This window comes from Neoarius graeffei, chromosome 9, assembly GCF_027579695.1.
Source record: "Neoarius graeffei isolate fNeoGra1 chromosome 9, fNeoGra1.pri, whole genome shotgun sequence".
Lineage (NCBI taxonomy): Eukaryota > Metazoa > Chordata > Actinopteri > Siluriformes > Ariidae > Neoarius > Neoarius graeffei.
Window position 1 is genome coordinate 66,251,955 of NC_083577.1, and position 144,179 is coordinate 66,396,133.

At 45.3% G+C, this 144,179-nt stretch overlaps 1 protein-coding gene across 4 annotated transcripts; it reads right to left on the bottom strand.

Moving 5' to 3' along the window:
- Nucleotides 1-545: 545 nt before the first annotated feature.
- fign (fidgetin) lies at nt 546-69,513 on the bottom strand. Of its 4 annotated transcripts, XM_060930122.1 has the most exons (3): nt 68,684-69,329; nt 68,353-68,554; nt 546-3,591 (listed from the first exon to the last, which is right to left on the bottom strand). In XM_060930122.1, exons 2-3 carry the CDS (start codon nt 68,375-68,377, stop codon nt 1,364-1,366), a joined length of 2,253 nt encoding a protein of 750 aa, XP_060786105.1. In that variant the 5' UTR covers nt 68,378-68,554; nt 68,684-69,329; the 3' UTR covers nt 546-1,363. The 4 variants fall into 4 exon arrangements, with proteins under 4 accessions (XP_060786105.1, XP_060786107.1, XP_060786106.1 ...); XM_060930124.1 differs by lacking the exons at nt 68,353-68,554; nt 68,684-69,329 and adding an exon at nt 69,340-69,513; XM_060930123.1 differs by lacking the exon at nt 68,353-68,554.
- Nucleotides 69,514-144,179: the final 74,666 nt, after the last annotated feature.

A 144,179-nucleotide genomic window follows, 5' to 3' on the forward strand; every position in this document is an offset into this window, starting at 1 on the left:
AAGAAGAAACAGACAGTGTCAGTCGTAGTTGTTGATTCTTTTGAGCAGCTAGTTCTATCAAGCTGGCTTTCTTCTCGTTGAGTGAGCCTAGAGAGTTTAGGACGTCAAGCTAGCCTCTTTAATTTTTGCTTTAAAAGAAAACAGTGATGAACTGAGGTAGAAAAGAACACAGGTTACACATGATGCTTCAGGATTGTTACAGGAATTACACACAGCAGCAGAACAGGGTTAAAAACGATACTTACAAATAACCAAAGTGTTTCATCCCCTAAATATAATATGTGGTGATTTTTGTAAAAGTTTTGGTTCACCTGCAACGAGTCTGTCTTTGCTCTTCATTGATCAGATACATGAACATCTAATTTCACAAAACACAAACAGTGTGGTCCCCTGCAACTTCTCTTTTGTAGCTAAGGCTTTGAATTCACCTTTGATTACATAAGCACTACAGAGTCAGTACTGTGCTATGCATGAGGACGGGGTGCTGTATTCAACACTGCCACAATTCAGAATTCTTCATTGTTCATTCCTCTGGTTCAAGCTACTCACAATGGAATTAATATTTTTAATTTCAGCTTCAATATTTGACAAAAGAAAGGGGAAAAAAAGATAAACAGATTTTTTTTCCCCCAAACAGTCCAGAAATGATCTGGTTACATTCATAGTCATATCCTTGTCATGTTTTAATCAGTTGAGGTGAGACTTTTAGCTCGATGCAAATCAAAATCCAAACCCAATATGTAGTGCTTTGACACAATCTTTTGAGGTACTGTACAAATCACAATCACTTTCCTGAGTTTTTGAAGAAAATTAAAAGCAAAGTCCATAAATTAGGGTCCAGATTATAAATGCCACAAGAGCTTCTTATGCCCACAAATGGCCTACAGATCAGACTCAGTTGAGGAATACTGTTGTTTTGTTGTTTTTAGTCTCAGGTTAAAGCTTTTTATATTAGCACATGCCACCAATGTAGATTGTGAGGCAAATCAATCAAAATACAAAATAATAAAGCACCACTTTAGGCACTTAATAGCAACAGAATCTCAAAAACAGCAGAATGATATTTACACACAACGGAGTTTGTCTTTGTGGTAATTTCAGTGACAGTGCACTTCAGCAAGTGACGCTCAGCTTCAGCAGTGTTGAGCCAAATTGTGGACTTTCTGTTAGACTATGTGCAAAGGGCCTTATATGGACTTAAGCATAGCTATGCATCATTCAGGTCTTTCATTGTGTCATTCCAGATGTTATTTAAGGGTCATCCGTAATACCCACCCTTCAATATTGTATGTTTCACCCAAAGAATTCTGAATTGTATCCTCTCCTTACAGGATTACTCTATATGGCCCCCTTTAGCCCCATTTCATTGACTACAACCAAACATTTTGTTCCACTCAGTGTATGTGTCTAGTTCTTTCTGTGATATGCTGGGTTGGATTTTGCAAAAGACATTTTCAAAGTCTTGGTAAGATAGCGGCCTCATCTGCCCTGGTATGATTCCGGACAGTTCTGTGCCAGGCATGTTGTGCAAGGGTCCGACAATGGCTTCCTGGCAAAGACGAACCAGGTCCAACCCCGAGAATCCCTCTGTCCGCTGGACAAGCAGTGCCACCTCTTTGTCACTGAGGCAGTAGTTGTGCTGGGAGAGCACCTGACTGATGAGCTGGTGTCGTGCCGAGGTGTCTGGGAGGGGGATGAGCAACCTCTTAACAAAGTACCTACGCAGAGCTTCGTCTATATCCTCAGGCTTGCTTGTGGAGCAGATGACCAAGACATGGTCCTCAGTCGAGCTGAGCACTCCATCGAGTTGTAGGAGAAGTTCACTCTTGATACGATTTACCGGGCTTTCCTCACTTCGCTGTGGTGACAGTAAAAGGTCTACATCACTAATAAACATGACTGAAGGTTGCCGGCAGCGAGCTACAAGAAATGAGGCCTGCACCACCTTCTCGCCCTCCCCCAGCCACTTACTGACTAGCGCTGATCCACTGAGCTGGAGGAACGCAGCACCAAGCTGGCTGGCTACACAGCGTGCCAGCAATGTCCGCCCAGTGCCCTGAGGTCCAAAGAAAAGGATGCTGCGTGGTAATGGTGCCAAGCCACTGAACATATCTGGCCTCAGGATGGGCCACAAAACCTCCTCTTTAATGGTGGCCTTGACCAACTCAAGCCCTACAATGTCACTCCAGTCCACAGGGGGCATCTGCTGCAGGACCTCAGTGGTGACCATCTCCACCAGGCTGGAGTCACTATTTTTCAGCTGCTCCTCGGCTGGGTGGCCACTTGAGGGAACTGTGCCAATGGAATGTGGCAAGTGCTGCCTGTGCTCCTCATTGTGCTCATTCATAACAGGTGAACTGAACTTCCCGAAAGACTCGCCTGATCGCACTGACCCCATGGAACCTTTGGATGCGCCGTAGGATGGGGGGGTGATGGCTCTGCCAGACTGACTGCTGAATTTACGCTGTTGATCCGAGGACATTGGCTGCTTTGTAGGCTTAAATGGCAAAGATGTGGTGTCAGCACTTCTGTCAAATCCATTCCCTCTGCTTGAGTCAGCAAGGTTGCTATCTGTCATTCTGTACATAGGACTTTGAGTTGAGCGCTGTTGGTTGTAAGTGAAATTTCCATAACTGGAGTCCATGTCTCCTTGTCCTGTCATGTAGAAAGCTTTTCTTTTCAATGAGTTGGCTGAGCTGCCATTCAAAGGTGTTGGTGCAATAGGTGCATGGTTGTGGGACTGGTAGGAATAAGTGGGAATGGTAGAGGGGGGTAGTGGAGTGGGAGCTGCAATGCCTGAAGGCAAGTAGGCTGAAGGAGGAGGGGCTCCTCCAGGGCTGTAGCCTGGAGCAACAGAAGCCTGGGGGGGATACCCTGTAGGAGGGTAGTTGTAACTAGAGAGGTTAGGTGAACCTGCATTATAGCTAGGCACCAGTGTTGGAGGAGGAGGAGGGGGTGGAGGAGGCTGAAGGAGTCCACTGCTGTGCAAAGGTGAGGGATGTGGGGATGGCAGGGCTGGGGTGCTTTGTCCGCCACTATAGGTAGAATGCAGATAAGTGCCATTGTAGCCACTTGCAAACTCCTGAGAAGGGATCCCCGAGTGCAGGGCAGCAGGCGTGTGGCTCCCACAACTGCTACTGGAGTAGCTGGGTTCACTCAAGCTGCTTGCCACCCCAGATGAGCTCCCAATGTTGGCTGCACTGTCCGCTGGTGGCAAAGCGGCTGGCACTACGGCCTTGCTTGCAGATATCACATCTGCTGTGCAGTTCATGGGGTAGATGCCCTCTTGCCATACTTCACTTTCGGACTTGCGTCCGTTCAGTAGTCCTGGGGTACTCTCTGAATATGAGCACAGCAGTGCCCTCTCACTGGGACCCTCCAGAATCCCAGAGTACTTTTCAGCGTATTTCTTCAGGAGGTTGGAGGCTGTGAGGGCAGAGATGTCATCGTTGGCCCAGGCATACTGGTAGGTTCTCTGCAGGTGCCCGCGATATGCCTCAGCTTTGTGGGCTGGGGAGCGGGTTGTGGAGGAGATGTCGAAGTGCTGCTCTGCCCACTGTGCATGCTCTGGGGTCCACTGCATCTTTAAGCCTAAATACCCCCAAAAAACACAAACAAAACAAACACAAATGTCAGAAACTTGATAAATAAGGCACAGAGAAAACAGGATCAGCAAAGGCCTCAGTTTTGTGAAACTCTGCAAAATCAATGATCCAATACACGATTGCTTTTAAACGAAAAGAAGAAAAAAAACCAGCAAGAGCAACACAAAATATTACTTTCCATTTCTTACTCTGCAGCTCACCTGGAGTGCAGGCTACATATCACAGGCCCTGCTGACAGTTAGTATCGTAGGAGCAGTGCGGATTTGGGCACCAGCACCTGGTTAGCACAGTATAATGCACCTTGCACAGACCGGGGTGACACAGACATCACAGGTCACTCTATAATCCAACTCTCATCTAACGCAGTCCCAGACAGTTTCAAATCTGCTTGGAGGAGTGCAGCAAAGCAATCTCCCAGGCAGCGCTCTGCTGCTTTCATCACACAAACCCCACAGCATGGCATGAATTACAACAGCTCTCTGTCTGCCTGCTCCCTCCTAGAACACTGCTGGCTGGAAAAGGGGAAAAAACATGCCTCTCTTGTCTTTTCTTTCTCTCTGTCTCTAGCTTGCTTGTTTTCTCTCTCTCTCTGTCTCTCTTTCTCCATTTCTCACTGCCTCTCTCTCTTCTCTTTCCAGCTTCTCTCTTTTATTGCCTTCAGGGCTCAAAAGTCACCATCAAGTTTAATCCCAAACTCCATCTGCAAACACAAGTAGTTACATATGCTGTCATTTTAGACTCAGCATGGGATTATCAAAGAGGCATTTACTCAAAAACCAATGGGATGTTACTGGTGGTTCACATACAATCACACTGACACACACACACACACACACACACACACACACACACACACACCACAACAACAACAATACAGACTATTGATGATAGTGGAAATCTGTGCCGTTATCCCACAGGTGTATTGTTATAGGTCGACAGACTGAGCTCACTGAGCCATAGCATTTCACAATGGCACCACACACACACAAACACACACACACACACAACTATAAAAGACACAGAAAGCACATTTTTATTTTTTTAAACTTCTCTTCTTGATTCCCCAACCCTACATATAAATCTTAAATACTGTATTACATACGTGACTCAATCTTACAAATTTAGATGATGTTGTACTCCCGATATTACACACAACAGTGCCTTCTGTAAGTATAGCCATAATGGACAGATGCAGAATCACCCAGTAATGTCCCTGGATATCTTCGATAAATTACACAGAAACTGTCCTGCTGCTAAATTACAGTGCTGAATCCAGAAGTGGTGTGTCAGTGCCAGGACATGGCAGAGCTTTTTCTACATCAGCATTGAGATAAGTCGTGTCCCCAACCACCGCCTTATCAGCAACCTGCCCAAACAGCACACGCACACACCGGTATGCACCTCTAATTAACAGGTTGATACTGAAATAATGGTGTTAATTTACAAGGATTTAGTCAAAAGGATGTATTCTATGGCTGCCTGTCAGCCCTGTGAGCAAATGGCTAAGAGAAGCTTAAGAGGACGAACTGGCATCAACATGACAGTCATGCCAGGAAGCCTATTATTAACATCAGCAGTTAAAATCTCCACTCCAAAACAATCACAGGATTCAATACTATTGCTCCAATTAATCGCCCCCTATCAGATTATGAGAAAAATACAGCAACACGTAACACAGATTGCTGATGACTGCTTTTGATTTGTGATTATGTTGTAGTTGTATTATTTTAATGTCTGTTCCTAAACCACTGCATTAGCCATTAAGCTATGCTTAATGCCTGCTTACTGCTATGGGACATGTGGTATTCCCACAGCAATTCATCTGAGATGGATGTAAAGATTTGTCTTGAATATAATATGCACTGAGTGGAGAACGTATATTTTCCTCGATCTGAGGATAGGCATTCATTTCTTTGTGTAGACAATAAACTGCGTACCGTGTCCTCCTGCGCTCTTAAAGATTACCTTGGGAATTAACTGGCTTGGTTATCTCAGAGTGTCTCTATGTCCTTTTATTACTCATCATTCATGTTCAACTCTCATTTAAAAAAATAATAATATAAAACACACACACACACACACACACACACACACACACACACACACACCTGTACAGTTTCAATTACCCAATCAGCCAATCATATTGCAGCAAGGCTGTGCATAAAATCATTCAAATAGAGGCCAAGACCTTCTGTTTATGTCTTCTGCTTTTGCAGCCCATCTGCATCAAGGTTCAATGTGCTGAGCGTTCTGAGGTGTTTTTCTGCTCCCATTGACAGTAAAGAGTTCCTGGCAATACGAACCAATCTAGCCATTCAATGCAATTCAACTCAATTCAGGTTTATTTGTATAGCACTTTTAACAACAGACATTGTCACAAAGCAGCTTTACAGAAATATATAAATTCTGGATATAAATTTAAACATAAGAATTTATAAGTTTAATGAGCAAGCCTGAGGTGAAGGTGGCAATGAAAAACCCCCTGAGCAACATGAGGAACAAACCTTGAAAGGAACAAGACCATTAGACATTTGACAAGAAGTCTATTTTGTTGAAATTATCAAGTGTTCATTGATGGAGACTTGAGTGCAAAACTGTTCTTGGCAACTGCAGTCTTAGGCTACATCCACACGACAACGGCAACGAGATTTTATTTAAAAAAATATCGCGTCCACATGGGCAACGGATCAGTAAAATATCAGGTACATATGGCAACGCAACGCTTGCTGAAAACGATGCAATACACATGCCACACCTCTAGGGGCGCTGTAAGACGGTCCCATCGGAGACACCAGAACAATAGAAGTAGACGCATGTGCATAAACCCCTTCTTCTACCCAGTGTGAAGCACTGTCAGGAACAAACACACAACAAGAAGAAGATGGCTGTGAGTACGCGAGAAAATCGTGCCGTGTGTGTGTACAAATTAGTTTTATTAGTGTGCATAGTTTTATATAACTTAATTTTATTATTGTGTGTGAACATTTTGAAAAGCATTTTTATATAATTTATATAACTTTTTATATTGTGTGTGAACATTTTGAAAAGCAGTCTTATCCAATAAAAAAAAGAAATTCAAGAAATGGTTCAGTTATTTGTTTATTTAAAAGAAAAGCTGTATACAAAAGTGAATGCAATGCAGTGGTTCATACAAAACAGCGAGAGTGCTGCTTGTTCTAGTCATGTGGTTGTGACGTCATCGTAAACAAATCCGTTCTACTCATCCAGACGACTTTGCAACGGCGCTGTTGCCAGATTTTTCCACTCTGGAACCCGTTCTCAAAAAATATCGTTGTGGGGCACCCAAAACACCGGTGCCGTGTGGACGCCAGGCCGAAACGATAAACAATTTTATCAGATTCACCTGAATCCGTTGCTGTGTGGACAGGGCCTTAGTTATCATGGCAAGTGGAGTCCTAAGCCATCATAGTAAAACAGTTTGTCTTAATTGTCCAAAGCCATCTTCTAATTGTATCTTTAGACTGTCCATATGGGGCTGTTCTGAACAGAAGCAGAGTGATGAGAACTCCAGCTAGAAGTAGGGCAACAGGATGGATCAGGGAGGTCCAGAGAGAAGGTTCTGACTATTCTCCTGTGACCTCTCCTCAGCACATGCACAATTACCACTCAGTGGATGTTTTTGTCTTGTTTTTAGTATATTCCCTGTAAACTCTAGCGATGGTTGGGCATGAAAATCCCAGATCATCATCAGATTCTGGAATACTCAAACCAGTCATCTGGCACCAACAACTATGTCACTAAGATCCCTGACATTTTCCCCCATTCTGATGTTTACTGTGAACATTAACTGAAATTGTGCTTTACAGTTATTCCACGAAATTGAGTCGTACATGAGCTGATAGCCGATGAGGCACGTAGCACCAAGTTGGCTAGAAGCCACGTACAACAAGACTGAGTGGAATAATTGTTTTATTCTATCCACATTCACTGGATTTTGAGAAACAGGAGCATTTTTATTTTAATTTTTTTGCAAATTTGATAAATAAAAACTTTATACAAAACATCTGACAATCATTTCTGCTTCGAATGTAAACAAAACGGCAAAATGACAGTAGCAAGTTGTGAAAAATGCAAAAATAATAATTCTTGAAAAATAAAAATGATGCATTTTTACCATCAAATACTTTTATTCCATATTTTGTTGCCTTTTTTATTTTGGGGGGATTTTGTTTTCAAGTAAAGTTTTTATTTCATCCTCGGTTGGTTTATTAAGATGGTCTGCCATTTTTTTCTTCTTCTTTAGGGTTTTTCTGGCGGTTGGCAAACCAACTTAAAGGTGCATTACTGCCACCGACTGGGCTGGAGTGTGGAACAGGAGACAGTGTGGAGGGGCGGGGGGCTATGTTCTTTTAGCTATTTTTGATTATTTTCAATACTTGATAAAGTGATTATATCTGACTTGATGTGCTCTGCCATTTTATTTTTCTCTACTCACGGTATATGAGCTGATATCCTAGTAGTAGAGCAGCCAACCAGAGTGCGCAATTATTCATATCCCATGAATGTACACAGAATAAATATATATACTTTAAAATATGCCAAATATACTTTAAAATATGTGGAAGTACAACACTTGTATTTTTCATACAAACTACATCCGGGACATTGAGTAACATATTTTCCAATATCCTCACTTTTGAGGATATGGATGAATTGTTTTGATTAACTTGTGTAGTTTTTGTTTGTGAATGTGTCTGTATAATAAAAAGAAAATCACATTTTGGCTTGAAGATATGAAGCTTATCTTCTTGTGTCGAAAAACTTGTATTTTTCATATGAAATACACCCCAGACCTGAGTAACATAGTTTCCAGTATCTTCACTCATGAGGATATCGATGACATCATTTCTAGTTTTTTTCTTGCGGACTTGATGCGTGTTGCCAAAATGGCGAACCGGTTCAAAATTAAAATTCTTTTGATTAACTTGCATTTTGCTTTTTTGTGGATGTGGCTATATAGTAAAAAGAACACTGCACGTTGGATTGAAGATATGAAGTTTATCTTCTTGTGTTGAAAAATAGGTCACTCACTCGCGCACTCGTGAAATATACATTCACTACTCGAAGATAAACTTCATATTTTGGCACCACCATGTGATATCCTCTCTCTCTCTCTCTCTCTCTCTCTCTCTTATACACACACACACACACACACACACACATATATATATATATATATATATATATATATATATATATATATTACTATGCAAAAGTCTTAGTCACATGTAAAGAAATGCTGTCGACCAAAAATGGCTTAAAAAATAATGAAATTAAATGTTTCAACATTAAAAAAAATACTATAAACAACAGTAAGCCATAATAAATGAAACAAAGTCAATAAATGGTGTGAGACGACCCTTTGCTTTAAAAAAATAGTAGTCTCAGGTACAATGAGTGCAGTTTTATAAGGAAATGAACTGTAGGTTTTACTGAGCATCTTACAGAAACAGACACAGTTCTTCTGAACACTTTGACTGTCACACTCACTTCTTCATTTTGCCACAAAACCCAGCAGCCTTCATTATGTTTTCTTTTTAATCTCAAAAGTGGTCTCTTATGTAATACGCTGCTCAGATACAAACAGTTCTTTCTGTAACATTTAATTTTATGTTGGAAAACAAACGTTTGGAACTCTAACATGTTTTTGGACTGACTCGATAATGCAGAAGTCATAAAATAGAAATCTATAAAAGTTTGTATGAAAAAAGGGTACCTAAGACTTTTGCACAGTACTGTATATATAAACTAACAATAGGAAGAAAAAACAAAACAGAAATCATGAAAGGCTCAAATCCCCTGCAGTATGCACACAGGGCCTGCGAACAATACTCTAGCTTCCCGTTCTAATGACTTTTTATGAAGTGCGCTACACACGAACAAAAAAGCGAATTCAGCTGTTGCTATTTAACAAGTCTAACAAATTACAATATTCTTACTATCATGAGGCAGGGATGTGTTCCTGAAGAAATTTAAAGCATTTAATTCTCTAAAACGAGACATCAAAGATTTATTTGCATGGCTAACAGGGTTTGAAAAAAAAAAGTACTAAATGTCCTGTAGGTGACAATATTTATTCACACATTCCTGTCATTCTAATACACAAGATGAGAGCGTTGTAAAAGTAATGTGGTGCTTGGAATGATCATAAAAAAAAATTGCACAGTACATAATGATTAGGTGATTTGTGGAAAGAAATGAGATGATAATAAAGGAGAAAATGTCAAAAGGAATTTAAGTCCAGTAAAAATGACAGAAATATGGAGAGAGGTAGAGTCAGGAAAGAAAGAAAAAAAAACATGGACAGAAGGGGAGAGAGAGAGAGAGAGAGAAAGAGCATGAGAGAGGGGACTGCAGAAGATGAATCATCTCCAGTTTAGTTTTCGACTGCAGCTCCTCCGTGCTCTTCATGCTTCTCCAGCCTGCCTGTGAGCACGGTGACACAACAATAAATAACACAAGCGCACAGACAAACCTATCTCTGTGGGAAATACAAAAATGCCATTCGTACTACTTCTATTTGTCATACCCTTCCACTGTTTTGGGGTAGAACATGGAGACAGATCATGTAGACAAATTTACAGCTAATTAAAGTGCCCTGTCTAAAGGAGTCTCTACACTGTCCGTGTAATATTTTTTATTTGAACATCCTGTCAGCCATATGCAATATGCAAGAAATATAAGAAATACACAAATTTATATAATTTGGGCGAACGACTTCGATACAAAGCCTTCTTGGTGTTTCAACGTGTTTGCATCACACACTAGCTGATCACTGCAGCAGTTCATTAGGACTCCATCTCAAGACGCTGACAAAAAAATCTTTAAATTACATGCAACAAGCAACGACTTGCTCACTCGCCTGCTCTCGAAGATGCAACTGGCATAATTAGTGCTTGTTTCATTAGAGGATGTCTGAGGACCTCTGCTCGAATTCCACTTGCTGGCTCTCGACAAAAGCCCTTTGTTTAATTCACCAGTGTCTGTGAGGCTACCTTTACAGTACGCCTGGCAAATCTTAGATTACACACGCCGTCAGAAGTCACTCGGCTAAAACGCAAGAGCCAAAGCTGCAGGAATTGTGTGGTCAATGGACATGGCCTTATTAAAGCAGCTTTGACACTAAAGCTGTGTCCTTGCTCATTATGGCTAATAACAGGTGAGCAATATACAGGAAACAGACTAAAATATGCTAATTACATAATAGGAAAGAAATCATCTTGTGTGTAAATTATTACAAGCTAAAACCAACATTAATGCAGAGAGCAAAAAAAAAAACATATGAGGTTTACACATTAATTGTATATCTACATGATTAAAGATTCTCATCTTGCATCAGCCTTTTATGAGCTGCGCTGTCTTCTTCAAGCCTGATGATAATTATGTGCGGTCTGTGCAGGCGTCTAATAGGTGTGTTATTAGCAAGAGTGATCAACAGTAAACCCCCGGAGAGGAAGCTCTGTTACAGCGCACTGTTTAATTTCAGACACTGTGATCATGGCCAATGGAACAGAGAAGCTGACCTTTTTGGGAGCTATTAATCTGGCTAGCCTTGGCCGATTTTAAGCAAACAGCGGTGCGCCCGCACTCTGTCCGTCCAATTTCCCAGTGCGTAAATTGGACTGCCGCTTGCACAATTCTCTATTCATTACTGCGCAGCTGAAAGGAAGCACAGAGGTGGTGGAGTGGTTTTCTTTTCCCATTTTTTTTTTTTGTGTGTGTGTGTGTGTGTGTGTGAGGGTGTATGAACATGCAATGGATTTGAGCAGAGTTCCCAAGCGCTCTCTCTCTCTCTCACTTCTTCTTGCTTTTAGGGTGCTGCTGTGCTTGGGGGATGGGACCTCTTCTTTTGGAGCAAGCTGTCGTAATTGAAGCGTGGCCTAATCAGACTCATTACCATTTTGGCCAATTTACACCACCAAAGATGCTTATTAGGTAACTGTGTTTGATAAAATGCTCTTTAGAAAGCTAACTGTAATGAGCTCTTTAGAGTCAGATCCGAGCAGGATTATGCCAGTGGAAGTGTTTGGCTGGGCTCACGCGTACGCTTACATTTAGTCATGTACAATGTCATAATTAAGCTACACAACCTGCCTTTCGTAGCACACAATGAACATGGCTGCAACCGGAGAAACTCTGAAAAATATTTATAATTACTGATCATTACGGCCCAGGGATTTTTATCTGTGCGTGTAAACATAATTACGAGAGCCTCTTCCTTTCATAACGTGCACACAGCACACAGCATGACAAGCGTGCAAATACTGTGGACAGACATTAATTACGTTCATAAATAAAAACAGCCTCATATTCTTCTAATGTACTGTCGAGATGCATCTCTCTCTCTCTCTCTCTCTCTCTCTCTCTCTCTCAAATCTCTCTCTCTGTTCCCTTGTGCTTTTTTTTTTTTAGGTAGAGCGGGTGAGATACATTCGTAATTCAATCTGTCCTGGTATTCGTTATGGCAACAGAAGTCCATTCATCTTACCTATCAGTGTAAAACCATTTAAAGTCAATTTAGAAATCCATGTCCCGCTCATTCAGATAGGTGAAGGAGACCAGAGGTCACTATTACACTCCTAACATGGCCAAGAATTTCAGTCAACATCCTTTTTCCTGTTTCGCAGCACACCATAGAGATGATACAGTGATACGGTTTAAACCATAACCATGCAACAAGCAGTGGGGGGGGGGAGGCAACATACCTGCATCATCTTACCTCCAGGGTACTTGAGAGTGGAGTAATTCAATTAAGCTTTCTAAACACAATTAATCAACTAATTAGCCTTAAGTGTGTGTCACAGGATGAAGTCCACATCATTTAGTGACTTAGCTAATTGTGATCTTGAGCTACCCTATGAGAGGGAAATTATGATAATTGAAAGATCCATAAACACTCTCGATGGGGGTGTTTTAGACGGCTTTGACATCTGAAGGCTGACACGGAGGGACGTAATTTATTAATAAGAAGAAATCCATGCATCAAAAGTTCTCAATGTTAGTTTCTTTTCAATGTTACTTTTACACCTGTGTGCTGAGACTTGTTTACACTTTTCATCCTAAAGTCTCTTTGGTATCTGGCTCGGTTTAGTTTCACACCACACATAAAATAAATTAATTAACAGAAAGAAAGAAAGAAAGAAAGAAAGAAAGAAAGAAAGAAAGAAAGAAAGAAAGAAAGAAAGAAAGAAAGAAAGAAAGAAAGAAAGAAAGAAAGAAAGAAAGAAAGAAAGAAAGAAAGAAAGAAAGAAAGAAAGAAAGAAAGAAAGAAAGAAAGAAAGAAAGAAAGAAAGAAAGAAAACCAAATCATCATCTGAGGGATGTGTTGGCTGAAAACGTATTCATAAAATTGTTTCTTTCACTGGCCAGAAATGTGGCACTGGAAAAAGAGAAACAAACCTTTGCCAAACTTTGAACATAGAAATCACTCCAGCAATACAGAACACCGGGTCAGCGCGAAAGAAACAAGAATCATCAGGAGATGACATATTCCCCCCAGGCCCCCACATGAAACCCTACTCCAAATTTTCCTAAGTTTAAATGGTTGCCATAGAAATACGGAAAAAATAAAAATCACAGAAATCCCAAAATGTCAAAAGGAAGGCACAACTCCTCTAGTCACTTAACATAACTGTCAGGTTTCATGAAAAAATTCCTAATAGTTTTTAATCCCCCGCTGGCCGAAAGGCCCGAATGGGGATTATGTCATGGCGATGTCCGTCCGTCTGTCCTGAGAAGGGTACTCACCTTCTCGACTCCTCACAATTTTTGGAGGAATTTCACGAAACTTGACAGGATTCTTTGTTGTAAGTCAATAATACGCATATTGCAATTTCGTTCAATTCAGTCGCATTTTACCAGAATTATGGCACAGTTGCCAGCGGGGGATATTGTGCTCTCAGAGCACTCTTGTTGAGTTATGCTCCGGAAACTAAAATGTTTACAGACGGACGGACAGACAGAACGATAGCTATATCTCTCCGAATTATATGCCAGAGGGATAATTATTAGATACTTATATAAATAACTCATTCAAAATGTTTTCTGTATTGCATACAAGTGTTTATTTTCTCTTTTTTTGTTTCCTGGTCCACATTTTTAGAACACTTAGCATTTGTGCAGTACCATGGCTCTGTCCGGTGGCTCAGTTTTCTGTCTGGCGACTTAATTTAGCAGCTCGCATCTCGAGAAGAATGCTGCCTGCAACCCAAAACACACTGCATGTTAAGTTTGCTTCCTGCAGTTGAATCAATTCAGGATTGAATCTCTTTCTCACTGTGCGAGAGTTCGATCGGAACTGAACTGACCGTCCTGATCAGATGATCCCAGGCTGGTTATTTTGGTCTCGACCTGAATGCAATTGCCAAAGTGAACTGCAGCAAAGAGGAAAACGCACCAGAAATATGCTCACTTGATTCAAAGCCTAAGCAGATCATCCCTAGGAAATTTTAAATACCTATCAACATGTGTTCAACTAGAAATGAACTTGCTTTTTAACAACCGTGTTATTATATACAATTATACAATCATTCATTCATTCATCTTCAGCAAACGTTTCATCTCAGTCAGGGTCACTGTGGATCTGGAGCTTTTCCCAGAAACATTGGGCACGAGGTAAGAATTCATCCTTGATGTTACTGCCAGACCATTACAGACCACGCACACACATACAGGGTTCTAACTAGGCCTTTTCAGTGTACTGGGCCGATACATAATGTTTCCTTTCGGCTACGCCCACAATATTGCCCACACACCTGTAAAAGTTGCCGCTACACTAATAAAATAAAAAGACTGGTCAATCTTGAAAATGTGGTCTTTGGTTTAATTTTCTCTTGTTATCCCTGGGGTGGCACGGTGGTGTAGTGGTTAGCACTGTCGCCTCACAGCAAGAAGGTTCTGGGTTCGAGCCCAGTGACTGACGAGGGCCTTTGTGTGTGGAGTTTGCATGTTCTCCCTGTGTCTGTGTGGGTTTCCTCCGGGTGCTCCGGTTTCACCCACAATCCAAAGACATGCAGGTTAGGTTAACTGGTGGCTCTAAATTGACCGTAGGTGTGAATGTGAGTGTGAATAGTTGTTTGTCTCTATGTGTCAGCCCTGTGATGATCTGGCGACTTGTCCAGGGTGTACCCCGCCTCTCAGCTGGGATAGGCTCCAGCTTGCCCGCGACCCTGCACAGGATAAACGGTTATGGATAATGGATGGATTGTTATCCCCACAGGGTGGTGATAGCGTGCCACCATGCGAATGTTCTACATTCGGACATACTCCACTCTCTGTCCATGTAAGCGCCCAGTGCACAGCTGCCCGAGTAGTTCCATGTGGAGATTGTCACTGATCATGCTACTCAGGTTTACCTCCTTCCTTATGCTGTGTTCACGGTAAAGTGCCATCCATGTTAAGAGGCGCTTATGCGCCATGCACGTAATATGTGATGGCGTTTTTTTTTTTTTTTATGATGCAACATGATTCACTGAAAGTGTTGGAGTAACGGTCAGATATGAGTCAGATCTGGATTGTCCTGTATTGTAATTGAACGGCTGAAGCCGAAAATAAAGCTGACACTTGGTGAACATCAACTGGTTGTTTTATTCTTATTCCATAAATATGTCACCAATATAGGTGAATATTAATTATAACAAGTCTTCGATCAAAAACAGTCACAGCAACTTTTGGGGAAACAAAAAAATCTCATTAATATTACCAAAACAGAGTGACTTTCAGGGAGGCCTGCAAGTGCCAGGAAACGTATTAGAACAGTGTTTCCCAACCACTGGGCCTCGAAGCGCCATCCAGTGGGCCGCAATTTTTTTTTCCAAGTTGAAGCTAATTTTTGATTTGCAGTAGGGTACAATTGCTGGGTTGCATCTGACATCACATCCGCCTCATTAAGCTATGGTCACACTACAGCTCGCGATGCTTTGCTATGGGTTATTGATGAAAATGAGGCATTTTGGCAGCGATGCATGGTGATATACATGTGAGCTAAAAGTTGTGGTCACACAGCAGGTGAAGACTTGACTGTCACACCTTCGCGCGCTTGAATATGGCACAGCTCGAGCACCACACACTCTTGGGACCCAGTTGTTATGGGAAACACCTGATACTGATTTGAGCGCAATCAGCGCACACAGATACGGACGCTGTTTTCACAGAAGTGCTGCGAAGTATCATCATTATCACGGTCACATTTGTTTCCAGCCATGTTTATAACACTGTTTAAATACTCTGCTTTATGATTCTCCTTTGCTTTTGTTTTTGTAAATATCACGCCTGCTAATAAACACTCTTCCTGCACTTCCATCCATCTACCGCCATCTATCTTGTAGTGTCCTGATCCCCAGATCTTTAACCCAGCCACATATAAAAAGTTGCACTCCTCCATGCTCTTCCAGGTTTTCATCTGTGCGTCCGTGTAGAACGATGTCTGCAGCACCAGGTAGTTTGAGATGTCAGGGAACTCAACGGATGGATAATTTTCCAACTCATAGGAAAAATCCTTCTTTCTTAGCGTGTAAGGATCTAATCCCATTGCGTGGTTTCTATATCCACTTCTTTTGAGTATACTTCTTGGTTTTATTAACTTGCTTGTTTGCACACACAAACATGGCAATAAGTTATTGTGTTAATGGACCAGACTCCACTTTTAGATCATTAATCCCTTTTGACTGAGAACACCCTGCATGAATGGTTTGGCTTCTGGCACATCCATACAGTTTTAAATACAATACCTACGATTAAAAACAGTTTGTTTTTATTTATTGCATTTATTTAATTCCTGGGCTCCCATCTGTAACAGGGAGTGATGCTGCATCCCATTAATACACTTTACAGTAGATTATTAGATTCTAATAGAACAGATGAGCCAAAATAATTGGGGATTTTTTTTAATAGGCCCCAACTCGTTGCAAATATGAATAGATAGGCCTCAAAGTAGAAAAGATTGAGAAACCCTGCACTAGAATGCACCTCCAAACATGTAGAACCCGTAAGCTTTCGGAGGCCTAAGGCGGCTCCCGAATCACTGGCCATTATGACTGGTTTCATTACGCTGATATTTTGGACATAGTTGTACACTCATTCACAACTGGGGACAAAGGGAGAACATGCACAACTCCACACTGACCGTAACCCGAGATCAGAGGTGTAAGTTATGAGATAGGAACGCGACCCACTGTCCCTTCATGCTGCCTCATATACCATACAGATGCATGTAACTGCAAGTGCTGGTGTGGTTCCTGCAGCATGTTTCCACAAACTGTGTACATTCCCTGTCAAGTGGAACAAACTTTGTTCCACTCCAAAATTCGCACCAGTTTGCTTTGTGCAGAGACCTCGCCTACTTCAACACATCTGATCGCAACGATTACACAGTAAATTGGTCAATGTCAGTAATTTGTAGTTTGACAGCTTCAGCTTTACTCTCGTCATTCTGTACAGCGGTTAAGTGGCGTCATCCAGCTGTCTGCACTCCAGTACTCTAATTAGCATCGAACACACACCGCCAGCTACATTAACATCAAGCAATACTAATGGTTCTAGCTTTTTAAACAGGTTGTACATAGACCCTTTAAGTTCTATGTTATGATTTTTTTTCTCTCAAAGTTATTTATTTACTGGCTTTTAAAATGTTTTGATATTTGCCTCGACTTGGTTTAAAGCGATTAACCAGGAAATTTTGAAATTATTGGGTTATGAAATGTCATCATTATACATTAATACAAGATGTTCAGGATGAAAAAAATTAAGCCAACTTTAGCTTAAAAAACATGTTAAAGTTGTAACATCAGTCCGTTGGGCCATTTCCCCAGGTGTGGCCATACTGGATTAGCCAGATACATGGATGTATTAGGATACGAAAACGAGGGGGGCGCTGAGTGACGTAGGATTCCGCGAGAAAACTTTATTCCTGGAAAAAGCAGCAAATTGTGCATTGAGCATTTTACAGAAGATTGTTTTGTGGAGGACTTGCATGAAAAAAATCACTGAGAAGAAGCGAGACACGGGACAGAAACAACAACTGAAGCCAGACACGATCTTGACTTTGTTTCACCACAAAACACCGACAGCATGACAGTATACCATGTCACGCTTCAAACTGATGAAAGATAAGCAGGTAAATACATAATTTTTAAATAAACAGGCAATAACCTAGTCACTACTTTATTTTTGATTCTTTTTCCATTACTGCATTGCCATAATTTTTGTGGAGAAATGCAAACAAATTGACCGAGAAGTTACGCTAGACCATAATATTATACTATTGAGGTATTTCACCTGACGTCACAGGGTCACGTGACGCCCCGGTGTCCACCATTTTGGACGGCAAGCTAGCTAATGTCAACAACATAGTAGCTGGTATGTTACTGTAGCAATATTTACGTTCAGTCATTTGGATGACTGTTAAAACCTTTCAGTCTCAAGTTTTTCCTTTACTGGATTTACTAGTTTACTGAGCTAGCGCGCGATGGCTCCCGGCTCGGCCGGCGAGCGCGCGATGGCTCCCGGCTCGGCCGGCGAGCGCGCGATGGCTCCCGGCTCGGCCGGCGAGCGCGCGATGGCTCCCGGCTCGGCCGGCGAGCGCGCGATGGCTCCCGGCTCGGCCGGCGAGCGCGCGATGGCTCCCGGCTCGGCCGGAGAGCGCGCGATGGCTCCCGGCTCGGCCGGAGAGCGCGCGATGGCTCCCGGCTCGGCCGGAGAGCGCGCGATGGCTCCCGGCTCGGCCGGAGAGCGCGCGATGGCTCCCGGCTCGGCCGGAGAGCGCGCGATGGCTCAGTAAACTAGTAAATCCAGTAAAGGAAAAACTTGAGACTGAAAGGTTTTAACAGTCATCCAAATGACTGAACGTAAATATTGCTACAGTAACATACCAGCTACTATGTTGTTGACATTAGCTAGTGCTAACAGCTAGTTGCTAATACACTGCTACAACTACACAGACCCTAATAATACAGTTCTTGGTCATTGCCTGGTAACAGCAAATTTATAACGGGCCATGTCTCAACAGACTAAGAAGTTATTTCAATGACATTTAATAACATTTTGTTTATCCTGAGGACCGAAAGTAAATGAAAATGTGAACAAACCTTAGCTGTAATAAGATGGCGACCACCGGCTCCAGGGACGACCCGCTGATGTAGGCATGTTACCCAGCCTGACACAAAATATTTGTAGGCATCCAAACTCGTATACGCTTTCAGATCAATACCTGTGTATGGCGATGGGTTTTTAACGACATAGGTATACAGATCATGTGGGCCGAAGTCAGGTAAAGACGAGGGCTTCGTGTACTTCCGTACGTCAGTGAACAATCCTGGTGGAAGCAGGTAAATGTCGTTCTCTAAGCCTGCTAACCTCAATTTTTGCAAATACCTCTCCCTCTGCTCGCCCTGTAAATGCCCTACGTCGCTGGATAGTGAAGGTGTTTTCTGCATCTCGCTCCTTTTTCATTTATGTTTTTCGTTTGTCGCCTTCCTCGCATTCAAACTGATTCGAGCCGTGCCGTCCAAAATGGCAGCGTCACATGACTTGGTCACGTGAGTGAAATACCTCAATAGTCTAGTATAGCATGCACTTGTACACCTCTGCTGTGCTCGTGGAAAATGACATCACGCACGATGGAGTTATAGCAGCCTCCCTGACAAAAAACAGTCCCGTCTATTTTCATCACTTTTGTGATTATATCGTTAAGAAACAAGAGTGCTCGGAGAGTACAATATCCCCCGCTGGCAACTATGCCGTAACTCTGGTAAAAATGTAAACAAATTTAACAAAATTATAATCTGTATATTACTAACAGATAACAAAGAATCCTGTCAAGTTTCATGAAATTCCTCCAAAAATTGTGAGAGGAGTTGATTTCAGAAGGCGAGTACCCTTCCCAGGACGGACAGACGGACGGACATCGCCACGACATAATCCCCCTTCGGGCCTTTCAGCCAGCGGGGGATAAAAATTGTGAGGGAAACTGATTTCAGAAAGCAAGCACACCTTAATGAAATTGCCAAAGTACAAGTTTGATAATAATCAAGGACATAATTCTGGTCAAATTTGCCCAAATTAAATGAAATTTCAATATGTGTATAACTGTCATATAACAAAGCCTTTTGCCAAGTTGAAATTCCTCCACAAATTGTGAGAGGAGTTGATTTCAGAAGAATGTTCACCCTCATGAAATTGTCAAAGTACAAGTTATTTAATCAAGGGTCAAAACTCTGGTAAAATTCTCACAAAGGAAATTAAATTGCAATATGCGTATTACCGTCATATAACAAGGCCTTTTGCCAAGCTTCGAGAAATTCGCCCAAAAATTGTGAGAGGAGTTGCTTTCAGAAGGCAAGCACACCTTCATGAAATTGTGAAAGTACAAGGTTGTTAATCAAGGGCTGTAAACTCTGGTAAAATGCAACTGAATTGAACAAAATAACAATATGCGTACTACCGACATATAACAATGCCTCTTGTCAAGTTTCATGAAATTCCTCCAAAAACTGTGAGAGGAGTTGATTTCAGAAGGAAAACACACTCATGAAATTGTGAAAGTATAATTTTGTTAATCAAGGGCTGTAACTCTGGTAAAATGTGACTGAATTTAAAGGAGAACTGAAGTCATTTTTAAACTTGCTTTATTTCTTAATTATCATGTTATTCAATTACGTTTTTGGTTTGAGTAACCTTATATCGTGACTCGTATTGGCAACTAATTGCAATTAAATATTATACTTATCGGCCTATTCGGTTTTTAGCCGTGTTGAATTTAGTTCGTTTGGTCCACGGCAGGCGTCACTTATCGGCGTGATCTTCACGAGACTTGTGCGAGACTTCGAAATGTAAAGTGTCAGCCAGGTGTCAGTGCCGCCATTTTGAAAACTGTTTTCCAAACGAAATGTTGCACAAAAATGAGTTTAAATGACAATTACTGCCTACTTTTTTCAAATTTTCCTGATTGCTATCAAAACAAACAAAACTTCCGGCTTGATCACATCAGCGTTCGAAAGAGGGCGTGCATGTCTTTTGACAACGTTGGCAGATGTTGGTCACTTTGATTTCTGCTGTACGTTTTACTTCTGGAGGCACGGTGGTGTAGTGGTTAGCGCTGTCGCCTCATAGCAAGAAGGTCCGGGTTCGAGCCCCGTGGCCGGCAAGGGCCTTTCTGTGCGGAGTTTGCATGTTCTCCCCGTGTCCGCATGGGTTTCCTCCGGGTGCTCCGGTTTCCCCCACAGTCCAAAGACATGCAGGTTAGGTTAACTGGTGACTCTAAATTGAGCGTAGGTGTGAATGTGAGTGTGAATGGTTGTCTGTGTCTATGTGTCAGCCCTGTGATGACCTGGCGACTTGTCCAGGGTGTACCCCGCCTTTCGCCCGTAGTCAGCTGAGATAGGCTCCAGCTTGCCTGCGACCCTGTAGAACAGGATAAAGCGGCTACAGATAATGAGATGAGATGAGACGTTTTACTTCCATCCTACGATGTCTCGCACAGGTCTCAACGAATCTCGTTTACGGCCGTTGCTTTGACAAATGGACTGATATATTACATAGCATATTTCAAACACTCATAACTTCCTACAGCAGTGACAAAATAGCTATCAAAATGCATCCCTATATTTAATAAAATGAGATAAATAGAATTTTGATAATAAAAAAATTTGACTTCAGTTCCCCTTTAACGAAATTGCAATATGCGTATTACTGACATATAACAAAGAATCCTGCTGAGTTTTGTGAAATCCCTCCAAAAATTGTGAGAGGAGTTGATTTCAGAAGGTGAGTACCCTTCCCTGGACGGACGGACGGACAGAAACCGCCACGACATAACCTTTGGGCCTTTCAGCCAGCGGGGAATAAAAATTCAACATGCAGCTTTTTTATAAAGGACAGATATAAAGATTTACTTTTAGCTTTATTTGTTTATTTGCTGGATTTTTTTTCTTTAAAAGGTTTCCTTGAAAAGGGACAAACCGAAGAACCCTTTAAGAGGAAATGTAATGCCCTGGTTTGTACATGTTGTGGTTTGTAATAGTGAAGCCCATGAGCAAAGTGATGCATCAGATTGTTCAGTCTCCTCTAGACATATACTCTTGATAATCGTATAGTCAGACACAAGGCTCAGCACTGACCTTCGATTCCCCCAGATAATCAGAGATTGAGGGTATTTTACTGTCTGCATGAATCGATGCAACATTACAACCATCCCTAAGCCTAAAACTCGCTCGTACTGATATCATTCAAGGCCCCATCACACTTATTCAGAATTAGCAGGAATCAAGCAGAACCAGCCAGAATGAAAAATTTTTCTAAATTCGTGCCACATTCGGGCGGGAATTTCAAACTGACCAACATTCTTAAGCCTAGGTCACAACCGGACGTACGATTTTTTTGGCTGTGCGATTTTTGGCGTTTCCCAAATCGCTGCGTTTTTTTTGTTCGTGGAGAAAGACGCACGTTGGCCGTAAGTTTGTCTTGCAACCTGAAAAAAACGTAAGCGCCCGTAGAGTTTGTTTGACATGACAAAGAACCTCTGCGGCTGGTCTGCGGCCAGTCTACGGCTTGAAAATCAGCACGTCACACGCGCGCCCTCCATGCGTTTCACGTGCGCCCCTTGCGTTTTTTGCACGTAGACCGGCCGTAGGAGCACGTACGGCCGGTTGTGACCTAGGCTTTACAGCTTTGTAAGAATGCCGTTCGAATACTTAGAATATGCTTCAAACCCACCTCGAATGATTCTTGCACATTCCGGGTGTATTAGCTTTCGAATGCAGTTCAAATGTAGTTGGAAAACAGTAGGAATACCTAGAATGCTGTTAGAATGCAGTAAGAATATTAAGAATGCACTTCGAATACCGTACGAGTGCGGTTCGATTGCTGCCCGAATACCACCCGAAGTCTGGTCTGAAGGTGCCTCGAATGCTGTACGAATTCACCTCAAATGCAGTCAGAATGCTCCTGGAATAGCCGCCGAATATGTTTTGAACGTCTAAGAATTCAAAGAGAATGCAGCTCGAATACTTAGAACGTACTTTCGAATATCCCGGAATAAGAATTTTCATTCTGACGTCATTCCGGCTCATTCAAGGCACATTCGGGACATTCTGTCAGGATTTGAAGTGGCTTGCCATTTCGATTTTTCCCTCGAACGCGATTAGAATGTTTCGAATGCTGTTGGAATGCCATAAGAATATTTAGAATGCAGTCAGTATGCAGTTAGAATACAATTCAAATACCGTTCGATATTTCTCCTCTTCGAATGCACCTTGACTGTTTTGAGCATGAGCAAATGTTTGGAATGCACTCAGAATGAAGTCAGAATTTTTAGAATGCACTTAGAATATCCCGGAATATACGAAGAATTTTCATTCCGACGGCATTCCGGCTCATTCCGCCTCTAATGTGACTACCGTATTAGTACAATACAAACAAGTTAAGAGTGTCAGATCATGTTTTCTCATTTTCAGTACTCTGAATGTAATTAGTCTTGCACTGATTAAATGAAACACAAAAAGGGGTATATCAGTGAACTCAGCATAGTGAAAGGTTTATTTTTTTCCTTTAAATGAGATATTTCAGCTGTACAGTAAATGCCTCTCCTTTCACACAGAGTACGCTGTGCTCAGATGAGATCTACTCTATTATTCATGTTCAGCAGGACCATAGAGGACAGTCATCTCCATGGTGCTGTTGCATTTATCTGAAGCTTGTTTCTGCTGACCGTTTTCCAAGTAAAGCCCCTGCTTTTGTTCTACAAATCAAAACTGAGATCATACACAGGAGCATTGAAAGAAAAGCTCAAGCTCTTCTTATGTAAGTTATGATGTAGGGGTATGGATTGCCTTTAAAAGAAAAATGGGTAGCCAACATTGCTTTTCTGACATTCTCCAGCATGAATGTGTAGACTTTAACAAGCTGAACAACATGTTGCAGGCTCAATTTTAAACACCGACTTGCACACACACCAAATAGCTCAGTCAGTTCAAGCTGTCAGTTAGACACGTCCATGCACTGGTGTACGCGAAGAGAGAAAATGGAGGAGGTTAATAAGGTGATTTACTTCTAATGTGCCATCTGCTTTTGTCTCAGCAGCATCGTCAGCATGCTACAACTTAACTCCCCATATGCAAACTTCCGTCTTGCAGTGGCGGCGGTTGTGACAGCGCATCACTTTCATAGCTAACAGCTATCACCAGTGTGGGAAAGAAGGAATTTTAAGCAGATTTTCACAAGGCAGACGAGTCTGAAATGTTGTCTGTCCGTCCAAATCTCAGCCTGTTCAAATGACAGGTCAAAGGCCCAGAACAATGTGGCTGGGGTCTGGGGCCCACCTTAGGGTCCCAGAAGCTGAAGGGCTTTAGATGCCTGGAGATGGCGTTTCAGCTATTTCCAGGCACATTTTTGTGATCTTCAAAGGCCAAATTACACTAGACATTAGTTGCTAATTACATGACAAATTGAATCTAATTTACAAGAAAATGTCAGAAGATTCAAGAAAAACATGCTTAAAGTTCTACCCAAGAAAACAGTAGCACGCACAGGTCAGTTCCATGTCTAGAAAAAAGTATGGGCGGCCAAGGATATTCCAGTTGGTTACAACTTACTGGCCCTCATATATAGACTATAATAACACTCATGAAACATTATGCTAACAATGACTATTTTTATACTATGTTTATAATAAGTCTATAAGAAATTTAGTAATTAACAATACAGCTATTCTTACATAATCGAGTTAAAATTTTGAGCCCGAGAGTCCAAGTAACTTTGTAACAAAATAACTTTTAAAATGACTCAAAACTCAACATGGTCGTATCATTTGGCATTTAAGCTAAAATCTGCTGGACTAGAACTTAGAAAATAGAAGAAAACAGCGAAAGAGAAACCAATCGAAAACGAAAGAGTGAAAGTGATTATCATACCGTTACCATGTGAATAGTCTTTTATGAATGTGTATGTGGGCGCTCAGTGCTCTGACTCCGGTGTGACTGAGTAAGGTGACAAGTTTTATGTTTCATCTAATTTAGCTAATTTAAACAATATAGTCGAGCGGTGGCTACAATTATCGACACCTTAACGATCTTTTGGCCATTACAAAAGTAGAAAAGACTTTCAATATGTAAATTGTGCATGAATCATTACTCAAACTTCCACTGGAAAAAAAAATGAGTTGATTCCCGATTACTTAGCATATCAGATCACATGACACCGTTCCACAATTATTGACACCTTTGTCCACAGTTATCGACACTGTTCCACAATTATCGACATCCAGGTGATTATTTATAAAAAAAAATCATTATGTGGTATTAAGTTTAACAAAACATAGTTTTTATTTAAAATTTGTTTTACATAGACTTGTATTTAGTACAAAATATAATTTATATAAATATATTGATGTCGGATGGGCAGCACGGTGGTGTAGTGGTTAGTGCTGTCGCCTCACAGCAAGAAGGTCCGGGTTCGAGCCCTGGGGCCGGCGAGGGCCTTTCTGTGTGGAGTTTGCATGTTCTCCCCGTGTCCGCGTGGGTTTCCTCCGGGTGCTCCGGTTTCCCCCACAGTCCAAAGACATGCAGGTTAGGTTAACTGGTGACTCTAAATTGACCGTAGGTGTGAATGTGAGTGTGAATGGTTGTCTGTGTCTATGTGTCAGCCCTGTGATGACCTGGCGACTTGTCCAGGGTGTACCCCGCCTTTCGCCCGTAGTCAGCTGGGATAGGCTCCAGCTTGCCTGCGACCCTGTAGAACAGGATAAAGCGGCTAGAGATAATGAGATGAGATATTGATGTCGGCGCTTACGTAAATGGGGAAGTAATTCTAATGTTTGTAAATAAATGAACTGATAATGTTTAACCTGTCAGAAAATCTTTTTGTTCCACCTTCTAAGTGTTTTCGTAGATCACGTTCTGTTAATCATTTGTTGTTGTTTGCATTAATTTCTAGTTTTGTAGTTTACCAATAAATGTCAGCAGGCAATCGACACTGTAACCACATGAAAATCCAGGCCAAAGGTCGCATGTCATTCCTCAAAGCAAAATATAAAATGTCTGCTGATATTGTAATACGTGGTAGATATTTACAACAAACTGCAAAAAAATATATTTTCTGAATGGAATAAAAAAAATCTGAATCTTTCAAGCATGTAGTTTTTATATGCGAGGAATTTAATTCTGCTCCAATTCTATTTATTGCAACTGGATTCCAAATACTCTATAATCATTCCATTCTGTTATGAATCAGGAAAAAAAAATCATAAATCACAGCTCTTTTATTTTTTTAAAGTACTTCATCTACTTCAACAATGTTACACAAAGATCGATCCATAAGAGTTGTAAATGTCCCTTAATTCCACAGGGTGTCGATAATGGTGGACACTGGTGAGAGTGATCACTATTATCGACACCTCACGTGACTTCTCAAACACGTGTTTAGATACAAAATCTGTCAAACGAGAGTAAGAAACAAAGTAGGTTTCGACAAGGAGATCATGAAATATCGGTGAATTTGATCAGTAAAAACACATCCATGATCTTTCCACCATGCTTACCTGCGATGATAACGTCTGGATTTTCTTCAAATTGCTGATCGTGCTAAAAAAATTCCATCTCAGGTAACGAGCTGTGTCATCAGACGACAAGATCAAATGGCGAGGGGGGGCTTACGGTTGATTAATTAACCAATAATAACTGTTGTAACTGAAACTCACTTTTGTAAAACATTTTTTATTGGTAAATCTGAAAAGGTGTTGATAATTATGGACTGTCAAGAATTGCCCTATTATTTGGCAGTGGGCACATAGGAAAGTGTAAAGTATAACATTTCTGTCAATACGTTTATCATGCTTGTAGGATTAAAACTCGCGAAGATGTTTGTCTAAATACATAACCTACTCAATCTGAACCTGTCGAGCTTTGCCAGTGAAGCCCTCGACCCCAGAGGGTTAAAATACGATGGAAAAAATGCTTTGTCAGGGTACAAAACCCGTAATAGTCTATTTTCTTTGAATGTTAGTACCCAGCTGATAACAGCATCATGTGGTGTCAGGCCAGAATTCACTCCTACTCGCTGATGAGAGGTGACTTGTCATTCATCTCAAGTGTCCGTGATGGGCCAATCGCAGGCCGTGTTACGACATAATGTATTCGCCCAGTGTAACATTTGGAAGAAAATTAGAAGTAGATTAGACCCATATCCTTACAATTTTTCATGGGCCATCTGGTTTGATGCTTTTGAAATACAGACAGACAAATGTGAAAATTACCGGTTAACGTCTGCCGGTCTGGCTTGATTTCCCACACTGTATCACTATCTAAAGACGTGTACACACTGGGCTTGGAGACGTTTGGTGAAGAGAGAAAAAGCGGGAAGCCAAAAGCCAGCAGTGATGGGAGGTGAATTTATACAGGGCACTTATCTTTAATACAGCTGGCATGTCAGTCAAGCAGCCAGTTTCCGAAAGACGAGGCCATGCTTTCTAACTCAGCGTAATATTCATGACTGCGCTGGGAGGGAAGGCCAGCTGTGACAGAGCTGTAATCAGTTCAATCTGCTAAACACTGATTATGCCTCTCAAAGCTGCACTGATACGATGCTCTCCTCTTCTCTCCCCATGTTCTCCTGGCATGCCCCTCCTCGTCTCCTTCCCCTCCTCTTCCCATCTCCTCCACATCTGCTTTTTCAGCAGTATAACCTAAAACAAATCGAGCTGTCCTTTTAACAACTAAAAGGCTCTTGCGTTCATCTCATCTCATTATCTGTAGCCGCTTTATCCTGTTCTACAGGGTCGCAGGCAAGCTGGAGCCTATCCCAGCTAACTACGGGCGAAAGGTGGGGTACACCCTGGACAAGTCGCCAGGTCATCACAGGGCTGACACATAGGTGGGGTTTACATTAGACCGTATCAGCGGATCATCAGATTAACGTTTTAAAAATGATTAGCGTGCACACAGCAACACCAATACACGATTCGCGCGCACACAGCAACGCCAATACACAGATACGCTCGGCTCCGCAGGCATCCTGTGCTCCAAATCACTCCGCCCTGAACAGCGAGTGCCCTCTGGAGGGTGCGCACTCCGGCCCTGCGCAGCTCACAGAGCACGCGAGTGAAGTGAACAAGCTGTGATTCGGGACTGAGCCGCTGTGTGTGTGATCTCAGTGCATATCACTTACCACTTGCAAGTGGAAGGATGGCAAGCCTAAAGACAATCATAACTACACAATGGGCAGTATTTGCATCAGTATTTGCAGTATTTTCATACTTTTATACTCTTTAATGAAAGGTGATACAAGGCGGAAGTCCGCGCCGTTTTTCAGCAGTCGCGTCACATGACCAACGCCAGCGAATCAGGAAGGTGGATGTCACAGTGACGTTGTCCAATGACGACGCCAGCTAGAGCTCAGCACAGCGTATCCGCGTATCCTCAATGTTTACACAGCACCGGACCAGACACGATCTGGATTGAATACGTGGACGCTGGCGGATTCCCGTTTCCCGGCGTTTCCAGGCGGTTTAATGTAAACGGACAGTGCATCCGCGAAGAAAACGAGACAGATACGGTCTAATGTAAACTTGGCCATAGACACAGACAACCATTCACACTCACATTCACACCTACGGTCAATTTAGAGTCACCAGTTAACCTAACCTGCATGTCTTTGGACTGTGGGGGAAACCGGAGCACCCGGAGGAAACCCACGCGGACACGGGGAGAACATGCAAAACTCCGCACAGAAAGGCCCTCGCCGGCCACGGAGCTCGAACTCAGACCTTCTTGCTGTGAGGCGACAGCACTAACCACTACACCACCGTGCCGCCCTCTTGCGTTCATATATAACTAAATATTTTACTGGTTTAAAAACTCAAAAATGTTATGTGAACTGTTTGCTATTATTCTGTTAATGAGGAAAAAAATCCAAGATGTTGCATTTCTGTTCCCGGATCAGACTGTGAAAAATTTCATCAATCTACTGGATCAAACCTAAGTCTGATTTCTCATGTTGTACATATACTGTACACTGTAATGCACTCTACCTCCTTCTCCATCAGTCCAAAGCCAATGAGCTAATTATTAACCAATAACCGCACCATGACGCACATTACGCCAACGTTTTTATAAACCATTGCACATGATTCGCTTTCTGATAGGAAGTAGCTGGTAAGTACAGTGGATACATCATATTTCAAGAGTGGACAATATACGTGAACATGACAGCAGGGAGAATAATGGCCATCCATTATCTTATATTGCTTGCAATAATAATTTTCAAGGCCCTCGTTTTGTGAAGGGTCCATCACATGCTTAGCACAACGGCTTTCCTACGTAATCCAAAATGGATCTTTAAAGGTCATTAGTAGAAGTGAGGTAACACAGAGACGTTTCCCTCCCCCTTCCTATCCTTCTCTCCCTTGTTTATCTCTTGTGTCTCTTCACATTCAAATATATAGGACACACACTTGGTGTACTCGGCACGTTTCGTTCATGAACGATTTGAGAATCAAAGAGTATTTTATATCATACATTTTGCTCTCTGTCAGAGGGTTTTAAGCATGCCTGAATTGTCTAAGTCATACTTGCAATTGCATGTGAGCCAAGCCTGATCCTCACCCCTTGAGTCCATGAATCCTTTCAATCAAGGCCGAGATTTACTGCTCTCTTCTTCAGCAGATCAGTGTTTGGATCTGCAAATTTTTCACGTCACAACCAAGATTTGCTCCCCTCACATTTCATTTCACATTTTGCTTTTATTATTGTTATTTATTTATTTTTTTACATTATATGTTTTATCTATTTGTATGTCATATTAGCCTTTGCATATACGTTGAACATAATCCACACGCCTTGAGTCACTGAATCATTTCGGTCTTGACTGACAGTATATTCTCTTTCATTCAGCATGTTTAAACGAGAACTGAAGTCATTTTTAAACTTGCTTTATTTCTTAATGAATGCGTTATTCAATTACGTTTTCGGTTTGAGTAACCTTATATCGGGACTCGTATTGGCAACTAATTACAATTAAATATTATACTTATCGGCCTATTCGGTTTGTAGCCATGTTGAACTTAGTTCGTTTGGTCCACGGCAGGCGTCGCTTATCCGCGCGATCTTCACGAGACTTGTGCGAGACTTCGAAACGTGACATGTCAGCCAGGTGTCAGTGCTGCCATTTTGAAAACTGTGTTCCAAACGAAATATTGCACAAAAACAAGTTTTAATGACGATTACTGCCTACTTTTTTCAGGCTTTCCTGATTGCTATCAAAACAAACAAAACTTCCGGCTTGATTACATCAGCATTCGAAGGAGAGCGCGCGCGTCTTTTGACAACGTTGGCAGATGTTGGCCACTTTGATTTCCGCTGTACGTTTTACTTCCACCCTACGATGTTTCGCACAGGTCTCAATGAATCTCGTTTACGGCCATTGCTTTGACATATGGACTTAAATATTACGTAGCATATTTTAAACACTCATAACTTGCTATAGCAGTGACAGAATAGCTATCAAACATGCATTCCTATATTTAATAAAATGAGATAAATAGAATTTTGATAATAAAAAAAAATTTGCCTTCAGTTCTCCTTTAATTGTCATATCAGCGGTAAAGACATTGGCCTTCTGATTGGAAGGTCATGAGTTCAAACCCCAGCCCTACCAAGCTACCACTGTTGGGCCCTTGAGCAAGGGTCTTAACTGCTCAGATGTATAAATGTAAGTTGCTCTGGATAAGGGTGTTTGCCCAATGCTGTAAATATAATTGTTTAACTTAGGAACGCTTCGTTATGATGAGGATTTGCTCGTCTCTCTGCAGACCTCAATGATTTTCATTCAGGCTTTCGAACCTTTCAGTGCACACATTATTATATCATTTCTGGGTGAGAAAATTAATTCTTCTAAACATGGATATGTTATAAAATAGCACAAAATGTCAAAGATGATTATTTCACACAGTTCGAGCTATTGTTGTATGATCAAGCTGCACCTTTTGGCAAACTGTGCACATGAACAACCTGGTGAATGAAACCGAATGATTCAAGCCAGTGAATATACTCAAAAAAAAAAATTATTAATCAGCAAGTTGTACATACTGTATACTGTACATACAGACAACATATCTGCTGGGAGTAAAAGCTAATTACAGCCCGTCAGTGTATAATTTAAAATTATATCGAAATGCTGTTAAAATGAAGTGTGCGGCGGCTTCCTTTCCTCTTCGTCCAGATCCACATCCAGATTTCTATAAATCACCTTTGCAACCATGTCTATTTTAAAGGTGCTATACAAATAAATTGAAATGTACTCTGACACATGAATAAAACACGGGGTCAATACGGAGTGATGAGTTTCTAACAATACCTTTACAAACAATCTGTGAAAATTCTGGATTAAAAAAAAAAAAAACAAGGAATTACCACCACTGTAGCATTATTCAAAAGCATCATCTTCTGACTTTTGATCGTTTCCTTTTTTTTTTGCAGATATGTGCTTAATGTTTAAATTAATTCATGATCTTGCTCCACCACTGCTTAAAAACCATGTGTCATTCTGCAGAGACAATGCCAGGGTCTCCGGGGCCTGTCAGTGCGTTTACATGCACATAGAGAAAATCGAATTTCTGCCGTTGCTCGACTGAAATCGAAGTTCTAAATGCCATGGAAACACCTTAACTAGGCTGAAATTGAACCGAACTTGATTTCTCGTAATCGAGCTACACGACCTAGATTATGCGATTTTTGCCGAGCTACTTAGTGCATGTAAACCCTATCGAGCTACGTAGTCGAGCTACTTACTTCAGCACTGCCCCTTCCGGAAGTGACGAGTGACGAGACCACAAGCGGGAAACACGACAGCCTCGGTCGGCATGACAACAGTAGTAGCGAGCAGCAGAAGAGGTCAGGAGGAACAAACGAAGAAGAGAAAATGGCGAGCAGAAACGTGCACTTCTGGAGCAATGAGGAGACAGAGTTCATGCTCATTCAGCTTACGGAGTTGAATATATTAAAATTCATGGACGGGAGAAAAACGCACAATGGAGAACACGGAACTGATAACTTTGTTCACACTCTTGAATAGCTCTTCTTCATGACGACAACCGGAAGTGTACCAACACGATGGGGCATGTAGCGCCACCTGTGGCTCGGGTGCACAATGTACCTCACACAATAGCTCGATTTCCTTGTGTGCATGTAGGATTGGATTTCTCTGGCACCCCTGCTGGGACCCTTTGCTCGATTACCGACAGCAGCTCGATTTGGATGTGCATGTAAACATACTGAGTGAGAGGTGCCTGTTCAGCCAAATTCCGGAAAACCGCCTTTGGTCAATTAGCATTTTCAGTCCAAGCAACAGAAAAATGGAACTCTATTCCCACCCATATCAGAAATTGCACAAGTTTGAGTATTTTTAAAACAACACTTAAAACATGGCTCAAGACAAATCAGTCATGTGATCATTGATCTTTGTATGGAACAGATCACTGTGACCATGTAGTGTATGTTTTATATGATGTTTATAGGTGATACTGTATTGTTGTAAATATTGCTAGTTGTGGTTAATTGTTGTTTTGGATTGTCGGTATTGTATTGTTTTGTACGTGCTTTTACATTGCCTGCCCAGGGACCACAGATGAAAATGAGCTCATCGCTAACTCTGGCGCAACATCTGGGTTGTGCACAGTCCCTGTTAACAAGGACCAATAAACTAAACTAAACCTAAGGCTACTATCAGGTTTGTAGTACTTGAGTCCAGGATTCGGAATCGATTCCGACTCGTGCCCTAATTTTAAAGGAACAGTCCACCGTACTTCCATAATGAAATATGCTCTTATCTGAATTGAGACGAGCTGCTCCGTACCTCTCCGAGCTTTGCGCGACCTCCCAGTCAGTCAGACGCAGTCAGACGCGCTGTCACTCCTGTTAGCAATGTAGCTAGGCTCAGTATGGCCAACGGTATTTTTTGGGGCTGTAGTTAGATGCGACCAAACTCTTCCGCGTTTTTCCTGTTTACATAGGTTTATATGACCAGTGATATGAAACAAGTTCAGTTACACAAATTGAAACGTAGCGATTTTCTATGCTATGGAAAGTTCGCACTATAATGACAGGCGTACTAACACCTTCTGCGCGCTTCGGCAGCGCATTGATACGGAGCTCAGATATCAATGCGCTGCCGAAGCGCGCAGAAGGTGTTAGTACGCCTGTCATTATAGTGCGGACTTTCCATAGCATAGAAAATCGCTACGTTTCAATTTGTGTAACTGAACTTGTTTCATATCACTGGTCATATAAACCTATGTAAACAGGAAAAACGCGGAAGAGTTTGGTCGCATCTAACTACAGCCCCAAAAAATACCGTTGGCCATGCTGAGCCTAGCTACATTGCTAACAGGAGTGACAGCGCGTCTGACTGCGTCTGACTGGGAGGTCGCGCAAGGCTCGGAGAGGTACGGAGCAGCTCGTCTCAATTCAGATAAGAGCATATTTCATTATGGAAGTACGGTGGACTGTTCCTTTAAGGACTCATGATTTGACTTGGACTTGAGCACTGATAACTCGGACTTGGATTCAGACTCGTAAATTGGAGATGAGGACTCTGATTTTTTTCTTTATTTTTTGTAACATGCCATAATAATTTAGCATAATATATTTAGATCTACATTAATTTTTATACTAATTTCATGCAAGAGCGTCACACCCATGCACCTTGGGGCATGCATCAGATAGACTCTCGGGCGCGCTCCGGACAGCGCACGTGCCAAGTGGACTATGCGCGCGCCAAGTGGACTATGCGCACACGCCGTAAATGGCTCGCACCTGCACAGGATGAAAGCGCCATCAGCACGCCGATATAAAAACTGTGAAAATGTACTTACTTTGCGAAGTATTGAGTTGTGTTTCTGACACATTACCGTGCCTTATTTCCTTGTTTGGTTTCCTGATCCCCGAGTTCCTGTTTCTTGTTTTTGATTCTGCCGAGTCTACGATAGCCTGTTTGTGCCTCACTCAACCTATCGCCTCTTTTACCATTTTATGATTTTGCCTGCCGTTCTGGATTGTTTACCTGTCTTCATTTGTATTAATAAACACACCTTCTGCACTTACATCCATCTCCCAACCATCTCTGACAGAATACTTCACACTCCCTGACAAAGAGAATGCACATTCACCTGTTCATACGTCATGTTCAGGAACAAACTAATGTTAATGGCACTAAAACAACCACCGTCAAATGGTGCAGTTGGAGTGTTGGACTCGACTCGAAATTTTCTTGAATGACTTGAACACTGGGGACTCGAGACTGGACTCGGGGTTTAGCGACTTGACTACAACTTCTACTAATTAGATTGATAGAAAAATACAGAACTACATCTCGGTTAAACAGCCGCTAACACAGCTGTCTAAATATGAGCCTCAGCTTAGATAAATTGCAGATGGTCAAGTGGTCTATCAAATACAGCATGTGTTCAATTTCTCAGTAAGCCCAAGCCTTCTAAAGTGAAAGAGTACATGCCTGTATGCATTTAGTGGTCAGCAAGAGAGAGAGAGAGAGAGAGAGAGAGGCTCTCAAACTCATTCCTTATTATAGAAAATCAGGTGACTGAATAAATGAGTAAAGTAATAATGCATGAGGCTCCTTCGTGGCAAATATAGCAGAATAGGAATAGATCTTGGATCAGTGAGTCAGAACATTAACACTACAAACACACACATGAAAAATGTTTCTTTTGTACATAACCAAGGTACTGTGGGAGGAACTGTGTTGTAAGGAGCACTTGACCTTGTTCATAACAAAGTATTCTGAAACTACATAAAAATTACCTATTTAATATGGACGCAAAGTTCCTTTCAATCGTTTGTCAATGCTTTGAATTTAGCGAACAAATCCGACGTTTTAAAACTAAATTTCTAAGCCTTGGTAATTTAATTTCAATAGAGGAATCAGATATGCTGAAGTGAAGAGTCTTTTCCAAGGACAGAGAATGGTCAGAGGCACTGTGAATGAAAAATATCTTTATTTGGCCTTCTGTAAAGGGAACGAAGCAAAGGCAGCAGACAAAGGCAAATCTGCACCCCTTTCCATGTTGATTGGCTGCTGCTAAACATTTAAATAGCAAAGAATTAGGAAGAAAGGTCTTCCTGATAATGACTGATAACAACAAATTAAAATGCTTAACAAGATGTTCTTTGTGCACAAATTCCCGAGCAGTAATAGTAAAAAAAAAAAGTTATTCAATTCATCCATCTCTTCAGCTAAAATGACTCACTTTAAGCCATTACTGGGATAAAGAACTAGACGCGGCACAATACTGCTTTCTTTTCCAATACTGATACTAAAACCTTGAGGATCAACAGTATTTTTTGAACCACCAAGTTGTGCTTAAGATGGCCATCTAAAATGATCAAACTGTCCAAACACTGCAACCCAGCAGGAAGAAATACGCAGCCATCAGCGTGACACAAACCCAGAGATTTTTAAAAACAAAAGAATATAAAACAGTGCAAATGTGTGCAATATTACACAGTTTAAATAATTCAATAAAGATTTTCACCTTTAATTTCTGCGTCAGAGCTGTGTAATTATTTCTTAAACGTCCTCCAATTAACAACAACAAAAAAAAAATTTAAAAAAAACAAATAAACTATTGCTATTTTGCTGAGAGTTTCGCTAATTCTGGTGACTGTTGAATTCTCAGCTTAGCCATGTTAACCTTCAACTAATGTGAAATAATATGAACTACTGACGGCTATACACAGCTATAAGCTGACACAAAATCATCCAACAAAGCTGCCGAGCAACTCAAAGTTTCAGAAAACCAAAGTCTGAACATTTTAATTTAGGTACAAATCTAGTATATAGATAAACAGGATCATCTCCATACAGAGAAAATCTTTACTGATGTAGAGATGTAAATTAATAACATGACTATCACTAATACTCCATGCTTTACAACATCATTAACAAATTCCATAACACTGACAACAATTCTGCAAGGTCTCATCTCACAAAACAACATTTAATATTGTTTTTGAAAAGCAACAGTGCTCTAACACTCAATTAAATCTCCAAGATCCCATGCTAAGGCCTTGCTGCTGGCAAACGCACGCTTGTGAGCTTTCCTGTCCGTGAGTGGCGAGAGAGTGTGAAAGTGATCTATTGGTAAGACTTGCATGAAGCTGAACTCGTTTTGGCTAGCGAGCGTCCAGCGCTGGCTCGGGTTTTCCGGCAGATCAGAGCAGGCAGCTTGTGTTCCGCTGGTGCATATGAAAGTGAGCTGGCCAGGACTCAAACTCTCCCTGCAGTCAATGTGTTGAATAATGTATCTCGAGGTGTCACGAGGGCCTCTGCAGCCTTTTCTGAGCCAGATTTAAATGTTTACACTCAATTGAATCCAGCTATGATACATCCCCTCGACTACGCACGCACACAAAAATAAACATGTATATTATACAAATATATAATAGGCACCTGTTTTTTTTTTTTTTTATGGAACACATGCTCCGGAGCAAGCTCGATGTAAATCAACCTCTCGTAAATGCAAAGTTTATTGTCGTTGTACTGAGTAATTTATTGTGGATTTGTGTTCGCATTAGCGCTGTGCATTGAAATCAAATCATGTTTCTACTGATATGTTTTGCAGGTCAATAAAAACATTTGTCAAACTGATGAGAAACATCTATACACATCATTCAGTAAGCTCCACTGGCATGGCTACATGCAGTTACAGTATTACCAAAACATCATAAGAAGGAACTGCTATAACTACATGGGGGAAGCCATGGCCTAGGGGTTAGAGAAGTAGCTTCGGGACCAAAAGGTCGCCTAACAGGAATGGACGAAGTGCCCTTGAACACAGCACCTAACTCCCAACTACTCCCTGGCTGGGTTGTATCAGGGTCCTGTTGTACATCGCTCTGGATAAGAGCGTCTGCTAAATGCCTGGAATGTAATGTATATTTAAAATACGCTCATACGATAACAGTGCATCGGAATACTCTTGCCAGATTGACACGGTAAATATGCAAATTGTCTAGTCTAAACTCAGAAATCTAAAATTTTGAACTTTGATGCCTGTCCTCAAAATATTTCAAAACACCTCCTAAGTGTAATTTAAAAAATAATTGTGAAAAAAGCTTTAAATATCCCAAATCACAACTTTTCAGGAGATATGATCATAGTGGTTCACACATTTCTTACAAATTCAGCAACCCTGTGATGTGCATCGGATGGTGCCAAGCCTGGCACACTGCACATTAGCTGTAAATAAAAATAAAATAGGAGTATTTTTCTGTCCACCAGAACAGGGATTTTCAAACTTTTTAACTGTAAAATTAATTCACGGACCCCTCGGTACAGATTTATTTTATGAACATAATCCAACCATTCAAATATCAGGCTCATTATTTAAATGTGTGCAATTAATTTCTTCTTTTTTTTTTGGCTATTAACTGGAGACATTTTAAATGGAGTGCATTTTAGTGGAAAGTTTAGTTTCGTAACTGTCCACTAATAAAACACATTAGATTCAAGTTGATATTATTTATAGGCCTACTTGTTTTTGAGTTATTGAGGTGTAGCTTAAAACCATTATTTTCAGTCAAATAGGCTAATAAGTATAAAAACTCAATGAGAAGTTAAAGGAACAGTCCACCGTACTTCCATAATGAAATATGCTCTTATCTGAATTGAGACGAGCTGCTCCGTACCTCTCCGAGCTTTGCGCGACCTCCCAGTCAGTCAGACGCAGTCAGACACGCTGTCACTCCTGTTAGCAATGTAGCTAGGCTCAGTATGGCCAATGGTATTTTTTGGGGCTGTAGTTAGATGCGACCAAACTCTTCCGCGTTTTTCCTGTTTACATAGGTTTATATGACCAGTGATATGAAACAAGTTCAGTTACACAAATTGAAACGTAGCGATTTTCTATGCTATGGAAAGTCTGCACTATAATGACAGGCGTACTAACACCTTCTGCGCGCTTCGGCAGCGCATTGATATCTGAGCTCCGTATCAATGCGCTGTCGAAACGCACAGAAGGTGTTAGTATGCCTGTCATTATAGTGCGGACTTTCCATAGCATAGAAAATCGCTACGTTTCAATTTGTGTAACTGAACTTGTTTCATATCACTGGTCATATAAACCTATGTAAACAGGAAAAACGCGGAAGAGTTTGGTCGCATCTAACTACAGCCCCAAAAAATACCATTGGCCATGCTGAGCCTAGCTACATTGCTAACAGGAGTGACAGCGCGTCTGACTGTGTCTGACTGACTGGGAGGTCGCGCAAAGCTCGGACAGGTACGGAGCAGCTCGTCTCAATTCAGATAAGAGCATATTTCATTATGGAAGTATGGTGGACTGTTCCTTTAAAGCTATGATGATGCTGGGTTGTCATTTTGATCATTGATAATATTAAAAAAAAAAATTACAGACTCTCTGTCTATGCTTCACAGAGCTTTGGGGGTACCCAGACCCCTTTTTGAGAACCACTGCTGTAAAATGCACTGGATGTGGTCCAGTCATGGCTGAAGCGTAAACATAAAGACAAACCAGAACGCTCTCCATCCTCCCATACAGCACAACAATATTTCTGAACAAAAATCCACAGCCTGGTTTTTAGCAAACAGATATAATAAAACATCACACTAAATTCATCATAGCATTGTTAATGTACTTGCATGTCATCATTCAAATGCAAATTTAAACGTTTCAACCTTTCCACATAATCATAGATGATTTCAGAGCGGATGAGGCGCTGGTGTTGACAGTGCTGCCTGCACTGCCTAATAGCCCATGATGGCGTTCTGTCTGCCTAACACTCGACAGGCGAAAGAGACAAGTGTTTCACATTTGGCATTTTCTTATGCAAAGCAATAATTCATGGGGTCTCGGGCATATGCGCAGCGCCATTGTTCTGTCCAAATGATGCTCATTAAGGCATGACACCAGAGGCCAAAAGACTGACGAGCCAGTGGAGAGCTCTAAAGCACACTAAGCACATCCACAGTCACTGGAAAGGCTTGCTTCAGTACAGAGAGATTCAACTTAAAACAGTATTTGTCTCTCTCACTCACAAACAAACATAAAGCAACATGATGAGGCTTTTTTTAAATCAATAAAATAGAAGAATGAACCAGTGTGGACAAATACAAGTCTGCATGAGTATGTGTGAAGGATTTCAACTTTAGCTTGGAAATATCTTAAAATCTAATGACACACGAGACAGGGCGTATGTGTCACAGGGAGTCCAGATGATTCTGGATTAAATCCTCTCAGTGTAAGACTGATGGTTGAACTGGATCAGACTGGCAGTGTGAGTATCAGGACATATTTACATTTCTTCGTTTTGTAGATGCTTTTATCCAAGGCGACTTACAAAGGAGTTACAGCCCACACATACAGACGATCAGCTGGAAGGGTCTTGCTCAAGAGCCTGGCATTTGCTTGCTGAAAATCCTGAGACGTGATCTCACAATCTTCAGACCTAAGGTGAGGGTAGCACTGGGGTTATGGTTGGGCTAGAGTTAGGGCTTACCTAAGGTTTAGGTCTAAGGGTTTGGGAACCTTAACTGCTCAGCTACCACTGTCCTGGTGTAAGGGTGTTACATTTGGTCTGTGGATTCCCCCTCTCTATTTTTCTCTGCCCCTTACACAGTCCCCGTCTCTCTCGTGCACACACAATCTCTCTAGAGATCACTTACACACTTCAAAAGAGAGGAGCCCAAGACTGTGCTCTTTCTGCTTAAAGCACCATTGACCAAACCCTATTTTGTCCCCAGAAGGCTTGGTCCCAGAGATGGAGCTAAAGAATCAAGCCAACCTGCTAGCTCAAAGGGGGTACCAAGATTCTCTGGCTCCACAAAACCACCCTCATTAGTAAGCTTCAGAAAACCACCCAAGCCTGTTGGCTATGGACAACCACCCAAGCTGATCGCCCAACCCTCTGGCTCCTCAGAAATAAAGGGACTTTCTGGAACCACCCTGAAAAGTAAGTTCTGGAGAACCAGCCAAACCTGTTGGCTCCGGAAAATTACCCAAATCTGGCAACGACTCCAATGACTCAACTGGCTATCACTAGAAAACCAGCCTGACTCATGAGCTCAAGAAAGCAGACTGAGCAGTACACACCCTTAACTGCTGGCTCTAGGCAACTATCTTGAGCTTCTGTTAGAGGTGTGCATGGGTCTGTTTTTTTTTAAGTCCCTTTCCCATTCACTCCTAAAGGAATTGTGAGCAATTCCTCCTGCTCCAACAGACACCCTGACCAATCTCACCCATTTCCAAAGAAGGTTTGAGCAATCCAGCCTGCTTCTGCAGTTATTATTTTTGTCAAACCTGCCTGTGATATTTTCTAACAGATTTATCTGGTTATATTTCCCAAATTAAAAACAAATTAGTGATTTAAAAGTACTGTGGCCCTGGCTAAGCAAACTAGTTACTGAAGTTACTTGAATAACCCCAGTGAACATCTCACAGTGCCAAGTGAGCAGTGTGACAAATCCAATATGCTAACTTGTGAATGGACTTGGCCTTTGTCTTACAAATTTCATATCTGTCCACCTACTCTTGCCTGCATGGGAAAAAAAAAAAACCACTTTCTACAACTTTTTTGCTGGTTCCCATAGGATCCCAGGCCCAATGCATACCAACCAACCTGCTGGCTCGAGAGAACTAAACTATTCCTCCACATCCACAGAATGACGACAGCCAATTATCTTCAAATAATGGTATGGAAAATGCAAAATAAAAAAAGCAGTGATTTCTAAATTTACTTTGAATTGTATTTCACTGCAGATGGTATGATCCCAAGATATTTCATGCTTTGTCTGATCAACTTCGTTTCATTTGTTCATATACAGTGCCTTGCAGAAGTATTCATCCCCCTTGGTGTTTGTCCTGTTTTGTTGCATTACAAGCTGGAATTAAAATGGATTTGGGGGGGGGTTAGCACATTTGATTTGCACAACATGCCTACCTCTTTAAAGGTGCAATTTTTTTTTTTTTATTGTGACACAAACAATAATTAAGATGAAAAAACAGAAATCTGGAGTGTGTATAAGTATCCCCCCCAAAAAAAAAGTCAATATTTTATAGAGCCATCTTTTGCTACAATTACAGCTGCAAGTCTCTTGGGGTATGTCTCTATTAGCTTAGCACATCTAGCCACTGGGATTTTTGCCCAGTCCTCAAGGCAAAACTGCTCTAACTCCTTCAAGTTAGATGGGTTGCGTTGGTGGACAGCAATCTTCAAGTTATGCCACAGATTCTCAATTGGATTGAGGTCTGGGCTTTGACTAGGCCATTCCAAGACATTTAAATGTTTACCTTTAAACCACTCCAATGTAGTTTTAGCAGTATGTTTAGGGTCATTGTCCTGCTAGACCATGAACCTTCATCCCAGTCTCAAACCTCTGGCTGACTCAAACAGGCTTTCCTCCAGAATTGCCCTGTATTTAGTGACATCCATCTTTCCTTCACTCCTGACCAGTTTTCCTGTCCCTGCAGATGAAAAACATCCCCACAGCATGATGCTGCCATCACCATGCTTCATTGTAGGGATGGTGTTCTCAGGGTGTTGGGTTTGCACCACACATGGCATTTCCCATGATGGCCAAAAAGCTCAATTTTTGTCTCATTTGACCAGAGAATCTTCTTCCATATGTTTGGGGAGTCTGCCACATGCTGTTGGGCAAACTCTAAACGTGATTTTTTAAGCAATGACTTTTTTTTCTGGCCACTCTTCCATAAAGCCCCACTCTGTGGAGTGTACAGCTTAAAGTGGTCCTATGGACAGATACTCCCATCTCCACTGTGGATCTCTGCAGCTCCCTCAGCGTTATCTTTGGGGTCTTTGCTGCATCTCTGATCAATGCCCTCTTTACCCGGTCTATGAGTTTTGGTGGGCAGCCTTCTCTTGTCAGGTTTGTAGTGGTGCCATATTCTTTCCATTTTGCTATAATGGATTTAATGGCACTCCCTGGGATATTAAAAGTTTGGGATTTTTTTTATAACCCAACCCTGATCTATACTTCTCCACAACTTTGTCTCTGACCTGTTTGGAGTGCTCTTTGGTTTTCATGTTGCTTGCTTAGTAGTGTAGCAGAGTCAGGGTCCTTCCAGAACAGGTTGATTTATACAGACATCATGTGACCGATCATGTGACACTTTGATTGCACACAGGTGGATCTTAATCAACTAATTATGTGACTTATGAAGTGAATTGGTAGGACCAGCTCTTATTTAGGGGTTTCATACGAAAGGGGGTGAATACTTATGCACACTCCAGACTTCTGTTTTTTCATCTTAATTATTGTTTGTGTCACAATAAAAAAAAACCAACGTGCACCTTTAAAGTGGTAGGTATGTTGTGCAAATCAAATGGTGCTAACCCTCCAAAAAAGCCATTTTAATTCCAGCTTGTAATACAACAAAACAGGACAAACACCAAGGGAGATGAATACTTCTGCAAGGCACTGTACATCCATTCCTGCACTTCAGGCCTGCAACACATTCCAAAAAAAAAAAAAAGGTTGGGACGGAGGCAATTTAGGGCTCATGGTGAGGAAAAACAATTAAATAATGATGTGATTTGAAACAGGTGATGTCAACAGGTGACTGTAATGATGATTTGGTACAAAATCAGCATCCAAGAAAGGCCTAGTCTTTGAGCAGCAAAGCTGGGCCGAGGATCTCCAGTTTGTCAACAAATGTGTGAGAAAATTATTGAAAGATTTAAAAACAATGTTGTTCAAAGAAGGATACAAAGGAGTTTGGATATTTCACCCTCTGTGCTGCATAACGTCAGGGTTTTTTCTAGAAAAATTTAGTATGAGGGCGCTCACCATGGCGAGGGAGCGAAGCGGGGGGGGGTGGTGCCGGTTGTCCCCCCCCGCCGTGCAAAGCCTTTGAAAAATGCTCCAATGGGACATTCTGAGGCTATCTGAGAGGGAAATTGTAACAAATTGTCTGTCAACATTGAAAAAGAAAGTAGTAATCTTCTTCTGCCCTGGACAGTCTTTGGCTTTCTTCCATTTCGTGCCGCGGGATGACATCTTTAAATGCCCAAATGTCAACAAAAACAACTCGCGAACTACTTCTGTCAAAAGCTCCCGCGCCGGTGGGTGAAAGGTCATTCAGTCTCGAGAAATCTCGCTCTACAAGTCAGCTGACCTTGTATGTAACCCATGTCAAATCTCGCGAGAGCAGCCGCGACAAGTAAACAACTAAACAACATGGCGCCTCAGTCTGGAAAACGCCAATTCGGATTGTTTTTGCACCGTCTGGCGGTGTATCTACTATGATTGGAATATTTTTGGAGCAATTATAACGTATTTGATGATCAGACACATTGTCACAGTGTTGCTGGGATGTTTTCACGGAGTCGGTAAGGGGGCGCACGCCGAGAGTAAGAGGGTGCAGCGCCCCTGTTCCCCCGTTTAGACGAAAGCCTGAACATCATTAAGCATTTCAAGGAATCTGGAGGAATTTCAGTCTGTAAAGGGCAAGTGTGCAAGCCTAAGCTGAACACCCGTGAGCTCCGATCCCTCAGACGGCGCTGCATCAAGAACCGTCATTCATCTACAGCTGATATAACCACATGGGCTCAGGATTACTTTGGCAAACCTTTATCAAGCTCTACAATACTGAGTTACATCCACAACTGCCAGATAAACTTTACTAGGCAAAAAGGAAGCCTTATATTCACTGTGTCCTGAACTACCATTTACTTCTCTGGGCTCTGAGGCATCTGGGATGGACCGTCACACAACGGAACCGTGTATTGTGGTCAGACGAATCAATATTTCATGTCTTTTTGAAAGAAATGGACACTGTGTGCTCAAAGACAAAAAGGACCATCCAGACTGCTACCAGCAACAAGTCCAAAAGCCAGGGTCTGTCATGGTATGGGGTTGTGTCAGTACCCTTGGCAAAGGTAACTTGCACTTCTGTGATAGCAACATTAATGCAGAAAAGTACATTCTGATTTTGGAGCAACATATGCTGCCTTCAAGACGACATCTTTTCCAGGGAGAATTCAACAAGTCAATGCAAAACCACATTCTGCACACATTACAAAGGCGTGGCTGTGGAAGAAGAGGGTGCCTGTCCCCTCTGTCCCAATACAGAATGTGTGGCGAATTTTGAAATGAAAAATATGACAATGATGGCCCCATACTGCTGCACACCTTAAGGCTTGTTTGCAGAAAGAATGGGAAAAAATAACACCTGATACACTTCATCACTTGGTGTCTTCATTCCCTAAACGTCTTTTAAGTGTTGTGAGAAAGAATGACAACATTACAAAGTAGTAACTGCTTTACAGTCCCAACTTTTTTTGAAATATGTTGAAATAATCAAAACATTGAGATGTGTTTATATGAAAAAAAAATTATGAGATAAAACAGCAAATAACATACTGTTGTATTGTTTTGCGTGAAATGCAGGTCAAATATTATGAAGAAATCATTTTCAATTTTAATTTCAACTTCAACATACTGTCCCAACTTTTTTCTGATTTCGGTTTGTAGTTTGCACTGGAGAATCAATATTGTCTGTTGGCTCAAGAGAAAATCACACGGACCCACCAAAAGAAAATAAACAAAACGTGGCATGACCCAGGGGATCATGAAAGCTGTGAAACAGGGAAGAATTTACATTGAGCAGATTTATCTGATGATCTTATCCACCCCAAAACAGACAAGGAAACATGTGATACAAGCACAGGTATAAACATGGATGTGTGGTTGTGGCCGCACTTCTCTGAAAATAAAGACAGTAGGCAGTCATTTAAATTACAAACCAATAGACCTGGTCAATTGCAAATGAGCACATTACCTCGTTCAGTGGTCCGATTCAGGTCTGTGATTACTTCACACTCACCCTCCATTACACACACCACAACAAAAGTGATTGTGAAGTGGAAAAATAAACTCTGCATGGGATAATCCGATTCCTGTTAACATGTTGTTGATGTAATTAATAAAACCATTCAAGCACTGCTGTGCTGTTTGTGCAAATTTCTGTTTACAGAAGAATAAAAAGCAAAGCCTCCACTCTACACGGGTGGTTTCAGCTGAACTACTTCTGATTAGATAAAAGGTGCACTTGAACACAAGTCAAACATTTAGCTCTGACCAACTGTGAGAAAAGGCACCTCTTGAAAAATTAGATACATCACAGAGATTTTATATACATGCCCTGCGATAACCTGGCGACTTGTCCAGGGTGTACCCCGCCTCTCGCCCATAGTCAGCTGGGATAGGCTCCAGCTTTGCCTGCGACCCAGTAGAACAGGATAAGCGGCTACAGATAATGGATGGATGTAAAGAAATGATGTAGACCAAAAAAAAATAATAATAATGAAGTGAAATGTTTCAATATTAAAGAAATACAATAAACAGCAGTAAGCCATAATAAATTAAACAAAGTCAGTATTTTGTGTGAGACGACCCTTTGCTTTACAAAATTAATAGTCTCAGGTACAGTTAATGCAGTTTTATAAGGAAATGAGCTGTAGGTTTTACTGAGCATCTTACAGAACCAGCCACAGTTCTTCTGGACACTTTGACTGTCACACTCGCTTCTTCATTTTGCACCAAAACCCAGCAGCCTTCATTATGTTTTCATTTTTAATCTGAAAAGTCCTCTCTTATGTAATATGCTGCTGAGATACAAACATTTTTTATTCTGTAACATTTAATTTTGTGCTGGAAAACGAACGTTTGGACTAAAATGTTTTTGTACTGACTCGATCATGCAGAAGTCATAAAATAGAAATCTATAGCAAAGTTCGTATGAAAAAAATAGGGCGCCTAAGAACTTTGCACAGTACTGTGTGTATATATATATATATATATATATATATATATATATATATATATATATATATATTTATTGATATTGTGTATACTGCGAGTTGGCCTAATGGTTAGCCTCTCAATTGGGAGATCGTGAGTTCTATTCATGGTCGGGTCATACCAAAGACCATCATAAAAACGGTACCTGCTGCTGTCTGGCAAGGCATGCTGCAATACAGATTAGGGATGTTAACCGATGACTGGTTGACCGAATCAACGTCAACCGGTTAATTTTTTTTTTGGTTGTCGGTTAAAAAAAAATATCAATCGTTTTGAAGCTGCTGATTTTGGAGCGGAGAACCTGGAATTCTGTGTTGTAAACGCTTGGGGCATGCCATGCGGTGTAAGGACGGCAGCTGACAAATCAGAAACACCCATTCAGTCATGTCCCGCCCTCCCGCCCCAGTTGAAAACAGCTGCCACTCGGCGAAAGAAAAGTGTAGACACAGGCTTTTTAGCTTACAAATTACTCATAGGTTAACCGACTTTAACCGGCTAATGAGGCTCGGTGGTCGGTCAAGATTTTTTTTAGTTTTCGCCATCCCTAATACAGATGCAAGTGGGGAGTCAAACTCTTGTGGTTACCAGAGGACTAGCCCCCCACTGTAACCCTAGCTATGTGAGAGGCTGAGGGAAACGGAGATTGGTGCCGCCCTATGCGCCACATGGTGTGGGAAGGGACTTTAATATATCATCTCATTATCTCTAGCTGCTTTATCCTTCTACAGGGTCGCAGGCAAGCTGGAGCCTATCCCAGCTGACTACGGGCGAAAGGCGGGGTACACCCTGGACAAGTCGCCAGGTCATCACAGGGCTGACACATAGACACAGACAACCATTCACATTCACACCTACGGTCAATTTAGAGTCACCAGTTAACCTAACCTGCATGTCTTTGGACTGTGGGGGAAACCGGAGCACCCGGAGGAAACCCACGCGGACACGGGGAGAACATGCAAACTCCACACAGAAAGGCCCTCGCCGGCCCCGGGACTCGAACCCAGGACCTTCTTACTGTGAGGCGACAGCGCTAACCACTACACCACCGTGCCACCCTATATACAGTGGTGCTTGAAAGTTTGTGAACCCTTTAGAATTTTCTATATTTCTGCATAAATATGACCTAAAACATCATCAGATTTTCACACAAGTCCTAAAAGTAGATAAAGAGAACCCAGTTAAACAAATGAGACAAAAATATTATACTTGGTCATTTATTTACTGAGGAAAATGATCCAATATTACATATCTGTGAGTGGCAAAAGTATGTGAACCTTTGCTTTCAGTATCTGGCTCGACCCCCTTGTGCAGCAATAACTGCAACTAAACGTTTCCGGTAACTGTTGATCAGTCCTGCACACCAGCTTGGAGGAATTTCAGCCCGTTCCTCCGTACAGAACAGCTTCAACTCTGGGATGTTGGTGGGTTTCCTCACATGAACTGCTCGCTTCAGGTCCTTCCACAACATTTCAATTGGATTAAGGTCAGGACTTTGACTTGGCCATTCCAAAACATTAACTTTATTCTTCTTTAACCATTCTTTGGTAGAACGACTTGTGTGCTTAGGGTCGTTGTCTTGCTGCATGACCCACCTTCTCTTGAGATTCAGTTCATGGACAGATGTCCTGACATTTTCCTTTAGAATTCGCTGGTATAATTCAGAATTCATTGTTCCATCAATGATGGCAAGCCGTCCTGGCTCAGATGCAGCAAAACAGGCCCAAACCATGATACGACCACCACCATGGTTCACAGATGGGATAGGGTTCTTATGCTGGAATGCAGTGGTTTCCTTTCTCCAAGCATAACGCTTCTCATTTGAACCAAAAAGTTTTATTTTGGTCTCATCCGTCCACAAAACATTTTTCCCAATAGCCTTCTGGCTTGCCCATGTGATCTTTAACAAACTGCAGATGAGCAGCAATGTTCTTTTTGGAGAGCAGTGGCTTTCTTCTTGCAACCCTGCCATGCACACTATTGTTGTTCAGTGTTCTCCTGATGGTGGACTCATGAACATTAACAGTAGCCAATGTGAGAGAGGCCTTCAGTTGCTTAGAAGTTATCCTGGGGTCCTTTGTGGCCTCGCCGACTATCACACACCTTGCTCTTGGAGTGATCTTTGTTGGTTGACCACTCCTGGGGAGGGTAACAATGGTCTTGAATTTCCTCAATTTGTAAACAATCTGTCTGACTGTGGATTGGTGGAGTCCAAACTCTTTAGAGATGGCTTTGTAAGCTTTTCCAGCCTGATGAGCATCAAAAACGCTTTTTCTGAGGTCCTCAGAAACCTCCTTTGTTCATGCCATGATACACTTCCACAAACATGTGTTGTGAAGATCAGACTTTGATAGATCCCTGTTCTTTAAATAAAACAGGGTGCCCACTCACACCTGATTGTCATCCCGTTGATTGAAAACACCTGACTCGAATTTCACCTTCAAATTAACTGCTAATCCTAGAGGTTCACATACTTTTGCCACTCACAGATATGTGATATTGGATCATTTTCCTCAATAAATCAATGACCAAGTATAATATTTTTGTCTCATTTGTTTAACTGGGTTCTCTTTATCTACTTTTAGGACTTGTGTGAAAATCTGATGATGTTTTAGGTCATATTTATGCAGAAATATAGAAAATTCTAAAGGGTTCACAAACTTTCAAGCAGCACTATATATATATATATATATATATATATATATATATATATATGGCAGCACGGTGGTGTAGTGGTTAGCGCTGTCGCCTCACAGCAAGAAGGTCCTGGGTTCGAGCCCCGGGGCCGGCGAGGGCCTTTCTGTGTGGAGTTTGCATGTTCTCCCCGTGTCCGCGTGGGTTTCCTCCGGGTGCTCCGGTTTCCCCCACAGTCCAAAGACATGCAGGTTAGGTTAACTGGTGACTCTAAATTGACCGTAGGTGTGAATGGTTGTCTGTGTCTATGTGTCAGCCCTGTGATGACCTGGCGACTTGTCCAGGGTGTACCCCGCCTCTCGCCCGTAGTCAGCTGGGATAGGCTCCAGCTTGCCTGCGACCCTGTAGAAGGATAAAGCGGCTAGAGATAATGAGATGAGATGAGATATATATATATATATATATATATATGAGAGAGAGAGAGAGTACTGTGCAAAAATCTTAGGCACCCTCTTATATAAAGTTATTCCACAAAATCGAGTTGTACATGAACTTGTGGCTGGCAAGGCACGTAGCACCAAGTCAGCTATAAGCCATGCACGAGGAGATTGAGTGGAATAACTGCTTTACTATGTCCATATTCACTGGATTTTAAGAAACGGAGCATTTTTTAATTTTTTTTTTGCAAATTCGATAAATAAAAACTTTATACAAAACATCCGACAAAATCATTTCCACTTTGAATGGAAACAAACCAGTGAAATGACAGGAGTAATTTGTGACAAATGCTATAATAATAATAATTCTTGAAAAATAAAAAAGATACAGTCTTGCCATCAGAAACTTTCATTTAATGTTTTGTTGCTTTTTTTGTGTTTTGGGGAGTTTTGTTTTCGAGTCGAGTTTTTATTTCATCCTCAGTTGTTTCAGCAGTATGCTCCACCATTTTGTTTTTCTCTGCTCACGGTATATGAGCTGATAGCCTAGTAGTAGAGTAGCCGATCAGAGCGTGCGATTGCTCATATCCAGTGAATGTGGATAGAAATATATATATATATATATATATATATATATATATATATATATATATATATATATATGCATATATATACATACACACACACACACACACACATCACTATGTCACTACTTATACTTAGCAGCCCGTGCATTTTGCAGTCAGTCATTGGAGTGCTTGATTAGATTGTGCTCTCCGATTCTTACTGTTCATCAAGCACAAAAAAAAACCTCTACTCAGCAAGTAAAAAGCCCTGTCACCTTCATCCTTCTTATACTCCCAAACAGTCATTTACATTTTCACTTCTTCTCCTAGTCTTCTCTTTGACACTAAACGAGAATTAAAATGTGAGTCTATGTTTAGCTCAGAGAAACCCTTAGTTCAGAGTTAATCTGCAGGTGCAGGGGATGATGGGGAGGGTGTAGTCCAGGTAAAGTAGGAGCACAGCTGCACTGAGCCCTGCAATGCTTGCTACTCAAATAAAACATTACAAAAGCTCCACTTAAAGGTTTTACCTAAAATAGATTATGCAGCTATAATGCACCATAGCAGATGCTACAAGCATGTGACTCACTGCAGTCTCATATCTCGTGATATGATCACGAGAACGTTCAGCTGATGATGGGGAAACACATATAGCTCAAAAACATATCGACCGTTCAGTTTAATTTTGTGCGTATAATGCTTTTAACTATATCAATATCAGAAATCCGGGTGCACGACAGAAATCCGGGTGCAGTTGCAAATAACCCGAGGAACACTTGAGAGAAACAGACTCAGTAGACTATATATACTGTATATACATTATTATAAGCTGGAAATGGAGACCGAATTGCAATAATTAGACCTAAAGAGAGGCTGAAATAAAAATAACTCGTCATGAAGGTTAAGGCTACGTTTACATTAGACCGTATCTGTCTCGTTTTCTTCGCGGATGCACTGTCCGTTTACATTAAACCGCCTGGAAACGCCGGGAAACGGGAATCCGCCAGCGTCCACGTATTCAATCCAGATCGTGTCAGCTCTGGTGCTGTGTAAACATTCAGAATACGCGGATACGCTGTGCTGAGCTCTAGCTGGCGTCTCATTGGACAACGTCACTGTGACACCCACCTTCCTGATTCGCTGGCGTTGGTCATGTGACGCGACTGCTGAAAAACGGCGCGGACTTCCGCCTTGTATCACCTTTCATTAAAGAGTATAAAAGTATGAAAATACTGCAAATACTGATGCAAATACTGCCCATTGTGTAGTTATGATTGTCTTTAGGCTTGCCATCCTTCCACTTGCAAGTGTTAAGTGATATGCGCTGGGATCACACACACAGTAGCTCAGTCCCGAAAACACTGCTAGTGTGCTTCACTCGCGCGCTCTGTGAGCTGCGCAGGGCCGGAGTGCGCACCCTCCAGAGGGCACTCGCTGTTCAGGGCGGAGTGATTTGGAGCGCAGGATGCCTGCGGAGCCGAGCGTATCCGTGTATTGGTATTGTTGTGTGCACGCAAATCGTGTATTGGTGTTGCTGTGTGCACACTAATCGTTTTAAAAACGTTAATCTGATGATCCGCTGATACGGTCTAATGTAAACATGGGCTAATATTTGGCTACACCGATTATCATTTAAAAAAAAAAATCCTGATCACATGCAATATTTTTCTATACACATTTCGATATGGTTCATTAATACGGATGCTGCTACACTGAAATTATCGTTGCATTCTGCAGCATAGCCTCACTCACTGTCCTTTCAAATCCCTGTGCAAAAAAAACCCCACACAAAACAAAATAAAACAAAAAAACTACACAGTTGATGAACAATGTTCAGAGTGGTGTGTTGTCATTGCCTTTTTTTTCAGTATAAGTGATGACTATATTATTATTGCAGTTTGTATAGACTAATAAAAAATGAAAGATGTGGTAACTGACCAGCCCTGTGGCTTATGAAAAATGTAGAGCTCTGTGGGTACTGGATATCTGAGCGAAATTTAAACAGCCTCATTGGTCCAGCCAAGCTCTAAACCACCACTTACCTGCTCATCTACTGATCACTGATCGAGAGAGAGAGAAAGTCTGACCAGCAGATCAGTTTGTAAATTCAGGTTTTGAAGGGAAAAAAAAAAACTTAAGAGGCCATCATTTTAATGGTGGTTGCATAGCTGTGTATTGGGAAAAAAAAAAAAAGAATGGACCCACGTATAAAACCTGTAGAAAACAATACACACAGAATACAAATAAAACTTTGCTCAGTGACTAGATTTTGTGCTACATTTGTGCCTTTTTTAAGCAGATTTTATTAACCTTCGTCACCTCAGGCACACATTTTCCTTAAGGGAGGCCCTTAGCCCCATGGTACTCTGTATTGATTTTTACGTCTCTCCTGATTGAAAATCCTTTGTAGTGCAGAGCGAGGCTCAATCTGCCTCTGGGAACCAAATTCGTCCATCTACTTCACAACTTAAAGACATGTCTATTTATGAGTTAGCCAACTTCTAGTCGAATAAGTTTCACTTCACTAAAGCTGTGGGAGAAATGACACTACAGGGAGATCAATATATGCAAATAAAATGGGTCATTTACATATTTTACATTATAAAAGTAGGCTTATATCTAAGAGGATGTTCAGTGTAGCACACATCGAGATTCTACTCAAGCTCTTCACTCTATACTGGTAGGCGTTGATAGTAGAAAATTGGCACATATATGAACAAAGCTCTTGAAACTCTCTGCCTGGGAAAGCTTTCTTTTTTTTTTTCCCCAGGAAAAGGTACATAACTGCAGAATGTAATTACTGCCACTGATCGTATATCAAAATGACACCCTGTTTCCTTACCATTAACATGCAGGTCTACATACAGAGGATTAACAAACAGAACATGTGACCGGTGTGTCTGCTGCTTTTGTGTTAATGTGATCAAGCCTAGAGATAAAGCCTGGCTGAATGTAAGAAAAAATAAAGAATTCAATCTGCATTTTGTTCTTCTCGTAGTGTACAAATTAACTGCAATTAAGAATCCTGAGAATGCTTTCATTGCACAATTAAGCATTAAGAAGAGGAGACAAAAGAGAAAGACAACATGGTGGTGGTCAGCTGTAAATAGCATTGCTCCGTCTGGAGCCCATGGTGCTTGGCGGTCACTATTGACTGCGGTGGCAGGAGAAGGTCAGGCGCAGAACACGGGCTGCTCAAAAGGTGGAATGAGGAAACTGAAGCAATCTCTGGTCAATATGAAATAGAAATCTCTGGACTGTACTGCGCCAAAGTTACTGGAGTGAGGTGGCCCTACTGCATGGGGAACTTTCCTGAGCGGAGGGGGGTGTTACGGGAAATTGGCTCGCCCACTGGCACAGTCTAGCATGGCTCAAATAGAGGATCACGCCACACACATCACGGAATACAGATCTGAGCTTTATACAGCACACAGGAGGCAGTGGAGTGTGTTTCAGCACCCTGTAAAACCAACTGAGTGCTTTATCATCACCAGGATCATCCAGCAGGCCGACAGCTACTCTGCTTAATCAATACACACTTTTATCAACAAACAAATAAACAAACAGTGTGGACTGCTGCACTGTAGTACAGATCATTTTAAAAGCAGATAAACATATTATTGATAATGTCTCCTGTTTTATTTTTTTTTCTTTCCAACTCTATGATTTTATCTGTTTTTATTTGTTTTCTTTTGTCTTTTGCAAATTTCCATTAACCCATTATTGTTATTTGCTTTAAATGAAAACTATATTTCATATCATTTCTATTTTTACTTCAGATTCTGTTTTTACAGCTTCCTCTGTGTTATTTATTCTTATTCTTGTTTTCCTTTAACAAACACTTTTTATATTTTCTTCTATTTCACTCTTACTCGTTTCACTTTAAAATGTATTTTTTTTTTATTTTGTACTATTTTAGTGTTTTTTTTCATAAAATACATTTTATCTTTTTGTATTTTTTTGCTTTCATTCCCATTTACTCTTATTCTTGTTTTTCTCATGTTTATTAAAATGTTTCATTTTAGTATTTTTGCTGCTCATATTATATCCCTCATTGATTCTTATTATTATCTTTTTTATTGTTTATTTATTTATTACAAAGTCCAGGATCACAATGATGATTAACAAACAATATATTGTGCCCAAGCACAAGGGCTAATCAATATAATGATATTATCAATATAGCGATAAATTATTGCACAATACACTTTCATAATTATTACTCACATCATAAGTACTTTTATATCATTTACAAACTCTAACTGGAAGTGGATGATTAAATTATAATGAAATTGTTTGTACTGAATTTTTTACATTAAAAAAAACCCCACCGCTGTACGTTTCCCTCATAATTTTGTAAACATTTCAGAAAAGTGCCATTTTCCGTTTTTCATACTTACTACTGCTGTTCATATTGAATAAAATGTGTATTCTCATACTGCAGTATAGACATTTATACAATTTTTGGCTTTATTTACCTCCCTAATCTCAACTGTCATGTGAGCTCAGTCCTGCCATCTAAGCTTGGGTCTAATCTGGTCTGATTTTATATCTTATGCAAAACCTAAAACCTTCTCCAGTCTCTGTCTCGCTTCGAGTTTCCTCCGGATCAGTGTGTCTTGGAGATGTAGAGCCACAGGTCTCTGGGCACAAGTACTCATCTGTCTGTCTGTCTGCTTGTCTCTCTCTCTCTCTCATTCTCCCCCTGTGAAAAGACAGGTCTCTGGCACATGCTGATCCCTCTCTCTCACTCCCTCGTTTTCTCTCTCTCAAAGAGTGATACCTCACAGCCAGTGTTCGTCTGTCGTCGCCGTATCGATTTGAAGAGAGGGAAAAGGTATAATTCTGAGCTAATGCAGGTGTGATGCTCAGCTGAGCAAAAGCGCCAACAACCACACACACACACAAGGATAATGCACATGCACTCACATCTATTCCTTCTTTTTATATGAAGAGTGTAAGAATATATCATAGCATTTACAGCATATATACATATACTATGTGTCAATAATATGGACACAAACTAATGTGTAAATAACGTGAAATTTCCCAGGCGAAATGACTGAGATGTTTCCATAAGGTCATGGACGTATGAATCTCTGTGATGGGTACAGCAGTGAGTCTAACCTTCAACATCACAGCTGTGTAGTCCATCAACAGCACAATAAATCATACAGCCAAACAAAACTGCTGCTTTTAACCTCCTGGTCCAGAGTGTTAATAAATATTAATAGCGTTCATTGCACACCACTTTCAGCCCTATTTAAGAGCCATAAAGGCAGCGTTAGTGCCCATTCACGGCTACGCTAATACTGGCAGGGGGGGAAAAAATGTTTGCTGACAGCACCACTGTATTTCTAAGTGGATGAATATTGAATTGACATTTTGCACACTACTCTGATCCTGCAACAGAATGCAAATGAATTCACTCGGCTTCATGTCCGGACGGGTCTTTCCTGGGACGGAGCCTGTGATGAAAGCAAAGCGGGTTGACAGAGAACTAAGGCGGCTCACTGGCTTTCTTAATGGCAGTAAATTGAAAGCGTTAGCTGGAGTGAGGCCTGAAGGACAGCTAGAGGCAGTTGTGGGGGGTGGGGGTGGGGGAATGGGTTGTAGAAACAAGAAAGGACAGGAGAAAGTGTGATGCAGAAATGTGTGAAAGAGCAAAAAGGAGGATGTCAATTTGTCATGATTAGGCAAAGAAAAAGGAAAACTAAACTAAACGAGTGAACACAACAGGTCCTTCACCTTCACCTCCTCTCAGTATGCAAACAGCAGTCGACATGCAATTTAATGCCTTTCCCATAAAGACCACACGTTACAATAACCTTCATCCGCCTTCTTAGCATTCTGGTGATCGGTCATTTATTTATACTAAGATCGTCATAGTTTTGTCATTAAACAATATAATGAAATGTAAAAAATAAATAAATAAATAAAATTATTGAACAGGTTTTAACTTCATGTTCGCTGCCATTCTGCTGGTCCACTGACCATAATGAGTTTGTGTAGAACAGTCTCTCTCTCTCTCTCTCTCTCTCTCTCTCTCTCTCATACACACACACACACAGCTCAAATAAACCTGAAAAGGCCTTAATGAACGGCCACCTTCCATTAAGAGAAAATGAATGTACAATTATTTATGGAGTTAAGTAACAAGTGAATGCGAGTGTGTGTATTTGCATGTTCTGTATTCTTCCCAATTAAAAGCTAATTAATTAGATACAATTCTATTAAGGAACAAATCCCACTCATCAATATACAGAGCCTGGGGTCACTGGCTGCTCAAATGAGAATCGGGTTTCTTGCACTGCGAGCCACTAAAAATAACCCACAAGAGCATGGATTTAAAAAATAAATAAATAAGGCCACTGACTCCTGCAGATGACTCATGGATTTACTTAAACACAAGTACACATTAATGATTTGGAAAATGGAAAAGTAGATAGATACAAATATAGCCATTTTTAATGGACGTGTTCACCTTATAGAAATACGATTTATTTTTCATTGCAGAAATCGAATAGAAAGGTGAAGATGGCTTAAGGCCACCAAAGACGCATGAGCTCATTTCACACAAGCTTAGGAGTCGACCTGAAAAATACAGTAAACTTCATTACCTCCATGCAGGAGTGCAATCTGAAATAGCAATATTAAACAATTTGTCAAGAACATGAAGCAAAATACATTACTGACACCAAGAACTACTCAACAACTAAAGATGACGACACCGGGAGAAAAAGCGATTCGTGGATTTGAGAATGTCTGTGTTAATGGAGGTCTCTGTTGTCCTTGAACAGTGTTCATAATGTTACCTTTCTTTCCTCCAGACAATGAGCAGTTCTGTTCTCGAACTGTTTTTGTCCAGCCTCAGACAGCAACGTTTCATGTTAAAGAGCCAATATGTTGTAGAACCAACATGCAAAACTGCAGACTGTTGATCTCCGTACTGTACCGGTGTGGATTTTAAACATGCACTTTCTTTGAAAAATAACAAAAACTGAAGGTCAGTAGTAGTATTGCAGTATCTCATTAAAGTTCAAAGATCATCTGCGTTTAAGCGTCTAATCTAAGCATTAGATTCAAACTGAAGTTGCATTATTGGATTCTTACACTGGCCCCACACACACACACCCATGTAAACACACAGCCTGGGGGCGATGGGAAGGTTGTATTCCATGGTGCTGGCGGCGGTATGACGTAGCAGCTTCTATTTCCAGAGAAAGAGGGTTGAAGTGAGGCTGCCATGAGTGTAACACTGACACCCCCCCGACCTTTGACCCGGAACACTGCCCGAGGCTCCAACTCGGCAAATCCTCATTCGTTTGCAATTACCACCCGGGCCCTTTTCTCATGAGAGAGCTCAGGCTAAACCTGCACGCCGGTGAGCAAGAATTTAGTCAAAACTGGCTTTTAATCGGGGCCACGCTGCAAGCTACTGGTTGTGTGTTATGCTATGTGTGTGTGTGTCTTGCTATGTTTGAGGAATGCATGAAGCTTTACTGCTTTGAATTCCTCCATCAGTGCTTGTCAGTAATGGAAGGAGGGCTTCCATTGCAAGAAATGGGTCTTAAATGTATTTTAACCAGAGCCATTCTATAAGCTTTGGACCGTGTGTGTGTGTGTGTGTGTGTGTGTGTGTGTGTGTGTGTGAGAGAGAGAATCCCAGGCCTTCACTGTTTTGTCTCACTCTGTCAGTGCTCCGGTTGTAAGTGAAGGCAGATGAGAAGCAGAGTTTCCCTCAGCAGTGTGTGTTTTCTGCACTCATCTGTCACTGGTTTACATACATGCACTGACACATCTAGTCTCAACGGGAAGCCAATGTCAGCGTCGTGCCCTGCTAAAGGCAGTCTGCTTGGGTACGCTGCTTCTCCAGGTAGCCCTCTGGAGAGGCATTAGGACTTAGTGACAGTATGACAGCACACACACACACACACACACAGGCTTAGCATACAGATATACAAGCGTGCTCCTACACAAAGCGCTGACTTAGCTCCACATAAATTTCATTGGACACAAAATTATTTTCCAGCCCCTCAGCCTCAGGGCAACAGAACTTTTGGGATGAATAATGGAAACAAAAAGGTAAAAGGCTTTTGGGAACATTAAAAATATGCCGGGGATGAAATACTGGAAAAAAGAGTGGAGTAAAGGGGAAATATTTCTGAGGGCTAAAAGGATAAAGAAAAGGGATAAAAAGCATAGACAGAGCGATTCAGTGCTAATCGCCCAAACAAGTGCTCAGTCTCTGGCTCATCCATTTCTGAAGGAAAAATTTCAACCATGAGCCACAATCCAGACTGCAGCTCGCACCTGCAGCCTTTTCTCTGATTCTCAAGGGCTGAGGTGTGCAGGTGAACACAAAGCCAAGAAGTGTCACTCTCTCCTGGAGCTGCTATTTTGGACAGTGTAAAGTCAACATTACTCCCCAAGGTTTTGTGCTGATAATGAGCACAAAGGAGGCGTCAGCCTTCATAAACCTTGGGAATGATGCTGAACTCCTTATAAGCGCTCTTTTTTTTCCCCTCATTCTCTCTTTCTCTTTTAAATTAATCTAATTCCACGTGGACACTTAAAGGGCCCGTCAAGTAGGCCACACTCTAAACAAGCTTTTTCCTGCCGTTTTTTCTTAAAGGGGAAGTCACTCTTAAAGGGCGACAATGAACTGAAAAACAAAAATATTTTATGTGCACACACACACACACACACACACACACACACACACACAAACAAACTCTGCTTCTGTGCATAAAAGCTATGCCCAATTATCTGTTTCTTTTTAAGTGTCACAGGGTATAACAATTAAAACAAAATGCCTTCATTCTTTTACATCTCTTTATTTCCCCCATCTCTGCTTTGTTACACAAATTGTCAATGATAAAGTGAAAGACAGACTAACACGAGTAAAAGTGAAGAATGACACTGTGACCCAAAGCCATTTGTTTTAGAAGGAATGAGAAAAGGACAATGAGGAAACAAAGCAACAAAATTACAGTCAAGGGAAATAGTCGGAAAAAGTCTAAATAAAATGTGTGACTGGGAATTAATAAAAGGAAAACAGAATAGGAATGATATTATTTAAACAACATGTGGAAATGAATATATATATATATATATATATATATATATATATATATATATATATATATATATATATAAAAAGGTTTGTATGTAGTGGGTTGTATCAGCATTTCATTAAGAGCAGCCTTCAGGCTCATTCAAAATCAAATTGGTTTGACTTTCCACCAGCGAAATAGGGTCAGTTTCAGTAATTCTTTAAGAGAGGTAAAAAGGAAGGAGAGAAAAAGAGAGAAAGTAAAAGCAGAGGACAACCAGAAGGGAAAAAAATGGTTGTGATGATGGTGTTGGGGGAGGGGGCAGTGTGGGGTGGGGCGGATGTTCTGACATCCTGAAAAAATAAAAACACACGCGTGTCCCTAAGGAATGATCATTACAGCTCTCGTCTCCTAGGCCTCTAAACCCAAATGTTAGTAATATTAATCAACTGACTCAAAAACCCTTACTTTAATAACAAAAAAAAACAGTAAAAAGAAATTAACATTTTGTGTTAATGGAGCTGATCTAAATATCCAGTTCGACAACGTGAACTGTGCAACAGACCCATTCTTATTTAGTGCTGCAGTATATATATCTTCAAGTGTTGAATGTATATATCACGACTGAATGAAGTGAACAAGTGAAACATGAGAAGATAAACTTCATATCTTTGCACCACCATGTAATTTTTTTTATTATTATATAGATACATCCACAAAAAAATACACAAGTTAATCAAAAGAATTTTAATTTTTAATGGTGAACCAGTTCACCATTATAACAACGCACATCCAGTCAGCCGGAAAACACCGGGATTGATGTCATCAGAGTGAAATATCGGGAATTATTATACACACAGGACACTTTTTCGATGGAATAAAAACATGTATTCTATTCCCGTCTAATGGGTTTCATAGCATGCACTATTGTTATCATATTGCTTATCCTACGTGTATTATGTCACTTTATCCCATGGAGAATGTGCGTTGAATATTGTTTACGATATTGCATGGTTGTCAAGACAACGTGACGTCACACGTCGGAGACGTAAAACATAAGTGCTAGTGAGCAACTGTGAGAATTTGTAAACAAACATGGCCGCCAGGTTTGCTTCATTAAATACGGAAGATTTTGAGATCATTTTAAAAGAGAAAGATGTGCTGAACACCTGAAAGGAATGTGTATATATAAATAATAATAATAATAATAATAATAATAATAATATTGGCTGGCTATTTTTTGTGGTATATCAGATATATTCCATTCAGCTAGCATGATACTGAACGAACGGAAGACAAGTTGGAATATATCTGATATACCACTCAACACCAGCCAATATTATTTAATTATGTTACTCAATGTCCCGGATGTAGCTTATGTGAAAAATTATGAGTGGCGTATTTCCCAGTAAAATATTTGTGCCTATATAGCACTGAAATATCTGTATATATATATATATATATATATATATATATATATATATATATATATAAAAAAATGCATGTCGTGTAATTCCAACAATTAAATTCATCAAATGCACATTTACTTTGTAATTACACCTCAGCCAGAGGACACGGATGAAGGGCACCCATCAAGCACAGAATTATCTTATGCAGATTGGCTTTAATAATTCATGTGCATTACAGCTGATTCAAACAGCATAAACAAATATTTTCAGTCATAATTCCCAGTCAATGGTCTATGTAAGAATTAACCAAGTAGCACAGTTGAAATTCCATTTAAAAAAAAAAACTTTATAAAAATGTAATAAACAATATAGGTTTTAAACTTTCACATTTCTATATAGATCAAAGCCACATTTGTAAGAAACCGTATAATAATCTTTATAGAAGCAGATAATGCATTATAAAACAAAAAAGAACCCCTTAAATTTACACTCATCTACAGATCCAGACCGTATTCCTCTTATAACAACACACCTTTCATATTATTTCCATACTGCAATAATTACTTAATTACATGCCTCGAGATAACTAAGCTGATAGTCGAAGGGGTTAAATAACCGTAGGTGTGAAATGAACAATCATGTTGGTCAAATCCCTCTTTTGTCCAATGATGAAGTTCGACAGTTCATTTACTGCAGCACTTTGGGAGTCAACGAGGTAATATGTCACTTCAATGCAAGATATAGCCGTAATGCTTGTTTAAAGCACCTACACAGTAGCAATAGCTGAGCCTCAAAAAGCCAAGTTACGATATAAACCACATGTTATTTATTGCACATCTATTAGCGGCTTTGATGATCCTGACAGGGACAGGAACATACCCCATCGGCCCAAACAGCACCACGCAGGCTGCATATTAAGGCAGCAGGCGGTAGGGTAATACCGGAGAGAGAGGAGGGGAGCAGTAAAAGCCAGGGTGAGTCGGGGTCAGCGCTGTGTCGGTGAGCACCACAGCTGAAAAGTGCTGCTCCACAGACGGCTGAGATGAGATAATTACATTACGGCTCATCATTAGCGCTGGCTGCCTCCCCCACCGGCTAACGCTAGAAGCCTCTAGTCAGAGCCGAGAGCCAGACGAGGGGCCAAGAGTGTAGCTACAGACTCCTGATAAGTTTCTACAGCTACTACAATCAACAACTCCTTGACTTATTAACAGGAGCCAACATCAAATATTCAGAAATATTGAAATGTGATCAGGCTCAGTCAAACCTCAGGTCATGTATCTTCCATAATATTTCCTTACACATTTATTCTTCCAGTCCGTAGACTGCAAATCGTCCGGTACAGCATCCAAATACCAGTGTACACCAGTCCAAAGGTCAGCCGGCTGCCCTACAGCTCTCACTGGCTTGCACTAGCTCAGAGCATTTCAACACTGTTGATGGAATCTAACCACTAACCTCCCTGTGAGGCTTTGCATGCTTCAGGCCGATCCCCCTCTGTAGGCCTGACACCGTAAACTTCATGGCATTTTACCAACATTTCTTTCTCTCGTTCCTCTCCTCTGCACTCGTTTTACCGCGCTCCCGTGTGCTTCTGGCTTTCAGTCCTCCAGACGGTCCTCACACAGCACCTCTCCATCGCAGCCTGGCTTCTCTACGTCAATCCCTGGCACGATGCCAAGCTGCCAGCCCGTCAGGCCCCCACCAAGGATGAATGGAGCGCTGGGAAGTTAGCAGAGCGCTGCGCCAATCGCGCACATCTCCCTATGATCATCATACTAATTAAGATCCAACTGCTTTTATGTGATCTTTAGTAGTACATCAAAATATCAATTTGAGACAATTAGCTGCTGAACATGATGACTCAATTCATCATTCCTGAAGGATTTCGTTTTGCCTTTTTTTTTTTTTTTGCTTGCCAGTGGGAGGAGGGAGCCAAAATATTGGCGCTCACATTCAAGCACATGAATGTTTTCTGTCATGCATATCAATGGACAATTTTTCTCAGAGGCTAATTTCAATGCATTAATTACAATTTCATGTTCTCATTAGATGATATAATTCGCTCTCGAAGCTGAGCTCAGAATGACTGATCTTCTGAAGCCATGTTTTTTTCCCCATGTCTTTGTGTAATTTACAAAGCTTCCGATGAATTTAAATGTCAAGAAACATCAAATAAATGAATAGGAGAGAAGGGTTTTTAGCACCCTGTAATAAAAGCACGCACCGCTTGCTGGAAGGAAACAGGTGACTTTTTTGCACTGCACCCTTTAGACGGTAAGGGACAAGAACTAATTTACAATTTTACTCAATTAAATGGAAATGAAGGCGGAAGAAGGGGGAAGAGGAAAAAAAGAGAGAAAAGAGAGAGAAAAAGGGGAAAAAATGGGAGGAAAAAGAGAAGAGAGGGATTTTTAAAAGCATGGTTCTCCATCACAACAGTTTTTAAATGTTGACGTACATCGTAAATTATTTTTAAAAGGTTATAATTCTATTTATGACTGAGGTAATAATAATAATAATATTATTATTATTATTAAGTTCCACCTCCTAACAGGTACACTATCTGTCTGTAACTTGTCTGTAAGCTGGGGAAGGATAGTCTGTTATGGGGGGGGGGGGGGGGATGATGGAAGAAAAAGAGAAAAAAAGGGATTTTTAAAGCATAGTTCTCCATCACAACAGTTTTTAAATGTTGATGTATATCGTAAGTTATTTTTAAGGGAGGGGGGAATGGAGAGGAAGGGGGAAGAGGAAAAAAGAGGAAAAAGGAGAGAAAAGGGGGAAAAATGGGAGAAAAAGAGAAAAAAGGGATTTTTAAAGCAGAGTTCTCCATCACAACAGTTTTTAAATGTTGATGTACATCGTAAGTTATTTTTAAAAGGTTATAATTATATTTGTGCCTGAGGTAATAATAATAATAATAATAATAATAATAATGTTCCACCTCCTAACAAGTACACTGTGTCTGTAACTTGTCTGTAAGCTGGGGAAGGATAGTCTGTTATTGGGAGGGTTTGGAGAAGGAGGGGGAAGAAGGGGGAAGAGGAAAAAAGAGAGAAAAAAGAGGAAAAAAGGGGGAAAATGGGAGAAAAAGAGATGAAAAGGATTTTTAAAGCATAGTTTTCCATCACAACAGTTTTTAAATGTTGATGTACATCGTAAATTATTTTTAAAGGTTATAATTCTATTTCTGACTGAAATAATAATAATAATAATAATAAGTTCCACCTCCTAACAGATACACTGTGTGTTTGTTTTTGTTTGTGCTACCTGCCTGCCCCTGAACTAAAGAGCATAAAATTCTGCCTTCATGGAGCCCATTAAGAAGGAAGTTTATCATGTCTAATTAGAATGTAAACAGAGAAATGAAGATGTCAGTGATTAAGGTAGACATCTATGCTCCTGTCACTCGGGGTACGCTAATTGCTCGTATAAAACACTGAATGCAAGGGAATGTTGAAGAAGAAGGCCAGTTTAAACGCATCACGACTGAACCTCACCGTGGCCACCTGGGGATCAGTGATTCGAAAGCGTTTCCCAGCAAACGCTGTACCGCTGCTTTGCTTCACGGGCAGACAGAGACCCGGTGAAGGGCAGCTCATTGTTTCAGATAGCAAAGGAAATAAACTGAACACTCAGTACACGTGCTATGTTCATTTCTAACGGACGACAGCAGCTGTGTCAAGAACTACTTGCGAACTACTACCTGTGAGCACAATAATGAAAACTCTCTAGCTGATTCAGTCTTTGTCCAGTAGACGTCTAAAAACGACATGTCTGCTCAACGTTCTGAGACACATCAACTCCGATCTCAAACTGTTCTGAAGAAAAGTCGGCTAACAATGCTGCGTTATTTCTAAATGAAACAATCATCTGTTTTATATGAGCCATAACATCAAAGAGAAAAAAAAAATTCCCAAACTGGAATGTGAGCAGTTCAAAGCCTGATGTCAGCTCAGTGTGATTGCTGCGGTTATGATGCTGTCAGGTTGTGTTGCCTTGGCGATGCGTTGTAATGAATAGAAGTCCAGTGTGCACAGCAACACATTTACGTCGATCTGTCAATCATGGTTACTGCGGTGGATTTCAGCGTTTTTCTTGCCAGCCGTGAATCGAAAAATGCAACCCAATACCGCACACACACACATAGTCTAGCTTTTTTTTTCTGAATATGTGACATGTGATGTGAACTAAAGTTCCACGTTTAATTAGATGCTATGACAGAAAGGCATCAAAGAAAATAACTTCGATTAAATACAGCCTGTTTGTCATGTCCAGAAAATGTCCACGCTTAAAACCATCCGCACGTTGTCCGTGCAAAATAATTAGCTAAAGAAATTACTAATAAAAATGTATCAACCTTATTCGCAGATTTCTGTTATTATTTGAGGATCTGACACTTTGTTTTGGCCTACTGTACAAGACACTGCATGTTTTTTTGCACTATATTACATTCAGCACTGAATGCACATTCTTGACTAAAAGAAGTCGGTGGACGAATGCAGTCCGTCGACTCATCAGTCCAGGACAGGTGGAGTAATAAATCACCGCCCACGCTATTTACAATAATCTCATAATGCTACCAGTGCAGCCATATTTCCCGTCCATATTTCTGGATCGGTCAGCTAAAACAAAACCCTAAAAACAAAAATCAAAATAATGTTTTGAATTTATTCATACTGACCAACCGATCTGATACATTTTGAACAAATTACATTGAATAACTCAAATCAGTTTGACAGTTTGATATTTTTTTTAACTGCTGTCTCCTAACTGCCATTTCAAGCACTGAGGAATTTTCACCATATTTCCTCTTTGGCTCCATGACTCAGGACAGCATACATGAGCTGGGGGGTGGGGGGGTATAAATACAGCCTGGATAAATGATAATATCTGTTTAAAAAAAAACATGCATTCACATATACTGTCAATCAGAGTATGGAAAGAAAATGTGGCAATCCAATGAGCAATACATGTCTGAATAAGCGTGTGTGTGTGTGTGTGTGTGTGTGTGTGTGTGTGTGTGTGTGTGTGTGTGAGTGAGTGAGTAATGGGGGAGGGGGGAAGCCAAGGGAGCATGTCAAGGATTTGAGGTCCTTCATCTCTGCAGCAGAGCATACACATCTCTCCGTATAGCACCAGACAGCTGCAGTTCCTTTCTAACGTGCCCCAACTTAGATCATCGAGAGAACTGACAGCACTCTCTGAAACGCACAAAGATAACACAGCCAGCTGCCATGGGAGAGAGAGAGAGAGAGAGAGAGAGAGAGAGAGACAGAGATGTGGGGGAACTTGCTCTGTAGAAACGGGATTTGTATTTGCATGTGTCTCTCCCTGAGGGGTTTCCTCAGTTTTCCTGATGAAAAACACACGAGACAACATTTAACATATTTGCTTAAAGATGACAACCGGCTACTGATGTTTTCCAAGCCAGGCTTTTGTCTCGAATGGAGAGTGTGTGTGTGTGTGTGTGTGTGTGTGTATGGGGGGGTGGCTGAATGAGGTTTGTTACAGAGACTGACAAATGTATCCGTCTGTACGGATGAGTGTTTCATCAATTTGAAACAGGGCCTGAGATCCCCCAAGGTGCTCGTCTAGCAGCAAGCCGACTTCTTCTGCAGCTTCCTTTAATTGTCACCATTACACCGAGATAAAAACTGTCAGTCTCATTTATACAAACAATCCCAAGAGGACTGCGCCGGTTAGACACCCAACCCGTTACACTGTGCCAGATTTTTCAGAGCACTGAGGGTTTAGTTAAACTACTGACAAATGCGTGTGAAGAAGTCGAACATCAGCGACGGCGAGCAAACCCACAACTCAAGAGTAAAATTTTAGAGAGGTGTGTGTGTCACACTGAATTTAGGGATACTAAAATGGCAGCTCAAAGTGCCACAAAACTAAAAAGCAAAAAAAATTATACAATGCCATTTGTGCGTTTTTCTAATTTTCATTCAAAAAATAACATCAAGAGACGAGCATTACTCGAAAAAACATGTTTAAGAAATACTGACATAAAACAGTGTGTTTAGTTACAGGAAAAGTTACTACCGGTAAATAGTCTATCTGTGTGTGTGAGACTGTAATCATACTAGTTAACAAAAAGGTACGGCTTCCTTTAGACCACAGTACTAATGTCGTATGGCACTCATATGTACTCCGGTAAAAAACATTTCACGCTAACGACAACTAAAATTAAAATAATTACCGCCGAGCTCAATTTTACTTAGCTGGCACTGTTACTCCAACTTTTATCAAAAATATATCAGTAAATATATTATATTTAAATATAATGCACACATTGGAATCCCTTCGAACCAATAATGTTACACGCAAATAATTACATTTGCATCAGCTCCAGTATGAGTCGCTTCCCAAACAAGCTTTTCATGTAAAATAATGCAGATACTTAAGCAATTCAAGCTATTGTTTTAGAAAATGGTAAATATATAATTCTATAAAGGAGCCATATTTGTAGTGAATTTGTAGTGCAGTCATTAAACTGGAATTTGAGTCTCATATAAGAGCCTCACACACAAACAGCTGTTTTGTTCCTGTGATAATGAGCAAAATCATTCTGTAAACACACACACAAAAAATCTGATCTGAATGTGAAAAAGAATTAATAATTAAATAACAAATATTATGTATAGACTGTAGTATCATTAATAAGATAAAACTTGTGCATGTGTGTATCCCTCAGGCCGAGTGCTCAACACGAAACACATCAAGTTAAAGAGGGTGCTGAAAAGGGGAGGGGTCAGTATCTGTCATCGAGCACACCACAAAACTCAACATGAGGTTTCATGTCAACACATGCGCGCGCGCACACACACACACACACACACACATACACACTACACATGCTCCTACAATAAGGAGTGAACGGTGCTGTCAAGTTGGTTAACATGCTGATAGGTGCACCTGGGGTTAAATCAGAAGTACGTGAGACCACCGCAGCTTTTCCACATGTCCTCAGCTCACTGTGTTAAAATAATCAGCCGGGCCAACAACCTTTAGGAAAACTAGCGCTGCAAAAGCTGAAACTCAAATCTGTCCAAAACACTCCAGTTACATGCTGGGTGAGAGGAGCTGGTTGAAAAGACTTGCACAAACTACCACAGCTTAAACGACGCCACTTCTGCCCTGATCAAATTAAATCGAAAAAAAAAAGATTATCTGTCCTCTTTCACAGTTCTATCATGCAAACAATACAGCAAACTTACAGGGGGAAAAAAGCCATGAACAATTTCCACTCTGATAAGACCACATTAGAGAAAAAAAATCACTTCAATAAAAAAATGCTTGTGTAAATGTAAATTTCCCTACTGATGGATCCTCAGCGATAAAGAGGAGTTGAAAACACACTTGAAAGTGTTTTAATTGTGCGGTTAAATGCAAATGCTGCTTGTGTGCATATTCAGTGTTTTTTTTTTATAATTACTAAAAAATACTCTTTCAGGAAAAAAAAAAACAGTTTTTGTTCATGGCTTTAATCGAGGCATGCCGTATGAGATAGAGAACAGAACTGGACAGAAAGCTGATGTGTTGTGAATACTGCCCATAATTACTCTAATAAATTGTGGAAAAGGAACATTTCTGAATTTGGTTTGTTTTTCTATTTTAAATACAGTGTTATAACAGCAATTTAACTCCGTTTTACACGACTAGATGCAAAACATGTGCAGACGGTCCAATCCGACACGCAAAAAGAATATCTGCAGTAATAATAACACATAAGCTTTTTAAAGCCAGCTGTCATTCAAGATGGAAATATCTAAAAATCTATCATGTATCATGGAACATACATACATACATACATACATACATACATACATATCACATACACTCATACACTATATATGCACTATGCTGCATAATGTATGAAACTGTATATAAATATAACACACTCTGTCCTGCACTGCTGATGGAGGAAACAACATGACCAGGCTGAATAATGCATAGAACTGAATTCAGCTAAGTGTCCTACAAACTTTTCCTCAACACACACACACACACACACACACACACACAATGAGTAACACTACTTCACATGATACATCTAAGAAGAAGAAGAAGAGGAAAGACAATGAAATGTGCATGTCCATGCCATGCACACAATAATACACAGTAATAAGACTATCCAGGCAGGCCTGTAGTGTTTATCATGAAAAAGAATTAGCACGAGCTAAATTTCCTGAGTGAACTTGAAATATGAGAATAAAGCTGATTCAAGTGAGTTAAGGAACGAACAGGGACAATTTAAGATTGAAAATAAAATAAACAGAAATATAAAAAAGTGAGAGAGAGACAGAGAGAGAGACAGAGAGAGAGAAAAACTAGACTCTCACCGAAATTGAAATTATGGATCATTCTCAACACAACACACCAAATGGATAATAATAATAATAATAATAATAATAATAATAATAATAATAATAATAGTGCATGTTGTTGATAAAGCAGTCTAATGGGAACAGATTACAGGCTGTAATGGTTTAGTAAATGCTTCTCTAATGCTGCTGGAGTAGATGAATGACTTAGTAAACACTTATCGGATCTAAAACATGCTTTTTAATTTAATTTAATTTTTTTTTGCAAGACACTCAAACAGGTAGGCAATCTGTCACTACACACACACATCCTGATATCTTTATGATCACTGAATCCTGTCATGCATTCAGAATCAGACTGCACACACACAGCTCCTGTACGATGAAATAACACACATTATTGAGAGAGAGAGAGAGAGAGAGAGAGAGAGAGAGAGAAAAGGAGAAACATACCATCAAGAGCGCTGCTACTGATCATCTCTGCCGGGAGCGAGCAGGGGAAAGTGGGGGAGAGAAAAGAGCAGAGCCCGAGCAATTCCCAAAGCCGGGGCTGTTTTCCAGCGCGGCCACTTTTCCTCTCCGCTATCGGGTTTCCCCTCTCCGTGTAACCCGGGGGTGGGGAGAGGGCCTTTATTTCATCAGGTACTCATTTAACCTACATGCATATATTTAAGGAGGAGAAGGCAAAAGCAGCAACACAAAAAGCTATTGGGGAGCTCTGTGTGTGTGTGTGTGTGTGTGAGAGAGAGAGAGAGAGAGAGGTGGGGAGGAAAACCACACTCACGCATGAAGCTCATGTCAGTTTTCTCCCTCCCCGAGTCTTCTCTTCGAATCTCCTGCTCAAACTAAACACTCGCGTTTGTCTTCACGTTATGATCCAGTGCTCCTCTCTCAGCATGCCGCCCCAGCGCGCTTTCCAAACACATCACAGCCGCAAAACGCTCAGCCAAACGGCATTACAAACTTTTCTTTTCAGCGGATAAACAGCCAATTACAGAGCACTGGCACTGACTTCCCTTTAGCCAAGAAAGTTACTCTGAAACACTTCCAACCCCACCCCAAAGTGACAGCACTTTCTCTCATCAGAGGCTGGAAATGCCGCGGTGATGATTAATGCAACCCGACTATCATTCAGACGCACCGAACTTCGCCCAGACGGGTGGACTTTGGCATTTCACACAAAAAAGAAGAAGAATAAAGAAACGGGGGAAACAAGCCTATTGTGAGACTGAAATTCAGTCGCCTGTATTTGGTCCTGCAGTCTTTCGGGAGATTGATGATGATGATGATGCGCGGAAGCGATCCGATCCAGAGAGGCGTGTTAACGCGATAAGGCAGCGAGGCGCTCGCGCTTCCGTAGTCCAGTGGGGTTGTGTGTGTGTGTGTGTGTGTGTGTAAATGGACGCTATGCGGCTGAAACGGCAGCATTAAAACTCTTACCTGTGTGTGTAACAGGGGAACGGAGGAGGTCAGAGTGACATCTATCCGATGGGCTGGCGGAGGAGGGCCGGTGGCTCGGGCTACGCGCGGGCGCTGGCGATCTGAAACCATTCCAAGTTAGTGAAGGGGAAGACTGACTACCGCCTCTGCCATGTTGGAATTTCAAACCCCAAACAGCTGCGCCGTGCAACAGCACAGCACGCGGCGCAATGCGCATGCGCACTGCGCTCAGAGGCAAATTTGAAACAGGGCGGCGCGGGGAATTGTGTTGAAATCCAAATGCAGGACAGAATAGATCACTCGCTCACTCACTGACACTGAGCCAGCACTCACTCACTCACTCACTCACGCTGAGACAGCACTCACTCACTCACTCACTAACACAACACTCACTCACTCACACTGAGACAGCACTCACTCACTCACTCACTCACTCACACTGAGACAGCACTCACTCATTCACTCACACTGAGACAGCACTCACTCACTCACTCACTAACACAGCACTCACTCACTCACTCACACTAACAGAACTCACTCACTCACATTAACAACACTCACTCACACTGAGACAGCACTCACACTGAGACAACACTCACTCACTCACTCACTCACTCACACTGAGACAGCACTCACACTGAGACAACACTCACTCACTCATTCACTCACACTGAGACAGCACTCACTGACTCACACTGAGACAGCACTCACTCACTCATTAACTCACGATGATACAGCACTCACTCACACTGAGACAGCACTCACTCACTCAAACTGAGACAGCACTCACTCGCAGATTCACTCACGCTGAGACAGCACTCACTCACACTGAGACAGCACTCACTCACACTGAGACAGCACTCACTCATTCACTCACACTGAGACAGCATTCACTCACTCACACGGAGACAGCACTCACTCAAACGGAGACAGCACTCACTCACTCACACTGAGGCAGCATTCAATCACTCATTCACTCACACTGAGACAGCACTCACTCACACAGAGACAGCACTCACTCACACTGAGACAGTACTCACACTGAGACAGCACTCACTCATTCACTCACAATGAGACAGCATTCACTCACTCACACGGAGACAGCACTCACTCAAATGGAGACAGCACTCATTCACACTGAGGCAGCATTCACTCACTCATTCACTCACACTGAGACAGCACTCACTCACACTGAGACAGCACTCACTCATTCACTCACACTGAGACAGCACTCACTCACACGGAGACAGCACTCACTCACTCACTCACTCACTCACTCACACTGAGACAGCATTCACTCACTCACACTGAGACAGCATTCACTCACTCATTCACTCACACTGAGACAGCACTCAATCACACTGAGACAGCACTCACTCACTCATTCACACTGAGACAGCACTCACTAACTCACACTAAGACCACACTCAGTCACTCACTCACACTGAGACAACACTCACTCACTCATTCACACTGAGACAGCACTCACTCACACTGAGACAGCACTCACTCACTCATTCACTCACACTGAGACAGCACTCACTCAGGGAGACAGCAATCACTCACTCACTCACTCACTCACTCACTCACTCACTCACTCACTAACACTGAGACAGCACTCACTCACTCACACTGAGACAGCACTCAGTCTCTCACTCACACTAAGACAGCACTCACTCACTCACTCACTCACTCACTCACTCATTAACTCACACTGAGACAGCACTCACTCACACTGAGACAGCACTCACTCAGCCTGAGACAGCACTCACTCAACTCACACTGAGACAGCACTCACTCACTCACTCACTCACTCACTCACTCACACTGAGACCAAACTCACTCACTCACACTGAGACAGCACTCACTCACACTGAGACAACACTCACTCAATCATTCACTCACGCTGAGACAGAGCTCACACTGAGACAGTACTCATTCACACTGAGACAGTACTCACACTGAGACAGTACTCACTCACTCACTCACTCACACTTAGACAGCACTCACTCATTCATTCACTCACACTGAGAAAGCACTCACTCACATTGAGACAGCACTCACTCACACTGAGACAGCACTCACTCATTCATTCACTCACACTGAGAAAGCACTCACTCATTCACACTGAGACAGCACTCACTCGCTCATTCACTCACACTGAGACAATACTCACTCAGTCACACTTAGAAAGCACTCACTCACACTGAGACAGCACTGATTCACTCACACTCAGACAGCACTCACTCATTCACTCACACTGAGACAGCACTCAATCACTCTCTCACACTGAGACAGCACTCACTCATTCACTCACACTGAGAAAGCACTCACTCACTCATTCTCTCACACTGAGACAGCACTCACTCACTCACTCATTCACTCACACTGAGGCAACATTCACTCACTCATTCACTCACACTGAGAAAACACTCACTCATTCACTCATGCTGAGACAGCACTCACTCACTCACACTGAGACAGCACTCACTCACTCACTCACTCACTCACAATGAGACAGCACTCACTCACTCATTCACTCACACTGAGACAGCACTCACTCGCTCACTCACTCACACTGAAACAACACTCACTCGCTCACTCACTCACACTGAGACAGCACTCATTCACTCACACTGAGACAGCACTCACTCACTCACACTGAGACAACACTCAGTCACTCATTCACTCACACTGAGACAGCACTCACTCACTCAATCACTCACACTGAGAAAGCACTCACTCGCTCACTCACTCACACTGAGACAGCACTCACTCACTCATTCACACTGAGACAGCACTCACTCACACTGAGACAGCACTCACTCACTCATTCACTCACACTGAGACAGCACTCACTCAGGGAGACAGCAATCACTCACTCACTCACTCACTCACTCACTCACTCACTCACTCACTAACACTGAGACAGCACTCATTCACTCACACTGAGACAGCACTCACTCACACTGAGAGAGCACTCACTCACTCATTAACTCAGGCTGAGACAGCACTCACTCACACTGAGACAGCACTCACTCACACTGAGACAGCACTCACTCACTCAAATTGAGACAGCACTCACTCGCTCATTCACTCACGCTGAGACAGCACTCACTCACACTGAGACAGTACTCACTCACTCACTCACTCACTCACACAGACAGCACTCACACTGAGACAGTACTCACACTGAGACAGTACTCACTCACTCACTCACTCACTCACTCACTCACACTTAGACAGCACTCATTCATTCACACTGAGACAGCACTCACTCATTCACTCACCCTGAGACAGCATTCACTCATACTGAGACAGCACTCACTCACTCACACGGAGACAGCACTCACTCAAACGGAGAGAGCACTCACTCACACACACTGAGGCAACATTCACTCACTCATTCACTCTCACTGAGACAGCACTCACTCACACTGAGACAGCACTCACTCACTCATTCACTCACACTGAGACAGCACTCACTCATTCACTCACATTGAGACAGCACTCACTCACTCACATGGAGACAGCACTCACTCACTCACTCACTCACTCACTCACACGGAGACAGCATTCACTCACTCACATTGAGACAGCACTCACTCACACTGAGACAGCACTCACTCATTCATTCACTCACACTGAGAAAGCACTCACTCACACTGAGACAGCACTCACTCACTCATTCACTCACGCTGAGACAGCACTCACTCACACTGAGATAGTACTCACTCACTCACTCACTCACTCACTCACTCACTCACTCACTCACACTTAGACAGCACTCACTCACACTGAGACAGCACAGATTCACTCACACTCAGACAGCACTCACTAATTCGCTCACACTGAGACAGCACTCACTCATTCAATCACACTGAGACAACACTCACTCACTCAATCACACTGAGACAGCACTCACTCACTCAAACTGAGACAGCACTCACTCACTCTCTCACTCAGTCACTCACTCATTCACAGTGAGACAGAACACACTGACTCAATCACACTGAGACAGCACTCACTCACTCACTCACTCACACTGAGACAGCACTCACTCACACTGAGACAGCACTAACTCACACACACTGATACAGCACTCACTCACACACACTGAGACAGCACTCACTCACTCACTCACTCACTCACTCACTCACTCACTCACTCACAGTGAGACAGCACTCACTCATTCACTCACACTGAGACAGCACTCACTCACTCATTCACACTGAGACAGCACTCACTCACACAGAGACAGCACTCACTCATTCATTCACTCTCAGTGAGACAGCACTCACTCACACTGAGACAGCACTCACTCACTCATTCACACTGAGACAGCACTCACTCAGGGAGACAGCACTCACTCACTCACTCACTCACTCTGAGACAGCACTCACTCACTCACACGGTGACAGCACTCACTCACTCACAATGTGACAGCATTCACTCACTCACTCACTCAATCACACTGAGTCAGCACTCACTCACTCATTCACAGTGACACAGCACTCACTCACTCACACTGAGACAGCACTCATTCACTCACACTGAGACAGCACTCAATCATTCACTCACATTGAGACAGCACTCACTCACTCACACGGAGACAGCACTCACTCACTCACACGGAGACAGCACTCACTCACTCACTCACACTGAGACAGCACTCACTCATACATTCACTCTCAGTGAGACAGCACTCACTCACACAGAGACAGCACTGATTCATTCACTCACACTGAGAAAGCACTCAGTCACTCATACACACTGAGACAACACTAACTCACACTGAGACAGCACTCACTCACTCACTCACTCACTCACTCACTCACACTGAGATAGCACTCACTCACTCACTCACTCACTCACTCACTCAAACTGAGACAGCAATCACTCGCTCATTCACTCACACTGAGACAGCACTCACTCACTCACACTGAGACAGCACTCACTCACTCACAATGAGACAGCACTCACTCACTCATTCACTCACACTGAGACAGCACTCACTCGTTCACTCACTCACACTGAGATAGCACTAACTCACACACACTGATACAGCACTCACTCACACACACTGAGACAGCACTCACTCACTCACTCACTCACTCACTCACTCACTCACTCACAGTGAGACAGCACTCACTCATTCACTCACACTGAGACAGCACTCACTCACTCATTCACACTGAGACAGCACTCACTCACACAGAGACAGCACTCACTCATTCATTCACTCTCAGTGAGACAGCACTCACTCACACTGAGACAGCACTCACTCATTCACTCACACTGAGACAGCACTCACTAACTCATTAACTCACGCTGAGACAGCACTCACTAACTCACTCACACTGAGACAGCACTCACTCACTCATTAACTCACGCTGAGACAGCACTCAATCACACTGAGACAGCACTCACTCACACTGAGACAGCACTCACTCACTCGAACTGAGACAGCACTCACTCGCTCATTCACTCACGCTGAGACAGCACTCACTCACACTGAGACAGTACTCACACTGAGACAGTACTCACTCACTCACTCACTCACTCACACTTAGACAGCACTCATTCACAAACACTGAGACAGCACTCACTCATTCACTCACACTGAGACAGCATTCACTCATACTGAGACAGCACTCACTCACTCACACGGAGACAGCACTCACTCACTCAAATGGAGACAGCACTCAGTCAGACACACTGAGGCAACATTCACTCACTCATTCACTCACACTGAGACAGCACTCACTCAAACTGAGACAGCACTCACTCACTCACTCACTCAAACTGAGACAGCACTCACTTGCTCATTCACTCAGGCTGAGACAGCAAACACTCACTCAGACTGAGACAGCACTCACTCACAATGAGACAGCACTCACTGACTCATTCACTCACACTTAGACAGCACTCATTCACTCACACTAAGGCAGCACTCACTCATTCACTCACACTGAGACAGCACTCACTCACACACACTGAGACAGCACTCACTCATTCATTCACACTGAGACAGCACTCACTCATTCACTCACACTGAGACAGCACTCACTCATTCATTCACACTGAGACAGCACTCACTCACATGGAGACAGCACTCTCTCACTCACACGGAGACAGCATTCACTCACTCACTCGGAGACAGCACTCACTCACTCACACGGAGACAGCACTCACTCACTCACACGGAGACAGCATTCACTCACTCACACGGAGACAGCATTCACTCATTAACTCACACAGAGACAGCACTAACTCATACTGAGACAGCACTCACTCACACGGAGACAGCACTCACTCACTCAAATGGAGACAGCACTCACTCACTCACACACTCACTCATTCACTCACATGGAGACAGCATTCACTCACTCACACGGAGACAGCATTCACTCACTCATTCACTCACACTGAGACAGCACTCACTCACACTGAGACAGCACTCACTCACTCATTCAAACTGAGACAGCACTCACTCAGGGAGACAGCACTCACTCACTCACTCACTCACTCACTCACTCACACTGAGACAGCACTCACTCACTCACACGGTGACAGCACTCACTCACTCACAATGTGACAGCATTCACTCACTCATTCACTCACACTGAGTCAGCACTCACTCACTCACTCACTCATTCACAGTGACACAGCACTCACTCCCTCACACTGAGACAGCACTCATTCACTCACAATGAGACAGTACTCACTCATTCACTCACATTGAGACAGCACTCACTCACATGGAGACAGCACTCACTCACTCACACGGAGACAGCACTCACTCACTCACAGTGAAAGAGCACTCAGTCACACTGAGACAGCACTCACTCACTCACACTGAGACAGCACTCTCAGTCACTCACACTGAGACAGCACTCACTCACTCATTCACACTGAGACAGCACTCACTCAAACAGAGACAGCACTCACTCACTCATTCACTCTCAGTGAGACAGGACTCACTCACACTGAGACACCACTCACTCATTCATTCACTCACACTGAGAAAGCACTCACTCACTCATTAACTCACGCTGAGACAGCACTCACTCACACTGAGACAGCACTCACTCACACTGAGAAAGCACTCACTCACTCAAACTGAGACAGCACTCACTCGCTCATTCACTCACGCTGAGACAGCACTCACTCACAATGAGACAGGACTCACTCACTCTCTCACTCACACAGACAGTGCTAACTCACACTGAGACAGTACTCACACTGAGACAGTACTCACTCACTCACTCACTCACTCACTCAGTCACACTTAGACAGCACTCATTCACTCACAATGAGACAGTACTCACTCACTCTCTCACTCACACAGACAGCGCTCACTCACACTGAGACAGTACTCACACTGAGACAGTACTCACTCACTCACTCACTCACACTTAGACAGCACTCATTCACTCACACTGAGACAGCATTCACTCATACTGAGACAGCACTCACTCACTCACACGGAGACAGCACTCACTCACTCAAACGGAGACAGCACTCACTCACTCACATTGAGACAGCACTCACTCACACTGAGACAGCACTCACTCATTCATTCACTCACATTGACAAAGCACTCACTCACACTGAGACAGCACTCACTCACTCATTCACTCACGCTGAGACAGCACTCACTCACACTGAGACAGTACTCACTCACTCACTCACTCACTCACTCACTCACTCACTCACTCACTCACACTTAGACAGCACTCACTCACACTGAGACAGCACTGATTCACTCACACTCAGACAGCACTCACTAATTCGCTCACACTGAGACAGCACTCACTCATTCACTCACACTGAGACAACACTCACTAACTCAATCACACTGAGACAGCACTCACTCACTCAAACTGAGACAGCACTCACTCACTCTCTCACTAAGTCACTCACTCATTCACAGTGAGACAGAACACACTGACTCAATCACACTGAGACAGCATTCACTCACACTGAGACAGCACTCACTCACACTGAGACAACACTAACTCACACACACTGATACAGCACTCACACACACTGAGACAGCACTCACTCACTCACTCACTCACTCACTCACTCACTCACTCACTCAAACTGAGACAGCACTCACTTGCTCATTCACTCAGGCTGAGACAGCACACACTCACTCAGACTGAGACAGCACTCACTCACAATGAGACAGCACTCACTGACTCATTCACTCACACTTAGACAGCACTCATTCACTCACACTAAGACAGCACTCACTCATTCACTCACACTGAGACAGCACTCACTCACACACACTGAGACAGCACTCACTCATTCATTCACACTGAGACAGCACTCACTCATTCACTCACACTGAGACAGCACTCACTCATTCATTCACACTGAGACAGCACTCACTCACATGGAGACAGCACTCTCTCACTCACACGGAGACAGCATTCACTCACTCACACGGAGACAGCACTCACTCACTCACACGGAGACAGCACTCACTCACTCACACGGAGACAGCATTCACTCACTCACACGGAGACAGCATTCACTCATTAACTCACACAGAGACAGCACTAACTCATACTGAGACAGCACTCACTCACACGGAGACAGCACTCACTCACTCAAATGGAGACAGCACTCACTCACTCACACACTCACTCATTCACTCACACGGAGACAGCATTCACTCACTCATTCACTCACACTGAGACAGCACTCACTCACGCTGAGACAGCACTCACTCACTCATTCAAAATGAGACATCACTCACTCAGGGAGACAGCACTCACTCACTCACTCACTCACTCACTCACTCACTCACACTGAGACAGCACTCACTCACTCACACGGTGACAGCAATCACTCACTCACAATGTGACAGCATTCACTCACTCATTCACTCACACTGAGTCAGCACTCACTCACTCACTCATTCACAGTGACACAGCACTCACTCCCTCACACTGAGACAGCACTCATTCACTCACAATGAGACAGTACTCACTCATTCACTCACACTGAGACAGCACTCACTCACTCACACAGAGACAGCACTCACTCACTCATTCACTCACAATGAGACAGTACTCACTCATTCACTCACACTGAGACAGCACTCACTCACTCAAACTGAGACAGCACTCACTCGCTCATTCACTCACGCTGAGACAGCACTCACTCACAATGAGACAGGACTCACTCACTCTCTCACTCACACAGACAGTGCTAACTCACACTGAGACAGTACTCACACTGAGACAGTACTCACTCACTCACTCACTCACTCACTCAGTCACACTTAGACAGCACTCATTCACTCACAATGAGACAGTACTCACTCACTCTCTCACTCACACAGACAGCGCTCACTCACACTGAGACAGTACTCACACTGAGACAGTACTCACTCACTCACTCACTCACACTTAGACAGCACTCATTCACTCACACTGAGACAGCATTCACTCATACTGAGACAGCACTCACTCACTCACACGGAGACAGCACTCACTCACTCAAACGGAGACAGCACTCACTCACTCACATTGAGACAGCACTCACTCACACTGAGACAGCACTCACTCATTCATTCACTCACATTGACAAAGCACTCACTCACACTGAGACAGCACTCACTCACTCATTCACTCACGCTGAGACAGCACTCACTCACACTGAGACAGTACTCACTCACTCACTCACTCACTCACTCACTCACTCACTCACTCACACTTAGACAGCACTCACTCACACTGAGACAGCACTGATTCACTCACACTCAGACAGCACTCACTAATTCGCTCACACTGAGACAGCACTCACTCATTCACTCACACTGAGACAACACTCACTAACTCAATCACACTGAGACAGCACTCACTCACTCAAACTGAGACAGCACTCACTCACTCTCTCACTAAGTCACTCACTCATTCACAGTGAGACAGAACACACTGACTCAATCACACTGAGACAGCATTCACTCACACTGAGACAGCACTCACTCACACTGAGACAACACTAACTCACACACACTGATACAGCACTCACACACACTGAGACAGCACTCACTCACTCACTCACTCACTCACTCACTCACTCACTCACTCAAACTGAGACAGCACTCACTTGCTCATTCACTCAGGCTGAGACAGCACACACTCACTCAGACTGAGACAGCACTCACTCACAATGAGACAGCACTCACTGACTCATTCACTCACACTTAGACAGCACTCATTCACTCACACTAAGACAGCACTCACTCATTCACTCACACTGAGACAGCACTCACTCACACACACTGAGACAGCACTCACTCATTCATTCACACTGAGACAGCACTCACTCATTCACTCACACTGAGACAGCACTCACTCATTCATTCACACTGAGACAGCACTCACTCACATGGAGACAGCACTCTCTCACTCACACGGAGACAGCATTCACTCACTCACACGGAGACAGCACTCACTCACTCACACGGAGACAGCACTCACTCACTCACACGGAGACAGCATTCACTCACTCACACGGAGACAGCATTCACTCATTAACTCACACAGAGACAGCACTAACTCATACTGAGACAGCACTCACTCACACGGAGACAGCACTCACTCACTCAAATGGAGACAGCACTCACTCACTCACACACTCACTCATTCACTCACACGGAGACAGCATTCACTCACTCATTCACTCACACTGAGACAGCACTCACTCACGCTGAGACAGCACTCACTCACTCATTCAAAATGAGACATCACTCACTCAGGGAGACAGCACTCACTCACTCACTCACTCACTCACTCACTCACACTGAGACAGCACTCACTCACTCACACGGTGACAGCAATCACTCACTCACAATGTGACAGCATTCACTCACTCATTCACTCACACTGAGTCAGCACTCACTCACTCACTCATTCACAGTGACACAGCACTCACTCCCTCACACTGAGACAGCACTCATTCACTCACAATGAGACAGTACTCACTCACTCATTCACACTGAGACAGCACTCACTCAAACAGAGACAGCACTCACTCACTCATTCACTCTCAGTGAGACAGGACTCACTCACACTGAGACACCACTCACTCATTCATTCACTCACACTGAGAAAGCACTCACTCACTCATTAACTCACGCTGAGACAGCACTCACTCACACTGAGACAGCACTCACTCACACTGAGAAAGCACTCACTCACTCAAACTGAGACAGCACTCACTCGCTCATTCACTCACGCTGAGACAGCACTCACTCACAATGAGACAGGACTCACTCACTCTCTCACTCACACAGACAGTGCTAACTCACACTGAGACAGTACTCACACTGAGACAGTACTCACTCACTCACTCACTCACTCAGTCACACTTAGACAGCACTCATTCACTCACAATGAGACAGTACTCACTCACTCTCTCACTCACACAGACAGCGCTCACTCACACTGAGACAGTACTCACACTGAGACAGTACTCACTCACTCACTCACTCACACTTAGACAGCACTCATTCACTCACACTGAGACAGCATTCACTCATACTGAGACAGCACTCACTCACTCACACGGAGACAGCACTCACTCACTCAAACGGAGACAGCACTCACTCACTCACATTGAGACAGCACTCACTCACACTGAGACAGCACTCACTCATTCATTCACTCACATTGACAAAGCACTCACTCACACTGAGACAGCACTCACTCACTCATTCACTCACGCTGAGACAGCACTCACTCACACTGAGACAGTACTCACTCACTCACTCACTCACTCACTCACTCACTCACTCACTCACACTTAGACAGCACTCACTCACACTGAGACAGCACTGATTCACTCACACTCAGACAGCACTCACTAATTCGCTCACACTGAGACAGCACTCACTCATTCACTCACACTGAGACAACACTCACTAACTCAATCACACTGAGACAGCACTCACTCACTCAAACTGAGACAGCACTCACTCACTCTCTCACTAAGTCACTCACTCATTCACAGTGAGACAGAACACACTGACTCAATCACACTGAGACAGCATTCACTCACACTGAGACAGCACTCACTCACACTGAGACAACACTAACTCACACACACTGATACAGCACTCACACACACTGAGACAGCACTCACTCACTCACTCACTCACTCACTCACTCACTCACTCAAACTGAGACAGCACTCACTTGCTCATTCACTCAGGCTGAGACAGCACACACTCACTCAGACTGAGACAGCACTCACTCACAATGAGACAGCACTCACTGACTCATTCACTCACACTTAGACAGCACTCATTCACTCACACTAAGACAGCACTCACTCATTCACTCACACTGAGACAGCACTCACTCACACACACTGAGACAGCACTCACTCATTCATTCACACTGAGACAGCACTCACTCATTCACTCACACTGAGACAGCACTCACTCATTCATTCACACTGAGACAGCACTCACTCACATGGAGACAGCACTCTCTCACTCACACGGAGACAGCATTCACTCACTCACACGGAGACAGCACTCACTCACTCACACGGAGACAGCACTCACTCACTCACACGGAGACAGCATTCACTCACTCACACGGAGACAGCATTCACTCATTAACTCACACAGAGACAGCACTAACTCATACTGAGACAGCACTCACTCACACGGAGACAGCACTCACTCACTCAAATGGAGACAGCACTCACTCACTCACACACTCACTCATTCACTCACACGGAGACAGCATTCACTCACTCATTCACTCACACTGAGACAGCACTCACTCACGCTGAGACAGCACTCACTCACTCATTCAAAATGAGACATCACTCACTCAGGGAGACAGCACTCACTCACTCACTCACTCACTCACTCACTCACACTGAGACAGCACTCACTCACTCACACGGTGACAGCAATCACTCACTCACAATGTGACAGCATTCACTCACTCATTCACTCACACTGAGTCAGCACTCACTCACTCACTCATTCACAGTGACACAGCACTCACTCCCTCACACTGAGACAGCACTCATTCACTCACAATGAGACAGTACTCACTCATTCACTCACACTGAGACAGCACTCACTCACTCACACGGAGACAGCACTCACTCACTCACACGGAGACAGCACTCACTCACTCACACTGAGACAGCATTCACTCACTCACACGGAGACAGCATTCACTCATTAACTCACACAGAGACAGCACTAACTCATACTGAGACAGCACTCACTCACACGGAGACAGCACTCACTCACTCAAATGGAGACAGCACTCACTCACTCACACACTCACTCATTCACTCACACGGAGACAGCATTCACTCACTCATTCACTCACACTGAGACAGCACTCACTCACGCTGAGACAGCACTCACTAACTCATTCAAAATGAGACATCACTCACTCAGGGAGACAGCACTCACTCACTCACACTGAGACAGCACTCACTCACTCACACGGTGACAGCAATCACTCACTCACAATGTGACAGCATTCACTCACTCATTCACTCACACTGAGTCAGCACTCACTCACTCACTCACTCACTCATTCACAGTGACACAGCACTCACTCCCTCACACTGAGACAGCACTCATTCACTCACAATGAGACAGTACTCACTCATTCACTCACATTGAGACAGCACTCACTCACTCACACGGAGACAGCACTCACTCACTCACACGGAGACAGCACTCACTCACTCACACTGAGACAGCACTCACTCATTCACATTGAGACAGCACTCACTCACTCACAGTGAAAGAGCACTCAGTCACACTGAGACAGCACTCACTCACTCACACTGAGACAGCACTCTCAGTCACTCACACTGAGACAGCACTCACTCACTCATTCACACTGAGACAGCACTCACTCAAACAGAGACAGCACTCACTCACTCATTCACTCTCAGTGAGACAGGACTCACTCACACTGAGACACCACTCACTCATTCATTCACTCACACTGAGAAAGCACTCACTCACTCATTAACTCACGCTGAGACAGCAATCACTCACACTAAGACAGCACTCACTCATTCACTCACACTGAGACAGCACTCACTCACACACACTGAGACAGCACTCACTCATTCATTCACACTGAGACAGCACTCACTCATTCACTCACACTGAGACAGCACTCACTTATTCATTCACACTGAGACAGCACTCACTCACATGGAGACAGCACTCTCTCACTCACACGGAGACAGCATTCACTCACTCACACGGAGACAGCACTCACTCACTCACACGGAGACAGCACTCACTCACTCACACGGAGACAGCATTCACTCACTCACACGGAGACAGCATTCACTCATTAACTCACACAGAGACAGCACTAACTCATACTGAGACAGCACTCACTCACATGGAGACAGCACTCACTCACTCAAATGGAGACAGCACTCACTCACTCACACACTCACTCATTCACTCACACGGAGACAGCATTCACTCACTCATTCACTCACACTGAGACAGCACTCACTCACGCTGAGACAGCACTCACTCACTCATTCAAAATGAGACATCACTCACTCAGGGAGACAGCACTCACTCACTCACTCACTCACTCACACTGAGACAGCACTCACTCACTCACACGGTGACAGCAATCACTCACTCACAATGTGACAGCATTCACTCACTCATTCACTCACACTGAGTCAGCACTCACTCACTCACTCATTCACAGTGACACAGCACTCACTCCCTCACACTGAGACAGCACTCATTCACTCACAATGAGACAGTACTTACTCATTCACTCACACTGAGACAGCACTCACTCACTCACACGGAGACAGCACTCACTCACTCACACGGAGACAGCACTCACTCACTCACACTGAGACAGCATTCACTCACTCACACGGAGACAGCATTCACTCATTAACTCACACAGAGACAGTACTAACTCATTCTGAGACAGCACTCACTCACACGGAGACAGCACTCACTCACTCAAATGGAGACAGCACTCACTCACTCACACACTCACTCATTCACTCACACGGAGACAGCATTCACTCACTCATTCACTCACACTGAGACAGCACTCACTCACGCTGAGACAGCACTCACTCACTCATTCAAAATGAGACATCACTCACTCAGGGAGACAGCACTCACTCACTCACTCACACTGAGACAGCACTCACTCACTCACACGGTGACAGCAATCACTCACTCACAATGTGACAGCATTCACTCACTCATTCACTCACACTGAGTCAGCACTCACTCACTCACTCACTCACTCATTCACAGTGACACAGCACTCACTCCCTCACACTGAGACAGCACTCATTCACTCACAATGAGACAGTACTCACTCATTCACTCACATTGAGACAGCACTCACTCACTCACACGGAGACAGCACTCACTCACTCACACTGAGACAGCACTCACTCATTCACATTGAGACAGCACTCACTCACTCACAGTGAAAGAGCACTCAGTCACACTGAGACAGCACTCACTCACTCACACTGAGACAGCACTCTCAGTCACTCACACTGAGACAGCACTCACTCACTCATTCACACTGAGACAGCACTCACTCAAACAGAGACAGCACTCACTCACTCATTCACTCTCAGTGAGACAGGACTCACTCACACTGAGACACCACTCACTCATTCATTCACTCACACTGAGAAAGCACTCACTCACTCATTAACTCACGCTGAGACAGCAATCACTCACACTGAGACAGCACTCACTCACACTGAGAAAGCACTCACTCACTCAAACTGAGACAGCACTCACTCGCTCATTCACTCATGCTGAGACAGCACTCACTCACAATGAGACAGGACTCACTCACTCTCTCACTCACACAGACAGTGCTCACTCACACTGAGACAGTACTCACACTGAGACAGTACTCACTCACTCACTCACTCACTCACTCACTCACTCACTCACTCACACTTAGACAGCACTCATTCACTCACAATGAGACAGTACTCACTCACTCTCTCACTCACACAGACAGCGCTCACTCACACTGGGACAGTACTCACACTGAGACAGTACTCACTCACTCACTCACTCACTCACTCACTCACACTTAGACAGCACTCATTCACTCACACTGAGACAGCATTCACTCATACTGAGAAAGCACTCACTCACTCACACGGAGACAGCACTCACTCACTCAAACGGAGACAGCACTCACTCACTCACATTGAGACAGCACTCACTCACACTGAGACAGCACTCACTCATTCATTCACTCACAATGAGAAAGCACTCACTCACACTGAGACAGCACTCACTCACTCATTCACTCACGCTGCGACAGCACTCACTCACACTGAGACAGTACTCACTCACTCACTCACTCACTCACTCACTCACTCACTCACTCACTCACTCACACTTAGACAGCACTCACTCACACTGAAACAGCACTGATTCACTCACATTCAGACAGCACTCACTAATTCGCTCACACTGAGACAGCACTCACTCATTCACTCACACTGAGACAACACTCACTCACTCAATCACACTGAGACAGCACTCACTCACTCAAACTGAGACAGCACTCACTCACTCTCACTAAGTCACTCACTCATTCACAGTGAGACAGAACACACTGACTCAATCACACTGAGACAGCACTCACTCACTCACTCACACTGAGACAGCACTCACTCACACTGAGACAACACTAACTCACACACACTGATACAGCACACACTCACACACACTGAGACAGCATTCACTCACTCACTCACTCACTCACTCACTCACTCACTCACTCACTCACTCACAGTGAGACAGCACTCACTCATTCACTCACACTGAGACAGCACTCACTCACTCATTCACACTGAGACAGAACTCACTCAGACAGAGACAGCACTCACTCATTCATTCACTCTCAGTGAGACAGCACTCACTCACACTTAGACAGCACTCATTCATTCACTCACACTGAGAAAGCACTCAGTCACTCAAACTGAGACAGCACTCATTCACTCATACACACTGAGACAACACTAACTCACACTGAGACAGCACTCACTCACTCACTCACTCACTCACTCACTCACTCACACTGAGACAGCACTCACTCACTCACTCACTCACTCAAACTGAGACAGCACTCACTCGCTCATTCACTCATGCTGAGACAGCACTCACTCACTCACACTGAGACAGCACTCACTCACTCACAATGAGACAGCACTCACTCTCTCATTCACTCACACTGAGACAGCACTCACTCGCTCACTCACTCACACTGAGACAGCACTCACTCGCTCACTCACTCACACTGAGAAAGCACTCATTCACTCACACTGAGACAGCACTCACTCATTCACTCACACTGAGACAGCACTCACTAACTCACTCACACTGAGACAGCACTCACTCACTCATTAACTCACGCTGAGACAGCACTCACTCACACTGAGACAGCACTCACTGACACTGAGACAGCACTCACTCACTCAAACTGAGACAGCACTCACTCGCTCATTCACTCACGCTGAGACAGCACTCACTCACACTGAGACAGTACTCACTCACTCACTCACACAGAGACAGCACTCACTCACACTGAGACAGTACTCACAGTGAGACAGTACTCACTCACTCACTCACTCACTCACACTTAGACAGCACTCACACTGAGACAGCACTCAATCATTCACTCACACTGAGCCAGCACTCACTCACTCACTCACTCACTCACTCACTCACAGACAGCGCTCACTCACACTGAGACAGTACTCACACGGAGACAGCACTCACTCACTCACTCACTCACTCACTCACTCACACGGAGACAGCACTCATTCACTCACACTGAGACAGCACTCACTCATTCACTCACACTGAGACAGCATTCACTCATACTGAGACAGCACTCACTCACTCACACGGAGACAGCACTCACTCACTCAAACGGAGACAGCACTCACTCAGACACACTGAGGCAACATTCACTCACTCATTCACTCACACTGAGACAGCACTCACTCAAACTGAGACAGCACTCACTCACTCACTCACTCACTCACTCACTCACTTACTCACTCAAACTGAGACAGCACTCACTTGCTCATTCACTCAGGCTGAGACAGCACACACTCACTAAGACTGAGACAGCACTCACTCACAATGAGACAGCACTCACTGACTCATTCACTCACACTTAGACAGCACTCATTCACTCACACTAAGACAGCACTCACTCATTCACTCACACTGAGACCGCACTCACTCACACACACTGAGACAGCACTCACTCATTCACTCACACTGAGACAGCACTCACTCATTCATTCACACTGAGACAGCACTCATTCACTCACAATGAGACAGTACTCACTCATTCACTCACATTGAGACAGCACTCACTCACATGGAGACAGCACTCACTCACTCACTCACTCACACGGAGACAGCACTCACTCACACTGAGACAGCACTCACTCATTCACATTGAGACAGCACTCACTCACTCACACTGAGACAGCACTCACTCATTCACTCACACTGAGACAGCACTCACTCACTCACACTGAGACAGCACTCTCAGTCACTCACACTGAGACAGCACTCACTCACTCATTCACACTGAGACAGCACTCACTCAAACAGAGACAGCACTCACTCACTCATTCACTCTCAGTGAGACAGGACTCACTCACACTGAGACACCACTCACTCATTCATTCACTCACCCTGAGAAAGCACTCACTCACTCATTAACTCACGCTGAGACAGCACTCACTCACACTGAGACAGCACTCACTCACACTGAGAAAGCACTCACTCACTCAAACTGAGACAGCACTCACTCGCTCATTCACTCACGCTGAGACAGCACTCACTCACAATGAGACAGGACTCACTCTCTCACTCACACAGACAGTGCTCACTCACACTGAGACAGTACTCACACTGAGACAGTACTCACTCACTCACTCACTCACTCACTCCCTCACTCACTCACTCACTCACTCACTCACTCACTCACACTTAGACAGCACTCATTCACTCACAATGAGACAGTACTCACTCACTCTCTCACTCACACAGACAGCGCTCACTCACACTGAGACAGTACTCACACTGAGACAGTACTCACTCACTCACTCACTCACTCACTCACTCACTCACACTTAGACAGCACTCATTCACTCACACTGAGACAGCATTCACTCATACTGAGACAGCACTCACTCACTCACACGGAGACAGCACTCACTCACTCAAACGGAGACAGCACTCACTCACATTGAGACAGCACTCACTCACACTGAGACAGCACTCACTCATTCATTCACTCACACTGAGAAAGCACTGACTCACACTGAGACAGCACTCACTCACTCATTCACTCACGCTGAGACAGCACTCACTCACACTGAGACAGTACTCACTCACTCACTCACTCACTCACTCACTCACTCACTCACTCACTCACTCACACTTAGACAGCACTCACTCACACTGAGACAGCACTGATTCACTCACACTCAGACAGCACTCACTAATTCGCTCACACTGAGACAGCACTCACTCATTCACTCACACTGAGACAACACTCACTAACTCAATCACACTGAGACAGCACTCACTCACTCAAACTGAGACAGCACTCACTCACTCTCTCACTAAGTCACTCACTCATTCACAGTGAGACAGAACACACTGACTCAATCACACTGAGACAGCACTCACTCACTCACTCACTCACACTGAGACAGCACTCACTCACACTGAGACAACACTAACTCACACACACTGATACAGCACTCACTCACACACACTGAGACAGCACTCACTCACTCACTCACTCACTCACTCAAACTGAGACAGCACTCACTTGCTCATTCACTCAGGCTGAGACAGCACACACTCACTCAGACTGAGACAGCACTCACTCACAATGAGACAGCACTCACTGACTCATTCACTCACACTTAGACAGCACTCATTCACTCACACTAAGACAGCACTCACTCATTCACTCACACTGAGACAGCACTCACTCACACACACTGAGACAGCACTCACTCATTCATTCACACTGAGACAGCACTCACTAACTCATTAACTCACGCTGAGACAGCACTCACTAACTCACTCACACTGAGACAGCACTCACTCACTCACTCACACTGAGACAGCACTCACTCACACTGAGACAACACTAACTCACACACACTGATACAGCACACACTCACACACACTGAGACAGCATTCACTCACTCACTCACTCACTCACTCACTCACTCACTCACAGTGAGACAGCACTCACTCATTCACTCACACTGAGACAGCACTCACTCACTCATTCACACTGAGACAGAACTCACTCAGACAGAGACAGCACTCACTCATTCATTCACTCTCAGTGAGACAGCACTCACTCACACTTAGACAGCACTCATTCATTCACTCACACTGAGAAAGCACTCAGTCACTCAAACTGAGACAGCACTCATTCACTCATACACACTGAGACAACACTAACTCACACTGAGACAGCACTCACTCACTCACTCACTCACTCACTCACTCACTCACTCACTCACTCACTCACACTGAGACAGCACTCACTCACTCACTCACTCACTCACTCACTCAAACTGAGACAGCACTCACTCGCTCATTCACTCATGCTGAGACAGCACTCACTCACTCACACTGAGACAGCACTCACTCACTCACAATGAGACAGCACTCACTCTCTCATTCACTCACACTGAGACAGCACTCACTCGCTCACTCACTCACACTGAGACAGCACTCACTCGCTCACTCACTCACACTGAGAAAGCACTCATTCACTCACACTGAGACAGCACTCACTCATTCACTCACACTGAGACAGCACTCACTAACTCACTCACACTGAGACAGCACTCACTCACTCATTAACTCACGCTGAGACAGCACTCACTCACACTGAGACAGCACTCACTGACACTGAGACAGCACTCACTCACTCAAACTGAGACAGCACTCACTCGCTCATTCACTCACGCTGAGACAGCACTCACTCACACTGAGACAGTACTCACTCACTCACTCACTCACACAGAGACAGCACTCACTCACACTGAGACAGTACTCACAGTGAGACAGTACTCACTCACTCACTCACTCACTCACACTTAGACAGCACTCACACTGAGACAGCACTCACTCATTCACTCACACTGAGCCAGCACTCACTCACTCACTCACTCACTCACTCACTCACTCACTCACTCACTCACAGACAGCGCTCACTCACACTGAGACAGTACTCACACGGAGACAGCACTCACTCACTCACTCACTCACTCACTCACTCACTCACTCACACGGAGACAGCACTCATTCACTCACACTGAGACAGCACTCACTCATTCACTCACACTGAGACAGCATTCACTCATACTGAGACAGCACTCACTCACTCACACGGAGACAGCACTCACTCACTCAAACGGAGACAGCACTCACTCAGACACACTGAGGCAACATTCACTCACTCATTCACTCACACTGAGACAGCACTCACTCAAACTGAGACAGCACTCACTCACTCACTCACTCACTCACTCACTTACTCACTCAAACTGAGACAGCACTCACTTGCTCATTCACTCAGGCTGAGACAGCACACACTCACTAAGACTGAGACAGCACTCACTCACAATGAGACAGCACTCACTGACTCATTCACTCACACTTAGACAGCACTCATTCACTCAAACTAAGACAGCACTCACTCATTCACTCACACTGAGACCGCACTCACTCACACACACTGAGACAGCACTCACTCATTCACTCACACTGAGACAGCACTCACTCATTCATTCACACTGAGACAGCACTCATTCACTCACAATGAGACAGTACTCACTCATTCACTCACATTGAGACAGCACTCACTCACATGGAGACAGCACTCACTCACTCACACGGAGACAGCACTCACTCACACTGAGACAGCACTCACTCATTCACATTGAGACAGCACTCACTCACTCACACTGAGACAGCACTCACTCATTCACTCACACTGAGACAGCACTCACTCACTCACACTGAGACAGCACTCTCAGTCACTCACACTGAGACAGCACTCACTCACTCATTCACACTGAGACAGCACTCACTCAAACAGAGACAGCACTCACTCACTCATTCACTCTCAGTGAGACAGGACTCACTCACACTGAGACACCACTCACTCATTCATTCACTCACCCTGAGAAAGCACTCACTCACTCATTAACTCACGCTGAGACAGCACTCACTCACACTGAGACAGCACTCACTCACACTGAGAAAGCACTCACTCACTCAAACTGAGACAGCACTCACTCGCTCATTCACTCACGCTGAGACAGCACTCACTCACAATGAGACAGGACTCACTCTCTCACTCACACAGACAGTGCTCACTCACACTGAGACAGTACTCACATTGAGACAGTACTCACTCACTCACTCACTCCCTCACTCCCTCACTCACTCACTCACTCACACTTAGACAGCACTCATTCACTCACAATGAGACAGTACTCACTCACTCTCTCACTCACACAGACAGCGCTCACTCACACTGAGACAGTACTCACACTGAGACAGTACTCACTCACTCACTCACTCACTCACTCACTCACTCACACTTAGACAGCACTCATTCACTCACACTGAGACAGCATTCACTCATACTGAGACAGCACTCACTCACTCACACGGAGACAGCACTCACTCACTCAAACGGAGACAGCACTCACTCACATTGAGACAGCACTCACTCACACTGAGACAGCACTCACTCATTCATTCACCCACACTGAGAAAGCACTGACTCACACTGAGACAGCACTCACTCACTCATTCACTCACGCTGAGACAGCACTCACTCACACTGAGACAGTACTCACTCACTCACTCACTCACTCACTCACTCACTCACTCACTCACACTTAGACAGCACTCACTCACACTGAGACAGCACTGATTCACTCACACTCAGACAGCACTCACTAATTCGCTCACACTGAGACAGCACTCACTCATTCACTCACACTGAGACCGCACTCACTCACACACACTGAGACAGCACTCACTCATTCACTCACACTGAGACAGCACTCACTCATTCATTCACACTGAGACAGCACTCATTCACTCACAATGAGACAGTAATCACTCATTCACTCACATTGAGACAGCACTCACTCACATGGAGACAGCACTCACTCACTCACACGGAGACAGCACTCACTCACTCACACTGAGACAGCATTCACTCACTCATTCACTCACACTGAGACAGCACTCACTCACACTGAGACAGCACTCACTCACTCATTCAAAATGAGACAGCACTCACTCAGGGAGACAGCACTCACTCACTCACTCACTCACACTGAGACAGCACTCACACACTCACTCATTCACTCACACGGAGACAGCATTCACTCACTCACAGGGAGACAGCATTCACTCACTCATTCACTCACACTGAGACAGCACTCACTCACACTGAGACAGCACTCACTCACTCATTCAAAATGAGACAGCACTCACTCAGGGAGACAGCACTCACTCACTCACTCACTCACACTGAGACAGCACTCACTCACTCACATGGTGACAGCACTCACTCACTCACAATGTGACATCATTCACTCACTCATTCACTCACACTGAGTCAGCACTCACTCACTCACTCATTCACAGTGACACAGCACTCACTCCCTCACACTGAGACAGCACTCATTCACTCACAATGAGACAGTACTCACTCATTCACTCACATTGAGACAGCACTCACTCACTCACACGGAGACAGCACTCACTCACTCACACGGAGACAGCACTCACTCACTCACACTGAGACAGCACTCACTCATTCACATTGAGACAGCACTCACTCACTCACTCACAGTGAAAGAGCACTTAGTCACACTGAGACAGCACTCACTCACTCACACTGAGACAGCACTCTCAGTCACTCACACTGAGACAGCACTCACTCACTCATTCACACTGAGACAGCACTCACTCAAACAGAGATAGCACTCACTCACTCATTCACTCTCAGTGAGAAAGGACTCACTCACACTGAGACACCACTCACTCATTCATTCACTCACACTGAGAAAGCACTCACTCACTCATTAACTCACGCTGAGACAGCAATCACTCACACTGAGACAGCACTCACTCACACTGAGAAAGCACTCACTCACTCAAACTGAGACAGCACTCACTCGCTCTTTCACTCACGCTGAGACAGCACTCACTCACAATGAGACAGGACTCACTCACTCTCTCACTCACACAGACAGTGCTCACTCACACTGAGACAGTACTCACACTGAGACAGTACTCACTCACTCACTCACTCACTCACTCACTCACTCACTCACACTTAGACAGCACTCATTCACTCACACTGAGACAGCATTCACTCATACTGAGACAGCACTCACTCACTCACACGGAGACAGCACTCACTCACTCATTAACTCACGCTGAGACAGCAATCACTCACACTGAGACAGCACTCACTCACACTGAGAAAGCACTCACTCACTCAAACTGAGACAGCACTCACTCGCTCATTCACTCACGCTGAGACAGCACTCACTCACACTGAGACAGTACTCACTCACTCACTCACTCACTCACTCACTCACTCACACAGAGACAGCACTCACTCACACTGAGACAGTACTCACAGTGAGACAGTACTCACTCACTCACTCACACTTAGACAGCACTCACACTGAGACAGCACTCACTCATTCACTCACACTGAGCCAGCACTCAGTCACTCACTCACTCACTCACTCACTCTCTCACTCACTCACTCACAGACAGCGCTCACTCACACTGAGACAGTACTCACACGGAGACAGCACTCACTCACTCACTCACTCACTCACTCACTCACACGGAGACAGCACTCATTCACTCACACTGAGACAGCACTCACTCATTCACTCACACTGAGACAGCATTCACTCATACTGAGACAGCACTCACTCACTCACACGGAGACAGCACTCACTCACTCAAACGGAGACAGCACTCACTCAGACACACTGAGGCAACATTCACTCACTCATTCACTCACACTGAGAGAGCACTCACTCAAACTGAGACAGCACTCACTCACTCACTCACTCACTCACTCACTCACTCACTCACTCAAACTGAGACAGCACTCACTTGCTCATTCACTCAGGCTGAGACAGCACACACTCACTAAGACTGAGACAGCACTCACTCACAATGAGACAGCACTCACTGACTCATTCACTCACACTTAGACAGCACTCATTCACTCACACTAAGACAGCACTCACTCATTCACTCACACTGAGACCGCACTCACTCACACACACTGAGACAGCACTCACTCATTCACTCACACTGAGACAGCACTCACTCATTCATTCACACTGAGACAGCACTCATTCACTCACAATGAGACAGTAATCACTCATTCACTCACATTGAGACAGCACTCACTCACATGGAGACAGCACTCACTCACTCACACGGAGACAGCACTCACTCACTCACACTGAGACAGCACTCACTCATTCACATTGAGACAGCACTCACTCACTCACACTTAGACAGCACTCACTCACACTGAGACAGCACTCACTCATTCACTCACACTGAGACAGCACTCACTCACTCACTCACACTGAGACAGCACTCTCAGTCACTCACACTGAGACAGCACTCACTCAAACAGAGACAGCACTCACTCACTCATTCACTCTCAGTGAGACAGGACTCACTCACACTGAGACACCACTCACTCATTCATTCACTCACCCTGAGAAAGCACTCACTCACTCATTAACTCACGCTGAGACAGCACTCACTCACACTGAGACAGCACTCACTCACACTGAGAAAGCACTCACTCACTCAAACTGAGACAGCACTCACTCGCTCATTCACTCACGCTGAGACAGCACTCACTCACAATGAGACAGGACTCACTCACTCTCTCACTCACACAGACAGTGCTCACTCACACTGAGACAGTACTCACACTGAGACAGTACTCACTCACTCACTCACTCAGTCACACTTAGACAGCACTCATTCACTCACAATGAGACAGTACTCACTCACTCTCTCACTCACACAGACAGCGCTCACTCACACTGAGACAGTACTCACACTGAGACAGTACTCACTCACTCACTCACTCACTCACTCACTCACTCACACTTAGACAGCACTCATTCACTCACACTGAGACAGCATTCACTCATACTGAGACAGCACTCACTCACTCACACGGAGACAGCACTCACTCACTCAAACGGAGACAGCACTCACTCACATTGAGACAGCACTCACTCACACTGAGACAGCACTCACTCATTCATTCACTCACACTGAGAAAGCACTGACTCACACTGAGACAGCACTCACTCATTCACTCACGCTGAGACAGCACTCACTCACACTGAGACAGTACTCACTCACTCACTCACTCACTCACTCACTCACTCACTCACACTTAGACAGCACTCACTCACACTGAGACAGCACTGATTCACTCACACTCAGACAGCACTCACTAATTCGCTCACACTGAGACAGCACTCACTCATTCACTCACACTGAGACAACACTCACTAACTCAATCACACTGAGACAGCACTCACTCACTCAAACTGAGACAGCACTCACTCACTCTCTCACTAAGTCACTCACTCATTCACAGTGAGACAGAACACACTGACTCAATCACACTGAGACAGCACTCACTCACTCACTCACTCACACTGAGACAGCACTCACTCACACTGAGACAACACTAACTCACACACACTGATACAGCACTCACTCACACACACTGAGACAGCACTCACTCACTCACTCACTCACTCACTCACTCACTCACTCAAACTGAGACAGCACTCACTTGCTCATTCACTCAGGCTGAGACAGCACACACTCACTCAGACTGAGACAGCACTCACTCACAATGAGACAGCACTCACTGACTCATTCACTCACACTTAGACAGCACTCATTCACTCACACTAAGACAGCACTCACTCATTCACTCACACTGAGACAGCACTCACTCACACACACTGAGACAGCACTCACTCATTCATTCACACTGAGACAGCACTCACTCATTCACTCACACTGAGACAGCACTCACTCATTCATTCACACTGAGACAGCACTCACTCACATGGAGACAGCACTCTCTCACTCACACGGAGACAGCATTCACTCACTCACACGGAGACAGCACTCACTCACTCACACGGAGACAGCACTCACTCACTCACTCACTCACTCACTCACTCACTCACTCACTCACTCACTCACTAACACGGAGACAGCATTCACTCACTCACACGGAGACAGCATTCACTCATTAACTCACACAGAGACAGCACTAACTCATATTGAGACAGCACTCACTCACACGGAGACAGCACACTCACTCAAATGGAGACAGCACTCACTCACTCACACACTCACTCATTCACTCACACGGAGACAGCATTCACTCACTCACACGGAGACAGCATTCACTCACTCATTCACTCACACTGAGACAGCACTCACTCACACTGAGACAGCACTCACTCACTCATTCAAAATGAGACAGCACTCACTCAGGGAGACAGCACTCACTCACTCACTCACTCACACTGAGACAGCACTCACTCACTCACACGGTGACAGCACTCACTCACTCACAATGTGACATCATTCACTCACTCATTCACTCACACTGAGTCAGCACTCACTCACTCACTCATTCACAGTGACACAGCACTCACTCCCTCACACTGAGACAGCACTCATTCACTCACAATGAGACAGTACTCACTCATTCACTCACATTGAGACAGCACTCACTCACACGGAGACAGCACTCACTCACTCACACGGAGACAGCACTCACTCACTCACACTGAGACAGCACTCACTCATTCACATTGAGACAGCACTCACTCACTCACAGTGAAAGAGCACTCAGTCACACTGAGACAGCACTCATTCACTCACACTGAGACAGCACTCTCAGTCACTCACACTGAGACAGCACTCACTCACTCATTCACTCTCAGTGAGAAAGGACTCACTCACACTGAGACACCACTCACTCATTCATTCACTCACACTGAGAAAGCACTCACTCACTCATTAACTCACGCTGAGACAGCAATCACTCACACTGAGACAGCACTCACTCACACTGAGAAAGCACTCACTCACTCAAACTGAGACAGCACTCACTCGCTCATTCACTCACGCTGAGACAGCACTCACTCACAATGAGACAGGACTCACTCACTCTCTCACTCACACAGACAGTGCTCACTCACACTGAGACAGTACTCACACTGAGACAGTACTCACTCACACTTAGACAGCACTCATTCACTCACAATGAGACAGTACTCACTCACTCTCTCACTCACACAGACAGCGCTCACTCACACTGAGACAGTACTCACACTGAGACTACTCACTCACTCACTCACTCACTCACTCACTCACACTTAGACAGCACTCATTCACTCACACTGAGACAGCATTCACTCATACTGAGACAGCACTCACTCACTCACACGGAGACAGCACTCACTCACTCAAATGGAGACAGCACTCACTCACTCACATTGAGACAGCACTCACTCACACTGAGACAGCACTCACTCATTCATTCACTCACACTGAGACAGTACTCACACTGAGACAGTACTCACTCACTCACTCACTCACTCACTCACTCACTCACTCACACTTAGACAGCACTCATTCACTCACACTGAGACAGCATTCACTCATACTGAGACAGCACTCACTCACTCACACGGAGACAGCACTCACTCACACAAGCTGAGACAGCACTCACTCACACTGAGACAGCACTCACTCACTCACAATGAGACAGCACTTACTCTCTCATTCACTCACACTGAGACAGCACTCACTCGCTCACTCACTCACACTGAGACAGCACTCACTCGCTCACTCACTCACACTGAGAAAGCACTCATTCACTCACACTGAGACAGCACTCACTCATTCACTCACACTGAGACAGCAATCACTAACTCACTCACACTGAGACAGCACTCACTCACTCATTAACTCACGCTGAGACAGCACTCACTCACACTGAGACAGCACTCACTCACTCGAACTGAGACAGCACTCACTCGCTCATTCACCCACGCTGAGACAGCACTCACTCACACTGAGACAGTACTCACTCACTCACTCACTCACTCACTCACTCACTCACTCACTCACACAGAGACAGCACTCACTCACACTGAGACAGTACTCACAGTGAGACAGTACTCACTCACTCACTCACTCACACGTAGACAGCACTCACTCACACTGAGACAGCACTCACTCATTCACTCACACTGAGCCAGCACTCACTCACTCACTCACTCACTCACTCACTCACTCACTCACAGACAGCGCTCACTCACACTGAGACAGTACTCACACGGAGACAGCACTCATTCACTCACACTGAGACAGCACTCACTCATTCACTCACACTGAGACAGCATTCACTCATACTGAGACAGCACTCACTCACTCACTCACACGGAGACAGCACTCACTCACTCAAACGGAGACAGCACTCACTCAGACACACTGAGGCCACATTCACTCACTCATTCACTCACCCTGAGACAGCACTCACTCAAACTGAGACAGCACTCACTTGCTCATTCACTCAGGCTGAGACAGCACACACTCACTCAGACTGAGACAGCACTCACTGACTCATTCACTCACACTTAGACAGCACTCATTCACTCACACTAAGACAGCACTCACTCATTCACTCACACTGAGACAGCACTCACTCACACACACTGAGACAGCACTCACTCATTCACTCACACTGAGACAGCACTCACTCATTCCTTCACACTGAGACAGCACTCACTCACATGGAGACAGCACTCTCTCACTCACACGGAGACAGCATTCACTCACTCACACGGAGACAGCACTCACTCACTCACACGGCGACAGCATTCAATCACTCACACGGAGACAGCATTCACTCACTCACACGGAGACAGCATTCACTCACTCATTCACTCACACTGAGACAGCACTGACTCATACTGAGACAGCACTCGCTCACACGGAGACAGCACTCACTCACTCAAATGGAGACAGCACTCACTCACTCACACACTCACTCACTCATTCACTCACACGGAGACAGCATTCACTAAGTCACACGGAGACATCATTCACTCACTCATTCACTCACACTGAGACAGCACTCACTCACACTGAGACAGCACTCACTCACTCATTCACACTGAGACAGCACTCACTCAGGGAGACAGCACTCACTCACTCACTCACTCACTCACTCACTCACTCACAGTGAGACAGCACTCACTCATTCACTCACACTGAGACAGCACTCACTCATTCACTCACACTGAGACAGCACTCACTCATTCACTCACACTGAGACAGCACTCACTCACTCATTCACACTGAGACAGAACTCACTCAGACAGAGACAGCACTCACTTATTCATTCACTCTCAGTGAGACAGCACTCACTCACACTTAGACAGCACTCATTCATTCACTCACACTGAGAAAGCACTCAGTCACTCAAACTGAGACAGCACTCATTCACTCATACACACTGAGACAACACTAACTCACACTGAGACAGCACTCACTCACTCACTCACTCACTCACTCACTCACACTGAGACAGCACTCACTCACTCACTCACTCAAACTGAGACAGCACTCACTCGCTCATTCACTCACGCTGAGACAGCACTCACTCACTCACTCACTCACTCACTCACTCACTCACTCACACTGAGACAGCACTCACTCACCCACAATGAGACAGCACTCACTCTCTCATTCACTCACACTGAGACAGCACTCACTTGCTCACTCACTCACACTGAGACAGCACTCACTCGCTCACTCACTCACACTGAGAAAGCACTCATTCACTCACACTGAGACAGCACTCACTCATTCACTCACACTGAGACAGCACTCACTAACTCACTCACACTGAGACAGCACTCACTCACTCATTAACTCACGCTGAGACAGCACTCACTCACACTGAGACAGCACTCACTCACACTGAGACAGCACTCACTCACTCGAACTGAGACAGCACTCACTTGCTCATTCACTCACGCTGAGACAGCACTCACTCACACTGAGACAGTACTCACTCACTCACTCACTCACTCACTCACTCACTCACACAGAGACAGCACTCACTCACACTGAGACAGTACTCACAGTGAGACAGTACTCACTCACTCACTCACACTTAGACAGCACTCACTCACACTGAGACAGCACTCACTCATTCACTCACACTGAGCCAGCACTCACTCACTCACTCACTCACTCACTCACTCACTCACTCACTCACTCACAGACATCGCTCACTCACACTGAGACAGTACTCACACGGAGACAGCACTCACTCACACTGAGACAGCACTCACTCAAACTGAGACAGCACTCACTCACTCACTCACTCACTCACTCACTCACACAAACTGAGACAGCACTCACTTGCTCATTCACTCAGGCTGAGACAGCACACACTCACTCAGACTGAGACAGCACTCACTCACAATGAGACAGCACTCACTGACTCATTCACTCACACTTAGACAGCACTCATTCACTCACACTAAGACAGCACTCACTCATTCACTCACACTGAGACAGCACTCACTCACACACACTGAGACAGCACTCACTCATTCACTCACACTGAGACAGCACTCACTCATTCATTCACACTGAGACAGCACTCACTCATACGGAGACAGCATTCACTCACTCACACGGAGACAGTACTCACTCACTCACACGGAGACAGCACTCAATCACTCACACGGAGACAGCACTCACTCACTCAAACGGAGACAGCACTCACTCACATTGAGACAGCACTCACTCACACTGAGACAGCACTCACTCATTCATTCACTCACACTGAGAAAGCACTGACTCACACTGAGACAGCACTCACTCATTCACTCACGCTGAGACAGCACTCACTCACACTGAGACAGTACTCACTCACTCACTCACTCACTCACTCACTCACTCACTCACTCACTCACTCACACTTAGACAGCACTCACTCACACTGAGACAGCACTGATTCACTCACACTCAGACAGCACTCACTAATTCGCTCACACTGAGACAGCACTCACTCATTCACTCACACTGAGACAACACTCACTAACTCAATCACACTGAGACAGCACTCACTCACTCAAACTGAGACAGCACTCACTCACTCTCTCACTAAGTCACTCACTCATTCACAGTGAGACAGAACACACTGACTCAATCACACTGAGACAGCACTCACTCACTCACTCACTCACTCACACTGAGACAGCACTCACTCACACTGAGACAACACTAACTCACACACACTGATACAGCACTCACTCACACACACTGAGACAGCACTCACTCACTCACTCACTCACTCACTCACTCACTCAAACTGAGACAGCACTCACTTGCTCATTCACTCAGGCTGAGACAGCACACACTCACTCAGACTGAGACAGCACTCACTCACAATGAGACAGCACTCACTGACTCATTCACTCACACTTAGACAGCACTCATTCACTCACACTAAGACAGCACTCACTCATTCACTCACACTGAGACAGCACTCACTCACACACACTGAGACAGCACTCACTCATTCATTCACACTGAGACAGCACTCACTCATTCACTCACACTGAGACAGCACTCACTCATTCATTCACACTGAGACAGCACTCACTCACATGGAGACAGCACTCTCTCACTCACACGGAGACAGCATTCACTCACTCACACGGAGACAGCACTCACTCACTCACACGGAGACAGCACTCACTCACTCACTCACTCACTCACTCACTAACACGGAGACAGCATTCACTCACTCACACGGAGACAGCATTGACTCATTAACTCACACAGAGACAGCACTAACTCATATTGAGACAGCACTCACTCACACGGAGACAGCACACTCACTCAAATGGAGACAGCACTCACTCACTCACACACTCACTCATTCACTCACACGGAGACAGCATTCACTCACTCACACGGAGACAGCATTCACTCACTCATTCACTCACACTGAGACAGCACTCACTCACACTGAGACAGCACTCACTCACTCATTCAAAATGAGACAGCACTCACTCAGGGAGACAGCACTCACTCACTCACTCACTCACACTGAGACAGCACTCACTCACTCACACGGTGACAGCACTCACTCACTCACAATGTGACATCATTCACTCACTCATTCACTCACACTGAGTCAGCACTCACTCACTCACTCATTCACAGTGACACAGCACTCACTCCCTCACACTGAGACAGCACTCATTCACTCACAATGAGACAGTACTCACTCATTCACTCACATTGAGACAGCACTCACTCACACGGAGACAGCACTCACTCACTCACACGGAGACAGCACTCACTCACTCACACTGAGACAGCACTCACTCATTCACATTGAGACAGCACTCACTCACTCACAGTGAAAGAGCACTCAGTCACACTGAGACAGCACTCATTCACTCACACTGAGACAGCACTCTCAGTCACTCACACTGAGACAGCACTCACTCACTCATTCACTCTCAGTGAGAAAGGACTCACTCACTCATTAACTCACGCTGAGACAGCAATCACTCACACTGAGACAGCACTCACTCACACTGAGAAAGCACTCACTCACTCAAACTGAGACAGCACTCACTCGCTCATTCACTCACGCTGAGACAGCACTCACTCACAATGAGACAGGACTCACTCACTCTCTCAATCACACAGACAGTGCTCACTCACACTGAGACAGTACTCACACTGAGACAGTACTCACTCACTCACTCACTCACTCACTCACTCACACTTAGACAGCACTCATTCACTCACAATGAGACAGTACTCACTCACTCTCTCACTCACACAGACAGCGCTCACTCACACTGAGACAGTACTCACACTGAGACTACTCACTCACTCACTCACTCACTCACTCACTCACTCACTCACACTTAGACAGCACTTATTCACTCACACTGAGACAGCATTCACTCATACTGAGACAGCACTCACTCACTCACACGGAGACAGCACTCACTCACTCAAATGGAGACAGCACTCACTCACTCACATTGAGACAGCACTCACTCACACTGAGACAGCACTCACTCATTCATTCACTCACACTGAGACAGTACTCACACTGAGACAGTACTCACTCACTCACTCACTCACTCACTCACACTTAGACAGCACTCATTCACTCACACTGAGACAGCATTCACTCATACTGAGACAGCACTCACTCACTCACACGGAGACAGCACTCACTCACACAAGCTGAGACAGCACTCACTCACACTGAGACAGCACTCACTCACTCACAATGAGACAGCACTTACTCTCTCATTCACTCACACTGAGACAGCACTCACTCGCTCACTCACTCACACTGAGACAGCACTCACTCGCTCACTCACTCACACTGAGAAAGCACTCATTCACTCACACTGAGACAGCACTCACTCATTCACTCACACTGAGACAGCAATCACTAACTCACTCACACTGAGACAGCACTCACTCACTCATTAACTCACGCTGAGACAGCACTCACTCACACTGAGACAGCACTCACTCACTCGAACTGAGACAGCACTCACTCGCTCATTCACCCACGCTGAGACAGCACTCACTCACACTGAGACAGTACTCACTCACTCACTCACTCACTCACTCACTCACTCACTCACTCACACAGAGACAGCACTCACTCACACTGAGACAGTACTCACAGTGAGACAGTACTCACTCACTCACTCACTCACTCACACGTAGACAGCACTCACTCACACTGAGACAGCACTCACTCATTCACTCACACTGAGCCAGCACTCACTCACTCACTCACTCACTCACTCACTCACTCACTCACTCACAGACAGCGCTCACTCACACTGAGACAGTACTCACACGGAGACAGCACTCATTCACTCACACTGAGACAGCACTCACTCATTCACTCACACTGAGACAGCATTCACTCATACTGAGACAGCACTCACTCACTCACTCACACGGAGACAGCACTCACTCACTCAAACGGAGACAGCACTCACTCAGACACACTGAGGCCACATTCACTCACTCATTCACTCACCCTGAGACAGCACTCACTCAAACTGAGACAGCACTCACTTGCTCATTCACTCAGGCTGAGACAGCACACACTCACTCAGACTGAGACAGCACTCACTGACTCATTCACTCACACTTAGACAGCACTCATTCACTCACACTAAGACAGCACTCACTCATTCACTCACACTGAGACAGCACTCACTCACACACACTGAGACAGCACTCACTCATTCACTCACACTGAGACAGCACTCACTCATTCCTTCACACTGAGACAGCACTCACTCACATGGAGACAGCACTCTCTCACTCACACGGAGACAGCATTCACTCACTCACACGGAGACAGCACTCACTCACTCACACGGCGACAGCATTCAATCACTCACACGGAGACAGCATTCACTCACTCACACGGAGACAGCATTCACTCACTCATTCACTCACACTGAGACAGCACTGACTCATACTGAGACAGCACTCGCTCACACGGAGACAGCACTCACTCACTCAAATGGAGACAGCACTCACTCACTCACACACTCACTCACTCATTCACTCACACGGAGACAGCATTCACTAAGTCACACGGAGACATCATTCACTCACTCATTCACTCACACTGAGACAGCACTCACTCACACTGAGACAGCACTCACTCACTCATTCACACTGAGACAGCACTCACTCAGGGAGACAGCACTCACTCACTCACTCACTCACTCACAGTGAGACAGCACTCACTCATTCACTCACACTGAGACAGCACTCACTCATTCACTCACACTGAGACAGCACTCACTCATTCACTCACACTGAGACAGCACTCACTCACTCATTCACACTGAGACAGAACTCACTCAGACAGAGACAGCACTCACTTATTCATTCACTCTCAGTGAGACAGCACTCACTCACACTTAGACAGCACTCATTCATTCATTCACACTGAGAAAGCACTCAGTCACTCAAACTGAGACAGCACTCATTCACTCATACACACTGAGACAACACTAACTCACACTGAGACAGCACTCACTCACTCACTCACTCACTCACTCACTCACACTGAGACAGCACTCACTCACTCACTCACTCAAACTGAGACAGCACTCACTCGCTCATTCACTCACGCTGAGACAGCACTCACTCACTCACTCACTCACTCACTCACTCACTCACTCACTCACTCACTCACACTGAGACAGCACTCACTCACCCACAATGAGACAGCACTCACTCTCTCATTCACTCACACTGAGACAGCACTCACTTGCTCACTCACTCACACTGAGACAGCACTCACTCGCTCACTCACTCACACTGAGAAAGCACTCATTCACTCACACTGAGACAGCACTCACTCATTCACTCACACTGAGACAGCACTCACTAACTCACTCACACTGAGACAGCACTCACTCACTCATTAACTCACGCTGAGACAGCACTCACTCACACTGAGACAGCACTCACTCACACTGAGACAGCACTCACTCACTCGAACTGAGACAGCACTCACTTGCTCATTCACTCACGCTGAGACAGCACTCACTCACACTGAGACAGTACTCACTCACTCACTCACTCACTCACTCACACAGAGACAGCACTCACTCACACTGAGACAGTACTCACAGTGAGACAGTACTCACTCACTCACTCACACTTAGACAGCACTCACTCACACTGAGACAGCACTCACTCATTCACTCACACTGAGCCAGCACTCACTCACTCACTCACTCACTCACTCACTCACTCACTCACTCACTCACAGACATCGCTCACTCACACTGAGACAGTACTCACACGGAGACAGCACTCACTCACACTGAGACAGCACTCACTCAAACTGAGACAGCACTCACTCACTCACTCACTCACTCACTCACTCACACAAACTGAGACAGCACTCACTTGCTCATTCACTCAGGCTGAGACAGCACACACTCACTCAGACTGAGACAGCACTCACTCACAATGAGACAGCACTCACTGACTCATTCACTCACACTTAGACAGCACTCATTCACTCACACTAAGACAGCACTCACTCATTCACTCACACTGAGACAGCACTCACTCACACACACTGAGACAGCACTCACTCATTCACTCACACTGAGACAGCACTCACTCATTCATTCACACTGAGACAGCACTCACTCATACGGAGACAGCATTCACTCACTCACACGGAGACAGTACTCACTCACTCACACGGAGACAGCACTCAATCACTCACACGGAGACAGCATTCACTCACTCACATGGAGACAGCATTCACTCACTCATTCACTCACACTGAGACAGCACTAACTCATACTGAGACAGCACTCACTCACACTGAGACAGCACTCACTCACACTGAGACAGCACTCACTCACTCATTCACACTGAGACAGCACTCACTCAGGGAGACAGCACTCACTCACTCACTCACTCACTCACTCACTCACTCACACTGAGACAGCACTCACTCAACTCACACTGAGACAGCACTCACTCACTCACTCACTCACTCACTCACTCACACTGAGACAGCACTCACTCACTCACACGGTGACAGCACTCACTCACTCACTCACTCACTCACTCACTCACTCACACTGAGACAGCACTCACTCAACTCACACTGAGACAGCACTCACTCACTCACTCACTCACTCACTCACTCACTCACTCACTCACACTTAGACAGCACTCACTCACACTGAGACAGCACTCACTCATTCACTCACACTGAGCCAGCACTCACTCACTCACTCACTCACTCACTCACTCACTCACTCACTCACTCACAGACAACGCTCACTCACACTGAGACAGTACTCACACGGAGACAGCACTCACTCACTCACACGGAGACAGCACTCATTCACTCACACTGAGACAGCACTCACTCATTCACTCACACTTAGACAGCATTCACTCATACTGAGACAGCACTCACTCACTCACACGGAGACAGCACTCACTCACTCAAACGGAGACAGCACTCACTCAGACACACTGAGGCAACATTCACTCACTCATTCACTCACACTGAGACAGCACTCACTCAAACTGAGACAGCACTCACTCACTCACTCACTCACTCACTCAAACTGAGACAGAACTCACTTGCTCATTCACTCAGGCTGAGACAGCACACACTCACTCAGACTGAGACAGCACTCACTCACAATGAGACAGCACTCACTGACTCATTCACTCACACTTCGACAGCACTCATTCACGCACACTAAGACAGCACTAACTCATTCACTCACACTGAGACAGCACTCACTCACACACACTGAGACAGCACTCACTCATTCACTCACACTGAGACAGCACTCACTCATTCATTCACACTGAGACAGCACTCACTCACATGGAGACAGCACTCTCTCACTCACACGGAGACAGCATTCACTCACTCACACGGAGACAGCACTCACTCACACGGAGACAGCACTCAATCACTCACACGGAGACAGCATTCACTCACTCACACGGAGACAGCATTCACTCACTCATTCACTCACTCTGAGACAGCACTAACTCATACTGAGACAGCACTCACTCACACGGAGACAGCACTCACTCATTGAAATGGAGACAGCACTCACTCACTCACACACTCACTCACTCATTCACTCACACGGAGACAGCATTCACTCACTCACACGGAGACAGCATTCACTCACTCATTCACTCACACTGAGACAGCACTCACTCACACTGAGACAGCACTCACTCACTCATTCACACTGAGACAGCACTCACTCAGGGAGACAGCACTCACTCACTCACTCACTCACTCACTCACTCACTCACTCACACTGAGACAGCACTCACTCACACGGTGACAGCACTCACTCACTCATTCACAGTGACACAGCACTCATTCACTCACACTGAGACAGCACTCACTGGCTCACTCACTCACACTGAGACAGCACACACTCGCTCACTCACTCAAACTGAGAAAGCACTCATTCACTCACACTGAGACAGCACTCACTCATTCACTCACACTGAGACAGCACTCACTAACTCACACACTGAGACAGCACTCACTCACTCATTAACTCACGCTGAGACAGCACTCACTCACACTGAGACAGCACTCACTCACACTGAGACAGCACTCACTCACTCGAACTGAGACAGCACTCACTCGCTCATTCACTCACGCTGAGACAGCACTCACTCACACTGAGACAGTAGTCACTCACTCCCTCCCTCACTCACTCACTCACTCACTCACTCACTCACTCACACAGAGACAGCACTCACTCACACTGAGACAGTACTCACAGTGAGACAGTACTCACTCACTCACTCACACTTAGACAGCACTCACTCACACTGAGACAGCACTCACTCATTCACTCACACTGAGACAGCACTCACTAACTCACACACTGAGACAGCACTCACTCACTCATTAACTCACGCTGAGACAGCACTCACTCACACTGAGACAGCACTCACTCACACTGAGACAGCACTCACTCACTCGAACTGAGACAGCACTCACTCGCTCATTCACTCACGCTGAGACAGCACTCACTCACACTGAGACAGTACTCCCTCACTCACTCACTCACTCACTCACTCACTCACACAGAGACAGCACTCACTCACACTGAGACAGTACTCACAGTGAGACAGTACTCACTCACTCACTCACACTTAGACAGCACTCACTCACACTGAGACAGCACTCACTCATTCACTCACACTGAGCCAGTACTCACTCACTCACTCACTCACTCACTCACTCACTCACTCACTCACAGACAGCGCTCACTCACACTGAGACAGCATTCACTCATACTGAGACAGCACTCACTCACTCACTCAAACGGCGACAGCACTCACTCAGACACACTGAGGCAACATTCACTCACTCATTCACTCACACTGAGACAGCACTCACTCAAACTGAGACAGCACTCACTCACTCACTCACTCACTCACTCACTCAAACTGAGACAGCACTCACTTGCTCATTCACTCAGGCTGAGACAGCACACACTCACTCAGACTGAGACAGCACTCACTCACAATGAGACAGCACTCACTGACTCATTCACTCACACTTAGACAGCACTCATTCACTCACACTAAGACAGCACTCACTCATTCACTCACACTGAGACAGCACTCACTCACACACACTGAGACAGCACTCACTCATTCGCTCACACTGAGACAGCACTCACTCATTCATTCACACTGAGACAGCACTCACTCACATGGAGACAGCACTCTCTCACTCACACGGAGACAGCATTCACTCACTCACACGGAGACAGCACTCACTCACTCACACGGAGACAGCACTCAATCACTCACACGGAGACAGCATTCTCTCACTCACACGGAGACAGCATTCACTCACTCATTCACTCACACTGAGACAGCACTAACGCATACTGAGACAGCACTCACTCACACGGAGACAGCACTCACTCACTGAAATGGAGACAGCACTCACTCACTCACTCACACACTCACTCACTCATTCACTCACACGAAGACAGCATTCACTCACTCACACGGAGACAGCATTCACTCACTCATTCACTCACACTGAGACAGCACTCACTCACTCATTCACACTGAGACAGCACTCACTCAGGGAGACAGCACTCACTCACTCACTCACTCACTCACTCACTCACTCACTCACTCACACTGAGACAGCACTCACTCACTCACACTGAGACAGCACTCACTCATTCACTCACACTGAGACAGCACTCACTAACTCACACACTGAGACAGCACTCACTCACTCATTAACTCACGCTAAGACAGCACTCACTCACACTGAGACAGCACTCACTCACACTGAGACAGCACTCACTCACTCGAACTGAGACAGCACTCACTCGCTCATTCACTCACGCTGAGACAGCACTCACTCACACTGAGACAGTACTCACTCACTCACTCACTCACTCACACAGAGACAGCACTCACTCACACTGAGACAGTACTCACAGTGAGACAGTACTCACTCACTCACTCACTCACTCACTCACTCACTCACTCACTCACACTTAGACAGCACTCACTCACACTGAGACAGCACTCACTCATTCACTCACACTGAGCCAGCACTCACTCACTCAGTCACTCACTCACAGACAGCGCTCACTCACACTGAGACAGTACTCACACGGAGACAGCACTCACTCACTCACACGGAGACAGCACTCATTCACTCACACTGAGACAGCACTCACTCATTCACTCACACTGAGACAGCACTCACTCACACACAGTGAGACAGCATTCACTCATACTGAGACAGCACTCACTCACTCACACGGAGACAGCACTCACTCACTCAAACGGAGACAGCACTCACTCAGACCCACTGAGGCAACATTCACTCACTCATTCACTCACACTGAGACAGCACTCACTCACACTGAGACAGCACTCACTCACTCACTCACTCACTCACTCACTCACTCAAACTGAGACAGCACTCACTTGCTCATTCACTCAGGCTGAGACAGCACACACTCACTCAGACTGAGACAGCACTCACTCACAATGAGACAGCACTCACTGACTCATTCACTCACACTTAGACAGCACTCATTCACTCACTCACACTAAGACAGCACTCACTCATTCACTCACACTGAGACAGCACTCACTCACACACACTGAGACAGCACTCACTCATTCACTCACACTGAGACAGCACTCACTCATTCATTTACACTGAGACAGCACTCACTTACATGGAGACAGCATTCACTCACTCACACGGAGACAGCACTCACTCACTCACACTGAGACAGCACTCACTCACTCACACGGACACAGCATTCACTCACTCACACGGAGACAGCATTCACTAACTCATTCACTCACACTGAGACAGCACTAACTCATATTGAGACAGCACTCACTCACACGGAGACAGCACTCACTCACTCAAATGGAGACAGCACTCACTCACTCACACACTCACTCATTCACTCACACGGAGACAGCATTCACTCACTCACACGGAGACAGCATTCACTCACTCATTCACTCACACTGAGACAGCACTCACTCACACTGAGACAGCACTCACTCACTCATTCAAAATGAGACAGCACTCACTCAGGGAGACAGCACTCACTCACTCACTCACTCACACTGAGACAGCACTCACTCACTCACACGGTGACAGCACTCACTCACTCACAATGTGACATCATTCACTCACTCATTCACTCACACTGAGTCAGCACTCACTCACTCACTCATTCACAGTGACACAGCACTCACTCCCTCACACTGAGACAGCACTCATTCACTCACAATGAGACAGTACTCACTCATTCACTCACATTGAGACAGCACTCACTCACACGGAGACAGCACTCACTCACTCACACGGAGACAGCACTCACTCACTCACACTGAGACAGCACTCACTCATTCACATTGAGACAGCACTCACTCACTCACAGTGAAAGAGCACTCAGTCACACTGAGACAGCACTCACTCACTCACACTGAGACAGCACTCTCAGTCACTCACACTGAGACAGCACTCACTCACTCATTCACAATGAGACAGCACTCACTCAAACAGAGACAGCACTCACTCACTCATTCACTCTCAGTGAGAATGGACTCACTCACACTGAGACACCACTCACTCATTCATTCACTCACACTGAGAAAGCACTCACTCACTCATTAACTCACGCTGAGACAGCAATCACTCACACTGAGACAGCACTCACTCACACTGAGAAAGCACTCACTCACTCAAACTGAGACAGCACTCACTCGCTCATTCACTCACGCTGAGACAGCACTCACTCACAATGAGACAGGACTCACTGACTCTCTCACTCACACAGACAGTGCTCACTCACACTGAGACAGTACTCACACTGAGACAGCACTCACTCACACACACTGAGACAGCACTCACTCATTCACTCACACTGAGACAGCACTCACTCACACTGAGACAGCACTCACTCACTCATTCACACTGAGACAGCACTCACTCAGGGAGACAGCACACACTCACTCACTCACTCACTCACTCACTCACTCACTCACTCACTCACAGTGAGACAGCACTCACTCATTCACTCACACTGAGACAGCACTCACTCATTCACTCACACTGAGACAGCACTCACTCATTCACTCACACTGAGACAGCACTCACTCACTCATTCACACTGAGACAGAACTCACTCAGACAGAGACAGCACTCACTTATTCATTCACTCTCAGTGAGACAGCACTCACTCACACTTAGACAGCACTCATTCATTCACTCACACTGAGAAAGCACTCAGTCACTCAAACTGAGACAGCACTCATTCACTCATACACACTGAGACAACACTAACTCACACTGAGACAGCACTCACTCACTCACTCACTCACTCACTCACACTGAGACAGCACTCACTCACTCACTCACTCACTCAAACTGAGACAGCACTCACTCGCTCATTCACTCACGCTGAGACAGCACTCACTCACTCACTCACTCACTCAGTCACACTGAGACAGCACTCACTCACCCACAATGAGACAGCACTCACTCTCTCATTCACTCACACTGAGACAGCACTCACTTGCTCACTCACTCACACTGAGACAGCACTCACTCACTCACTCACTCACACTGAGAAAGCACTCATTCACTCACACTGAGACAGCACTCACTCATTCACTCACACTGAGACAGCACTCACTAACTCACTCACACTGAGACAGCACTCACTCACTCATTAACTCACGCTGAGACAGCACTCACTCACACTGAGACAGCACTCAATCACTCGAACTGAGACAGCACTCACTCGCTCATTCACTCACGCTGAGACAGCACTCACTCGCACTGAGACAGTACTCACTCACTCACTCACTCACTCACTCACTCACTCACACAGAGACAGCACTCACTCACACTGAGACAGTACTCACAGTGAGACAGTACTCACTCACTCACCCACACTTAGACAGCACTCACTCACACTGAGACAGCACTCACTCATTCACTCTCACTGAGCCAGCACTCACTCACTCACTCACTCACTCACTCACTCACTCACTCACTCACTCACTCACTCACTCACACTGAGACAGTACTCACACGGAGACAGCACTCACTCACTCACTCACACGGAGACAGCACTCATTCACTCACACTGAGACAGCACTCACTCATTCACTCACACTGAGACAGCATTCACTCATACTGAGACAGCACTCACTCACTCACACGGAGACAGCACTCACTCACTCAAACGGAGACAGCACTCAGTCAGACACACTGAGGCAACATTCACTCACTCATTCACTCACACTGAGACAGCACTCACTCACACTGAGACAGCACTCACTCACTCACTCACTCACTCACTTACTCACTCAAACTGAGACAGCACTCACTTGCTCATTCACTCAGGCTGAGACAGCACACACTCACTAAGACTGAGACAGCACTCACTCACAATGAGACAGCACTCACTGACTCATTCACTCACACTTAGACAGCACTCATTCACTCACACTAAGACATCACTCACTCATTCACTCACACTGAGACCGCACTCACTCACACACACTGAGACAGCACTCACTCATTCACTCACACTGAGACAGCACTCACTCATTCATTCACACTGAGACAGCACTCACTCACATGGAGACAGCACTCTCTCACTCACACGGAGACAGCATTCACTCACTCACACGGAGACAGCACTCACTCACTCACACGGAGACAGCACTCAATCACTCACACGGAGACAGCATTCACTCACTCATTCACTCACACTGAGACAGCACTAACTCATACTGAGACAGCACTCACTCACACGGAGACAGCACTCACTCACTCAAATGGAGACAGCACTCACTCACTCACACACTCACTCACTCATTCACTCACACGGAGACAGCATTCACTCAGTCACACGGAGACAGCATTCACTCACTCATTCACTCACACTGAGACAGCACTCAATCACTCGAACTGAGACAGCACTCACTCGCTCATTCACTCACGCTGAGACAGCACTCACTCGCACTGAGACAGTACTCACTCACTCACTCACTCACTCACTCACTCACTCACTCACTCACTCACACAGAGACAGCACTCACTCACACTGAGACAGTACTCACAGTGAGACAGTACTCACTCACTCACCCACACTTAGACAGCACTCACTCACACTGAGACAGCACTCACTCATTCACTCTCACTGAGCCAGCACTCACTCACTCACTCACTCACTCACTCACTCACTCACTCACTCACTCACACTGAGACAGTACTCACACGGAGACAGCACTCACTCACTCACTCACACGGAGACAGCACTCATTCACTCACACTGAGACAGCACTCACTCATTCACTCACACTGAGACAGCATTCACTCATACTGAGACAGCACTCACTCACTCACACGGAGACAGCACTCACTCACTCAAACGGAGACAGCACTCAGTCAGACACACTGAGGCAACATTCACTCACTCATTCACTCACACTGAGACAGCACTCACTCACACTGAGACAGCACTCACTCACTCACTCACTCACTCACTTACTCACTCAAACTGAGACAGCACTCACTTGCTCATTCACTCAGGCTGAGACAGCACACACTCACTAAGACTGAGACAGCACTCACTCACAATGAGACAGCACTCACTGACTCATTCACTCACACTTAGACAGCACTCATTCACTCACACTAAGACATCACTCACTCATTCACTCACACTGAGACCGCACTCACTCACACACACTGAGACAGCACTCACTCATTCACTCACACTGAGACAGCACTCACTCATTCATTCACACTGAGACAGCACTCACTCACATGGAGACAGCACTCTCTCACTCACACGGAGACAGCATTCACTCACTCACACGGAGACAGCACTCACTCACTCACACGGAGACAGCACTCAATCACTCACACGGAGACAGCATTCACTCACTCATTCACTCACACTGAGACAGCACTAACTCATACTGAGACAGCACTCACTCACACGGAGACAGCACTCACTCACTCAAATGGAGACAGCACTCACTCACTCACACACTCACTCACTCATTCACTCACACGGAGACAGCATTCACTCAGTCACACGGAGACAGCATTCACTCACTCATTCACTCACACTGAGACAGCACTCACTCACACTGAGACAGCACTCACTCACTCATTCACACTGAGACAGCACTCACTCAGGGAGACAGCACTCACTCACTCACTCACTCACTCACTCACTCACTCACTCACACTGAGACAGCACTCACTCAACTCACACTGAGACAGCACTCACTCACTCACTCACTCACTCACTCACTCACTCACTCACACTGAGACAGCACTCACTCACTCACTCACACGGTGACAGCACTCACTCACTCACTCACTCACTCACTCACAAAGTGACAGCATTCACTCATTCATTCACTCACACTGAGTCAGCACTCACTCACTCATTCACAGTGACACAGCACTCATTCACTCACACTGAGACAGCACTCACTCGCTCACTCACTCACACTGAGACAGCAGTCACTCGCTCACTCACTCACACTGAGAAAGCACTCATTCACTCACACTGAGAGCACTCACTCATTCACTCACACTGAGGCAGCACTCACTAACTCACTCACACTGAGACAGCACTCACTCACTCATTAACTCACGCTGAGACAGCACTCACTCACACTGAGACAGCACTCACTCACACTGAGACAGCACTCACTCACTCGAACTGAGACAGCACTCACTTGCTCATTCACTCACGCTGAGACAGCACTCACTCACACTGAGACAGTACTCACTCACACTGAGACAGTACTCACAGTGAGACAGTACTCACTCACTCACTCACTCACACTTAGACAGCACTCACTCACACTGAGACAGCACTCACTCATTCACTCACACTGAGCCAGCACTCACTCACTCACTCACTCACTCACTCACTCACTCACTCACTCACAGACATCGCTCACTCACACTGAGACAGTACTCACACGGAGACAGCACTCACTCACACTGAGACAGCACTCACTCAAACTGAGACAGCACTCACTCACTCACTCACTCACTCACTCACTCACTCACTCACTCACACAAACTGAGACAGCACTCACTTGCTCATTCACTCAGGCTGAGACAGCACACACTCACTCAGACTGAGACAGCACTCACTCACAATGAGACAGCACTCACTGACTCATTCACTCACACTTAGACAGCACTCATTCACTCACACTAAGACAGCACTCACTCATTCACTCACACTGAGACAGCACTCACTCAAACTGAGACAGCACTCACTCACTCACTCACTCACTCACTCACTCACTCAAACTGAGACAGCACTCACTTGCTCATTCACTCAGGCTGAGAAAGCACACACTCACTCAGACTGAGACAGCACTCACTCACAATGAGACAGCACTCACTGACTCATTCACTCACACTTAGACAGCACTCATTCACTCACACTAAGACAGCACTCACTCATTCACTCACACTGAGACAGCACTCACTCACACACACTGAGACAGCACTCACTCATTCGCTCACACTGAGACAGCACTCACTCATTCATTCACACTGAGACAGCACTCACTCACATGGAGACAGCACTCTCTCACTCACACGGAGACAGCATTCACTCACTCACACGGAGACAGCACTCACTCACTCACACGGAGACAGCACTCAATCACTCACACGGAGACAGCATTCACTCACTCACACGGAGACAGCATTCACTCACTCATTCACTCACACTGAGACAGCACTAACGCATACTGAGACAGCACTCACTCACACGGAGACAGCACTCACTCACTGAAATGGAGACAGCACTCACTCACTCACTCACACACTCACTCACTCATTCACTCACACGAAGACAGCATTCACTCACTCACACGGAGACAGCATTCACTCACTCATTCACTCACACTGAGACAGCACTCACTCACTCATTCACACTGAGACAGCACTCACTCATGGAGACAGCACTCACTCACTCACTCACTCACTCACTCACACTGAGACAGCACTCACTCACTCACACTGAGACAGCACTCACTCATTCACTCACACTGAGACAGCACTCACTAACTCACACACTGAGACAGCACTCACTCACTCATTAACTCACGCTAAGACAGCACTCACTCACACTGAGACAGCACTCACTCACACTGAGACAGCACTCACTCACTCGAACTGAGACAGCACTCACTCGCTCATTCACTCACGCTGAGACAGCACTCACTCACACTGAGACAGTACTCACTCACTCACTCACACAGAGACAGCACTCACTCACACTGAGACAGTACTCACAGTGAGACAGTACTCACTCACTCACTCACTCACTCACACTTAGACAGCACTCACTCACACTGAGACAGCACTCACTCATTCACTCACACTGAGCCAGCACTCACTCACTCACTCAGTCACTCACTCACAGACAGCGCTCACTCACACTGAGACAGTACTCACACGGAGACAGCACTCACTCACTCACACGGAGACAGCACTCATTCACTCACACTGAGACAGCACTCACTCATTCACTCACACTGAGACAGCACTCACTCACACACACTGAGACAGCATTCACTCATACTGAGACAGCACTCACTCACTCACACGGAGACAGCACTCACTCACTCAAACGGAGACAGCACTCACTCAGACCCACTGAGGCAACATTCACTCACTCATTCACTCACACTGAGACAGCACTCACTCAAACTGAGACAGCACTCACTCACTCACTCACTCAAACTGAGACAGCACTCACTTGCTCATTCACTCAGGCTGAGACAGCACACACTCACTCAGACTGAGACAGCACTCACTCACAATGAGACAGCACTCACTGACTCATTCACTCACACTTAGACAGCACTCATTCACTCACTCACACTAAGACAGCACTCACTCATTCACTCACACTGAGACAGCACTCACTCACACACACTGAGACAGCACTCACTCATTCACTCACACTGAGACAGCACTCACTCATTCATTTACACTGAGACAGCACTCACTCACATGGAGACAGCACTCTCTCACTTACATGGAGACAGCATTCACTCACTCACACGGAGACAGCACTCACTCACTCACACTGAGACAGCACTCACTCACTCACACGGACACAGCATTCACTCACTCACACGGAGACAGCATTCACTAACTCATTCACTCACACTGAGACAGCACTAACTCATATTGAGACAGCACTCACTCACACGGAGACAGCACTCACTCACTCAAATGGAGACAGCACTCACTCACTCACACACTCACTCATTCACTCACACGGAGACAGCATTCACTCACTCACACGGAGACAGCATTCACTCACTCATTCACTCACACTGAGACAGCACTCACTCACACTGAGACAGCACTCACTCACTCATTCAAAATGAGACAGCACTCACTCAGGGAGACAGCACTCACTCACTCACTCACTCACTCACACTGAGACAGCACTCACTCACTCACACGGTGACAGCACTCACTCACTCACAATGTAACATCATTCACTCACTCATTCACTCACACTGAGTCAGCACTCACTCACTCACTCACTCATTCACAGTGACACAGCACTCACTCCCTCACACTGAGACAGCACTCATTCACTCACAATGAGACAGTATTCACTCATTCACTCACATTGAGACAGCACTCACTCACACGGAGACAGCACTCACTCACTCACACGGAGACAGCACTCACTCACTCACACTGAGACAGCACTCACTCATTCACATTGAGACAGCACTCACTCACTCACAGTGAAAGAGCACTCAGTCACACTGAGACAGCACTCACTCACTCACACTGAGACAGCACTCTCAGTCACTCACACTGAGACAGCACTCACTCACTCATTCACACTGAGACAGCACTCACTCAAACAGAGACAGCACTCACTCACTCATTCACTCTCAGTGAGAATGGACTCACTCACACTGAGACACCACTCACTCATTCATTCACTCACACTGAGAAAGCACTCACTCACTCATTAACTCACGCTGAGACAGCAATCACTCACACTGAGACAGCACTCACTCACACTGAGAAAGCACTCACTCACTCAAACTGAGACAGCACTCACTCGCTCATTCACTCACGCTGAGACAGCACTCACTCACAATGAGACAGGACTCACTCACTCTCTCACTCACACAGACAGTGCTCACTCACACTGAGACAGTACTCACACTGAGACAGTACTCACTCACTCACTCACTCACTCACTCACTCACTCACTCACTCACTCACTCAGTCACACTTAGACAGCACTCATTCACTCACAATGAGACAGTACTCACTCACTCTCTCACTCACACAGACAGCACTCACTCACACTGAGACAGTACTCACACTGAGACAGTACTCACTCACTCACTCACTCACTCACTCACTCACTCACACTTAGACAGCACTCATTCACTCACACTGAGACAGCATTCACTCATACTGAGACAGCACTCACTCACTCACACGGAGACAGCACTCACTCACTCAAATGGAGACAGCACTCACTCACTCACATTGAGACAGCACTCACTCACACTGAGACAGCACTCACTCATTCATTCACTCACACTGAGACAGTACTCACACTGAGACAGTACTCACTCACTCACTCACTCACTCACTCACTCACTCACTCACTCACACTTAGACAGCACTCATTCACTCACACTGAGACAGCATTCACTCATACTGAGACAGCACTCACTCACTCACACGGAGACAGCACTCACTCACACAAGCTGAGACAGCACTCACTCACACTGAGACAGCACTCACTCACTCACAATGAGACAGCACTTACTCTCTCATTCACTCACACTGAGACAGCACTCACTCGCTCACTCACTCACACTGAGACAGCACTCACTCGCTCACTCACTCACACTGAGAAAGCACTCATTCACTCACACTGAGACAGCACTCACTCATTCACTCACACTGAGACAGCAATCACTAACTCACTCACACTGAGACAGCACTCACTCACTCATTAACTCACGCTGAGACAGCACTCACTCACACTGAGACAGCACTCACTCACTCGAACTGAGACAGCACTCACTCGCTCATTCACCCACGCTGAGACAGCACTCACTCACACTGAGACAGTACTCACTCACTCACTCACTCACTCACTCACACAGAGACAGCACTCACTCACACTGAGACAGTACTCACAGTGAGACAGTACTCACTCACTCACTCACTCACTCACTCACTCACTCACACGTTTACAGCACTCACTCACACTGAGACAGCACTCACTCATTCACTCACACTGAGCCAGCACTCACTCACTCACTCACTCACTCACTCACTCACAGACAGCGCTCACTCACACTGAGACAGTACTCACACGGAGACAGCACTCATTCACTCACACTGAGACAGCACTCACTCATTCACTCACACTGAGACAGCATTCACTCATACTGAGACAGCACTCACTCACTCACTCACACGGAGACAGCACTCACTCACTCAAACGGAGACAGCACTCACTCAGACACACTGAGGCCACATTCACTCACTCATTCACTCACCCTGAGACAGCACTCACTCAAACTGAGACAGCACTCACTTGCTCATTCACTCAGGCTGAGACAGCACACACTCACTCAGACTGAGACAGCACTCACTGACTCATTCACTCACACTTAGACAGCACTCATTCACTCACACTAAGACAGCACTCACTCATTCACTCACACTGAGACAGCACTCACTCACACACACTGAGACAGCACTCACTCATTCACTCACACTGAGACAGCACTCACTCATTCCTTCACACTGAGACAGCACTCACTCACATGGAGACAGCACTCTCTCACTCACATGGAGACAGCATTCACTCACTCACACGGAGACAGCACTCACTCACTCACACGGCGACAGCATTCAATCACTCACACGGAGACAGCATTCACTCACTCACACGGAGACAGCATTCACTCACTCATTCACTCACACTGAGACAGCACTGACTCATACTGAGACAGCACTCGCTCACACGGAGACAGCACTCACTCACTCAAATGGAGACATCACTCACTCACTCACACACTCACTCACTCATTCACTCACACGGAGACAGCATTCACTAAGTCACACGGAGACATCATTCACTCACTCATTCACTCACACTGAGACAGCACTCACTCACACTGAGACAGCACTCACTCACTCATTCACACTGAGACAGCACTCACTCAGGGAGACAGCACACACTCACTCACTCACTCACTCACTCACTCACTCACAGTGAGACAGCACTCACTCATTCACTCACACTGAGACAGCACTCACTCATTCACTCACACTGAGACAGCACTCACTCATTCACTCACACTGAGACAGCACTCACTCACTCATTCACACTGAGACAGAACTCACTCAGACAGAGACAGCACTCACTTATTCATTCACTCTCAGTGAGACAGCACTCACTCACTTAGACAGCACTCATTCATTCACTCACACTGAGAACGCACTCAGTCACTCAAACTGAGACAGCACTCATTCACTCATACACACTGAGACAACAATAACTCACACTGAGACAGCACTCACTCACTCACTCACTCACTCAATCACTCACACTGAGACAGCACTCACTCACTCACTCACTCACTCACTCAAACTGAGACAGCACTCACTCGCTCATTCACTCACGCTGAGACAGCACTCACTCACTCACTCACTCACTCACTCACTCACTCACACTGAGACAGCACTCACTCACCCACAATGAGACAGCACTCACTCTCTCATTCACTCACACTGAGACAGCACTCACTTGCTCACTCACTCACACTGAGACAGCACTCACTCGCTCACTCACTCACACTGAGAAAGCACTCATTCACTCACACTGAGACAGCACTCACTCATTCACTCACACTGAGACAGCACTCACTAACTCACTCACACTGAGACAGCACTCACTCACTCATTAACTCACGCTGAGACAGCACTCACTCACACTGAGACAGCACTCACTCACTCGAACTGAGACAACACTCACTCGCTCATTCACTCACGCTGAGACAGCACTCACTCGCACTGAGACAGTACTCACTCACTCACTCACTCACTCACTCACACAGAGACAGCACTCACTCACACTGAGACAGTACTCACAGTGAGACAGTACTCACTCACTCACCCACACTTAGACAGCACTCACTCACACTGAGACAGCACTCACTCATTCACTCTCACTGATCCAGCACTCACTCACTCACTCACTCACACTGAGACAGTACTCACACGGAGACAGCACTCACTCACTCACTCACACGGAGACAGCACTCATTCACTCACACTGAGACAGCACTCACTCATTCACTCACACTGAGACAGCATTCACTCATACTGAGACAGCACTCACTCACTCACACGGAGACAGCACTCACTCACTCAAACGGAGACAGCACTCACTCAGACACACTGAGGCAACATTCACTCACTCATTCACTCACACTGAGACAGCACTCACTCACACTGAGACAGCACTCACTCACTCACTCACTCACTCACTCACTCACTTACTCACTCAAACTGAGACAGCACTCACTTGCTCATTCACTCAGGCTGAGACAGCACACACTCACTAAGACTGAGACAGCACTCACTCACAATGAGACAGCACTCACTGACTCATTCACTCACACTTAGACAGCACTCATTCACTCACATTAAGACAGCACTCACTCATTCACTCACACTGAGACCGCACTCACTCACACACACTGAGACAGCACTCACTCATTCACTCACACTGAGACAGCACTCACTCATTCATTCACACTGAGACAGCACTCACTCACATGGAGACAGCACTCTCTCACTCACACGGAGACAGCATTCACTCACTCACACGGAGACAGCACTCACTCACTCACACGGAGACAGCACTCAATCACTCACACGGAGACAGCATTCACTCACTCACATGGAGACAGCATTCACTCACTCATTCACTCACACTGAGACAGCACTAACTCATACTGAGACAGCACTCACTCACACGGAGACAGCACTCACTCACTCAAATGGAGATAGCACTCACTCACTCACACACTCACTCACTCATTCACTCACACGGAGACAGCATTCACTCAGTCACACGGAGACAGCATTCACTCACTCATTCACTCACACTGAGACAGCACTCACTCACACTGAGACAGCACTCACTCACTCATTCACACTGAGACAGCACTCACTCAGGGAGACAGCACTCACTCACTCACTCACTCACTCACTCACTCACTCACTCACACTGAGACAGCACTCACTCAACTCACACTGAGACAGCACTCACTCACTCACTCACTCACTCACTCACTCACTCACTCACACTGAGACAGCACTCACTCACTCACTCACACGGTGACAGCACTCACTCACTCACTCACTCACTCACTCACAAAGTGACAGCATTCACTCATTCATTCACTCACACTGAGTCAGCACTCACTCACTCATTCACAGTGACACAGCACTCATTCACTCACACTGAGACAGCACTCACTCGCTCACTCACTCACACTGAGACAGCAGTCACTCGCTCACTCACTCACACTGAGAAAGCACTCATTCACTCACACTGAGAGCACTCACTCATTCACTCACACTGAGGCAGCACTCACTAACTCACTCACACTGAGACAGCACTCACTCACTCATTAACTCACGCTGAGACAGCACTCACTCACACTGAGACAGCACTCACTCACACTGAGACAGCACTCACTCACTCGAACTGAGACAGCACTCACTTGCTCATTCACTCACGCTGAGACAGCACTCACTCACACTGAGACAGTACTCACTCACTCACTCACTCACTCACTCACTCACTCACTCACTCACACAGAGACAGCACTCACTCACACTGAGACAGTACTCACAGTGAGACAGTACTCACTCACTCACTCACACTTAGACAGCACTCACTCACACTGAGACAGCACTCACTCATTCACTCACACTGAGCCAGCACTCACTCACTCACTCACTCACTCACTCACTCACTCACTCACTCACTCACAGACATCGCTCACTCACACTGAGACAGTACTCACACGGAGACAGCACTCACTCACTCACACTGAGACAGCACTCACTCAAACTGAGACAGCACTCACTCACTCACTCACTCACTCACTCACACAAACTGAGACAGCACTCACTTGCTCATTCACTCAGGCTGAGACAGCACACACTCACTCAGACTGAGACAGCACTCACTCACAATGAGACAGCACTCACTGACTCATTCACTCACACTTAGACAGCACTCATTCACTCACACTAAGACAGCACTCACTCATTCACTCACACTGAGACAGCACTCACTCACACACACTGAGACAGCACTCACTCATTCACTCACACTGAGACAGCACTCACTCATTCATTCACACTGAGACAGCACTCACTCATACGGAGACAGCATTCACTCACTCACACGGAGACAGTACTCACTCACTCACACGGAGACAGCACTCAATCACTCACACGGAGACAGCATTCACTCACTCACATGGAGACAGCATTCACTCACTCATTCACTCACACTGAGACAGCACTAACTCATACTGAGACAGCACTCACTCACACTGAGACAGCACTCACTCACACTGAGACAGCACTCACTCACTCATTCACACTGAGACAGCACTCATTCAGGGAGACAGCACTCACTCACTCACTCACTCACTCACACTGAGACAGCACTCACTCAACTCACACTGAGACAGCACTCACTCACTCACTCACTCACTCACACTGAGACAGCACTCACTCACTCACACGGTGACAGCACTCACTCACTCACTCACTCACTCACTCACTCACTCACACTGAGACAGCACTCACTCAACTCACACTGAGACAGCACTCACTCACTCACTCACTCACTCACTCACTCACTCACACTTAGACAGCACTCACTCACACTGAGACAGCACTCACTCATTCACTCACACTGAGCCAGCACTCACTCACTCACTCACTCACTCACTCACTCACTCACTCACAGACAGCGCTCACTCACACTGAGAAAGTACTCACACGGAGACAGCACTCACTTACTCACACGGAGACAGCACTCATTCACTCACACTGAGACAGCACTCACTCAGACACACTGAGGCAACATTCACTCACTCATTCACTCACACTGAGACAGCACTCACTCAAACTGAGACAGCACTCACTCACTCACTCACTCACTCACTCACTCACTCACTCACTCACTCAAACTGAGACAGAACTCACTTGCTCATTCACTCAGGCTGAGACAGCACACACTCACTCAGACTGAGACAGCACTCACTCACAATGAGACAGCACTCACTGACTCATTCACTCACACTTCGACAGCACTCATTCACGCACACTAAGACAGCACTCACTCATTCACTCACACTGAGACAGCACTCACTCACACACACTGAGACAGCACTCACTCATTCACTCACACTGAGACAGCACTCACTCATTCATTCACACTGAGACAGCACTCACTCACATGGAGACAGCACTCTCTCACTCACACGGAGACAGCATTCACTCACTCACACGGAGACAGCACTCACTCACACGGAGACAGCACTCAATCACTCACACGTAGACAGCATTCACTCACTCACACGGAGACAGCATTCACTCACTCATTCACTCACTCTGAGACAGCACTAACTCATACTGAGACAGCACTCACTCACACGGAGACAGCACTCACTCATTGAAATGGAGACAGCACTCACTCACTCACACACTCACTCACTCATTCACTCACACGGAGACAGCATTCACTCACTCACACGGAGACAGCATTCACTCACTCATTCACTCACACTGAGACAGCACTCACTCACTCATTCACACTGAGACAGCACTCACTCAGGGAGACAGCACTCACTCACTCACTCACTCACTCACTCACTCACTCACTCACACTGAGACAGCACTCACTCAACTCACACTGAGACAGCACTCACTCACTCACTCACTCACACTGAGACAGCACTCACTCACTCACACGGTGACAGCACTCACTCACTCACAATGTGACAGCATTCACTCATTCATTCACTCACACTGAGTCAGCACTCACTCACTCATTCACAGTGACACAGCACTCATTCACTCACACTGAGACAGCACTCACTGGCTCACTCACTCACACTGAGACAGCACACACTCGCTCACTCACTCAAACTGAGAAAGCACTCATTCACTCACACTGAGACAGCACTCACTCATTCACTCACACTGAGACAGCACTCACTAACTCACACACTGAGACAGCACTCACTCACTCATTAACTCACGCTGAGACAGCACTCACTCACACTGAGACAGCACTCACTCACACTGAGACAGCACTCACTCACTCGAACTGAGACAGCACTCACTCGCTCATTCACTCACGCTGAGACAGCACTCACTCACACTGAGACAGTAGTCACTCACTCCCTCACTCACTCACTCACTCACTCACTCACTCACTCACACAGAGACAGCACTCACTCACACTGAGACAGTACTCACAGTGAGACAGTACTCACTCACTCACTCACTCACTCACACTTAGACAGCACTCACTCACACTGAGACAGCACTCACTCATTCACTCACACTGAGCCAGCACTCACTCACTCACTCACTCACTCACTCACTCACTCACAGACAGCGCTCACTCACACTGAGACAGCATTCACTCATACTGAGACAGCACTCACTCACTCACTCAAACGGCGACAGCACTCACTCAGACACACTGAGGCAACATTCACTCACTCATTCACTCACACTGAGACAGCACTCACTCAAACTGAGACAGCACTCACTCACTCACTCACTCACTCAAACTGAGACAGCACTCACTTGCTCATTCACTCAGGCTGAGACAGCACACACTCACTCAGACTGAGACAGCACTCACTCACAATGAGACAGCACTCACTGACTCATTCACTCACACTTAGACAGCACTCATTCACTCACACTAAGACAGCACTCACTCATTCACTCACACTGAGACAGCACTCACTCACACACACTGAGACAGCACTCACTCATTCGCTCACACTGAGACAGCACTCACTCATTCATTCACACTGAGACAGCACTCACTCACATGGAGACAGCACTCTCTCACTCACACGGAGACAGCATTCACTCACTCACACGGAGACAGCACTCACTCACTCACACGGAGACAGCACTCAATCACTCACACGGAGACAGCATTCACTCACTCACACGGAGACAGCATTCACTCACTCATTCACTCACACTGAGACAGCACTAACGCATACTGAGACAGCACTCACTCACACTGAGACAGCACTCACTCACTCACACGGTGACAGCACTCACTCACTCACAATGTGACAGCATTCACTCACTCATTCACTCACACTGAGTCAGCACTCACTCACTCACTCACTCACTCATTCACAGTGACACAGCACTCACTCCCTCACACTGAGACAGCACTCATTCACTCACAATGAGACAGTACTCACTCATTCACTCACATTGAGACAGCACTCACTCACTCACACGGAGACAGCACTCACTCACTCACACGGAGACAGCACTCACTCACTCACACTGAGACAGCACTCACTCATTCACATTGAGACAGCACTCACTCACTCACAGTGAAAGAGCACTCAGTCACACTGAGACAGCACTCACTCACTCACACTGAGACAGCACTCTCAGTCACTCACACTGAGACAGCACTCACTCACTCATTCACACTGAGACAGCACTCACTCAAACAGAGACAGCACTCACTCACTCATTCACTCTCAGTGAGACAGGACTCACTCACACTGAGACACCACTCACTCATTCATTCACTCACACTGAGAAAGCACTCACTCACTCATTAACTCACGCTGAGACAGCAATCACTCACACTGAGACAGCACTCACTCACACTGAGAAAGCACTCACTCACTCAAACTGAGCCAGCACTCACTCGCTCTTTCACTCACGCTGAGACAGCACTCACTCACAATGAGACAGGACTCACTCACTCTCTCACTCACACAGACAGTGCTCACTCACACTGAGACAGTACTCACACTGAGACAGTACTCACTCACTCACTCACTCACTCACTCACTCACTCACACTTAGACAGCACTCAGTCACTCACAATGAGACAGTACTCACTCACTCTCTCACTCACACAGACAGCGCTCACTCACACTGAGACAGTACTCACACTGAGACAGTACTCACTCACTCACTCACTCACTCACTCACTCACTCACACTTAGACAGCACTCATTCACTCACACTGAGACAGCATTCACTCATACTGAGACAGCACTCACTCACTCACTCACACGGAGACAGCACTCACTCACTCAAACGGAGACAGCACTCACTCACTCACATTGAGACAGCACTCACTCACACTGAGACAGCACTCACTCATTCATTCACTCACACTGAGAAAGCTCTCACTCACACTGAGACAGCACTCACTCACTCATTCACTCACGCTGAGACAGCACTCACTCACACTGAGACAGTACTCACTCACTCACTCACTCACTCACTCACTCACTCACACTTAGACAGCACTCACTCACACTGAGACAGCACTCACTATTTCGCTCACACTGAGACAGCACTCAATCATTCACTCACACTGAGACAACACTCACTCACTCAATCACACTGAGACAGCACTCACTCACTCAAACTGAAACAGCACTCACTCACTCTCTCACTAAGTCACTCACTCATTCACAGTGAGACAGAACACACTGACTCAATCACACTGAGACAGCACTCACTCACTCACTCACTCACTCACTCACTCACTCACTCACTCACTCACTCACACTGAGACAGCACTCACACTGAGACAACACTAACTCACACACACTGATACAGCACTCACTCACACACACTGAGACAGCACTCACTCACTCACTCACTCACTCACTCACTCACTCACTCACTCACAGTGAGACAGCACTCACTCATTCACTCACACTGAGACAGCACTCACTCATTCACTCACACTGAGACAGCACTCACTCATTCACTCACACTGAGACAGCACTCACTCACTCATTCACACTGAGACAGAACTCACTCACACAGAGACAGCACTCACTCATTCATTCACTCTCAGTGAGACAGCACTCACTCACACTTAGACAGCACTCATTCATTCACTCACACTGAGAAAGCACTGTCACTCAACCTGAGACAGCACTCATTCACTCATACACACTGAGACAACACTAACTCACACTGAGACAGCACTCACTCACTCACTCACTCACTCACTCACTCACTCACTCACTCACACTTAGACAGCACTCATTCACAAACACTGAGACAGCACTCACTCATTCACTCACACTGAGACAGCATTCACTCATACTGAGACAGCACTCACTCACTCACACGGAGACAGCACTCACTCACTCAAACGGAGACAGCACTCAGTCAGACACACTGAGGCAACATTCACTCACTCATTCACTCACACTGAGACAGCACTCACTCAAACTGAGACAGCACTCACTCACTCACTCACTCACTCACTCACTCACTCACTCACTCAAACTGAGACAGCACTCACTTGCTCATTCACTCAGGCTGAGACAGCACACACTCACTCAGACTGAGACAGCACTCACTCACAATGAGACAGCACTCACTGACTCATTCACTCACACTTAGACAGCACTCATTCACTCACACTAAGACAGCACTCACTCATTCACTCACACTGAGACAGCACTCACTCACACACACTGAGACAGCACTCACTCATTCATTCACACTGAGACAGCACTCACTCATTCACTCACACTGAGACAGCACTCACTCATTCATTCACACTGAGACAGCACTCACTCACATGGAGACAACACTCTCTCACTCACACGGAGACAGCATTCACTCACTCACTCGGAGACAGCACTCACTCACTCACACGGAGACAGCACTCACTCACTCACTCACATGGAGACAGCATTCACTCACTCACACGGAGACAGCATTCACTCATTAACTCACACAGAGACAGCACTAACTCATACTGAGACAGCACTCACTCACACGGAGACAGCACTCACTCACTCAAATGGAGACAGCACTCATTCACTCACACACTCACTCATTCACTCACATGGAGACAGCATTCACTCACTCACATGGAGACAGCATTCACTCACTCATTCACTCACACTGAGACAGCACTCACTCACACTGAGACAGCACTCACTCACTCATTCAAACTGAGACACCACTCACTCATGGAGACAGCACTCACTCACTCACTCACTCACTCACTCACTCACACTGAGACAGCACTCACTCACTCACACGGTGACAGCACTCACTCACTCACAATGTGACAGCATTCACTCACTCATTCACTCACACTGAGTCAGCACTCACTCACTCATTCACAGTGACACAGCACTCACTCCCTCACACTGAGACAGCACTCATTCACTCACAATGAAACAGTACTCACTCATTCACTCACATTGAGACAGCACTCACTCACATGGAGACAGCACTCACTCACTCACACGGAGACAGCACTCACTCACTCACAGTGAAAGAGCACTCAGTCACACTGAGACAGCACTCACTCACTCACACTGAGACAGCACTCTCAGTCACTCACACTGAGACAGCACTCACTCTCTCATTCACACTGAGACAGCACTCACTCAAACAGAGACAGCACTCACTCACTCATTCACTCTCAGTGAGACAGGACTCACTCACACTGAGACACCACTCACTCATTCATTCACTCACACTGAGAAAGCACTCACTCACTCATTAACTCACGCTGAGACAGCACTCACTCACACTGAGACAGCACTCACTCACACTGAGAAAGCACTCACTCACTCAAACTGAGACAGCACTCACTCGCTCATTCACTCACGCTGAGACAGCACTCACTCACAATGAGACAGGACTCACTCACTCACTCACTCACACAGACAGTGCTCACTCACACTGAGACAGTACTCACACTGAGACAGTACTCACTCACTCAATCACTCAGTCACACTTAGACAGCACTCATTCACTCACAATGAGACAGTACTCACTCACTCTCTCACTCACACAGACAGCGCTCACTCACACTGAGACAGTACTCACACTGAGACAGTACTCACTCACTCACTCACTCACTCACACTTAGACAGCACTCATTCACTCACACTGAGACAGCATTCACTCATACTGAGACAGCACTCACTCACTCACACGGAGACAGCACTCACTCACTCAAACGGAGACAGCACTCACTCACTCACATTGAGACAGCACTCACTCACACTGAGACAGCACTCACTCATTCATTCACTCACACTGAGAAAGCACTCACTCACACTGAGACAGCACTCACTCACTCATTCACTCACGCTGAGACAGCACTCACTCACACTGAGACAGTACTCACTCACTCACTCACTCACTCACACTTAGACAGCACTCACTCACACTGAGACAGCACTGATTCACTCACACTCAGACAGCACTCACTAATTCGCTCACACTGAGACAGCACTCACTCATTCACTCACACTGAGACAACACTCACTAACTCAATCACACTGAGACAGCACTCACTCACTCAAACTGAGACAGCACTCACTCACTCTCTCACTAAGTCACTCACTCATTCACAGTGAGACAGAACACACTGACTCAATCACACTGAGACAGCACTCACTCACTCACTCACTCACTCACTCACTCACTCACTCACTCACTCACACTGAGACAGCACTCACTCACACTGAGACAACACTAACTCACACACACTGATACAGCACTCACTCACACACACTGAGACAGCACTCACTCACTCACTCACTCACTCACTCACTCACTCACTCACTCACTCACTCACTCAAACTGAGACATCACTCACTTGCTCATTCACTCAGGCTGAGACAGCACACACTCACTCAGACTGAGACAGCACTCACTCATTCATTCACACTGAGACAGCACTCACTCATTCACTCACACTGAGACAGCACTCACTCATTCATTCACACTGAGACAGCACTCACTCACATGGAGACAGCACTCTCTCACTCACACGGAGACAGCATTCACTCACTCACACGGAGACAGCACTCACTCACTCACACGGAGACAGCACTCACTCACTCACTCACTCACTCACTCACTCACTCACTCACTCACACGGAGACAGCATTCACTCACAATGAGACAGCACTCACTGACTCATTCACTCACACTTAGACAGCACTCATTCACTCACACTAAGACAGCACTCACTCATTCACTCACACTGAGACAGCACTCACTCACACACACTGAGACAGCACTCACTCATTCATTCACACTGAGACAGCACTCACTCATTCACTCACACTGAGACAGCACTCACTCATTCATTCACACTGAGACAGCACTCACTCACATGGAGACAGCACTCTCTCACTCACACGGAGACAGCATTCACTCACTCACACGGAGACAGCACTCACTCACTCACACGGAGACAGCACTCACTCACTCACTCACTCACTCACTCACTCACTCACTCACACGGAGACAGCATTCACTCACTCACACGGAGACAGCATTCACTCATTAACTCACACAGAGACAGCACTAACTCATATTGAGACAGCACTCACTCACACACACTGAGACAGCACTCACTCATTCACTCACACTAAGACAGCACTCACTCATTCACTCACACTGAGACAGCACTCACTCACACACACTGAGACAGCACTCACTCACTCATTCACTCACGCTGAGACAGCACTCACTCACACTGAGACAGTACTCACTCACTCACTCACTCACTCACACTTAGACAGCACTCACTCACACTGAGACAGCACTGATTCACTCACACTCAGACAGCACTCACTAATTCGCTCACACTGAGACAGCACTCACTCATTCACTCACACTGAGACAACACTCACTAACTCAATCACACTGAGACAGCACTCACTCACTCAAACTGAGACAGCACTCACTCACTCTCTCACTAAGTCACTCACTCATTCACAGTGAGACAGAACACACTGACTCAATCACACTGAGACAGCACTCACTCACTCACTCACTCACTCACTCACTCACACTGAGACAGCACTCACTCACACTGAGACAACACTAACTCACACACACTGATACAGCACTCACTCACACACACTGAGACAGCACTCACTCACTCACTCACTCACTCACTCACTCACTCACTCACTCACTCACTCACTCAAACTGAGACATCACTCACTTGCTCATTCACTCAGGCTGAGACAGCACACACTCACTCAGACTGAGACAGCACTCACTCATTCATTCACACTGAGACAGCACTCACTCATTCACTCACACTGAGACAGCACTCACTCATTCATTCACACTGAGACAGCACTCACTCACATGGAGACAGCACTCTCTCACTCACACGGAGACAGCATTCACTCACTCACACGGAGACAGCACTCACTCACTCACACGGAGACAGCACTCACTCACTCACTCACTCACTCACTCACTCACTCACTCACTCACACGGAGACAGCATTCACTCACAATGAGACAGCACTCACTGACTCATTCACTCACACTTAGACAGCACTCATTCACTCACACTAAGACAGCACTCACTCATTCACTCACACTGAGACAGCACTCACTCACACACACTGAGACAGCACTCACTCATTCATTCACACTGAGACAGCACTCACTCATTCACTCACACTGAGACAGCACTCACTCATTCATTCACACTGAGACAGCACTCACTCACATGGAGACAGCACTCTCTCACTCACACGGAGACAGCATTCACTCACTCACACGGAGACAGCACTCACTCACTCACACGGAGACAGCACTCACTCACTCACTCACTCACTCACTCACTCACTCACTCACACGGAGACAGCATTCACTCACTCACACGGAGACAGCATTCACTCATTAACTCACACAGAGACAGCACTAACTCATATTGAGACAGCACTCACTCACACACACTGAGACAGCACTCACTCATTCACTCACACTGAGACAGCACTCACTCATTCATTCACACTGAGACAGCACTCACTCATACGGAGACAGCATTCACTCACTCACACGGAGACAGTACTCACTCACTCACACGGAGACAGCACTCAATCACTCACACGGAGACAGCATTCACTCACTCACATGGAGACAGCATTCACTCACTCATTCACTCACACTGAGACAGCACTAACTCATACTGAGACAGCACTCACTCACACTGAGACAGCACTCACTCACACTGAGACAGCACTCACTCACTCATTCACACTGAGACAGCACTCACTCAGGGAGACAGCACTCACTCACTCACTCACTCACTCACTCACTCACTCACACTGAGACAGCACTCACTCAACTCACACTGAGACAGCACTCACTCATTCACTCACTCACTCACTCACTCACTCACTCACTCACTCACTCACTCACTCACTCACACTGAGACAGCACTCACTCAACTCACACTGAGACAGTACTCACTCACTCACTCACTCACTCACTCACACTTAGACAGCACTCAGTCACTCACAATGAGACAGTACTCACTCACTCTCTCACTCACACAGACAGCGCTCACTCACACTGAGACAGTACTCACACTGAGACAGTACTCACTCACTCACTCACTCACTCACTCACACTTAGACAGCACTCATTCACTAACACTGAGACAGCATTCACTCATACTGAGACAGCACTCACTCACTCACTCACACGGAGACAGCACTCACTCACTCAAACGGAGACAGCACTCACTCACTCACATTGAGACAGCACTCACTCACACTGAGACAGCACTCACTCATTCATTCACTCACACTGAGAAAGCACTCACTCACACTGAGACAGCACTCACTCACTCATTCACTCACGCTGAGACAGCACTCACTCACACTGAGACAGTACTCACTCACTCACTCACTCACTCACTCACTCACTCACTCACTCACACTTAGACAGGACTCACTCACACTGAGACAGCACTGATTCACTCACACTCAGACAGCACTCACTAATTCGCTCACACTGAGACAGCACTCACTCATTCACTCACACTGAGACAACACTCACTCACTCAATCACACTGAGACAGCACTCACTCACTCAAACTGAAACAGCACTCACTCACTCTCTCACTAAGTCACTCACTCATTCACAGTGAGACAGAACACACTGACTCAATCACACTGAGACAGCACTCACTCACTCACTCACTCACTCACTCACTCACTCACTCACACTGAGACAGCACTCACACTGAGACAACACTAACTCACACACACTGATACAGCACTCACTCACACACACTGAGACAGCACTCACTCACTCACTCACTCACTCACTCACTCACTCACTCACAGTGAGACAGCACTCACTCATTCACTCACACTGAGACAGCACTCACTCATTCACTCACACTGAGACAGCACTCACTCATTCACTCACACTGAGACAGCACTCACTCACTCATTCACACTGAGACAGAACTCACTCACACAGAGACAGCACTCACTCATTCATTCACTCTCAGTGAGACAGCACTCACTCACACTTAGACAGCACTCATTCATTCACTCACACTGAGAAAGCACTGTCACTCAACCTGAGACAGCACTCATTCACTCATACACACTGAGACAACACTAACTCACACTGAGACAGCACTCACTCACTCACTCACTCACTCACTCACTCACTCACTCACTCACACTTAGACAGCACTCATTCACAAACACTGAGACAGCACTCACTCATTCACTCACACTGAGACAGCATTCACTCATACTGAGACAGCACTCACTCACTCACACGGAGACAGCACTCACTCACTCAAACGGAGACAGCACTCAGTCAGACACACTGAGGCAACATTCACTCACTCATTCACTCACACTGAGACAGCACTCACTCAAACTGAGACAGCACTCACTCACTCACTCACTCACTCACTCACTCAAACTGAGACAGCACTCACTTGCTCATTCACTCAGGCTGAGACAGCACACACTCACTCAGACTGAGACAGCACTCACTCACAATGAGACAGCACTCACTGACTCATTCACTCACACTTAGACAGCACTCATTCACTCACACTAAGACAGCACTCACTCATTCACTCACACTGAGACAGCACTCACTCACACACACTGAGACAGCACTCACTCATTCATTCACACTGAGACAGCACTCACTCATTCACTCACACTGAGACAGCACTCACTCATTCATTCACACTGAGACAGCACTCACTCACATGGAGACAGCACTCTCTCACTCACACGGAGACAGCATTCACTCACTCACTCGGAGACAGCACTCACTCACTCACACGGAGACAGCACTCACTCACTCACTCACTCACACGGAGACAGCACTCACTCACTCACACGGAGACAGCACTCACTCACTCACTCACTCACACGGAGACAGCATTCACTCACTCACACGGAGACAGCATTCACTCATTAACTCACACAGAGACAGCACTAACTCATATTGAGACAGCACTCACTCACACGGAGACAGCACTCACTCACTCAAATGGAGACAGCACTCACTCACTCACACACTCACTCATTCACTCACACGGAGACAGCATTCACTCACTCACACGGAGACAGCATTCACTCACTCATTCACTCACACTGAGACAGCACTCACTCACACTGAGACAGCACTCACTCACTCATTCAAAATGAGACAGCACTCACTCAGGGAGACAGCACTCACTCACTCACTCACTCACTCACTCACTCACTCACACTGAGACAGCACTCACTCACTCACACGGTGACAGCACTCACTCACTCACAATGTGACATCATTCACTCACTCATTCACTCACACTGAGTCAGCACTCACTCACTCACTCATTCACAGTGACACAGCACTCACTCCCTCACACTGAGACAGCACTCATTCACTCACAATGAGACAGTACTCACTCATTCACTCACATTGAGACAGCACTCACTCACACGGAGACAGCACTCACTCACTCACACGGAGACAGCACTCACTCACTCACACTGAGACAGCACTCACTCATTCACATTGAGACAGCACTCACTCACTCACAGTGAAAGAGCACTCAGTCACACTGAAACAGCACTCACTCACTCACACTGAGACAGCACTCTCAGTCACTCACACTGACACAGCACTCACTCACTCATTCACACTGAGACAGCACTCACTCAAACAGAGACAGCACTCACTCACTCATTCACTCTCAGTGAGAAAGGACTCACTCACACTGAGACACCACTCACTCATTCATTCACTCACACTGAGAAAGCACTCACTCACTCATTAACTCACGCTGAGACAGCAATCACTCACACTGAGACAGCACTCACTCACACTGAGAAAGCACTCACTCACTCAAACTGAGACAGCACTCACTCGCTCATTCACTCACGCTGAGACAGCACTCACTCACAATGAGACAGGACTCACTCACTCTCTCACTCACACAGACAGTGCTCACTCACACTGAGACAGTACTCACACTGAGACAGTACTCACTCACTCACTCACTCACTCACTCACTCACACTTAGACAGCACTCATTCACTCACAATGAGACAGTACTCACTCACTCTCTCACTCACACAGACAGCGCTCACTCACACTGAGACAGTACTCACACTGAGACAGTACTCACTCACTCACTCACTCACTCACTCACTCACTCACTCACTCACTCACTCACTCACACTTAGACAGCACTCATTCACTCACACTGAGACAGCATTCACTCATACTGAGACAGCACTCACTCACTCACACGGAGACAGCACTCACTCACTCAAATGGAGACAGCACTCACTCACTCACATTGAGACAGCACTCACTCACACTGAGACAGCACTCACTCATTCATTCACTCACACTGAGACAGTACTCACACTGAGACAGTACTCACTCACTCACTCACTCACTCACTCACACTTAGACAGCACTCATTCACTCACACTGAGACAGCATTCACTCATACTGAGACAGCACTCACTCACTCACACGGAGACAGCACTCATTCACTCACAATGAGACAGTACTCACTCATTCACTCACATTGAGACAGCACTCACTCACATGGAGACAGCACTCACTCACTCACACGGAGACAGCACTCACTCACACTGAGACAGCACTCACTCATTCACATTGAGACAGCACTCACTCACTCACACTGAGACAGCACTCACTCATTCACTCACACTGAGACAGCACTCACTCACTCACTCACACTGAGACAGCACTCTCAGTCACTCACACTGAGACAGCACTCACTCACTCATTCACACTGAGACAGCACTCACTCAAACAGAGACAGCACTCACTCACTCATTCACTCTCAGTGAGACAGGACTCACTCACACTGAGACACCACTCACTCATTCATTCACTCACCCTGAGAAAGCACTCACTCACTCATTAACTCACGCTGAGACAGCACTCACTCACACTGAGACAGCACTCACTCACACTGAGAAAGCACTCACTCACTCAAACTGAGACAGCACTCACTCGCTCATTCACTCACGCTGAGACAGCACTCACTCACAATGAGACAGGACTCACTCACTCTCTCACTCACACAGACAGTGCTCACTCACACTGAGACAGTACTCACACTGAGACAGTACTCACTCACTCACTCACTCCCTCACTCACTCACTCACTCACTCACTCACACTTAGACAGCACTCATTCACTCACAATGAGACAGTACTCACTCACTCTCTCACTCACACAGACAGCGCTCACTCACACTGAGACAGTACTCACACTGAGACAGTACTCACTCACTCACTCACTCACTCACTCACTCACTCACTCACTCACTCACACTTAGACAGCACTCATTCACTCACACTGAGACAGCATTCACTCATACTGAGACAGCACTCACTCACTCACACGGAGACAGCACTCACTCACTCAAACGGAGACAGCACTCACTCACATTGAGACAGCACTCACTCACACTGAGACAGCACTCACTCATTCATTCACTCACACTGAGAAAGCACTGACTCACACTGAGACAGCACACACTCACTCATTCACTCACGCTGAGACAGCACTCACTCACACTGAGACAGTACTCACTCACTCACTCACTCACTCACTCACTCACTCACTCACACTTAGACAGCACTCACTCACACTGAGACAGCACTGATTCACTCACACTCAGACAGCACTCACTAATTCGCTCACACTGAGACAGCACTCACTCATTCACTCACACTGAGACAACACTCACTAACTCAATCACACTGAGACAGCACTCACTCACTCAAACTGAGACAGCACTCACTCACTCTCTCACTAAGTCACTCACTCATTCACAGTGAGACAGAACACACTGACTCAATCACACTGAGACAGCACTCACTCACTCACTCACTCACACTGAGACAGCACTCACTCACACTGAGACAACACTAACTCACACACACTGATACAGCACTCACTCACACACACTGAGACAGCACTCACTCACTCACTCACTCACTCACTCACTCAAACTGAGACAGCACTCACTTGCTCATTCACTCAGGCTGAGACAGCACACACTCACTCAGACTGAGACAGCACTCACTCACAATGAGACAGCACTCACTGACTCATTCACTCACACTTAGACAGCACTCATTCACTCACACTAAGACAGCACTCACTCATTCACTCACACTGAGACAGCACTCACTCACACACACTGAGACAGCACTCACTCATTCATTCACACTGAGACAGCACTCACTCATTCACTCACACTGAGACAGCACTCACTCATTCATTCACACTGAGACAGCACTCACTCACATGGAGACAGCACTCTCTCACTCACACGGAGACAGCATTCACTCACTCACACGGAGACAGCACTCACTCACACGGAGACAGCACTCACTCACTCACTCACTCACTCACTCACTCACTCACTCACTCACTCACTCACACGGAGACAGCATTCACTCATTAACTCACACAGAGACAGCACTAACTCATATTGAGACAGCACTCACTCACACGGAGACAGCACTCACTCACTCAAATGGAGACAGCACTCACTCACTCACACACTCACTCATTCACTCACACGGAGACAGCATTCACTCATTAACTCACACAGAGACAGCACTAACTCATATTGAGACAGCACTCACTCACACGGAGACAGCATTCACTCACTCACAGGGAGACAGCATTCACTCACTCATTCACTCACACTGAGACAGCACTCACTCACACTGAGACAGCACTCACTCACTCATTCAAAATGAGACAGCACTCACTCAGGGAGACATCACTGACTCACTCACTCACTCACTCACTCACTCACTCACTCACTCACTCACACTGAGACAGCACTCACTCACTCACATGGTGACAGCACTCACTCACTCACAATGTGACATCATTCACTCACTCATTCACTCACACTGAGTCAGCACTCACTCACTCACTCATTCACAGTGACACAGCACTCACTCCCTCACACTGAGACAGCACTCATTCACTCACAATGAGACAGTACTCACTCATTCACTCACATTGAGACAGCACTCACTCACTCACACGGAGACAGCACTCACTCACTCACACTGAGACAGCACTCACTCATTCACATTGAGACAGCACTCACTCACTCACTCACAGTGAAAGAGCACTCAGTCACACTGAGACAGCACTCACTCACTCACACTGAGACAGCACTCTCAGTCACTCACACTGAGACAGCACTCACTCACTCATTCACACTGAGACAGCACTCACTCAAACAGAGATAGCACTCACTCACTCATTCACTCTCAGTGAGAAAGGACTCACTCACACTGAGACACCACTCACTCATTCATTCACTCACACTGAGAAAGCACTCACTCACTCATTAACTCACGCTGAGACAGCAATCACTCACACTGAGACAGCACTCACTCACACTGAGAAAGCACTCACTCACTCAAACTGAGACAGCACTCACTCGCTCTTTCACTCACGCTGAGACAGCACTCACTCACAATGAGACAGGACTCACTCACTCTCTCACTCACACAGACAGTGCTCACTCACACTGAGACAGTACTCACACTGAGACAGTACTCACTCACTCACTCACTCACTCACTCACTCACTCACTCACTCACACTTAGACAGCACTCATTCACTCACACTGAGACAGCATTCACTCATACTGAGACAGCACTCACTCACTCACACGGAGACAGCACTCACTCACTCATTAACTCACGCTGAGACAGCAATCACTCACACTGAGACAGCACTCACTCACACTGAGAAAGCACTCACTCACTCAAACTGAGACAGCACTCACTCGCTCATTCACTCACTCATTCACTCACACGGAGACAGCATTCACTCATTAACTCACACAGAGACAGCACTAACTCATATTGAGACAGCACTCACTCACACGGAGACAGCATTCACTCACTCACAGGGAGACAGCATTCACTCACTCATTCACTCACACTGAGACAGCACTCACTCACACTGAGACAGCACTCACTCACTCATTCAAAATGAGACAGCACTCACTCAGGGAGACAGCACTCACTCACTCACTCACTCACTCACTCACTCACTCACTCACTCACTCACACTGAGACAGCACTCACTCACTCACATGGTGACAGCACTCACTCACTCACAATGTGACATCATTCACTCACTCATTCACTCACACTGAGTCAGCACTCACTCACTCACTCATTCACAGTGACACAGCACTCACTCCCTCACACTGAGACAGCACTCATTCACTCACAATGAGACAGTACTCACTCATTCACTCACATTGAGACAGCACTCACTCACTCACACGGAGACAGCACTCACTCACTCACACGGAGACAGCACTCACTCACTCACACTGAGACAGCACTCACTCATTCACATTGAGACAGCACTCACTCACTCACTCACAGTGAAAGAGCACTCAGTCACACTGAGACAGCACTCACTCACTCACACTGAGACAGCACTCTCAGTCACTCACACTGAGACAGCACTCACTCACTCATTCACACTGAGACAGCACTCACTCAAACAGAGATAGCACTCACTCACTCATTCACTCTCAGTGAGAAAGGACTCACTCACACTGAGACACCACTCACTCATTCATTCACTCACACTGAGAAAGCACTCACTCACTCACTCATTAACTCACGCTGAGACAGCAATCACTCACACTGAGACAGCACTCACTCACACTGAGAAAGCACTCACTCACTCAAACTGAGACAGCACTCACTCGCTCTTTCACTCACGCTGAGACAGCACTCACTCACAATGAGACAGGACTCACTCACTCTCTCACTCACACAGACAGTGCTCACTCACACTGAGACAGTACTCACACTGAGACAGTACTCACTCACTCACTCACTCACTCACTCACTCACTCACTCACTCACTCACTCACACTTAGACAGCACTCATTCACTCACACTGAGACAGCATTCACTCATACTGAGACAGCACTCACTCACTCACACGGAGACAGCACTCACTCACTCATTAACTCACGCTGAGACAGCAATCACTCACACTGAGACAGCACTCACTCACACTGAGAAAGCACTCACTCACTCAAACTGAGACAGCACTCACTCGCTCATTCACTCACGCTGAGACAGCACTCACTCACACTGAGACAGTACTCACTCACTCACTCACTCACTCACTCACTCACTCACACAGAGACAGCACTCACTCACACTGAGACAGTACTCACAGTGAGACAGTACTCACTCACTCACTCACACTTAGACAGCACTCACACTGAGACAGCACTCACTCATTCACTCACACTGAGCCAGCACTCAGTCACTCACTCACTCACTCTCTCACTCACTCACTCACAGACAGCGCTCACTCACACTGAGACAGTACTCACACGGAGACAGCACTCACTCACTCACTCACTCACTCACTCACTCACTCACTCACTCACACGGAGACAGCACTCATTCACTCACACGGAGACAGCACTCACTCATTCACTCACACTGAGACAGCATTCACTCATACTGAGACAGCACTCACTCACTCACACGGAGACAGCACTCACTCACTCAAACGGAGACAGCACTCACTCAGACACACTGAGGCAACATTCACTCACTCATTCACTCACACTGAGAGAGCACTCACTCAAACTGAGACAGCACTCACTCACTCACTCACTCACTCACT

What these genes read in the sequence shown, in the direction of transcription:
- fign (XM_060930122.1), bottom strand. Translation starts at nt 68,377, where the DNA reads ATGATCAGTAGCAGCGCTCTTGATG. An exon ending in CAGTAGCAGCGCTCTTGATG is followed by an intron (nt 3,592 to 68,352) that starts GTATGTTTCTCC and finishes GGGGGTATTTAG; the next exon opens with GCTTAAAGATGCAGTGGACC.